This window comes from Dryobates pubescens, chromosome 32, assembly GCF_014839835.1.
Source record: "Dryobates pubescens isolate bDryPub1 chromosome 32, bDryPub1.pri, whole genome shotgun sequence".
NCBI classification, from domain to species: Eukaryota; Metazoa; Chordata; class Aves; order Piciformes; family Picidae; genus Dryobates; species Dryobates pubescens.
Window position 1 is genome coordinate 5,510,862 of NC_071643.1, and position 116,144 is coordinate 5,627,005.

General features: G+C 47.8%; 2 protein-coding genes across 2 annotated transcripts; both read right to left on the reverse strand.

The window, feature by feature from the left end:
• Positions 1-11,915: 11,915 nt before the first annotated feature.
• On the reverse strand, positions 11,916-47,107 carry XXYLT1 (xyloside xylosyltransferase 1). The gene is made up of 4 exons (XM_054175615.1): positions 46,628-47,107; positions 40,700-40,847; positions 25,628-25,760; positions 11,916-12,427 (listed from the first exon to the last, which is right to left on the reverse strand). Exons 1-4 carry the CDS (start codon positions 47,051-47,053, stop codon positions 12,031-12,033), a joined length of 1,104 nt encoding a protein of 367 aa, XP_054031590.1. The 5' UTR covers positions 47,054-47,107; the 3' UTR covers positions 11,916-12,030.
• Positions 47,108-51,597: 4,490 nt separating this feature from the next.
• ACAP2 (ArfGAP with coiled-coil, ankyrin repeat and PH domains 2) lies at positions 51,598-114,503 on the reverse strand. Its single transcript, XM_009908736.2, has 23 exons — positions 114,382-114,503; positions 97,907-97,964; positions 94,102-94,221; positions 92,801-92,854; positions 90,842-90,900; positions 89,749-89,932; positions 88,892-88,936; positions 86,942-87,037; positions 81,916-81,990; positions 75,537-75,649; positions 67,960-68,011; positions 66,143-66,243; positions 64,908-65,013; positions 64,132-64,340; positions 63,849-63,918; positions 62,427-62,521; positions 61,005-61,189; positions 60,073-60,165; positions 58,220-58,407; positions 57,810-57,919; positions 57,155-57,265; positions 56,469-56,530; positions 51,598-51,765 (listed from the first exon to the last, which is right to left on the reverse strand). The coding sequence occupies exons 1-23, from the start codon at positions 114,432-114,434 to the stop codon at positions 51,662-51,664; spliced, it is 2,343 nt and encodes a 780-aa protein (XP_009907038.1). The 5' UTR covers positions 114,435-114,503; the 3' UTR covers positions 51,598-51,661.
• Positions 114,504-116,144: the final 1,641 nt, after the last annotated feature.

Sequence of the window (116,144 nt, forward strand, 5' to 3'; positions counted from 1 at the left end):
GTTGGATACAATAGCTTAGTTCTGCTTTCATCTGGAGAATAAACTATGAAAGACTTGCCTGAAAGGGGTATTTTCTCTGATTGCCATTGATCCTTCCAGCTGTAGCAATACCAGGGTATTTCCAACAGTTGTTTGTCATGGCAGTCTGAAAGGAGGAGAAGCATTATCTGATCATCTCTGAGGCGGCACCGAAAGGGAATCAACCATGTTTGAAAACACAGAAAGCAAACTGCAAGCAAATGATTGGAACCTCAACAGTTATTTGCAGCTGATAATGCTGATGTTCGACTGGTGAGGCATTATCCTAATGACACACTCCTGGAAAATGAGGAGGAATATTTGCTTCCAGCTAATTGCTGAGCCTGCATGCTGTGTAATAGCACAAAGTGCCTTCCAAACAAATCACCATTTGATCTTGGAGGTCGTGCAACAGAATTTTTCAACTGCCTTTTCCCATCATCAAACAGAATGTTGGGATTACAGGGGAGATGTCTGGTTGGTTGGTTGGCTCTGAGTGCATGGAAATAGAACAGAGCAGAATAGAGCAGAGCAAAGCAGAACAGAACAGAACAGAACAGAACAGAACAGAACAGAACAGAACAGAATAGAATAGAATAGAATAGAATAGAATAGAATAGAATAGAATAGAATAGAATAGAATAGAATAGAATAGAATAGAATAATCCAGGTTGGAAGAGACCTTCAAGATCATTGTGTCCAACCCATCAACCAATCCAACACCGCCCAAACAACTCAACCATGGCACCAAGCACCCCATCAAGTCTCCTCCTGAACACCTCCAGTGATGGGGACTCCACCACCTCCCCAGGCAGCCCATTCCAAGGGCAATCACTCTCTCTGTATAGAACTTCTTCCTAACATCCAACCTAAACCTCCCCTGGTGCAGCCTGAGACTGTGTCCTCTTGTTCTGGTGCTGGCTGCCTGGGAGAAGAGACCAACATCCGTCTGTCTACAACCTCCCTTCAGGTAGTTGTAGAGAGTGATAAGGTCACTCCTGAGTCTCCTCTTCTCCAGGCTAAGCAACCCCAGCTCCCTCAGCCTCTCCTCACAGGGCTGTGTTCCAAACCCCTGCCCAGCTTCATTGCCCTTCTCTGGACTCGTTCCAGCAAGTCAACCTCCTTTCTAAACTGAGGGGCCCAGAACTGGACACAGGACTCAAGGTGCAGCCTAACCAGTGCAGTGTACAGGGGCAGAATGACCTCCCTGCTCCTGCTGGCCACACTGTTCCTGATGCAGAGGCAAGCCCTGCCCAGCCAGGTGTCTTCATGCTTTGCCATCTGTGACAACCTTGAGGTGTTTCCAGGCTCAGATATTTCCTCCTGCGTGAAGCGAGGGCTGCTGAGCTGCACTGCTTAGGATAGGGATGGTGGGAAGTGGGCAGAGAAGCTGCCAGTGCCTGAATCTTTGCCAGCACTGCTGCCCAGCCCATGCTGTGCTGCAGTCCCTGTGGTGGTCAGCAGCAGGAAGCAAAGTGAGCCCAGGACACCCAGTGACCCACCAGAGCTAACACAGCTGTGAAGAACCTGAGCCTGGGCCAATGCCCTGCAGCCCTGCTCAGAGCAGCTCCCTGGAGCCAGGAGCAGCAGTGCCCTCTGCACCCAGCCCCCCTGGGGCATCTGCAGCCTTGACAACCAAGGACTCCTGTGCTTCAGAGCTCACCAGCTGATCTTTCTCAGCAAAATTCATCATTCCAGCAGAAACACTTCCTCACCTAACACTGTACCATCCCAGGCAGGGTGTCCCAGAGGGAAGCCTGCTCTCTCCTCCTCCTGGGGCAGGTGCCTGCCCCCTTTATGGCCAAGCTGAGCCTCTTCACCCTCTGTTGCCTTCACATGACTCTGAAGTTATTCCACAGTGCCTCACACAGCGTTTTTTTTACAAGGCTTGGTTAAAAATAACATGGGTTGATCTTCTGTAGGTGAAAGACTGTGACATCTGCTCTCTGAGGGGGAAATTAGAAGCCAGCAGATGAACTTGGCTCTCAGCTAACACCAGAGAGCAGTGGGGCACACAGCTCTGCCAGGGCACCTCCTGTAACAGAACTCTGTGTCTTCTGCAGAGAAAAAAACATAATGAAGAGGTTCCCCTGTGCTCCCCAGATCTGGAATCTGGAGGAACATTTTACTGTGCTGAAATCTGACAGCAGTCTGAAACTGGAAAAGTCTTCAGGGAAGCCCTGAGAGCCCAGTACAGGCTCAGCTGGTGGGCAGCATGCAGGTGGGCAGCCCCAGCGCTGGGGCTGGGATCCTCAGGACATCACTAACATCTCAGCACACTCCCTGCACCTCATGGCTGCTGGGGTGGCTGCAGAGTGGGCCCCATGGGACAGACACCTTCCCTGGGTGGGTGCAGGACAGCCACAAACATCCTGTCCTTCAGCCTGCTCCCTGCTGCTGCCCTCAGCACTGATTTAGCCTTGGTCAGATCCATGCCTGCTCTTGCAGCACCACAAGGCTGCTATTCTACAAGTAACTATAAAGGGCTCAGAGAGCATCAATTATGGTTTGCAGACAACTGAGCCACAAAAAAAAGCAAAGTTATTTTGAGAAGGACAAATGTAGCTGAGACCATTATGTATAATTCCTGTTTGCCCACAGCATTCCTGCTCTCCTGAGCACAGTGGCACTTCAGGCTCCACATCCCATCCCAGCTGGGACTTTGGGGGCAAAAGCACTTTGGAATGGAATGGAATGGAATGGAATGGAATGGAATGGAATGGAATGGAATGGAATGGAATGGAATGGAATGGACCAGGTTGGAGAAGACCTTTGAGATCAGAGTCCAACCTATCACCCAACACCATCTAATAACTAAACCATGGCACCAAGGGCCTCATCCAGTCTCTTTTTAAACACTTCCAGGGATGGTGACTCCAGCACCTCCCTGGGCAGCACATTCCAGGGGCCAATCTTTCTTTCTATGAAAAACTTCTTCCTAACATCCAGCCTAAACCTCCCCTGGCACAGCTTGAGACTGTGTCCTCTTGTTCTGGTGCTGGTTGCCTGGGAGAAGAGACCAACCCCCTCCTGGCTACAACCCCCCTTCAGGTAGTTGTAGAGAGCAATAAGGTCTCCCCTGAGCCTCCTCTTCTCCAGGCTAAGCAAGCCCAGCTCCCTCAGGCTCTCCTCACAGGGCTTATGCTCCAAACCCCTCACCAGCTCCTTCCCCAGGAGGACTTCTGACTGTAGGAGGTCTCCCCAGAGCATGCCCTGCCACTCTCACATCCCACTCTGTGTCCCCATGCACACCTTACCTGGTGCTTTTACAGGCATGTCCCCAGCACCCTGAGCTGTCTTTCCCAGCTTGCATGCAGTGCTCTGGGCACCTGCTGAACCAACCCATCCCAACAGAGCAGGGTAGGCATTGCTGTCCAGTCAGCAATGAGAGAATGAAACAGGGAAAAGAAGCCACATCACCCCAGCACACCTGCTTCCCAGGTCAGCATCCTGTCCCTGCCAGTCTGAGACATTTGGGACTGGCTGCTGAAAGGACATCCAGAGAGTCTAGAGGTTGCCTCCCAACTCCATGTCAGGCAGTGGTTTCTCAGCCTGTGCTGGTTTTTCCCCCCTCTGAAGCCAGGACAATATGGTCCCTTCACAGGGGGGGCTTGGCTGAGCACAGGCTGCAAAAATCCACAGACAGGAAAGCTGCAGAACTGCACAGACCAGCAACTTCCTACTGGAGACACTTTCAGATGATGCTCCTGGCACCCACTCAGCCTGCCCAAATTCAGCTGGCAGACTTATTCATCAGGAAGCTGGCACTCTGTTTTTGTGACAAGTGAATGACTTGCCTTGGCAACTCCCTACTCAGCCCAGCATTATTTGAATGCTTCCCCTATTATCACTGTTTGATAATGCATCCTACTGCACACAGCTCTGGAGGGAAGGAGGAGGTGAAACACTCTGTGCATTTTGCATCCTCCTCCTTTCCTGGAAATCCTTCAGCAGAACAATGAGTGGCAAGATAAATTCCGTGGTGCACGCTGACACATGGTAGAAGTTTGCTTGCAAATGACTCATGTGAGGATATTTCATTACACTTGGGCTCATGGCACTGACTTCTTGGATTTCCTCTTCTTACAACATCTGCCTCTTGGCAAGTGCAAAACCCTGGTGTGGCCCCACGGGCACAGCGTGCTGGCCCCCAGCTTCTCTGCCATTCTGCATCAGTTACTGCCTCTTTGAAATGCAGCACGTCCAAAGCCCTCTTCACTGCCCTCTTGCTACAGGGCAAACAGGTTTGCCCTGGAAAGCACCTCTCCTGTAGAGACAGAGAGTTGGGGCAGTTCAGTCTGGAGAAGAGAAGGCTCCCAGATGTTATTGTGGCCTTCCTGGGTGGGGTCCAGGTCTGGAGCCTTCATTACAGGAAGGATCTGAAGGTGCCCAGAGAAGGGCCATGAGGATGAGCAGAGGGCTGGAGCTGCCCTGCTGTGAGGACGGACTGGGAGAGTTGGGGCTGTTCAGTCTGGAGGAGGCCCCCAGGAGACCTTATTGTGGCCTTCCAGTATCTGAAAGGGGCTCCAAGGAAGCTGGGGAGGGACTTTTTAGGGAGTGATAAGACCAGGGGGGAATGGAGCACCCATTCCCTGCAGTGGAAATGGAACAAAACTGGAAGTGGGTAGATTCAGATTGGATGTTAGGAAGAAGTTCTTCCCCATGAGGGTGGTGAGACACTGGCACAGGTTGCCCAGGGAGGTGGTGGAAGCCTCATCCCTGGAGGGTTTTAAGGCCAGGCTGGCTGTGGCTCTGAGCAGCCTGATCTAGTGTGAGGTGTTCCTGCCCATGGCAGGAGGAGTTGGAACTAGATGCTCCTTGAGGTCCCTTCCAACCCTGACAATTCTGCAGCTCTGTGATAATTCACTATGCAGTGAATCTCACAGCAGTTTTCCCATCCTAATGCTCAACCTGGGAGTCAAGCTGCTAGCTCAGAGCTGCAGCCTTTTCCTTTGAACACTGGCAGAGACTAGCACCCTCCTCACCTTCTGCACAGACATCATAGTTAATTTCTGTTATTTAATTGACTATGCCCCAGCCCCCCTGCTCTCTAGGTGCTGCTCTTTCTCTTCTGCTTTACAGATCCAGGGCATCTTCTCCAATTATGAGACAGAATTTGCTGCAGGACACCTCTGCCTATAGCACCAAGAGCTTCCCAAATCACTGAGCAGAGATCCTGCTTAATTGCCAAATGTCATTTGTTCCCAGGAGAGGGTGCAGAATTGCTGATTCTCCTGAGTTACACCATCCTTGGCCAGAACCTGAAGGCTGCTTTAATCCCTGTAGAGGAGCAGTGCTGCTCCCTGCCCTGAGCCTGGCTCTGGGAAGTCCCTGCTGGGGGGTTCACAGATGTATCACAGGAAATCCTGTTTTGATCCTGAGGTGATGCTGAAACCCCAAGGATTGTCCCCACAAGTGACTTTCTCGCTGGTTGAATGGGTTGATGACTACTGCCACAGGCACCAGACACGAGGAAGCTCCCCCCCAGCTGATGCACAGTGCCCTGCCCAGCAAAGAGCCTCTGTGCTGGCTCCAGCAGCCTAACTGAGGAGACAGAGGCTGTTCTCAGGGACAGAGCTGGGGCTCCATCAGTGCAGCCTGCAGGGACAGGCGTAGTCAGGCACAGCACAAGCTGGCAGCTTCAGCCACGTAACCCACCTGCCTGCTCAGCACTGGTGGCTCTCCTGCCTGTGCCCATGGAGCAGCTGTTGGAGGGTACCCCCATGTGAGCCTGCTGAGGCAGCAAGTGAAGAGCAATCTCACCCTGGTCCCCTCTGCAGCGGGGTGCCTGGCTTCAGCAAGGCAAGGAGCTGGGGTCCACGCTGATAGGGACCTGCCCATGCCAGCTCCCAGATGGCCTTCCTGCTCTCTGCAGCTGGGGTGATGCCCTTCTGCCTCAGCACTACCCAGCACCTGTCAATGAAGAATTTCATCCCCATTTTATTACCTACTGCTCCACATCAGCCATATTCCCACAGCTCTTCACATCAGCTCTACACCTCCCTCTCCTGAACAATCTCTGCATCAGTGGCAGGTTCTGCCATGCCACCAGCATCCCCCACGTGCCAGTGAATGGGTTTTGACTGGTTTTGCTGCAGGACCAGAGGGCCTGTCAGCTCAGCTGAGCAGCCTTTGCCAGGCCAGCTCCCCAGGCCCTTGTTCCACGGCCCAGGGACTCAATCTCACCTGCCAGTCATTTGTTCTTTATTGGTGATGTTGTACAAAACATCCCTCCTGAGCTCGGCAGAGCTTGCTGGAAGCTTCTGTCTTTGCTGTGCTCCCCAGGTAGCCAGAGAAGTCCTCCAGCATAGAAATGAGTCTGAAAGTACAAAGGATCCAGAAAAAACCAACAACAACCCCCAAACAGACAAACGAGACCCCAAACAAACAAAAACTCCCTTTCTGACGTGCTGCCTAGAGCCCCGTGTGCCAAAGGGCATCTGCAAGCATCCTGTTCCCTAAACTGAGACCAACCTTAGCGCCCAAAGGGGGCTGCTTAGCCTAACCAGCTCCAAGTGGGGGATGTATCAGAGTATCACAGTATAACTAAGGTTGGAAGAGACCCCAAGGATCATCAAGTCCAACCTGTCCCAACAGACCTCACGACTAGACCATGGCACCAAGTGAGATGTGAGATGACAAAGGCCCCGAACCTTTCAATAGCTGCAAACTGCACCGAGAACAAGTGGTCTGCAGGCGGTAAATGGAGGTACTTCATGCCGTGCCTTCTATGAAGGCGGCTCTGTGCAGCCCGTGGCTTGCACGGGTTTAGGATTGTCACCAGCAGGGTCACAAATTGTTGCTAAATGGGAGGAGAAGCTGGTGCCAGGGCTGCTGCGCTGGTGAAGGCACCGGGGACAAGCTTCCCGGCAGAGCCGCAGGGTCCCACGTTCCATCCAGAGCAAGCTAAGAGACAGAGTCTGTTCAGAAGGGAGCTGGAGCCCCAGGGCATGGTTTCCTACCTGCCACAACAACGGTGCACACAGCATCTGCCCCAGGAAAAACGCAGCTGGCTCCCAGGAACACCCCTTCCAGCAGAGCATCTCCTTTGCCAGCTGAGCAATGCCACAGCCTCCTGCCAAGGACAAACCCACGGCTAATTCTGGCAGCTCCAGGCTCTGCTTTATTTCAGCTTTTTTTGGCCTGACAGGCAAATTGTGTAAACGAAGGCTGAGGCTTTAGGAACAACGGAGCTTAATTCCTGTGAAATATCTCAGCGAGCTAACTTGCTCCAAGCGCTCCCCCCCATTAGCAGCCGGTTAGCGAGCAAATAATCTCCAGAGAACTACCGCAAACCGAACCCTGACGGCGCTGAAAAGACCAACTGGACCAGGCAGCAATTGCTTTGCAATTGGTAATTAAAGCCACAAAGGCTCATGATGGGCAGAGACCGAGCTAGGTCCCCCCACGGCTCCGCACAGCTGCTGAGGAATAGCTCTCAAGCCAAAGCAACAACCTGATAGGAACGCGCGTTAAAAGACCAAACCCAGCAGTTGCCAACCTCCATCCCAGGCTTACTGCTCCTGGTTTTTGTTTGTTTGTTATTTATCCTTCCCCCCTCTCCTTCCCCCCTCTCCCTGTGCTCCCTAGGGCAGACTTCATGCTACTCATGGCTCTGCTGAAGGCAGAGGAGGTGGTTTGGGTGCTCAGCGGCAGCCAGGCATTCCTTTAGCAAAGGCAACAATAATAAGTTGGAAATACATCTGGGGGGATATTTTTTGTTGTTGTTGTTTGGCTTTGCAAAGTCAGGAACTCCATCTTAGTGCTGAAGCCTGTTGTTATGGTTTGTGTTATTCTTGGCAGGCTGGCCGAAGTGTGCTCGGCATGAACAGCAGAGAGCTGAAAAGTAAACATCGCATCCTCTGGGAGCAGCAGAGAGGGGAGGGGGTGGTTCTATTGCTTAATGGAGCACCCCCAGCGCCTGTTTGGGTTAGGCTTACAGTAATTGCTCCCTAGGTGAGTTTATACCAACAATTGATCGTTTCAAATGGGAGAGAAGTACAAATGAGTAAGAGAATAAACACTGACAGCGTTACGAAACGCAGGAGAGGAGAGCAAAAATGCCGTGCAGCATGAGTGCAGGGCTGGGAGCAAAGCTGGCCAGAAGCAGGGCACACTGTTTGCCCTACCTGCAGTTTCCCATGAGTGGGAGCAGCTGAGCTTTGTCCTTAAGCTCAAGCCACAATGCTGCATTCTACAGCCTTACCTTCTACAAAGAGATCCAGGAGGAGCCCCCACTGCTCCTGGAAAAGCGTGGGCTCTCAGCAAACAGGTGAGAAGACAAGGTCCAAGTAGCCTGCAGGTGTGAGAGAGGAGCTGTGGGCTCCTTCGTGTAAAACCCACCAAACCCTTGCACAGGCCCTGCCCGTGGCCCGTAGAGCTCTCCCGTGGGTGCAGTGCCCGTGACCCACAGGACGTGGGCCTACCCCTGCAGCCAGCCCTGCTGCCTGTGTCACAGCAGTGTGTCCTCACCTGCTGTTCATCCAGGGCTGCTGTTGACATTACTGTGCCTTCAGAGGGGTCCCAACGAGTTCAAAGCCAGGCTCAGCAGTCTGCAGATCCCCTCTGCTAGGCAGGGGACTGGTGCCGGCCAAGGACATGGCGCCAGCTCCCAAGAACCAGGAGCTGCCTGTCAGCTCCAGAGGTCCTACCACAGGGTGACCACAGCAAACTCCTGGTGTCCAGCAGCAAACCAGTACTGTTCAGTGCTTTCTGAGCTCCTTTTATTGTGCTTGGGCTAGTAGTTGCTACTGCTGGTTCCAACAGCCCCAGGTCAGCATCACAGGAACCAAGAGGGGACGCCCAGGTCTGAGAGGAGATGCTCAGGTTTGGTGTGGAATCCATGAGGCCTTCAGGCTTGACCTCATATGCCTGGAGCGTTATCTGCCTGAGGGTGGGCTGCAAAGCAGGAGGGAGTCAGAGGGCAAGGAGGGAGGAGGATGGAAAGTCCCCACACTTCCAAGAATTACCACTGCCTGCAGGAACAGCTTGCAGGGGATGAAGCCCCTCTGGGCAAACAGCTCCCACAGGTCAAGCACAGCAAGTTCTGCTTCTGCCCCAGGGCGGCCCCGGTGGCAGCACCCTGTGAAAAGGCTGAGCTGGCAGCCCCACGCTGGCTGGCCCCAGGCTGCCACGATGGCTTCTGCGGCTGGAGCTCATCAGTGCCTGCAATCAGCAGGGCATGAAGTGAAGGGGAGGTAACTGCATAGGCAGCACGGCCTTGGCTGCATGCAGAGTCTATATATAGCACTGTGTGGGGTCCATGCTGCCTGCAGTGCTTAGTCACAGCCCCGGGGACCCTGGGATGAGGCAGGCACTGCTGCAGAGGGAGCTGGGCCATCTGCAGTGTCCAGGAAAAGCCATGTTCTTCCCAGCTGAAAAAGGCAGTGAGCTTCCCAGTGGACTGCCATTTTGAACCAAAAGGAAAAAAGAGGATTTACTCTTTTTTGGTGAAAAGAACTAAGAAAAGGTTGCAGGCTGGGGCCAGGGTGTGTGCATTGAGGTGTACCCCCTCACAGCCCCTGGGATTCCACAGAGAGGGAGAGGTGCTCCCAGCCCTATGGAGAGCATTCTCCAGCTGCAGGCAGTGCCCCCAGTGGCTGGCCCGGCAACAGGGGTGGCTGTGGGGGAAGAGCAGCACCTAGCCTGATGCAGCCTTGGTGTCACCTGTGGCAGTGCCATCTCAAGACCAACGTGATGCTTTCAGGCCAGTGGCCACACCCAGAGCTGCTCAGCCGCATGAAGCAGCCACGTTAGCACCTTGCTGTGCCACTCCCCAGGGCCAGTGACACACGCTGCCAGGCCTGTATTTCCAGCATGGCCATTTCCAAGCTGAGGGCAAGGTCCTGCCTTGGCACGTGAGACACTGCCGCTGGTGCCACGGCAAGCACAGGGTCCCTGCAGTAGCGTCCTGGGCACGGCAGGGGCTGCACACGTGGGGCAGTGCCAGGAGCCACCAGGGGAAACCGCTGTCATCTTGGGACACGCCGGGGCGGTGACAGAGCACTAATGCCAACCGTGGGACTGCGACACTCCACCAGGAAGCCCTGCCCTCTGTTTCGCCCAGCAGGCCCAGGAAAGCAGCATGGCACTGCAGGGCAGGGGTGAGGTGGGTGGCTCCTGGGGCCATTCCACACCATGCAGCTCACCCCACCCAGCTCACATGGAAATGAGAGAGGGCACCAACTGAGCAAAGCCTCCACCTGGAGTCCTTGGGAATCACAGAATTGTCAGGGTTGGAAGGGACCTCAAGGACCATCTAGTTCCAACCCCACTGCCATGGGCAGGGACAACTCACACCAGATGAGGCTGCTCAGTGTCACATTCAAGGAGCATGCTCTCTGGGCAGTGCAACAGCAAACCCTCCTTGCCCTTCAGGGTGCATCACCATGGTGCACCTCCTGCCCCGCTGCAGCCTCCAGCACCCTGGCTGCTTGCCCTGCCCTGCCCAGCGACTCCTGAGCACCTTGGGGTTTGGTGAAAACATGAATCTAATACAGCAGGCTACTCACTGCTTCCTTCACTCACCTTTAACCACCTCTTCAATGTTCCTTCCCTGGGGATGTGAAAACACCCGAGGCTGAGCTTTTGTACTGTTTGGAAGTGGACTGGTTCAGCGAAACAAAGAAGGTAGGGTTAGGGCTGCAGCCCACACTACAGCCAGCCCTTCCCCTTACATCAGTTAGAGGGAGGAGAGCCTCTCAGCAAAGATAAATGGTCACCCATGGGCACAGGGGAAGGAGCTCAGGAAACTCCTGCCATACACTGCATGGGCCATTATTAGCTTAAGCCATCACTGGGTTCCCATCCCTTTCTCTTGCATGTGCATGTCACAGGTGCACACAGCTGAGGCTCAGGGTAAAGAAACAGGGCTGAAAGCAGGTTAATGTGTGTGCAGCTCCTCCAACAGAGAGCTTGCACCCACCAGCCAGGCCAGGGAGCAGAGTGCTCATGCCTGAAACCTGCTCATTCACATCACAGGCAGTTCCTGGATCCTTCCAACCCAACCCTCCTGGATCCTTCCAACCCAACCCTCCTGGATCCTTCCAACCCAACCCTGGCTAAGGTGATGATCCTATTTTTGTTTCCTTGAATCCTGCTTATTTATTTGCACCATGGCCCATTTACTTGCACCATTTGCTGGGGACAGATGTGATACAAATCACAGTGATAAGCTACGTGGGGCACCACATTCAGCTGCCCAAGAGAGATACAGCAACTGCTTTTTAATCGTGGTGAGCAGAGCATGAAGCCTTCTATTGCACAGGACTGTGCCACAGAAAATCAGCTAGAGTGTCTTACATCTGCAGCTTTATTCTTGTGTGTCAGGTCAAAGGCAAAGCTAGAAAAATGACCCTCTTGGTGCACACTCACAGAACACTTCTATGACAAGCTGGGCCAGTAAAGCTTTTATTGCCAAGAAGAACCAACATAAGGCTCAGCCAGCAATGCATTTTTGCTTACAAGTAGCAAAGTTTAAAGCACCTTTTCAGTCTTGAAAACCCTTTTTGCCTTTCTGGAATGCTTCAAAAGGAAGAAGACCTGAGGACAGTGTCTGCTCTCCAGGCACACACTCCTGTGTGAAGTGCAGAGATGGGCCGCTGAGGAGCGCCGAAACAAAGCCCAGCTGCCTGGCTGTGGACTCCTGCTGATCGTCAGGCAAGGCAAGGCTGCACAGCACCCAGGCAGCAGCACCCAGGCAGCAGCACCCAGGCAGCAGCACCCTGCCACCTGCAAAAGCAGCGGTCCCTGACACCCCCTCAGCCGTTCCCATGCCCCAGCGTGCGGGACAGACAGGTACCATGGGCTTGCCCCAAGGCTGAGTCTGGCCATGGTGGTCCTGCTCCAGCTCCCAGACTGCTTCCTCCTGGAGAGAAGAGGCGACAGGCAGTGGGACACCCAATGCTCTTGGGATCTCTAGTGATTTCCCTGGGGTGCAGCGGAGCAGGGCTGGTCACCCCTAGCGCCTGCTGGTGTAGGCCCCAGGGCTCTGCAGGGCTGGGTGCCTGCGGCCTAGTCGTCAGGGATGGGGGTGTTGCAGTTCCCGTGGTAGATTCTGACCTCCCCCTGGCAGCGGAAGTACTGCTCGAAGACGTCGCTGTAGCCGTGCTCCCGCCACCACGTGCACAGCTGCCGGTTCCACGTGCAGTCCAGCACGTGGAAGAGCTCTGGGTGCTCCATCCCCACCATGGTGAAGAAGTCCTGGTCCCCAAGGTGCCCCTTGAAGTGGTACTTCTCTGTCAGCTTCTGCACCACGTCGGGCTCCAGCAGCTGGTTGTAGAGCTTGGACTGCCTCATGGCTTCCAGGTTCAGGAGCAGGACGCCGCTGTTGAAGCCGGGCAGCCCATCAGGAGGGGGATCCCCGACTTTGGTTTGGGGGTTCTCCCGGCGGTACTGCCAGAAGGTGTGCCTGCAAGGAGAGAGAGCAGCAACAGGAACGTCAGGGAACGCAGGCCAAAGAGCAGCCACCTCAAGTCTGGGCACGTCTGGATCGCTGCACAGCATCGACCGCTCACCCAGGCGATCTCGCGGTGCTTGTCCTCTGTTGGCTGGAGGCAGCCAGCTCCCCAGAGCAGTCTGGTGCCTCACAGGCTGTGCCTCTCTCCATCCTGCTGCACAGGATATTGCCCAGCCCTCAAACCACTCCTCTTGCTCTCTCCTAAAGCCCTTTTAGTATCTAATCAGCATCACTCTAGTGAGCCAGCTGGACACTGCATGACCGCTCACACGGCTGTGCAGAGAGGCCAAACCACATCCTCAGTGCCCAGGGTGAACCCACCAGGAGTGTCCCTGTGGCTGGTACACAGCAGGAAAATGTCCTGCAGTTAAGGGGATCTCAGCAGCTTTGCTCACAGCATCATCATCATCATCATTATCATTTGATTATGGGGAAGCTCTGGATCAAAGACGAGCCCCAGGCTGAGGACATGCAAAAGGAAGGCTTGAAATAAACCTGAGTGGCAGAAGTATTTCTTCACAATAAAAATAGAAATCCGGTGGCAACATCTCCTTAGCTAAACAAGCACTGCCTTCAGCACTGGCAGCCCTAGGAAAGCTCAGCAGCAGCAGCTCAGGCAGATTCAATCTCCACCAGCTCATTTCCAGCTGCCAAGCAGAGGAGGGCCACACATCTAGCAATACACAAAACTAACCTCAGAAGTTGATTCAAATGCATATCTAAGCAAGCAGCCTTGGGAGTAGTGAGCACACCCCAACACACACATGCTGGCTGCTCCCACTTGCAGGAATTGAATTCATCAAGCTATTATCCAAGCAGTTTGGGTTGAATCTGCTCTCAAAAAAATCACTTCCATTAGGAGTGAAATTCTTCTGTCTCCAGGCAGCACCCTCAGCTGCAAAGCTGGCAGCTGAGAGCTGCTTGAGCCAGTGGTTTGGAAGAGGGCAAGAAGGATCCATGGCCCCCACCCCACTGTCTGACAGCCCAGGGCTGCCAGCACCCTGCTCGCCTTTGGAGCCCTAACTCTTGAGGTCAAGCTACAGCAGGCAGGTTTTTGCACCTTGCTGTGAGGATGTTAGGGAGAGATACTGTTAGAAAGAATAAGCCCAGCCTGCTGCTGGTTCCTTGTGGAGTCTGCCAGATGCTGACCAATCTACTGATAACCTACCAAAACTCAACAAGAATTTGTTGGTAGATGGTGTGGATTTAGCACACAAAGTGGTTCCGTGCTTGGACGCTGAGGCTGGGCTAATGTGGGTGTGAGCAGATGCAGGGACATCAGGGACAGCTGCAGAGTGACAGCAGCTACTCCCTCACTGCAAACATTCAAAATGCATGGCTCTTGTAAGGCATTCTTGTAAGCTCCAACAAGCACTTGCTCAGGGAATCCTACAGCTTGTACAGAGATCAGACTATGAAATCCACCCTTCTGCCTTGTCCTCTGGGCCCTCAGTACAGCACTGAGAGGCAGGATTCAACAGCACCAGCACAACTACCCCAGCAGAAAATGTGGATCTATCAGTGGTGTCAACGGTGAGCACCTCCTCTCCTTCCTGATCTGGAGAACCACAACCATCCCTCAGCATCTCTCTCTTACAACTCTCCATTTAGATGCTTTAGATTCAAGCCTCTGACCTTTCTCATTGCATTGAGGATCTTCACACTGCACCCTTTTGCCAGGATGGAAAGGGTTTTCCCAAGTGCCACTTTTCCTTGGTAAGAGGGCTCAGTTTTTGAGCAGCTGTCTCTTCTCCCAGGGAAGGAGAGTGGAGGACTGGCTGCCTCATCGGAGCCCACAGGCAGCAGTGCTCATCTGATCTAAAGGGCAAAGAAGGATAAAAGAGCCCTGCCTCTGTAAAGAGCAGTTGTGTCTTGGGGACAGGCACGAGGCCACCACAGAGATGACTCGTGGATACTCATGAGACAAAGGCAAAGTGTGCTCCGTGCAGCATTAGAGAAGAGGGAAGCTCAAGCTTCCAAGACAAGATGCGGCCTTGCGCCCATCAGCCTCCCAAGGTGCTCAGGTTCGGGGATCTGAGCAGAGACTGGCTCAAGCCCACCTCTGCACAGTCTGCTCTCTCTGCTTCTCCCTAGCAGTGCCATGAAGGCCATCCCCATGCCCAAAACAGGATGCTGGAAGCCGGCAGGAGGGAGAGGGGGAGCAGTGTTGCAGATGCACAGATGGGGGCACCTCTCCAGCTCCACAGCAGTGGAGCCAACTCTTTTCAAGCTCTCAGCTCCAAACCCATGCTGCCTAAGATACAGGATTACGTGCCCTGCAAGAAGCTAGACCAGTAAAAGACAAGTGCCTGAGCCCAAGCCAACTACTGCCAGGCTGCCATGGGTGAGAGCATGCCTGTAAGAAAAGACTCCATTCTTCAGCCACCACTCCCCAGTGGATTACTCACTGAAGGCTGACAACAAGGAGGGAGCAACATGCCCCTTTCTGCAGGGAGAGGAGACTGACTGACAAGCAGCAAGTGTTCAGCCCTTCCTCCTGGTGCTGGCGTGATGGGGCCATCCTACCTTGGCCACACATAGGGACCACAGGGTTGAGGGGGAGGAGAGGGCTGTCCCCAGGGACCAAAATCCAGGATGCAATGAGCCGCAGGCAGCCCCATCCGGGAGCCGCTCAGGAACCTGCTCGCAGCACCAAGCCACAGCCTCTCCAGGGCTGGGCTGGGGCCAGCTGAGGGAAAGGCATTCTAGCAGGGCTGCTGGCAGCATCTCTTCAGCCTGAATTTCGCTTGGCTTTTGGATGCAATGGAAACATCTCCCTGCCCCAAGCCTCTGAAGCAGCCAGGATCAGCCCTGGAACATGCAGCTCAGGCAGGGCAGGGTGTCACCAGACTCGGCTCTGGGGCGTCCTTCTCCCCACCCACTGGCAGACAAAGCCAGGGCAGGAAGGCAGCCTGGATATGCTGGCTTGGTGGGATGCAACGGGGCAGGAAGCTGCTGGCTGGGAGGAGGGGAGGAGAAAGGAAGAGAAGGCATTTCGGGCTTTTGTTAACTGCCTTGGCCCCTCTAGAGAGAAGGGGAAAGAGGTGACCTAGGCCCCTGACCCTGTAGCACAGTGTGGGGGAGCTGTGCAGGGCCAGTGCCACGAGCAGCGCCTGTGGCCCCAGAGGGCTTTGCTTTGAGGAGCTGTTTATAAACACAGCCGGCATGTGCTAGGAAACATCTGGAGAAGAGCATTTCCAAGCATTCAAACACCAGGCCCAGGCAGTCCAGATAAAAACCCTGCTTCCACCGGGACTTCCCTTGCTGGCCCAGCACAGGGTGCTCCGGCCACACCTCCCTGGCCTCCAAGGGCGGCAGTCAGGAGCCTCAGCCGCAGAGCTGCCATCACAGCCTCCACAATGCCTCACGAGCACAGCTGCCAGGGGCAGAAGGGACCACTCCATCTATCAGCTCTGTTCTGTGGTTCCTTCTCTTGCTTTCATGCACAGCAACAAGCAGGGGGAAGACTCTGTCCAAACCCTTGTACTTCCATGTCTGTGTCACGTTTACTTCAGCTCTGGGTTATGGACCAACGCTACGGGATGAGCCGGAAACTGCTGGCAAAGTAGCAGGGTGCCCTTACTGCCAGGAAAGACAGGGTAGAGGACTTACTGCCAGATGAGTGACCAACAGCAAGCCTAAAGCACTGTCCCCACAGGCAGCAGACTGGGATTGTGTATCTGTACCTGTCTGAGCCGTTGAAGAGGCTGCAACCCTACCATGCTAGCTGTGCAGCACCACTGCTGGCCGTGCTCATGAGGACATGGATCCTCTCCATGGGGCCACATCTGAAGAAACCCAGCCAGCCTGCAGGATTCCTCCCATGTAGCTGGGGAACGAAGGGGCTAAGTCAAAAAGATATGACATGCTGGGTCAGCCCAGGGTGGCTGCAGTCAGAGGATGCTCCTGGAAGGCTGTGGGGTCTCCGGATGCTGCTGTGCACTGTGCATGGGCACTGCATGAGCCTGAGCAGCAAGGTACCCAGGGAGGAAGGCTGCACAGCCTCTCCCTTACCAAAGGGCCAGGCAAAGCCAACAGCCACAGGATGAAGCCACAAAAATAAGGGATCATCAAGATTCTGGATGCCATAAACAGCCCCACACCAGCAAACTCCTTGCTAGAACTCACTGGTTTGGTCCCAGCTCTTGCCAGTGCTGAGTAAATAATTGTAAAGGCTCCTGGGGACAACAGACACAAGCTTAAAAAGAATATGGCTCCCACAGCAGCATAGAGAACCCTCTGACAGTGGCTTCTACCCCACCCAGAGGAGACAGTGTGAGTGATGGGGAGGAAAGAGTGATGGAATGGGGATAATAGGGTCATCTGTCCAGGTGGTAACAGTGGCTTTCCCACCTAATCCTCATCAAGAACACAACTTCTTGCTCCTCTCTGCCCCCTTCTCCTCCTCTTGGTTAAACCTCACTGTGGCAGGCAGCTGCCAGCCCCTTACCATCACTATTCAACCAAGATTAGCCCTCAGGAAAAGGCCATCTCCCCCTCCACCCAAAGGCATCCCTGCAGGGAAGATGGGCCCTTAAAAGTTCCCATTGCAGCCAGAGGGAGACAGATGCCCCGGGGCTATACACAGTGCAGCATCTGAGGCACAGTCCCCCCTTCCACACCAGCGCTGCCAGATCTTGGCTGGGTGAGCTCAGCCCTGCTGCAGAGGGAGGCTTTGCAACAAAGCAGCCCTTGTCACTAGATGCTTATTTCCATATACAAACACTAAACCCCTTAAGGAGCTGAGGTGGCAGGGTCAGTACCAGCCGGGCCCAGCACGCCTTAGCTGAGGCTGAGCAGCTGAGCACAGGAAAATCCATACCCAGAGATGAGCATCACTGACACAGCTCTGCAGGGAATACATCACCCTGGGGCAAAGCAACCACAATTCCCAGCCCAGGACAAAGGGTAGGATGTGGAGTAGAGAATCTCCCTGCTGAGGAAAGGCTGAGGGAGCTGGGGCTCTAGCTGGGAGCAGAGGAGCCTGAGAGGTGACCTCATTCATGTCGAAAAAGATGTGCAGGGCAGTGTCAGGAAGACAGAGCCAGGCTCTGCTCAGGAATGTCCAATGACAGGACAAGGGGCAGTGGGTGTAAGCTGGAGCAGAGGAGGTTCCATGTGAACATAAGGGAAAACTTTTCACTGTGAGGTTGGCAAAGCCCTGGAGCAGGCTGCCCAGAGAGGTTGTGGAGTCTCCTTCTCTGCAGGCATTCAAAACCTGCTTGGACATGTTCCTCTGTGACCTGCCCTAGGTGATCCTGCTCTGGCAGGGGAATTGGACTGGTGATCTTTTGAGGCTCCTTTCAACTCCTAATGTTCTGTGATTCTGTGTGTTGGTGTGCACACTGGGACCACTTTACCCTCCCCTGAGGGATTCCTGGCTGGACCTCCAGCCCTCTTCAGAAAACGCTGACAAACTGAGCTCATCGATGAAAGCATCAGTAATTGCTTAATAAACTTCCCACACAATGCATGAATTATGTCTGTGCATGGCTGGTCTCTACCACAGCAGAGCCTGCATGCCCAGCTTTCAAAAAGCCAGCATTTGGAGCAGCAAATTGATTCTTGATGACCACACTCCTGCCTGGACTTAGCTGCCCCAGAATGGTCACACTCAAATAGATGATGAGCGGCGACTGGCCAATGCAGCTCACAAGTGAAACTCTCCCTTGGGAGATGGATTTCCAAGGTTGGTCCCCCTCACCATCTGAAATACTTGCACCCCATGCTGGTGCCAAAATTAAAATCACCCTGAAAATGGAGAGAGGACCATAAATCCCTGCCTGGGTCACACTGGTGTCCTTCCCTCTACAGACCCAGTACCTGTGGCACTAGCAGCACACGGCGTAATCGGCTCTGTGTCAGACCATGAGCCCGTTCAGCAGAGGGATGGATGAGGGCATCCCTTTCAGAGGGGCACTGTAAAACATCAGAGGCCTAATTGTTGCCAAAATGGCAGGTTTCTGTTAACAGCTGTGAATGGAGTCTGCTCCAGCAGCGCTCTCCTGCCTGCCTCCCCCACAGGCCACCCCAGTGCTCCCAAGAGCAGGGGAGATGCTCCCCCTTCACAGATGCTCCCCTGCTGTGGTGGGGAGGAGAAATAAAAGGCCTCTATCTCTCCATCCCTGTTTGGGAGTCCCAGCTGTAGGATACTGCTGCTGCAGCATCCCTGGTATAAAGGGAACCACCACTGAGCTTCAGAGAGCAGGAGGGCATTGCGGGAACCCCTCCAGAGGATTGTTGGGAGCTTCCTTGTGCAGTCTCAGCACTGCATCACTCCAGAAAGCATCCCAGCTATGCAGCAAAGCCTCCTGATTTCCTGCTGTTTGTTTGTTCTGTCAAAGAAAGGGATTCAGCTCTTGGAAACTCCTTCTCTACCAAGTGCCGGTGAGGAAGCCCTTGGCTGAGCAGCACCAGCTGCCCTCTGGCTGCCAAAGTGGCCCCATCCACTCCACTGAGCTCACATCGGGATGCTCAGCCCCAACAGTCACTTTCCAGAGCAGATTCAAAATCCAAGCTCAGATGGTTTATGATCTCTGTTAGCATCTACTGTCCAAGCTCCCCTCCCTACCTGCTCTTTCTTCAGCTCATGCTCTCCCATGACAAAAAACAGTGACCACTGAAGATGACAGCAGTTGTGCAAATACTGGATCTAACCACCTGCCCAGGATGGTTAGAATGTAAGGGCTGATGACCTGCCAGTGCATCCAGGTACCCCAGCAACCCCAAGATGCCATTGGTGTGACACTTACCTCTAGACACTGAAACTGAGATATTCAGGTGAAACCGAGAAGTTCAGGAGTCAAAGACTAATGTGAGAGCCTTCTGTGGTGGTGTGATTGGTAGATGCAAGGAGAGCAGCAGATACTGTCTACCTTGACTTTAGCAAGGCTTTTGACTGTCTCCCATAACATCCATCATTGGAGGTGTTTAGGAGGGGACTTGATGGGGTGCTTGGTTGCATGGTTTAGTTGATTAGATGGTGTTGGATGATGGGTTGGATGAGATGATCTTGAAGGTCTCTTCTCTTCTCTTCTCTTCTCTTCTCTTCTCTTCTCTTCTCTTCTCTTCTCTTCTCTTCTCTTCTCTTCTCTTCTCATTCTATTCCTCTTCCCATTCTATTCCTCTTCCCATTCTATTCCTCTTCCCATTCTATTCCTCTTCCCATTCTATTCCTCTTCCCACTCTATTCTATCCTATCCTTGTAGGCAACCTCAGAAAGCCTGGGTCAGAAGAGTGAAAGGTGAGATGAATCAAGAAATGGCTAAACAACAGAGCCCAGAAGGTTGTGATTAATGGTGCAGAGGCCAGTTGGAGATCTGTAACTAGTGGTGTTCCCTAAGGGTCAGTACCAGTTCCAGTCTTACTCAACATCTTCATCAACAACCTGGATGAGGGCATAGAGTGTACCCTCAGCAAGTTTGCTGCTGATCCCACACTGGGAGGAGTGGCTGATACCCTAGAAGGCTGTTCTGCCATTCAGCAAGACCTGGATAGACTGGAGAGCTGGGCAAAGGGGAACCTAACGAAGATCAACAAGAACAGTCCTGCACCTGGGGAGGAATAACACCACACATCAGCACAGAGTAGAGGTAGACCTGTTGGAAAGCAGCTCCATGGAGAAGGATCTTGGAGTCCTGCTGGACAGTAAGTTATCCATGGGACAGCAATGTGCCCTTGTGGCCAAGAAGGCCAACGGTGTCCTGGGGTGCATTAGGAAGAGAGTGGCCAGCAGGTCAAGGGAGATTTTCCTCCCTGCTCTACTCTGCCCTAGTGAAGCCACATCTGGAGTACTGTGTACAGTTCTGGGCTCTCCAGCTCAAGAGGGACAGATATACTAGAGAGTGTCCAATGGAGTGCTATGAAGATGATGAAGGGACTGGAACATCTGTCTGATGAGGAATGGCAGAGAGAGCTGGGGGCTGTGCCCAGGCAGCTAAGAGGGCCAATGGCATCCTGGCCTGCATCAGGAACAGTGTGGCCAGCAGGAGCAGGGAGGTCATTCTGCCCCTGTACACTGCACTGGTTAGGCCGCACCTTGAGTACTGTGTCCAGTTCTGGGCCCCTCAGTTTAGGAAGGAGGTTGACTTGCTGGAACGAGTCCAGAGAAGAGCAACAAAGTTGGTGAGGGGTTTGGAACATAAGCCCTACGAGGAGAGGCTGAGGGAGCTGGGGTTGCTTAGCCTGGAGAAGAGGAGACTCAGGGGTGACCTTATTACTCTCTACAACTATCTGAAGGGAGGTTGTAGACAGACAGATGTTGGTCTCTTCTCCCAGGCAAGCAGTACCAGAACAAGAGGACACAGTCTCAGGCTGCGCCAGGGGAGGTTCAGGCTGGATGTTAGAAAAAAGTTCTATACAGAAAGAGTGATTGCACATTGGAATGGGCTGCCTGGGGAGGTGGTGGAGTCGCCATCACTGGAGGTTTTTAGGAGAAGACTTGACAGGGTGCTTGGTGCCATGGGTTAGTTGCTTGGGCGGTGTTGGATTGGTGATGGGTTGGACGCGATGATCTTGAAGGTCTCTTCCAACCTGGTTTATTCTATGTATGTATGGTTCTATGTATGGTTCTATGTATGTAAGAAGATTGAGAGGAGATCTTATGAATGTTAATAAATATCTGAAGGGTAGGTGTCAAGAAGAAGGTGCCAGGCTCTTTTCAGGGGTGTCCTGTGGTAGGACAAGGGGCAATGGATACAAACTAGAACCCTGCTTTGGCAGGGGCATTGGACTCAGTGATCTTCAGAGGCCCCTTCTAATGCCTCCCACTCTATGAGGGTCTGTCCCAGCCAACAGCCCACCTGCACTGCTGTACCTGAACAGCTACCATCACTGCCCCAGCTGATACCCAGGGAGTCCAGCTGCTCCTCCTTGCTCAGAGAGGCCAGCAGTGCTTTGGGGTTATTTTTAGATCCCAGGAGAAGGTACAGGACGTACTGCCTCAGGCCAGATGTGCTGCAGCCTGGCCTGGCTGTGGATTCAGCACTGGCCTGCTCACAGCCCAGGACAAGTCTGATCCTCTCCCAAACGCCTGCCCAAGTGACTTAGCGCCGCTGAGCTCCCAGCCTCTGCTGAGCGCTGCAAGTGCCTCCGGGCCCGCGGGCTGCTCAGGCTTGCTTCCACTCATTAATGGGCTTCTCAGGCTTATTTTACCAGCTCTCAAACAAACACAGCCTGTGTGACGGAGCACACAGCATGCCTACAGCAGCCCCCACATGATCACAGGCAGGAACAAAGCTTTTCCTTTCCATCAAGCTACGTCCTATTCAAGCGCTCCCTAGGTTTCAGGCAGAAGCAAAGGCGAATGGCCTTGCAGCCATACAAGACCTCAAGCATCAGTCCCTTGTAGTCTGTAGCTGTCCCTTTGATATAGATATCCTTTCCTGCAGGACAAACTTTTATCATTGCTACTTCTGCAGAGTCCCAAGATGCCTCCAGCTTTTATTAGCTTCTTGTCACAGAGTCGTGGAGATGTCATCCAATGGCAGGAATGGAGGCAGCAGCCACCCTTCCAGCCCCAGCTATGTGCACTATTGTATCTGAGAAGATCTGGGATCTTTCCTGAGCTCCACCATCCCAGCTGGAGAAAAGGAGTAAAAAGCACCCATCTGATGACCTGGGGGTTACCAGCAGACCATTCCTCCCCAGAGGGACCTCGGAGGGGAGCAACACTGGGGCAGTAATGAGTACACAGCATTCACACTACATAGGGAGCACAGAGGCCAGGATGGGAGCAGGGAGCACAGTGTGGTGCTCTGCTATGGGCTCAGGCTGAGGCTGCTGAGGGCAGCTGTGCAATCAGTACAGCTGCCCTGCTTCCTCTTACATGCCACCAGCCTGACAGGAGGCATCTAGAACCAGGAAACTCAGTAAGAGCCTTCTGTAACCAGAGAGTTTTTAGGACAATTCTGGGAGTGCCACAGTGGCTCTCCTCTCTGTTCATCTCAGCTGTGGGGCTGCTTCAAAATGGGGAGGCTTCTCCCTTTGGCAATGTTGAGCTGAGCCAGGCTGGCATGAAGGCCCCTAGGGAGTTCTGCATGTGGATGCCCTCACTGTGCTCTCATGGAGACCACCTCCTCTGCCTCCAGGACCCCTCTCCAGACACCGGCGGGGAGGTGGATCTGCAGGGCGATCCACACACAGCCTCAGCAGAAGCCACCGCTCTCTGCAGGCCACTCCAACCCACCCTGAGCAACCCTCACAGAGGCCAGGCTAGCCCCAGGCTGCACAAGAGTTAAAGCCCAGCATTCATTTCGCAGGAGGGCCAGGAGATCCTGTTGCTCAGATAAACGCATCTGTCCAAGACAAACAGCAGCCAGGCATTGTTTCAGCATGAGTCAAGCAAGTGGAAACGCTCCCGTGCCATCCTGTTTTGCTGTCTGGAGGTTTCCCCCTACCTTCAGGATGTACAAACAGGCTCCAGGATTATTTCCCATTTGCTGTTCTCTTGCTCCTCCATTTCTCACAAGCCTTCTGCAGTCCCAGCCTGTGCCTGAAAAGTGCGGCCTGAAGCCAGACAGCCGAGAGGCAGCTGGTGGGAACAGCAGCACCTCCCAGAGAACAGTGCATTGTCCTCAAAACCTGCCAGTCTGCACCCATTTACCTCCTCTAATGGGCCAAGCAGGTGTCACAGAATCACAGAATGTTAGGGGCTGGAAGGGACCTCCAAAGATCATCCAGTCCAACCCCCCTGCCAGAGCAGAACCACCTACACCGGATTACACAGGAACACATCCAGGTGAGTTTTGAACATCTCCAGAGGGGGAGACTCCACAACCTCCCTGGGCAGCCAGGGAGCAAGGATCCAACACAGCCAAGTGGACTGATCTCCATCCACCTTCCTCACTGCTACAGAGAGGGGAAGATGGCACCCAGACCCTTCCCAACCACTGCCTTACTGATCTGCTCTGAGGGTGCCAGTCCGCCGCTCAATGAGCAAGGCCAGGGAAGTCCTGCTGACACACACCAAGCCCAGTGTTTTGCCCAGTGCAAGCACAAAGCTGGTGCTCCAGGGAGCTGCATGAAGTGGGGGGGGAAACACAAGTGGCAGCAGAGTGCTCCTGCCCTCAACTCTGTAACCCTCCTTCATCCCAACAACCACTTTCCCAGCTGCCAGCTCAAGCCTGCACACGTGGCGAATCAGAGGGCTGGAGCCAGCGCCTCTTCCTTCACACCTACGACGTGTTTTTATCTCCCTCAAAGTATATAAATAGCACAGATCAGCTCTTTCATGCAAACAGTCATGCTTTGTCAGCTCATGTTTTCATCTGGAAACCCTTTCAGCAGCGAGGTGCAAGCCCCATGGGGCGGAGGGCTTGGCAGGAGGGCAGGCTGGCGTTTGCACAGCTCGCCCCACACCGGGTGACCTGATGACAAGGAGGATCAGGGACTTGTTTTCACATGAAGATCAAAACAAGGCAAGAGGAAAAGCACAACACGGCCCAAAGTGACCCAGAATGCCAAAACTGCAACAACAGAAAGTTCAGACCAAAAATGCAGCCTGTGAGGGCTGTTACAGCTTGGCTTGTTTGTCCCCACTGCAGGCGGCAGGAGCGGCAACAGCACGGCTTTGACTCAGGTCAGATACTTGGTGCTCAGCCCTCTGGTCCTGTGCCTTGTCTCCTGCAGTGACAGAGATCAGACCCTCCCGTGGAGCACCTCAAAGCTTAACTTGGTCCCCCCTCCAAGCACACTTGGCCCCACAAACCACATCCAGACAGCAGAACGCCATCCCCACGCCCTAGCTCTGCATGGCAATACTGCAAAAGGGATCCCTGCAGAGACAGAAGCAGGGAGTGATTCCACCCTGCACCAACCCTGGCAAACAAAGGCTTCATTTATCCCATCACAGGCTGCACCACCGAGGGGACCTGCCCCGCTGGGCAGCGCTGGCTGGGGCTGACAGTGCGACACAGCCCCACGGCTGCACTCGCCTGTCCCTGCTCCTTCCATCCTGCTCTAAGCTCCAACAATTGGATGTGATTAACTGGCACTGGATTTACCATTCTGGGCAGCAAAATCCTGCCAGGACACCCAAAGTTGATACAGGAGCCCTCTGTGCTCCCGGCGTGGTGCTGCCTTATAGAGCTGAGACCTTCCTCTGCTCCCAGCTCTCCCTGCCAAGAGCACAAGACAGTAGGGGAGGTGACACTTCTGCCATGGGCACAGCCTAGGAACAGCGGTGACTTCTGCAGCGTGAGCAGCCAGAAGTGCTCTCATGAGCATGCTTTCAGCTGGCTTGGGCTTTAAGGAAATGATCAGTAGTGATTAATGACCATCAATCCCCTGCTGGTGAACTGCTGTCTCCACCCTCCTCCCATCCGGATGCACATGGAGCAGGGATGGCTGCATATAGAACTCTTAAGCTTTTTTATCTTTCTCCAAGAACATTTCCATTAGGATTACCAAATCTAGCCAAGCCATCTAAGACACTCCAGCTCTGCTCAGCTGAGAAGCCATTAAAGCCTCCTAAGTTGATGATCTCATTCACCCTAGATTAAAACAAAACCTGAGGTTTACACTTGAAACAACGCAGGCTGAACGAAACCGATTTCTTTAAGCAGAAGCCTGTGAATATCTGTGTCCCTGAAGCCCAACAACAATAGCCTGGGAGCGAGGAGAGCAGGGCCACCCCTCAGTGCACAGTTCCCACTGCTAGCTGCCACCACAGCTGGTGGACTGAGGGTCTGAAGAGCAAGTGACCAGGGGCTATCCTCATGCACTGTTGCCCAAGCTCAACTCCTACGCGCTGTTGCCCAAGCTCAACTCCCGCTCTCAGCAATATTCACAGCCAAGACCTCTGATCCCAGACAGAGCAACTAATGCTTCAGAATGCAACCACAGCACCTCAGCAGGCATGGCTGGGCACACACACCTGCAGCAAACGTGCAATAATCTAGGTATGGATTTTGGCACCCATGACCAGGAACTTGGCTTTGGAAGCCCTGTAATGGTGTGTGAGAACAAGAAAACCACAGCAATGCTGCGCACTTGCTTCATACCAACCCACAAATCTCAGATTAAGTTCTCCTGCAGGGATTAAAGGAGGGAGACTGCTTCCCTCTAGATTTTTTTCCCAAAGACCAAGACACACCAGCTGCCTGCTGCCCACTCCCATGCCACTCCCTGCTCCCCAGGGGGAGGGGACTGTACCTGTACACTGGCTGCATTTCCCTGGCAATCCCAATGACTGCTCCCTCTGGGAAGTTGTCAAACTCATCAAACAGGTCTCGGATGTTGGTCTTGTACTTCAGGTCCAAGTCTACCTGGATGATCTGTGTTATTTCTGCAAGCACAAAGAGGAAAAGGCAGCTCCATCAGACAAAGTTTCAAAGCAGTGATAATCAGCTTAATGGACTCCACCCAAGGAGGCCTTGGTGCAGTCAGGCCTGTGGGCAAGACTTGGCCAGTTCAGGGCAGATAAAGCTATCAAACTTTAACCATCATGACAGCATTCAACACTGCACATTTCAAGTGTGATTGACTTCAGAAACCATTTCTGGTGACCTCCTGCTTCCATCCTTCTATCTCCATCAGTCTGTTTCCACAGGGAGGGCAGCGAAACACTGGATCAAGTTGCCCAGACAAGCCGTAGATGCCCCATCCCTGGCAACAGTCAAGATCAGGTTGGATTGGGCTCTGAGGAACCCGATCTAGTTAAAGATGTCCCTGCTTGCTGCAGGGAGGCTGGATTAGATGACCTTTAAAGGTCTCTTCCAACCCAAAGCATTCTGATTTTATCCACTCTCTTGTTCCTTCCAGAAGACCACTTCTCCATATAACCAAAACAAACAAGAGGTAGCTTCGACCCAGCCTCTCCCTTTCTGGCAGTGCTGCTGCAGGAGCAGCCACACAAAACTGCACACTCACCTTCTGCTACCTACTTCTGGGAAAAGCTAAGAACTCTGTGAGCACTTTCCAGCTCCAGCTGCCACAGCCTGCCTGGCTTGAAGCATCAGAGCAATTCCCAACAAAGATGCCATCAATAATTCAGTGAGCCACAACACCCTCAGCAGCACCTGTACAAGCTCTGCAGCTGCCAGTGACCTGACACAGGCCTCCCCCAGGGCAGAGATGACAGCCCCTGCCTGCACAGAACTGCTGACAGTCTGCAGAAACATGACTGCCAGTGGTACTGTGTCAGAGACAAGGAGGGTTGTGCAGACGTGGAAGCATCTTCTACTTGTAGTGGGAAAGCTGGGAGCAAAGGGAGGCTGCATGACATCATTAGCAAGGCCAGGCCTGAGCTCATTAATAGGGTCAGGCCCCTGCCTGCATTTTTCACAGCCTCCTCCAAAGCACACAACTCCAATTTGTGGAGATGCTGCTTGGGAGAGGGTGCAGGAGACATGCCTCATCAAGACTGCTTGTCCCAGGTGGATCTGGGGATGTTGTGAGGGTTGCAGCAGGCCAAGTGGAACGCAGTGAATGCAAATACTGTGAGATCAGACCTTCAGATGGGTTCCCCAAGCCTCAGGCAAAGCCATGGTCCTCTTCTGGCCAGCCCAACTCAGCCCTCGTGTGAGTTGAGTGGAGCCATTCCCCATGGTGTTATCTAATAGCAACACTATTTATATATGTTATAAAAGCCAAGAGCAAATTGGCCATGTTGCTTAGCACTTGGCACTAATTGGATTATAAAGACTGTGTCAACCTATTTCAGCCCCACTCATCACACATAGGTGCTTTACAGCTCCCTGCAGGCTAGATGTGCCTGTCACCACCGCTTCCACCACAGCAATCAGCAAACCAGGCCCTCAGCTGCCCTCCTGCCCAGTGCTTGCAGGCAGAAGGCAGAGCCCAGCTTGCCCTGCGTTGCCTGCACCCTCCCTGGGCAGGAGGAGTTTCTGCCGTACTGCCCACGCTCCCTTCACACCGACGTGGCTCCTGGACTCCTTACCCCATTGTGCCTGGGAGACACACTGCTGGCTGCCCTCAGGCCTGCCCAGAGCAGGAGGCAACTGCTTTGTTTCCAGCCCCCAAAGCCACTGCTGGGACTAGAGACGCAGCCATCCCCCGGCACAGGAAGGCAGCTCTGCCGCGTCGATGGTGCCCAGCGCTCGGTGTTTGTGTTTCAGGCAGACGCTGTGCAGCAGCTCTGAATGTTCTGCAGATCCTGCACTAATCCAGGGCTCCTGGCAATTGGTCCTGTCTACCATGCTGTCCTCATTCACGAAGGAAAAAGCCCCATGAGGTTAAGCAAGAAATATACTGCTTGCTCTAGGAAGCATCCAAGCAGAACTATAAATCAAGGAGAAATAGTATCCAAGCTGCAACCCAGGCTGTGTCTCAATTTATTTTCTTAACATCCATCACCCTCTATCAGCTGAAGGGAAAGGCCACACTCCCTGCAGCACAGCAATCCCCAGACCTCCCTACTATGTAGCACCACCATAATCCTCTGTTTGCAAAGATTTAAAGCCCAGGCGTAGTAATTCATTACAGGCTAAAGCAGGTCTTGACCTCAAAGCAATTTCCCTCAGCCTCCCTAACTGCTTTAGAAATTGCTAGCACAACTCAGGCAGATGAATAGGCAGAGCAGAGGAACAAGACACTTATCCCAAATACCCCAAAGCTCCCCAGGGGCTCACGCCACAGTACTGCAAACCCTCAAACCCTTAACACTACTGCGCTTGAGAATATCCACACTGGCCACAGAACCTCCAGGGTGAGAAGACTCAGATCTCCATGGGGAGAACATCTCAGACCTACAGCACATGCTCACCCCAAGAGAAACAGGGAAGGAGCACAAGTCCCCCAGGGTGCTGCCATGGATGGGGTTCCCAGAAGAATCCCAGCATGGCTCAGCCCAGGGCACAGCAGCCTGCTGACGCCTTGTCAGGTTTCAATGAAAGCAGCTGCGAGGCACATCACCCAATTGTTCTCTGAAATTACAGAGGAGTGCTAACTGCAATTAATCACAGCTCTGAATGAAAGCTGAGCTTGGGGGAAGCTCTGATCCCAGCCTTGCCTGCACCAGCACTGCTCCCATGCCGTGGTGGCAGAGCGCCCCAGGAGAGACTCACTAACGAGTCAGACCCAGAGAGCACAAACTGCTCCTGCTTTTCCTTCCCCCCTGAAGCAAGCATGGACTGCAACACTGAGACAAAACATGAGCAGGAGTGACACTGCTGCTGCTCAGCCAGATGCAGGCTGCATGGACAGATGAATGGCCAAGCTGCTTTCTCTGCCTGGGCCTGGCAAGGGGCCAGGCACTAATATCTCTGATGCACGATGCTCTTTTGCCCTTTGACAAAGTGCTCTGTCCTGGCTGCCGCACGGGGGTGGAGGGATCGCCTGCTCTCTTAGGCACAAACTGCTTGGAGGGGTCCAGCTGGCAATGTGGGAAGAAGCTGGCAGCACTGTGGTCTGCAAGCCATTTTCCTGGCTGTGCCATACTGCGTGTTGCCCTCTGCTCCATTCGACTCCAGCTCTTCCAGCCGCGGAGTTACGCCACCCAGAGCGGAGATGATCTCCATTAGCAGTGACAGCTTTATGGCACAGGCTGGTCCTGTTTTAACGCTTGTAATGTTTTACTGCAGCCTTGTACCAGCAGTCACAGCAGGGCTGCTGCCTGCACTCGGCTCAAACCCTCCCTCCAGCCACGTCCAGAGGAGAAAGAACAGCTTCAGGAACGTGCGACCCTACAGCAGGGTCTCTGGCGCTGGCAACCAGGACAGAAAAGGCAGCACCATTGGCCAAGCCACTCTGCACCAGGGCTCAGTTACCTTAGAATGGGGGAATCAAGGCTAACAGCAGGGCTCCAGAGAGATGACAATGCAGACCCCTTCTTGGGCAGGTGCTCCCTCCTTCCCCCAAGAGCCTCAGCCCAGGAAGGGGACACAGGTAAGCAGAGGTCGTTCCCCTATTCCCCACTGCCCAGTATCCTCTGTGAGGACATCGCAGAGCTATGCTAACATGTGGGTAGGCACCCTGGGTATGTGCCAAAGGGACTGGTAGGTTGTCTGATGCTCTAGACAGCACCCAGGAGCTCCACTGGCAGGGGGCAGCTTCTGCAGCAAGCCTGATGGCCCTTCCCAGGAGGCACCAACCCCACGGCCTGCCCCATGGCACAGCAGGGACAGAGCAGGACAGGAGCAGGTAGGTGTGCAGTGATTTGGACCACCCAACCAACACATGGTACAATCCCTGGCTGTAAATCATGCTTCTCAGAAGAGTCAAGCAGGAGCAGCAGTGCAGGGGCAGAGGGAGAAATGCTGCTTTGGCTGACCCAGATGGGGCTCTGGGGATGCTGCACAGCAAGCAGCCTTGCCATGGCTTGCATTAGCATTAGCTCAGCTCCCTCCTTTGACCACAAAATCCTGCCTGGTAACGAAGGTACTGCAGGTAACAGTGGGATGGCAGGTGAGAGGCCACTGCCCTGCCAGGCTGCACCATGCCCCAGTCTCACACACATTCCTGAGGCAGATGACCATTAGCAAGGCTGGTGGCAATTTGGCTCTGCTCCCACCGTCCTCTGCACCGAGGTCTCCACCTGTCCTAACAAATCTGGTTACAAGGACTTCAGCACCCTGGTGCACCATGCCAACAAGGAGAGATTCCTCTGATGTATCAGGCAAGCACCCAGCCTCCCTGTACCTCCTCTGTATCACAGCAGCAATTTCTGGGGCCGGAGGCTGGCACCTTGCACCCATGCAGAGCAGAAGAAGCAAGATCAAGGAGGACATGGCTGGGACTTCTGACACTGTCCTGCATGCTGCATGACCTTTCCCCACAGAGCCAGCAGCAGCAAGTCCATCAACACAAGGAGGCAAGAACCCTCTCATCCTCCTGAGACAGTGGGGGCAATGGCTTCACAAGGGCAGGGACAGATGGCTGCAGGATGCATAGCAGCTCAGAGATCCTTCTGCAGCGACAGCAGCGGCTGCATGCGGCCAGCTTGGGTGACTGACACCTTGCAGTGAAGGGACAGGAGTGTCCCCTGCTGGCTGCAGCGATGCACAGTGCAGGGCTGCTGTGGGGGTCCTGGGAAGGGCCTGGAGGGTGGCTGTGCATTTTGCCACTTGATTTGCACCGTCTGAAGGCAGTGGGCAGGAGGCCCGGGGCTCTCCAAGTTGGGGTCAGCAGGGCTGGAGGGCCCAGGGTTGGTGGTGTGCAAACACCAGGCACACCTGGACAGCTTCCCCTCCACCTCTCTCCATCACTTTGGTTTTGGCTCTGATTACTGATGACTTTTTTAGCCAGAAGGTTTTTAAGCTGTTCCCATTACAACAGGGTGAGATCCCACAGGAACGGTGATGAACTAGCAGTGCCTTTTGGATCAGTGCTCCAAGCAACAAACCTCCTGTGGCAGGGCAGCAGCAGCCCCTGCTCTAGTGGGCAGTGTGCCTGCCAGCAGCAGCACACAGCCCAGCAAAGCTGCCCATGCTGGCTGTGAAACCAGGATCCTCCATCCTGGCTGGCTGAGAGGCACATGTGGCCAAGAAAAACACCACTCCCACGGCCAGCACCGAGGTCGGGTGAAGGCACAGGGAGGGCAGCAGGCTCCGGAGGGTGCTGCCCAGCAGCAGCAGACAGCCACCCCTGGAAGCCTCTGCTGCGGCCTGAGTGCAGCTGCAGTGTGGGTGGCGATGCCAGCAGCACAAGCCCAGGGGGCACAGGCAGGGTTTACTTACACAGACACATTGGATTCTCCATCCTGCCCTTCCTTAGGGTCTCCTTGTGTGTAGCTCTCCCCCCTGCACTGCTGGCTGCCCATAGTCACTCTCCCTCATGCTGTCAGCAGGGCTGTGAGCAGCTTCCTCTACAGCTGTGTGTTTCCCTTGCCAGGCCTTATTTTCCCCACAGAAGAAGCCTCCCCCTCTGCTTCCAGGATTAATCACTGCTGCCTGTGCCCCTGACCCTGCCAGCACCAGAGAGCCTCGCCCAGAGGAAGGCAGCCAAGAGTGGGCTAGGCACACACACAACGTGCTCCACAGAGCTTCTGCCAGCGTGCTGGCAACTGGGGGGACTGCAGTTCCCCTTCTTAGGACCTGACACTGCTCTGGAGCCCACCCTCCCAAAAGATGTTCCCACAAAGCCTTGCACCTGCAGGACTTGCCAAGGTGTAGGCAGCTTACCTTCCAGCTGCCCACTTAAACACAGGTCCTTACCTCTGCTGTGCAGCCAAGGGTCCCTCTCCTCCTTGGGGCAGCCTAGCACCTCCTCTCCCCATCACACAGCCTCCTCTCTCTGCCAGCAGGGTGCAGGGGAAGGGCAGGAGGCAAGGGGAACCGTGCCCAAGTGCCTGGCACTAACCAGGTTCCAGCAGCACTGATTAGGTGCCCAGCAGAGCAGAGCAGCAGCTGCTGCACAGCAATTCCAGCCTATCAGCTAATTAGAAAATCAAGCTGCCTGCCAGAAACAGATGACAGATCCTCACTACCACCCACGCAGGGCAGGCCCCTGGGTGAGCTCAGGGGTCTGGTGCAGCAGCCATAGCCCCAGGTATTGATGGCAGCACTTCCCTGCTCGCCTTGCTCCACACCCTGCATCCATCTCCAGCGGAACGGGGCAAACTCGGCAGGAGATGGATGTGCTTTGTTCCAGGAAATTAATTCTTCCTGTGCATTCAAGTGTCTCTTTGCAATCCATCAGCATCTGAGGGACTAATACTTAACAGTGCTCAAACAGCTCAGCTCTCAACTGGACTCCAAGGCAGAGACATTGCTGAGCATGTGACAGTTTTCAGGATGGAGCTGGGAGTGCTGCGGTGTGCTTAATACAGGGTGCCGCTGGGGGAGGAGTGTGAAGACACTTTTTGGAGCTGGAGGAAGAGCAGCAGGAAACCTTTTAATCAGACAAAATAAGGTTTAAGTTCCAGGTTGCCCCAAATTCCAAAGCAGTGCAGATAGAAAGCTGTGAAGTAACAAGTGAGGAAGGGGGAAAGGGAAACCAAACGGAGGCACAGGAAAATAACCATGTGAAGGTGGACAGGCTCACGTCTCTATGAGCTGCACGTCATGGGGGAAGGAGCTGCAGGCAGATCCTGTCCTCCTTTCTTCCCACTAAGACCTAATGAAGTGTGGCAGAGCAGGGAGCAAGGCCGTGGGGGAAAGCAGCCCCGGCACCGAGGCGGGGCGACACCCGGCAGCTCTCACCCCTTGTGCAGGGGAGGGAGGAGGGCAGCACCCACCCACGGCGCTGGGTGCCGAGACCTCACCGCTCTGCAGGGAGGGGAGAAAGAGCTACACACGCCTGCCCCAGCCTGACAGATCTAGGACATCCAAAAATAATGGATGGTGGCACTGCAGTGAGGGGCAGCCAGCGGAAAGAATGAGAGGTGACAGCACCGCCGGGGGCTGCGGGTCGTGCCAGCCCCCAGCGGCAACGGTGCCGCAGGGAAGGGGCCTCTGCCATGCCAGAGCACCTTGGGGGCTGCCAGGCACCTGCTGAACAGCATCTGTGTGTCCCCCATCACAGCAGCCTGGCCTGAGGCTCCTCTGCAGCAGAGCTAGGGCAGAGAGGCTCTCCTGCCAGGACGGTCAGGCACAGTGTTCATCTGATTTTGGCTGCTGAGAACCCCCCTACAAAGCTGCAGCCTCTGGCTGCTACCTGAGGAGGGCTTATTTAGAGGTCTGCTCCTAAAAAGCACCCCAAAGCCAACACCCACAGCACAATGGGCTCATCCCAGCAAGGAACAATGGCTGGCACTGTGCTCCCCATAGCTCACAAATCCATCACTCCTCATCCCACACAGGTGAGCAGAGCCCAGAGACAGGCTGGGGAAGGAATCTGGCTGGTATTCAGGTGGCTGTGGCATGGAGCAGGGAGGGAGGTTATGAGAGCACACCAGAAAGGATTAACGCTCTCTTCACCCCTGCACAGATGGAAACATTCTTACCAGAATATAAACCCTTCAGCTACTGCAGCATCCCATGGGAACTGCAGCTTGGGAGCACATGGCTCTGGGGCTTTCTCTCATGACTCCACCACAGATCCCAATTTTCTGTGCCTCTTCACAACATCTCCACTTTGGTAACACATGATCAGGCCTGGAGCATATGAGACACAGGCACCCTCCTCCTAGCGCTGCATCTCTGCATCCCTCTGATGTGATGGGGCTCAGCAACACTGGCAAGGCTTAGCCAGGGGAAAGGCTCAGGAGTGATGCACTCTCCAAACACTCATTTATTACAAGTCACTGTGTTTTGGGGGTAGCTGAACCACGCACCAGGAATTGCTCTGCAGCTGACAGGAGGAAGAAGAGGAGGTGATGCTCTCCCTCTCTCCCTGATGGGCTCCACCTCAAAGATCTCTGAGGGACATTTCTTTGTTCATGGAATGACACAGGATTAATGCACTGTAAGGCAGTGCACACAGTGGCTGTGGAGGGGAAACATCACCAGCAGTCCCCTGGCAGCCTGTGTGGCAGCAGAGCCCCAGCTGGGCCATCCGGCAGTAGGGATCCGAGGGCTGCAGCTGCAGGGGCAAACCCTCGGGCACACACACCCATGACTGCAGCCACAGCTTGCAGGATGCTGCCTGCCTGCCTGCCTGCTTTCACAGAGGCACACTAGCAGAAGACAGTTACTTGTCAAGGTGCATTCTAGGAAGCAGGCTATTTTCCTAAAGTCTCCTGCTTGGCCTTTGCCCTCCCTCCAGCTCTGCTTGGTGGGAAAGGCGTAAGCTGATGCTCACAGAGGCTGCTGTCTCTGAGCCAGGACTCCCAGAGCAGGCAAAGGCTGATATCAGTTTCGTGGGAGACAAAGCCAGAGCCAGCAGCTGGAGCCTGCTGCAAACAGAACTAAACTCCAAGGGGCCTGGGGCTTGGTCATTAACAGGCAGCTTAGACAAACACCATTACAGTGTGGTCTATGCTTCATCATCAGTGCGGCTGCTGATAACGAGCTGGAGAAATGCCCCGTGTGGAGTCTGAGGCCAGGGAGACCACTGCACCTCCCCTTCACTCCTGGCACCCAGACACTCAGTGTGAAGCTCGTGGCACAGCTCCCTGTCAGCAGCTGCTTCCCAGGACACACTGACCCTTGCTCACCTGCAGGAGCCAGCTGTACTTCCCCCACCACACACAACCTTGTCCTCCTCGGCGTGCTCCCACACAGCCTGCAGCTCAGGGACATCTCGGGGCTTGGTGTCTACCACACAGCACCCTGCAAAGCTTTCCTCTTCCATGAGGCAGCACAGTGTCTACAGCATCCTGCAGCAGGAAGCTCCACAGATGGCTACACCCTATTTTAAACCTGCCTCTCACCAACTTTGATGCTCCCCAGCTCTTGTACAAACATTTGACTCGTGTGTCCCGTGGTTTTATGGACTGCACTGTTACCTGCTGGGCCAGCCCACTCCCAGGCCAGAGGGCCCCAGTCAGACAGATTTGTCCTGTACAAAAGCCACTGCTCTTCTCTGAACCTCCTCCACTTTTCTTTCCAACAGACCAGGCTGACATGCCCTAAGTTTCAGCAATCCACAACCACCAGTCCCACTCTCTTCTCCTTTCTCCCAACCTTTTAGTCACGCAGAACCTTACCTACTTCTTCCCCTGCACCTCTTGACCAACCTTATCCAATGCACCTCAGACCAAGCTCCTGAGTTTCCAAGTCAGCAAGTCCCTGGGTGAGCCTTCAAGGTAGGGTACCACCTAGCTCCTACTCTCTTATCCATTACCTCTTGTAAGCACTGCAACCCAGGAATCTTACTAATTTAGGCTGTACCTCACCTCACCAGTTTCAATTGTGATATAACTAGGTCAAGCATTTCCTCACCCAATATCTTCTCTCCAACATTTTCAAACAACCAGAGAGGGAGCTGGCTCTCTTCCCCTTCTTGATTCAATGTCTTCAAGGTATTTAAAAGAGGCTGAGGATGAGCCAGCAGAATTTGCCTTTCTCCCTGGATGTTAGCTAGATGCCTTCTGATGGCTCTCTCAGTCTCCTCTCAGAGCCTTCTGCAGGCACATGAGTCACCTCTGGGATACAGCAGGTGTCAAAACAGAAGGGAATCTGTACAAGAGGAACCATCCTATCAAGCTGCTTTTCCTGTTTGTAAGAGAAACCCCATCCTGCTCCACACTCTTCCCTCCAGTGCCTCTGTGAAGGCTCAGAGGCACATCAGCATAAGCAGGGGCTTCACCTTGCAGGCACTCCCTTTCCAGGAAGACATCCCAGCCGTGGCTCTGCTCAGCTGCATCTCACTGCTTCAGGCAAGCAGAACTGTGCTCCCCTCCCTGCCCACCCAGAGCTGTGCCAGGACTAACAAGTCAGTGCTTCTGCAGCACTTGAAATGTGCAGCATGCTGCCCAAGGACCAGATTCACACATGGCAGAGCCCAGGGGCCCCTGGCACCCTGTGCTCATCTCCCACCCTTTGTCAGGGCCCCTGCCTACAGGCCAGGCTGATCAGTGGGAAAGAAACTGAGAGCTCCCCTACCTGCTGCCAGGAGAGGAAGAGGCCACATCCAGAGATGCTGCTACCCCACAGGAATACTGACAGCTCTTCTTACCAGCCAGGAAACCCTGCTGCCTCCAACTTGTCAAACACTATCTTCCATCCAAGTTCTGCTAGACACCCTCACTCCATGTAACACACAGTATCTCCAGCCAGGTTTCAGAGGCTGCTCCTGGCTAACGGACTCCACTCTGTCCAAGGTGGCAAGTAAGCCAGAAAGCTGCCTTCTCCCTCCTGTTCCATTTCCCCTCTGCTCTGTCTCTCCTCCCACTGAGTGATCCTGCTGCAGCATGGTCAGCAAAACCAATGGAGTCAAACACAAACCAGCAGTTTTCAAAGCTGCTGGACAGTGATGTCTCTCCCTCAGCCCACTGGCTGCTGAGGACACCCAGTTGCTAAACTAATTCTCCCTAAAAACTACCTGCCTTGGTCCAAGAATTCCCTGGAGAGTCCACACTTCCCCAGGCTGCCCTTTTGACACCCCAACTCCTCCTCTCCTCTCCTGCAGCACCAGGAATCTGTCCCATTATCTTGTCTGCTAGGCAGGCCTGCCCAGACATTACTCCCTCACACATCCCTAAGCAGGGTAATAAAAAACTTGTCAGATACTCTTTAGTTACACAACTAAGATGAGAAGTGATTAGAGGGCTCCAAGCCAGGTGGGAAATGAGAAGTCAGCCCTAGATGGGCACACTGAAACAGAAAGCAAAACTGTCCAAGTCCTCCTCCAAGAACTGCTCTGCAAGACCCAAGACCATTTTATGCTGGCACTGTCCTCCACCTGGCAGCAGCTCCTAAGCCTGAACTCTGCTCATCCTCTCTCTGTGTAACTTTTCCATCACTTCTCCCTTGCAGAACTATGGTGATGCATCAAGCCCTCCTCCAGCTCCTCAAGCCTGGACAGACTGCATTAAAACAGGATTTATGAGCCTCAAGCACAGACAAGAGTTATGCAGTCTGCAGGAGTGCAGACTGCATATCAAGTCCCCAGCTAGTTTAAATCAGATTAACTCCACTGATGTAAGACATTTAAGGCAAGAGAGTCCCATGATTTACACAGCTGAGAAGCCATTACATTGTAGTTTGGCAGCTGCAGGTTTTAGCTCTGAAGTTTTTTGGGCAAGGATCCCAAGCAGCAGTGACAGACGGAGCAGCTGAATGGCAGCCCCCGTTCAGTCTCAGTGCCATATGCACACAGACAGCATGTGTTCCACAAAAGGAACACAAATCCTGGAGCTCAGCTTTCAGTGCCATCAGTCTGCAAAGCCAGGGCCCTGTCACAACACCAAAGCTACAAACAAACCACTCACTAGTGGTGATACCACAGAAATGCCTTCCTTTCCTTCAATGCAAATAGAATAGAACAGACCAGACCATGTTGGAAGAGACCTTTGAGATCATCAAGTCCAACCTATCATCCAACACCACCTAATCAACTAAACCATGGCAACAAGCAACCCATCCAGTCACTTCCTAAACACCTCCAGTGATGTGGACTCCACCACCTCCCTGGGCAGCACATTTCAAGGGCAATCACTCCCTCTGTGAAGAATTTCTTCCTAACCTCCAGTCTAAACCTCCCCTGGTGCAGCTTGAGACTGTGTCCTCTTGTCCTGGTGCTGGGTGCCTGGGAGAAGAGACCAACCCCCACCTGGCTACATCCTCCCTTCAGGTAGTTTTAGAGAGCAATAAGGTCTCCCCTGAGCCTCCTCTTCTCCAGGCTAAGCAACCCCAGCTCCCTCAGCCTCTCCTCACAGGGCTGTGCTCCAGACCCCTCCCCAGCTTTGTTGCCCTTCTCTGGACACCTTCCAGCAGCTCAACCTCTTTCCTAAACTGAGGGGCCCAGAAATGGACACAGGACTCGAGGTGCAGCCTAACCAGTGCTGAGCACAGGGCACAATGACCTCCCTGCTCCTGCTGGCCACACTGTTCCTGATGCAGGCCAGGATGCCATTTGCCCTCTGGGCTGCCTGGGCACACTGCAGGCTCATGTTCAGCCTACCATCAACCAGTACTCCCAGGTCTCTCTCTGCCTGGCTGCTGCTCTCAGCCACTCTGACCCCAGCCTGTAGCACTGCATGGGGTTGCTGTGGCCAATGTGCAGAACCCAGCACTTAGATGTGCTCAATCTCATGCCCTTGGACTCTGCCCATCTGCCCAGCCTGTCGAGGTCCCTCTGCAGAGCTCTCCTTCCCTCTAACAGATCAATACCTGCCCCCAGCTTGGTGTCATCTGCCAAGGTTGCTTCCTACTGAGAAAAAGTTGGAAAAAAAAAAAAATCACTTTAGAGTGAGTAATACAACTGTAAACAAACACAGGAGAGAGTCTCACAGTCAGATCAAGGGGTTTGTTTCTGCTGGAGGATGGCTAAGCTGCCAAGCAAACCTGGCTTGTACAAAAGCACGGCGCTAACGCTACGGAGCTACATGTGTCTGCAGAGGCACACACAGAGGTTCTCCATGCAGGGCATGTGAAGCAGCACAGAAATGCACCAGGAAAAGCACTAACACAGCCCAAAAAGGAAGGTTTGTCCTTTCTCCTTCATCTGAGCAAAGCAGCTTCTTCAAACCAGTGGAGGCTAGTTTGTCACAAGCAGGAGAGCAGCAGGAGCTCAGTCCCACGAGCTACAGCCTTCCCTGCGCAGGGAAGGGGCAAGGGAGCCCTGCCAGCCCCATAAATCACCAGGCACCCAGCACAGTAAACCTGACCTCCCTTGCAAGGGAAATATAAATCAGATTTACTAGCAGCTTCTGAAACAAACACTAAGCTGTAAAAACGCCTCTTTAAACACCCTGCGCCCTCAGCACGCCACTGAAAGCCCCGTCAGGCTGAGGGAGAGCGAACAAGCTATCCAAGAGGCAAGACAACTGTGTGGGTTAACAAGCTGAGCAAAGGCATTTCAGACAGAGCAGCTTCAGGCTGGCAGGCGGCACGACAGGGGTGGAGAGAGGGCAAGGAGCGGGGAGGGCTGCCGGGGCCGGCGCTAATGCTGCCGTTTGTATTCAGCGCACCTCGGCGCGCTCGCGCTGCAGACAGCGCCGGACACGAGACACCAACGGCCCTGCTCGGACGCAGCTGAAGCACAGCACGCTTGCTGGAGCCCGCAGAGCAGCCAGCAGTGGGGGGTTGGATGGCACCACCTCACCCCACAGCCCCCAGAGGATGAAGCAGCCCTGCCTGCTCTTCCCTAACGCCTGCCCAGGCAAATCAAACACCACTGCCCCCTTGTTAAATGAGCTCGTGTGGGATGGCTGCGCCAGGGGGTCAAGGGAAAGGCCAGAGGAAGCCTCATGAACCAGTACAGAGGCAGAAGTTACTGGGAACAGAGAAACTGGGACAGGGCACAGAGGAGTCACAGCTGTTCACATGCCAGCAAGAGCAAGACTGTGCCTGAGTGTGCCTGGGAACAGCTATTTTAGCAACACACACATCTGAGATTGGGCCACCACCATGTGCCATCCACAAACAGCTTCAAGAAGGAACCTCCTCCTGGTAAGCAAGACCCCAGACTCCCTGATGCCACTGTCACCTGCACCCTGCTGTGGCACAGGAAGGGCATGAGGCCAGCCCAGGACAGAATGCTGCCATCAGTTTCACGTCAGGCAGATGAGGCAGCCAGCAGGGAGAACGCGAGGACTAGCACTGGAAAGGGACATGCAAGGCTAGGGAAGCTCTGAGGAAAAGGCTGGGAAACCAGTCCAAGGCTGGAGAGCATGCTGGTCCCAGGAGAAGCACCTGTGTGCAGCCAGAGAAGGAAAACATGGCATCAACTGAACCAAGCCCCTTCTGCCAGCTGCCTTGTTTTCCTGCAGATTTATTGTTCCCACACTCATTAACTGCAGAGTAGAGGCACAGTAAGGAAACTGAAGTGATCAGTGGCTGCTAATCAGCAAAGCTTTCCATGAGCTCACTAAAGCCAAGAGGAAAGACCAGGGTGGTAGTTTCAGGCTATGCCCAGAGAATTTTCCACAGATCTTGAACATGAAGTGGCAGAATGTAAATCAATCACCACTGGGTGTAAAAAGGAAAACAATGCTAAGTTCTGAACAATCCCATTGGACAGACCTCTTCCACAAAACCTAGTTCTGCAAACTATCCTTCTCTTTTTGCTTCCTTTGCTCTGGCTGGTGCTTCTGCTGGCTTTCCTGACCTTGGCTGCACTGCTTTGTTGTGGCTAGGGACTAACAACTCTCTGCTCTTTTTCTTGTCCCTTTGTGTACAGGAGGGTAGAGGGAAGGGAGCAGGGAGAGGGAAGTTGTTATTACCTCCCCTGGTTTTGTCCAGGGGGGTTCTTGTGCTGTTTATCAATTGTAAATACTGCACATTTTGTACATATTCATTGCATTTAATTGTAGATTGCAGTTTTGCTTGTAAACACAGCTTCATCTGCTTCCATCTGAGCCAGTCAGGCAGTTTGACACTGGGGGGAATTTTCAACCCACCACAGCTGGACAGCTGCACTCCACTGCTGCCTGCTAGCACAAAGCCACACCACAAGCACGTGGCACATCTTCCTGCTGACTCTCCAAGAGAAAGGGGGCTGCAAACATGCACAGCAAGCATGCTTTCTCCTGTCTCACCTCTCCTACAACCTCACAGCACAACTGCAGGGCCCCCTGCTGTGCAGCATGGACAACCTCTCACCACTTATGCCAGCAGAGACCTGGATACAGGCAGTCTTGGATGGAAGGGTCTGCCACTCTGCAGGAAGGAGCAGAGAACCCTAGAAGCCCACCCCAAAAGTTCATTAAGTGTCTTTGCATGTCAGAGGGCACTGTGCAGAGGCAGAGGCAGCTGCTGCAGCAGCTCAGTGGAAGCTTACCTTTGGGCATGATGCGATGCATCGCAACTGACAAGAAGAAGATGGAGTCGCTGTAGTAGGTCCCTGATCCAGCACTGAAGTGTTTCTGCATGGCTTCAACGATTGGAAACAGCTTTTCTGTCAGCTCACCCACATCATGGACTACAACCTGAGAGAGACACCAGAAACACCACTCAGCTGCCGCCTTTGCTCAGCCTGCACCAGCGCGGGGCAAGGGGAGCAGGTTGCTGAAGCACAAACACTGCTGGTGGCACTGCAGCTGCATGAAGGGTCCCAGTGTCCCAGGCCCAAGAGCCAGCTAAGTGTAGCCAGGGAAAGAAGGGAAGTGCTTTCACAGCCATTCTGTAAGTGTGAGCTGGGCAGGGACTCAAACCCATTCACACAACCAAGCGTGTTCAGTGTTTTGTCTGTTCCCACTGCCTAATGCAACTACGTATCTAGCCTCCCATATGGAGTCCATCAGAAGGGGTGACAGTCTGCTCCAAACTCTGACATCCTGCCCCTTTGAGGCAAGCCAGACCACGTCACTTACCCTGAGGACCAGGACGTGTTCCTGGCTACAAAGGCAGACTGTGACATGGCCAGGGACACAGCTCGGATTTCCTGAACCTCAGCCCAGCATGGAGGCAAGATCAGCAGCACATCCTGCCAGGGCTGGAGGGGGAAAGGGAGGATGGGCAACAGCTTGCTGATAGAAATCCAAACACAGGGAGTTAGAGCACAGACAAGCAACTTCTCCAGAGTGCTGGAGCTTTGCTCACACTCAGCCACCAATGCTCTGCACCCCTCAGTCCTGATGAGGCCTGTGCACCAGCACCAGCCCTGCCACACCTGTGCAGGCTGTGGCTGCACAGAAACAGGAGCAGCTGCAGGTGTACCTGGTCAGCTACTGAAATTTTACAAGTTTATGATTACTTTTGGTCAAAGTCTGATGAATAGGAACTTTCACACAGCCTAATACTTGCTATACACACAGAAGGACACGGGTCACTGAATCACACAAGATAACCAGAGGGATTTTCAGGGTGATTAAGAGATGAGGGACATGACCCTGGAGCAGATGAGGGGGAGTGCAGGAATGTGAGTGTGGAGACTTGAGGTTGTACTGCCTTCTCCAGGCCAAGGAAAGCAGGAAGAGCCCCATGGGAACTGAAGATCAGTGAGGACATGACTTTGCAACAGTACTTGCACTTTGGAAAGGGGAGCTTATATCCCTTGCTTGAGGGATATCAGGACAGTTCCCCAAGCTGGCCCTGCCTTCAGCATGAAACCAAACCCCATGATCTTCAGAGGTCCCTTCCAAACAAACCTGATCAGCAGTTCCACGGTTTCACTCCTTTCTCTACTACAGCTTCATCTGCTCAAAGAGCAAAGAGCCTTGCACTATAAACATGCAGGACAGAACATCTGCCTTGTTTAAAAACCAAACCACAACCTAAATGAAGTAAAGTGCTTCAGAGGAAAAAGCAGCTCTGGAGCCTGAGCTGGTACAATGGCCATCTTCTGTATAGCAGAGGGCTGCTTTGACACCCAGAGGGGCTGGCAGAGACAGAGGCAGTGAGCAGGCTAGAGCTTCCTCCCACACCGTCTTGCAGAACACGTCGCTCAGTGCTGTCACATCAGAGTAGTGCTCATGGGAGGTGGGACCTGCAGTATGCTGAGCAAGGCAAAGTGACCATGGGCACAGTGGCCAAGCCCATAGCAGGGCACTGCTGGAAGGCAGTCACAGCAGAGTCCCAAAAGCCTGGGGTGGACATCCCAACCGCCATCCTCAGCCCTCGCTGTCAGCCATAGGAGAGCCCTTGTGCAGCCTCTGCGGCCAGAATGTCCCTCTCGGAGCAGTCATGCTGCTGCCGTCCTGGCTGCTGGGCTTGGGGCCAAGTGCCTGCAGGAGGACGGCAGGAAAACCACAGAACAACATGTACTGGGAAAGTGCACTGGGAGAGCTCATCAGCAGCCACACCTGGCTCTGGATAGCACAGCACACCCCCCAGGACACTGCGGGGCAGGAAACTCCGTTACCTGTAGGATGAAGGCAGCGTTTGGCCACAGCCCCGCCAAGCCATCAGCACCAGCAGCACTGCTGCAGGGGGCAGGTTGGCAGCACCAAGTGCTACTGCCAGCAGTGATCCTGATGACTAAACACAGCAAAACATCGCTGCTCTGCAGGTGCAAGGCCTGTGCACACAGCTGGGCACCACCAGCACCACTGCTGGGACGCACAATGCTCTCCTTGCAGCCCAGCTGAGTAGGTGCAGCTTTGGTGTCTGGCCAGACTGGAGAAGCACGGAGGAGAAATACTCTGAACTCCCCTGCTGCATCCCTGTGCCACCTGAGGTCTGCACAGCACACAGGCAACAGCTGAGCAGGAGAAAAGTAAAAAGTCAGGCCAATCCCAGTCACCTCTGAAATGAGCAGAAAGCAAAACCTCAGTAGACAAAAATCATGGGAAAATGACTCCTGAAACTCCAGCCACAGCATCACCCGCCTCCCCTCCCCTGCCAAAGGAAACAGGAAACTTGGTGGCTCCTGCCCACCCTTGGGTCAGACACTTCTGCACAGCAAACTCCTGAGCAGCTGAATCTTCCTTCTGCAGCCACGGGCTGGCCAGCCTCTCCTGGACTGCAAGGGCTTCTCCTCTGCCCACTGCTGACTTTAGCACAGCTTGCTGATCTGCTGCTAATTTTGTACTTGGTTATTTATTTGTGCAGCAGCCTTCGGTAAATCCCTGTAGCTAAATCTGGCCGCGTTTGCTGAGGACGTGAAGAAAACGAAGTTCTGGGGGGTTTCCTGTGCAGGCAGTTTGACAAACTCATGTCCTGCACAGAGAAAAGATCCTTTCAGTTGATTCACTAGGGAAAACCACCCACGTTTCATTGCTCTCTAACTTTCTCTCCTCCTTGTGCTGAGTATCTCAGCATCTCTTACAAGCCTGGGGTCACAGCAGCCCGCTTACGTGGCCCCCAGCGCATCTTCACACAGCTCCAGACCCGCCGAGGAGTCAGTGTTTTGCAGCATCCTTCATGGGGCCAATCTAAACAGGCAGCCAGGAAGAGCAATGAGCAAAGCCTGCAGTTAATTTTATCCCGAGAGGGGAACGGAATAAATAAGTGATAGGAATCAGCACACGGAATGAGAGGGTGCAGCCCTGAGCTGCAGGAAAAGGGCCAAGTCAGGGCTCTTTGCAAGGACAATGTCGGCTGCAGGGACGTGCCCAGGTTTGCTCTTGGGCACTTCCTGCTTGCCAGGAAGCAGAAGCTGCAGAGACACAGGAAAGGACACGCTCTCTGCAACTGTGAGTGTAACAAGTCCCGGTAAAAATGCACAGCAGAAGCTCCCCAAGCCAGGGCTCGGAGGGCAAGGCACGGGCAGGGCCTGGCTGAATGCCAGCATGCCACAAGTCCTCCGTCTCTGTTGCTCCTGGGTGCTTCCCGGCCGACTTCCTCCATGCTGCCGCCCTCCGCCCCGTGCCAAAGAGCCGAGCAGGCACATCGCAGAGCACCAGCTCCATCTGCTGCTCACAGGCTGCACGCTGCACTCCCAGCTCCACATCTGGGACACATCTGTGCAAGGCACGTACAGACCAGTGAGGCCACGGCATGTCTGGCCTGTCCAGCAGGGAGGGTTCCAAGTCCTAGCTGCTTCCCCACACCCTCCTGTGCCGCATTCCACAGCCCCTCTGCACGCTGCCCCGGCAGGCAGCAGCCAGCAGTTTCAGTCTCCCCAAGATTTTGAAGGTTCCCACATTTGCTTAGCAAAAGACCAGAGGTGGCTTCTTTTACCTTCCCCGAGGTTGAGATCCAGGCCTGATTCCCTGATTTTCACTCTAACACAGGACCCAGCTCTGCTAGGGGAGGAGAGCAACAGCAGCTACAAAAGCAGAGCCCGAATCACAAACCCTGAACTTGATTTCATGAGGATGTATCAGCCCTGCCTCAGCAGATCAAGCTGCCCTCTCAGCGCTTCATCAAGCCTCGTCTCTAGGCCGGCTCTAGGAAAACAAGGACCAGGAAAATGTCCTGTGGATACTAAGAGAACCAAAGAAGAGGTTTCAGGATGGAGATGGGTTACTGCTGGAGCTACCTAAGCACCAGATCACCTTCAACATGTTGGCAGCACCCCAGGTCCAAGTTAGGGTGATGTTTCCTGCTGACAGTGGGGTTGGCTACAGCATGAACAAAGAGGCGCTGTCACCTGCTAGCATATCAGAAGCTAGTTCAGCACTAGGGGCAAGGCCATATACTTGAGAAGCAGGCAACAGTTTCTGCTCTGTACTGAGAGCTCTACCTAAACCCAGCAAATGAACAGCTCTGAAGCACACTGCCAGTCACATGCTACCTGATGAAAACAGGACACACCAGGCTTTGCCAAGAGAGAGGGAAGAAGCTTTCCCACTGAGCAGACTTCAGTGGAATCTCACTTGCACCTCCAGGCCACACCGCTTGCTTACACTCAAGAGATCACTTCTGGCAAAAGAGCTCCTCACCAAAGCGTGAAACAGGCTTTACAGTGCGCACAGAAGCATCTGTAGAGGCCCACTCAACAACAGACACATCACTGCGTGCTCCCACCTCATGCAATACTCATGAGCCCATGTTCCCCTGGAGAAGCAAGGCTGACAAGGCTGCCTACAGAATAAGGTGGTTTCTGAGGAAAGCAGACAGCAATATAGCAGCCACAGAGAGAGAGATCTGCAAGGGGTCTGCACACCATGGTGGCCCAGAGGTCCCCTTGCTCCAGAGGGCACAACACTGAAAACCTGATCTAGGTTTTAACACTGCACCATCATGGGGTACACTGTCCATTCCATCAGCAGGGGCAGGAGTCCTTCTGAAGGTAGCTGTGCACACTCTTCCAGACAGCTGAGCACTGCCAACATGGTGCAGGCTGGCCACCACAGATACGTGACCTGAGGACTGATCATCAGCACTAGTAAAGTGCTTATCAAGAAGAAGTGGTGGGATAATTTACCAACAAATGATCTGCAGGAACAATGTTAAGGTTACATCTCAGCAGAATTCAGCTGATATTTAATATCTGAAAGATGAGAAATGAAAAGTTACAGCAGAGGCAGAGGATGCTTCTAAGCAATACACTGCAGCAGAACCACAGGATAGGAGAGACAAGTTACCTGGAGCCTCTGAACTCAACACTCCTCTCCAATTTTCAGCTACCTGTTTGCTGTGAAGGAAAGCCTGACCTTGCAAGGACTGCACCTCATGCCCGTTTGGGAGCCCAGACTGTCTCTCTGGCAGGTAACTGGATGCACATGTCCACGTGGGAGCACTCCAAACCTCTGCAGACTCTCCACTCCCCTTTTCAAGAGTTGCTAGCAGGGGAGTGACAGCCTTTTCCTGATCAGCTCTCCAGGACCATTTGGAAAGCCATCTACACACTAGCACACAGCGTGGTCCTTGTGCAGAGACACCGAACCCGGACTATCAAGGTGGTGTCCAAAAGAGGAGCAGCACTACTCAGAGCAACTGCTCCAGCAGTAGTTTGCCAGAGGTGTTCCCAGGCCACACAGTCCTAGACCCAGTAACGAGCGAGCTGCACCTGGACACGTCCCAGGAGGCAGCAGCGGGGAGCACAGGGTCACACAGAACAAGGCTTTCCAAAGTTTCAAAAGACTGGAGGGAGACACACACCCTTCGCAGGGAGCTGAAACTAGGGCTGTGACAGCAGGAAAAGTTTCTTTTCGCTCGACTGCCGCTCCCTCTGCCTCCCAGGGATATTCCCGTGATTCAGCCCGCGCTCGCCCCCTCTGCAAGCGGCATGCAGAGAGGGGCCGGTAAACGAGAGCCCCGGGAGGCCCGCGGGCTGCAGCATCCCACGGGGCGCGGGGGCGGCGAAGGCCAGGCCCGCAGCGCCACAGCTCCACTCCCCGCCGCACGGCCGGCCCCCGCCCGCCTGCCGCTCGCACCGCACCTGGTGGCGGAAGACGGCGCCGTGCAGCAGGTCCCGTAGCAGGCCCAGGCCGATGTCGCGGCTGGGGCCGTCGGTGACGAGGTGGAGGTGCAGCGCTTCCCCGCCGCCCAGCCGGCCGTGCCGCAGCAGGGAGCGCAGCGCAGTCTGCGCCTTGGAACGCAGCGCCGGGCTGCGCTCCGCCTTGGTGAACATCAGCAGGAGGTGCAGGTCCCGGCCTCCTCCCGCCGGGTCCCCGCCGCCGGCGCGCTGCGGGTGGCGGTGGGCCGGAGCGGGCGGCGTGGCGCGGAGGCGGCGTGTGGCGCTGGAGAAGGTCTCGCCGCCACCGCCCAGGTAGTAGAAGGCGCAGACAGCCAGGGCGGCGGCCAGCGCCAGGGCGCACGGCTGCGAGCGCGCCCAGCCCCGCGCCGCCCGGCCCAGCGCCGCCATGCCGGCAGCGGGGCCCCCGCTCCCCGCCCAGCGCCGCCATGCTGGGGCGGAGCCGCCGCGCCCCGCCCCGCCCCGCACGGACCGAGGCCGCTCACAGCATACAAAGGTTTAATCAAGTCCAGTATTTACAATCCTTACAGCATGTACAGTCGATTAACTACAAAGGGAGTGACAACAACGCGTTTCTCATTTACAATGACAAACTACAGGGAAATACATTCAAGTTCTAGATACAAAGTCTACAGACTCATTAGATGCGAACGAGGGCTGGTTATACATTCTTTACAGTTACAGTCGAAGGGGGAAGAGGGCATAAGAGAACACAAACATGTTACTGCTGGAATGCTTAAAAAAAAAACACACAGAAAAACACCTGGATAAAAGGGGAGGAAAAAAAGTTCATTATTTCAGACAGAGTAACCTCTGCTTGAGGAAATGTTTTGATGGAAAGCACTGAGAAGCCATCATGGGATGCTAACAGAAAAAGGAGTGGGATTTTTCCTCCTCCATCATCTCCTTCCATGGGAAGAGAAACAAGAAAATACTGTATACGCAGAAAGATAAAGTAAGTGGATGAAAGGGGATATACCAAAGAGGTATGTTCAATCCTTTTCCCCAGTACTGCTCTTTCTGGAGTTGTCCCTGCTTAAAAGATGTGCTTTGATACAAGCCAGACAGCAGGGCTTTGGCCAGCAGGCTGCACCAAAAGTGGCATAAACTCACTCAGGAAGAGTGTCCATTGGTGAAGAGGAAGAGATGGTGGTTTGCAAAACTGACTCCCAAAATACTTTTCAGTGTACTAAATAATCAGCTCAGTCCTTTTGGCAGTGTGAAAATACCATGTCCTTAGCACTTAACATGTAATTTAGTTCTATTGAATGGTCCTTTTATAGTTGCTGTGTCATTTGAGATTCTCATGATCAAGAGGCAGCATGAACATCCATGCTTTAAAACAGATGGCTGCAGAGAAATGCCAAAGGCCTGGAAGCATCACAGCAACCTTCTGCTGATTCTAGTTCTCAGGCTTTTCTTCAGCGCTACAAAGCTTTGGACCTGTTGAGGAAAGCTCTGACGACCTGACAACATGGGGATTTATGTCATACTGCAAAACAGGAGAAACTTCCTCTCATATAGGGATTTCTGACACCAGTTGGAAGGTCTGGTTGCATTTTCTAAAGCTTCTTTTCAGCTCAGTATATAAAGAGGTGGAATATAAAATAGCAGAGAGTGAAAAAAGCAGCAGTGACACAGGATCCCTTCAACACACTAACATTAGATGCCATGAAAGGCACAATCCAAAGCTGAAATCAGTGGAAAGCCTGCCACCTATTTCAGTGACTTCTTGGATTAGGTCCTAACTAGTAGGGAAGGCTGAAGTCCCTAACATACTAATGGACAACTGAAATGTGCTCCAGTATGTGCAGCTTGTGAAAGCAAAGAAAATCTATCATCTACCACCTTCACACACACATTTATGGGAACAACTTCCAGCATGTCTAATAAAATGCAGTGGCATAATTTAGTATGGCAACTCAGAAAGTTTAAAATGATATGCACTGTACCAATACTAAGATAAAATAGGAAATCTTATGAGCCATTAAGCAATAGAGACCATTAAGGAAACACCACAGACCATTTTACTCCACATGCAACAGAAGTAAATTACACTTCTGAAGTTCAGGTGCAGTAGGAGGTATGTTGAGCTTCCTGCTATCTGTCTTTCCAAAGGATTGTTGGAACACATGATCTAACCCTGGATAGGAAAAAAATGTGTTTAAAAAAAATCTTTCACTGGGCTGCCCAGTAAATTACTAAAAACCCACATGGAAGTTGTTAGGAACCTACTGCTTTGAACCTCACCAATTAAGACCTAGCATATATTTCATACAGAGCAACACAAATTGGAGTTGAAGCTTTCCATTACCTGCTCAGAATACAAGATGCAAGCTTACAATAGAGCCTGTCTACTATCTTAGTCATACAAAGATTTATATAGTGATGAAGATGGAAGTTCTCTAATATGACTGAGCAGAAAACTAGCACTTGAGTTAGAACGCCACATGGATTCCAGCTCTTCAGAGCCCTGCCAATAATCATGCTGCATATTACAGAGGGCTGAATCCTGTGAGTTAGAGGCCCAGAAGCACTGCCAGTGGCTGGTAGGACTAAGCTCTCAGGACATTTTCCTGTAACTTAATGGCACATTCATTTTTGCTGATAAGCAACATACCATGTATTGCACCTGACCTGAAAAAAGCTTCAGCTGAAAGCAGTTGATACTGGGTATCCTAACATGCCTAGAAGGACTGGGCAAGGAGGCTGTAGGATCAGAAGTGACATACTTCCTGAAGCCCTGAAAGTCCAGAGCTCCTGATGAGGAGTGGGTACACATGACCTGTGGATGAAGTATGTCATTAGTCCTTAGCCTAAACAGCCTGATACTGCTTCCCAAACAGGTTAAAAATCAGGAATGCAGTACATGGATCTGCAGAGATACAGGGAAGAAACTTTTGGGTGTGCTTTTTTGTCGTCTACAGGAAGTTGTCCTGCAAGATTTCTCACAGATTTCCATGGCTAGGAAGGAAAATACCAGCAGAGATACTGAAAAGTCTCTTGGGCAGTTTTCCAGCAGCATAGACTATGTGATTATGCCAGCAAGCTTTAGGCAGCTTTACATTACAGCCAGCCACACTAAATACTGCCTGTCATGCAGGCTACAAAAAACCACAAACCCCATCTTCAGAAAAAAAACTATGTTTAAAACCTATACTACACAGTCATATTTTACATTGTCCCATCTGTACACTGGGAGCTTTACTTTTCTCTAAGACCTACTAAAACATCCACTGCTGTTAAATACTGCAGAGCAGGAACTATATTAGCATTTCATAGCCAGCAATTTCAAAGCCAGCTCTCTGGAAATTACTGCTTACAGGTGATATTTCTAAGCTTCCTACTGTTCAGGCTAAGGGAACTCTTTAAATGGGCAGACTCTGCTTTTCCTTGCATAATTAAGACTACACGAACCAAGAACTGTTTTCTAGGATTCCTTTGCTTGGAAAAAGAATCTACTGGACAATTCTAGAGCATTATTAACTCAGCAGCAATAATCATCCAGGTTTGCTGCACCATCATACATTTGATGCAAAATTATAGCTATTTGGAATATAGTGTTAATATTTCATGTGCCAGAAAGTTTAATTTTACTGCAGTTTATAGGCTTCTCTTTTTTATACCTTATAGCTTATTTTAGCCAGCTTGGAGAAAAGCCAATTCCTTTCCTAAATACATTGAAGCAGCAGGTTAGCATAATGGCTACTTGCATTATTAAAAACTCACACTGAGGCTATGTTACCTTAAAAAAAACAACCCATAAATCTCCTGAACTTGTCCATAGGACAGACAAAGGATAAAGAGTTGCATCTGCTGGCTTGAGGCTTCAGGTGATTACCTAGGTATTAAATAAGTTTATGGATGCACATCAGCAGAGTGCAGCTCACTATGGAATTGCATGGCTGCCCACAGTACAGCTGGAGACTGCTCTCCTTTCTTACTTGGCCAAAGTATGTACCAACATTGCTAGGTTTTCCTGTGCACATACACATCTTTGCAGATTATATAAAGGAAGTTGCTTTCTGATAGAAAGGACTGATTGCCCTAAATTTAGGGTGGTTGCATTACATGTGAGATATTAGAGCTAGTAGTGAGAACAGCAAAAAGATGGAACAGCCTTCCTGTAACTATTCTACACAACCTCCACTGGGTCAAAATTTACTTCCATGATTCAAATTTCAAGTTCTTGTCAAAATGCTACCAAAAAAAATGAATAATCTACATCATGTACAGAAGGATTAAGTTTATTTTTCATGAAAAGTTCCATATGCTCATTAAAAAATGTTCTTGCTGCCCAGAAAAAGGGAGGAAAAAAAGGCAACAAACCAAAACCAACAAAACCCTGAAAATAGATTGCTCTTAAAAATTTGGTCCTCCAGGATAGATACCTACTGTGACTGACCTGCAGCCACTAGCATAAAGGGCATCCTGGTGTTAAAGCTTCCCCCATGAAAGGGCTGTGGAAGAGCAGGAGTTGCCATGTCTTGTTACTAACGGCCTGCCTTTAACCAGAGTCAGTGTAGGAGCAAGCGAATCTGATAAGTTACAGGCCCACAAACAGAAGGACAGCTCTGGAATCATGACCTGATTTCCCTTCCAAACAACCCCAGAAAATGCAATCCAGGCCTTCCTGTCAGAGGCACGTTCTTTATGGCAAAAGGGAAAGAGAAGACAGTAGGTAACACCAGAGAGCAAAGGCGATCTGACCATCCTGCCATCCAGAGCGATGCTCTGGCTTCATGTACAAACTGCAGACAAGCTTCATGCCTGCTAAAAGGAGCTGCTTTTATACTGAGCTAGCAGGTACTCCTCCTAACATTTTCTTCAGCTGCTGAGGTATATGTCCTGTAGAACAGAAACCAACTCCTATTTCCCCAGCTGCCACGACCTAAAGCTACATGAGAGTGGTCATTTAATCCAAACTAGCATGGAATTCATTCTGTTAAAGTAAAACAAAACAACCGACTTGCACTACAAGGATCAGGTTCTTGACACTTAAGACTTCTGGGAGTCTGGCTGCTGGAAACGGTTTAGCTTCTCTGGATTATTTGATGCCATTTGAGAAAAGTCACGAAAAATGTCCTGATAAATTTCATCTCCTGGGTAGAAAAGAAAAATGGAAACAGTTTTAAGCATTTTTGATCGTTAACATCACCCACCACTGCACAAATGCCTTACTGTGTGACCAATTAGCTGCATAACACTTATTCACGTACAAAGACTGCTTATAGATGGAATGATGCTGATGTAAACTCTTTGGGACTGTTGACTTGCATGCATGCTCTGAAGAAGCAAATTAAACAAAGCCAAACTATACCTGAAATAGTACCTCAGAGGCAGCCACACAGAGGAAAGTTCAGAGTTAGAAAAGAAAAGTGAAAGCATTTTAAAGCAACATAAAAAGAAGAATGTTTATTGGGCATTAAAGAATAAAACTCTTGCTTTGGCCAAGAGCTGCTGACCAAAATTCTCTTCAGAAAAGCAGAATTATGGCATAAAGGAAGATTTACTTGGAAACAGAGGCCAGAAGTCTTAGAGTCAGGCAGAAAAAGAACAATAAAAAGGCAGTCCTAAGTAGACAAATTACCACTAATACATCCTTTTGGTCTGTTAGTTCAGCAAATGTATTTCACATGCATTACTGAGCATTCATTACAGTTTTAGTTTTAGCCATAAAGGTGATCCTACTTTCCTTAAATATCTTTCAGGTTTGGGGGTTTTTTTTCCCCCCCCTGGGTCTTTTTTTAATATATATTTTTTTTTAATCTTCATCCTTTGTGCTTAAACACAACTCAACTACTAATACATATTGCAAAAGGAGGGATGGCCACAATTTCCACCAGGCCTGCCTCCCTCCCCCTCCCTGTCTGCATAGGAAAACACATTCAGCAACGACTGCTGCTTGAGTCGCGACCAAGTCATTCTTTTACCACTTTAAAATGGACATCTGCACATTCTTTCATCTGCTGCAGCATTTTGGGCCTCAAGCTCAGGTTTCATTTTAAAACATTAACTGTACCCTACTGCCTTCAAAAGGAATTAAATGCATAAATGCATTTGGTTTGGTCAGGCACCACGCAGCCGTTCCAAAGAGTACTGTCTGCCCAAGAGCGATGGCCACATGGGGGACAGGATCCCAGCACTGCTGTTCCTTTTGCTGACAGCTTGAATAACAGCATGACAAAGAAATTAACCCCCATGTTGAGCACTAAGAGAAGTATCACTTTCAAATAACAGTTTCAGAAAGGATAGTTTTGTGTTTAAAAGTTCACACTACAGTGAAGATACACCATTTTGGTTTTCCCTTATTCTTTACAGCACATTCCCAATACCAGAACTATTATCCTTTTGGAGATGAGGCTCCATTTGAAAGCAGTTTCAGAACTAATAACTGACCTCCCAGAAACATTGAACATGCATGGCATGTGGGTTTTATATAAAAGTGTAATGACACAAATCCTCCCAGACTTTGAAAGATAAATACATTCAACGCTGCTCTACTAGGGAAAAGTCACCTGTAATGACATTCCCTTTTGGTTTTCTCATTTAGGTTCAAGTATGTTCTAGAGGCAAAGCAGGCACTGGACATGTTTTATTGTAACAGTTTCTGATAACTGCTTGCACTGGGAGATAAGCACCGAATGGAGGGAATTGGAACATTCACCAAAAGAACAGCCGTGAAGGGCACAAATTGGAATCAGGCTGGTATCATAAAAGCAATCATGCTTTTAATACAGAAGTGGGTTCCTCTGGTGAACTAGGGCTGTGTTTCAAGTTGCTCTATTTGGTTCTTTCAAATTGAAAGGAAAAAAAAACCAAAACAACAACCCAAAAGCTGTTTTCACAAGACATATTGTGGCTCTGGTTTTGGCTCTCTTCCATAACAAAAATATTGCATACAAAAATAGACTAAAATAAAGTGTCCCTTTAAGTTTGCGCGCTGCATCAAAATATTTCACAAACCTTAGAATTATTTGTAAATCCTACTTGAAAACTGAATTGTGGAAATTCCCTCTCCAAGCAATGTTTTCCCTAAAGTGCAGATTTGCTGTACAAAAATACTCTAACACTGCTTTACCATTTGACACCAGAGTAACTCAAAAGGCACACGTCGTACATTCAAGAAGAAACAGGAAGAAGAAGTAGCAATACTAATATCAAATAGTAGCAGACATACTGTAGCACCAGAAGATGAGCACTCAAGTATTCTACAAGGAACAGTACAATGGTGCATATGGCTTCTACCACCAGAAATTCAGAGTTGGGGTTTTTTTTTGGTGGAACAAGCTAGCTTCAGCTAGTTCCCATTCTAGGAGTGTTTTGGAAGACCAGCTGTACCTTGCAAAGCAATACAGCCACCCTCTCATCAGCTCAAACCAGCTGGGTGTATTTCAGTTAGAAATGTGATGCCATTAGTTACATCAGTAATTACCAACTGCATTGCTAAAGCAAACAGGCAGTTAGCTGGTATTTACTCTCACATAGCTCCCAGAAAACATACAATTGCCTTGAGAGTTCTTATTTTCTTCTAGAAGCATGGTTTTGGAAAAGAGGAGTTGTAAAGTAAGGGCAGTGCAGATGATTTCACATGTATATGCAGTGAAAAGGACTTTCTTCCACTACAACCACATAAAGGTATCATGCCTTGTGACAGCAGACACAAGGTGTGTGCTTACTTAGACAGTTAACACTTCTAGCAGGCTGGCCAACCTGAACATTTAGAACACTCAAATATTTACTTCAACTTTTAAAACAGACTTCAGCAAGTTAAAAAAAAGCAAATCAGAGAGACCAGAGACTTGCTATCCAAAAGCACAGCAAGATCTCTTGGCTGGGACACTGCTACAGCTTGAGGCCTCAATTTCAGAAGTTATTTTAAAGCTATCCTCCCCCTGCTTTGGGGGCAGCTCTGTTACGGGCTGATCTACTTTCCACTGTCAATCTCACCTGCTTACAGGAGCCAGATACTACCTGGAAAATCAGTGGATCAGGTTGTATCAGCTACAGTCTCTAGACTCTGCTGTAATACAAACTGGTAAAAAGGTCAAGCATCTGACTGAAGAATTTAAAGATGTCAGGCAGAACACTCTCCCACATCTCCAGTTTCAACACATTCACACTGTCTGGTAAGCAGTGCCTGTTTTTGTATTGAATGAAACATCTTTTTCCAAGCACTTTAAATGTTGAGCAGCCAGCTGAAGCTTCTTGTACCAAGCTATAGAAACCTGTTCTGTGGTTTGCAGTACCTTTGGATCTGTGGCAGGTCAATCAAATGCTCTGAATTACTGATGATTTACCACAGAGCTTTTGAAGCAAAATACCTGCCTGCCTGCCTGCAAACAAAGGCATTTCACTATGTGAAACTGATAGTCATTATTTTTATGTGGCAAAATACAAATGAGGAGACTCAGAAATACTTCAGCCTGGCAGTGAAGCAGTGTGCATTGTAGCAGAAGACAGCTTCACATTCAAACCAGCCAAACTAGCAACAGGCTTTTTTTTCCCCCCCACACACACATAGCCCACTGCATTTTCTGAGGGGGGAACTTTCCTCATATTCAAGTATATACTTTTAAATGACCCGTGGCTCTGCCAACGAGAGCATTTGAATGTCTGAGTGCATACAACACTTTCATTGGTTTAGTTTGCATTTCTTAAGAAGATTTAAAAATATTTTTCTTTCAGAAAAAGAAAATCTCTGCTCTTAAGGAGAAATGAAATAAATTTGGTTTACTTAAGAGAGGTCATCTAGGATATTGGCATGACACTCCATATCGCCCCTTAAGCATATTCCAGCCCCAGTCTGATAGAAGACAGAAGCACAGACAATCCTTTTTAGGAGTGAGGCAAGACTACTCCACACTCAATCTTAAAAGTCAGGTTTGCCTTTCACTGCTTCGAGGTACAGTGGTGTGTACTCAGCTGTCTAACCTGACAATCCAGTGTGCCTTCATTATTGATACCTGCATGAGATCAAATCAGATTCCTATGGAAGCATGGAAGAGATGCTTTGCAGAAAACACCACATCAGCACAAAGCGTAAGCTGGGAGCGAGTGCCTGAGAATTAAGTTGCACATAGTCATTAAATATTATCTGGACTCTTCTTTTGTATCAGTTGGCTCAAATCTCTGCCAATTCTTTTTGGTTTTAATAGATGTTTAAAATAGAAGGGTTTGTTACTCTGCATACAAAAATACACACTTCAGAAGGACTGCTTTGTTTCTTATTTGTACCCTGACAAAGACAAACCTTTAGAAGGAAAATCTGAGGAAACAATAAGGTTCCTATTTCTGTCTGGAATGATTTTGATAGAGCTGATGTACATTTTTACAGTGGTGTGCAAGCATTCACTCTTTAAAAAGAAGAGGACCATTCCACAGGAAGGAGAACAGTATCCTGTAATAAGATGAACTCCTCAACTGTCGTGGAGCAGCCTGGGTCAGAAGGCTTCTATTAAATCATGTCAGGTGAAACCTAGTATTACATGAATGTCAATGGAACATCAATAGGAGAAAGCTCTGGAGCATTGCTAGCAAGATAGGTTGGTAATGGCAGTAGTAATATACACTACTGAAATAATGTACTTCAAACACACCTGTAAGGTCCTGTAAATACTCTGACAGTCACATCAGTGGATTTCAGTGTAGCTTGAACCTCTGTTGGTTGCTTATAAAAAACCCCATTATTGTATGAAGCTACCTTAAACCACCCTCAGATCCTAAGAATCCAATTGTAAACTGATAAATTCCTGAATGCACTTCCTATACTGCATTTCAGTATGGTTATTAGTAGAGTATTGACCTGGCTGTCCATAGAGTCCTTCTGATTCACGCATTTCTTCGTTCATCCTTGCCAAACGCAACCTGGGAGTCAGGAAACAAAAAGACAAATGGCATCTTTGAAGCACCAAAAAGACTGCAAAATTCAAGGCCTACACTGCACTCCTGAACCTCACACCAGTTACAGTTACATACATACATAGAATAGACCAGGTTGGAAGAGACCTTCAAGATCATGGCGTCCAACCCATCAACCAATCCAACACCACCTAAACAACTAACCCATGGCACCAAGCACCCCATCAAGTCTCCTCCTGAAAATCTCCAATGATGGTGACTCCACCACCTCCCCAGGCAGCCCATTCCAATGGGCAATCACTCTTTCTGTATAGAACTTCTTCCTAACATCTAGCCTGAACCTCCCCTGGCGCAGCCTGAGACTGTGTCCTCTTGTCCTGGTACTGGCTGCCTGGGAGAAGAGACCAATATCCGTCCGTCTACAACCCCCCTTCAGGTAGTTGTAGAGAGTAATAAGGTCACCCCTGAGTCTCCTCTTCTCCAGGCTAAGCAACCCCAGCTCCCCAGCACCCCCCCAGATTTTTCTTTTGTTCTCCTTGTTTTCATACAAAGAAATCTGGACACTTCAGGTATTTTTAACTCGAAATAGAATGTGGAAACCCCGTTACTGAGCCAGAAGGTACGACTTACAGTGTTACAATATCTGCATTTGCAGCTTCTACTGCTATGCTCAGTGGATCTTTCCCATCTTCATCAGTGGCATGCTGGTTTGCTCCTCGCTTCAGGAATAAGCACACTTGTCTGTTTAAAGGAAAAGTAAGTCAATCAATCCCAGCTGGATACAACATAGTTGACTCAAACCATCAAAAGTCTCTTGAACATCCCAAAACGGCACATTTCCTCCAGCACAACTAAGACATTAACACAGAAGCAAGCAACAACCTCCAACTATTTAATCCACATGAGAAAGGTAGCCTAAGTCAAATCATTGCAGCAATGTGTTGACTCCTTTAGAAGTGAGGTTCTACCTTCTGAGATCGTCTTAGGTTGTAGAACTGAAAAAAACCTCAACCCTCTTACCACAACAGACAAAAAACAAACCCCACTGAGCAGGGTAAAGCTACTTTCACAAAATGGACAAGGGTGTTTAGAGGTGTGTGTTTTGCTAGCAGGTAAGATTGCTAATTCAAAGTGATATTTCCTCTTACCACAGAACAATGTAAAGAACCACCTCGCTGACTTGAAATACATAGAAAATGTCAGAATGTCTGGGGAAAAGAGGAAGCTCCACATTAACAGATAAAGGAAAGGATGTCAATTTACAGGTTCTGGGGCAGTGAGTTACCCAGTGTGTCCCAGAACCGTGGCATGGTGCAAGGGTCCTCTTCCTTTCATGTCCCTGATGTTCACATTGGCCCCGTTCTGCAGCAAGAATTCACAAGTAACCAACGAGCCCTAGAGAATAAAAGCACAGAAACAATTCAGCCCCAGATCTCAAGAGTGAAGAGCCAAACCTGTTCTGCCTTCTCACTACTGAATCATGTGGCAATAGAAAGAAAAGGGATTTGCTCCCCTCTCAAATTTGAACACAGCCGAGTTCACAAACAACTTGGACAACACGCTCTAAAGACAAATTTAGCATCTTGTTATCACTCCCTAGGGAAGCAAGCAGTTCAAAAGACACAGTGACACAGAAATACTCCTATTATTCCCCTTCCCCTCCTCCCACATCAGCTGGTGTTGTACATCACATACCCCTCGCACTGCCTGAATGAGTGGTGTTGTTTTGTTTTCTTCTACGTTGACCCAGTTTACTTCAGCTCCATGGGCCAAAGCTTCTGCCATATCAGGAAGATTCTTCTCAAAGGCAGCTCGATACAGCTGCAATCCTGGGTTAGGCTGTTTGGAGTCAGGGAACACCAAAGACTCTTGCTTATCTCCTTCTGGAAAGGAAAAAAAAAAGTTGCTTACCTAATCCCTGTTTTTATAAGGTACCTCCTGGAATTCTGACCAAAAATGTTCATACCTCTGGCATAAGGCAGCTCAGGTTTTGCCTGGTTGCCCTGTTCTGCCAGGACAAGTCACAGATGCCTTTAGCTTGATTCAGCATTCAGGCATGGCCATTTCACAGAATTACAGAATCATAGAATCATAAAATGGTTGGAAGGGACCTGGAAAGATCATCCAGTCCAACCCCCTGCCAGAGCAGCATCACCTAGAGCATATCACACAGGAAATGCATCCAGGCAGGTTTTGAGTATCTCCAGAGAGGAAAACTCCACAACCCCCCTGGGCAGCCTGTTCCAGTATTTAGTCACCATCACAGTGCAAAAATATTTCATCATGTTTCCATGGAACTTCCTGTGCCTCAACTTCCACCTATTTGCCCTCGTCCTGTTGTTGGGCACCACCAAGAAGAGTCTGGCTCCATCCTCTTGGCATTGACCCTTTACATATTTATAAACACAAATGAGGTCACCTCTTAGTCTCCCCTTCTCCAAACTAAAGAGACCCAGCCTAGCACTGCCCAGAAAACATTCTCTCCACTTTACTGGTCTGTGTGACTATCCCTCCACCTGGGCATCCCATGTAATTTGTAACAAACAAGTTAGAACTGTGTTTTACCCTATACTGCAAGACAGGAATAAAACCAATTTCCTGCAGATGTGCAGTCATACAAATCTATCTTTATCTGCAACAGTTTGACACACTCAAATATGAGCCTAACACCATTCTGATCTAACCTTTGTTAAAAGAGACCATTGTCATTTACCAATTACCTGCTGTGGCTATAATCTTTTAGGCTAAAGCATAATCTTTCTTTATATGTTAAGAAGAGATATACAGAGTGAAGTCTGAGAGATATAGACTCTGTTATGTTTAAGCTTTCATGAGTTACAGGATCATAAGTTTCTACCATGCAGTCAAAGAAAGGATCCAAGCCACATGCTGCTCACCTATGAACCACAGCAGTTAACTGCTGGATGTAAAACATGTATCTGAAGAGCATTTTGATTGGAGAAGAGTAAGTTTGCTTTATAAATAAATGTTTGTGACATCCTGACAAGCCATGCTCAACAGATCTGTCAGACCAGGGTTCTAATATTAGATCACAATGACTATCATTAATCAATTCCTAAAGCCTTGAGTCCCTAGGGGTGTAATGTTTAAAGACATGGGAAATTCCATGTAAGTACAAAACAAAGATTAAACAAGAGCGCCCAAAGAATACACGACAGCTGCTATTTGTGGCTTCACAGATATTCCATCTCCAATGATTTAGCTGTTTATAAAATGCTTGTGCCTGTCTGTGGAGACTTGCTTGCACCAAAATGCAGCAAGCATTACTCCAGCTGCAAAAAACCCCTAAGGTCTGGCTCAGGGTTCACCTGACGAGAGACAACATTTCTCTGAACTTGAGAGGGGTTCAGTGTCATCCTTGCTACCAAGCCTGGAGGAGAGAGAGAGAGATCACTGATGGAAGGATTACCCTTGTTAAAGCTTTTTCAGCCCAGCAGGAGGGAAGACACATGAATTGCATCAAGCTCTAATCCACTGTACCCAGAAACTGGTTTATTTTTCACCCTGAAGCGCAAAGCCTAACGCACCTGGTTCATACAAACTGTTAACTGACACAGTCGAGGCAAGGTGTTCTCTGCTGTCCTCAGCACTTGGCTGGATCCCACTGTCACTGCTTCGTACTGTTTTGGGGAGAAACTGTAATTACTATGCAGACCACAAGCTACCTACTCTTGACAGATGCCATGATAATAAAGCAAGCTCTTATACTTGGTCCTGAATGTACATAAAATGATGTATTTTTTAACTGCCAAGAATTATTCAATACTCTTAATGCATCCATAGGGAAAAAAATATGAAGTCACAGAGTGCACTCAATACCATTTAGTGTTGCTATTAATGTTGCAGACCATCAGAAAAGAAAAGATCAGGATAAGTAAAAAAGCTTAAATTATTTCATGAAAGCATTAAGCGATGTTTTCAGCCGGAGACAACAGATTAAAGGCAGGGCCATGGCCACAACACACAATGGATCACTAGTGCAAACACTGAACACGCCATAGCTGTAGTACTTACTACTACGTAGTTTTGAAGAGGTATCAAAGTAGGAGAAGAGTGAATCTAGTTCATCAGGACAGAACAGAGACTCCCGCCTGGCCTCGTCGCTACTTACAGCAACCGCTGGGACATGCAAGTTAGCAAAGCACAAAGCAGGCAGTAAGGAAGGGATAGGGCAGGAAAGAAAGTTATTGGAAAGATTCAGAAGGATGAAAGTACGGAGGAAAGAAAGTGGTTAATATGTTTCTGAGTGATATGCATTCCCACTCCAAATTCTTCCCCACCTAGAAGTGCACATTTCTGAACAAGTTGGGTTTTTTTTCTCCCCTATAGGTCAGGCTGTGACTCATTAAAAAAACAGATTCCAATTCCTCTGCACACGGCAGGCAAACAGTTAATACAAACCCATGCCGCCTGAGGCTGAATGTGTGCAATACAGCTAAGGAGAGAAGCGTGGAAATACCTTTTTGGGACGCCGCACCTTGGTCCCCTGCCAAAAGGGATTTTTCAGGGCCACTGTGCCTTTTGTCTTCCTGACTCGGAGGCAGAACTTGTGCTCTGGCTTCAAGCAAAGGTACTGATGCAGGCTGCTTCTCTACAAACTTTTTTTCCACGTATTTTGCTCTGATGTATGCCTCCCTCTCTTGCCTGCCATACAGAAAATCCCTGCAGTTAGTAAGCTGATAGTTTCACGTATTGAAAGAACATTTATTTCACACTAAACCCAGTAACCAGTGCACCTCCAGCACGTGTTATGGAAATAGGAAAAGCACACTCACTCTTCCTGGATTCCTCATTAAATTTGGCATAAGGCTCAAAAGAAAGCAATTTTGTTGTGCTCATACATGCAGGTTTTCCTTCAGGCTGTGACTTCCGAGAGTGTAGGTGGAAGAAATAAGCATTAGTTATCGTATGCTACTTCTGGGCATTAGTCCCTTAGACATGTTTTCTAGTGTTAATAACCAATTAATACAGTATGCATTTAGTTTCTGCAAATGGCAACATTTGCCAAAGGAGCATCAAGATTGCACAAGACAACAGCAACAAGGCTCAGGCAGGCACATGAAAATATTTTCCCTTGCAGCCTGAGGTTCTCTCCTTCAGACATACACCAGTTGTGACAAGCTGATGAAAGGGGCTATAAAAGTATTACTACTAAAACTGCCAAAAAGCAGTTGCTACTTTAAGTTAGCAAATCTCCTAGATTATTTTTAACATAGTCTCCAAACTGCCAACACTTTATAAAGCACTGTCTTCTATAGCATAAAACTGCCTGACAAGCAGCAGCACAGAACTAGAAAGCTGGTAAACCCCCCAGTTTTAAAGACATGTGGTATAGCAGAAGAAGCTACCTCCAAACACCAATTAGCATCAGAGAAATGGAAGACAGCAATACAATTATTAGAAGGCTGCTGTAAAGCAGCAGAGCTCAGGTACAATGTAGGCAGAAAGAAGAGAGTGTTGTGGGCATCTTGGAACAGAACTCAAGAACAGGCAGTGTAACCAAAAGGCTGTACCCACAGGCTCCTTCCAGGAGCACGCTCAGAGAGCGAATACTGCTGGCTGTGATGGTTCAAAGAAGACAAGAAATTAAAAGCAACATGCCCACATTGATGAGACAGCACAGGATGCTATAGAGTGTCATCAGAAGGAGGAAGTGAGAGCAGAAAAAGAACAAATGAACAAGAAGTTGAGGAGGACAAACAGAAGGCACACCCAACAGAGACAGTGAGAAAAGGGAGAGAGCAAAACACACCGGTGAAAAGGGAGAAGAAAGAGTACCTCAAAGGAGTGTTACACAGTTAACTGGCAGCATCTTTTAAAGCTGGCAGCTGAAGGAAGCAACATGAAAAGGGAGGAGGAGGCACTGCTAGTAAATTAGTACCTTTGGCTTCCAGGTTGTGGCTTCTTTATTCCCACTTTTTCCAACTTGGCTTCATATATTCTATTTATAACATTATTTCCCAATTCACACATAAGCTATGAAGCAAAACAAATAAATTCAAATACAGTTGCAAAAGGCTTTTAAATCTACCTAGTTAGCTATTTTTAACCCCTCTCAGGCTGTTTTTCTAGCTTGGTGTTTTTCACTGGTAAAAGCACCCTCGCAGAAATGAGCAAGGGTTTATAGCACAATAACGAAACAGTGAACAGAAAGATCAAATTCTGAGTAAGATAGCAAAAAAAAATGATAGTCACTCCTCTAATGTGCCATTCCCCTCTGAAAAAGGACTGCAAAAATTATCATCTGCCATTTAGGTATCATTTCTGTTCAATAAGAAGGGCATCTGTTCAATAAGAAGGTGCTCTCTTCTACCAGCTTTACTGTTGGCTATTCTTATCCCATTGGCCAGAGACAATCAATTCCATTCCATCTTGTCCAACAGACATTTCTGCTAACTCACAGTGTGATGCTGTCCACAGGAAAAGGCCAAAGACAAAAAACAGCCTGCATTTAATACTTTAAGGAGGATTTGGCCCAGGAAGTCCACATACTGATGGCAATGAACAGGCTTCATACTTCTACCACCACATAGAATGTGCAGTTCTGGTATTTAGCTGAACTTCTGATTGGTTTTTTTTGGTTGGTTTCCTCAGCATGAACACAGTGACACTAAAATCATTTAGGGCCAAGTCACAAGAGAAACACCATTACTCACATTGCCTTTTGGTTGTTCAGAACAAAGCAGCAATACCCAAGCACCAGAACACGACAGCCAGGAACAAATGCTCTGCAGCAATTACCCAGCTGCACACATGATCCTTGCCTGAGTTCCTGTTCCAGTATTTCAGTGTCACATGATTTTCATAACCATGTTTCACACTGGAATTTTGGCACACAAACAGCACGTGAGAAGAGCTGCAGGAGCGCTCTCCTGGAAGTCAGCAGGGGTAAAAAAAGATCAGGATCTCCCTTGAAGAGCTGACCTTTGAATTTTCAACTATGATCATGCTTTGGGCTGATACAGCACTGCCAGTATTTTTCAGCCCACTATATTGCTGCTCTGTGAAGAGAGTTCTGGGGTTTTATGGTCAAAGGTTACTTAACTACTCGATGGGCATTAATGAACCTGAAGTTGACATAAGTTCTTTTGGCTTGCAAACTAGTAACAAGAATGATTACTGCATGTATTGTAAAAGAAACAAAAGCCCCCAATGTTCAACCATAAATACTTTCTACTCCAAAATGCAAGACAAGCACTAGGTACACACACAAGTGTTTCCTGCATTGAACTTGCTGATGCAGAGGCTACAGAGCAACAAATGAAGTACCAAACAGAAACTTGTTTCAAAAACACTGTCATACCTTAAGAAGTTCAGGTTCCCAGGAATCCAGAGTTAAAGATCTTACTTTTGAGAAGTGGACTCCCAAACTCCTAAACAGCATGAAACAAACATTAGCCTGGAACTGCTGTGTTTTGTCTTGCCTCAGACAGCTTTGCCTTTCATTTACGCAAATAAAGCGGTTACCTTAATTCTGTTTACACACGGGAGGTCTCTAATCTTCCTTCAATATACATTTGGAGAGGCAAACACCACCCTTCCTACTCTAGTCAATGCACAAATACAGTTCTGAAGAGTTCCCCAACCTGTGTATCCCTGAGCACTCAATGCACAGCGTGATTCCAAGGTTGATACTGGCCCAGCGAGGATCTGCCAAACCACAGTCACAGCAGGCAGCATTACCAGGAATGCACTGGACTCGCTGTAGGGCACTTTCTCCCTTCAATAACTTCTCTTTCGTCTCACTCCCAGATTCCAGGCTGCCAGTGGAAGGGGATGATTTCTTCTCCTGTTTCTAAAAAAGACAGAATACAAAGTAATAAAAGAGAGACACACAATAAACTGAAGTCCCTCAGATGCGAACGGTTCACGAGAATCCTAGGCAAGCAACTGCTAAGGGCCAGGGAAAGAGAGAACTAAAAACAATGGTTAGCTTTCTAGAAGAAACATGAACTGCATATAGGAGTAGCCTATGAATTTTAGCCACACTACAGAAAAGTCTCATCAAAACATGCCAAAATCACATTGAAGTGAAGTGAAAGATAGATTAGATATAAATCCTAACCTTCAAAATCTCATTGCATTTCCAATGGGTTCTTTCTTTCCTCCCCACACACAAGAGGAGTTTGTTCCCATATTTAATTTCCACAATAGAATACAATAAACCAGGTTGGAAGAGATCTTCAAGATTGTGTCCAACCTATCATCCTAATCAACCTAATCAACCATGCAACCAAGCATCCTGTCAAGCCTCGCCCTGAACACCCCCAGTGACAGCGACCCCACCGCCTCCTCAGGCAGCCCATTCCAGTGGGCAATCTAAAAGGGAGTTGTGATTTGGCTGGTGGTTGTTCAAACTCACCTCAGATTCATCCCCTTTCTCTCTATATGCTGTAGCAATACTGGTCTGAACAGCCTTAATCCATGCCTGCCGCAGCTTTTCCGAGTCAGCCTGAAGCATGCAGCTTCTGTGAGGAATCACACATATGGTCAGATCCAGAGAGACTGACTGAGCAGCTAACATCAAACAACACGTGGTTCAATAAAACACACACTCCTGGGAAGGTTTCTGGCTATCAGCAGAATTATACTGCTTAGCAGGCACCATCTCATAAACTCATCCTTTCGGGGCTAACAAAGCAGTTGACCCCCTCATGATTTGTGAGCTCTTTGTTGCAGAGCTATTTGCAGGTAATGCTAAACCAACACTAAAATATGACTTTTCAAATAACCCAGAGAATGGCTTAGCTCCCTATTCCCTTTCTCTTCTCATCCCAAGTCTCTCAGTTTTATATCCTCACATGCAATTTACCTCTGAGACAAGATACAGGTATCAGTCCCAGGAAACACAATTTCGTTCACAGAGATCAAGAGAAAGCTGTTGCAAAGCAACACAAGAGTCAATGAAACAGGTGATGAAGTATAAAACTGCTCCAGCATTTAAGGGTTGAAAAAGTATAGGTGAGCAGGAGCAAAATGCATATTAAAATGGATTACAACTGAAGAGTCAAGCGTTAGGCACCACTCTATAAACACCAGGAATTTAAGTCTGAGTGGAGAGTATCAATAACCTCCCAAGCTAAAGACAGGTTGACTTATATCAAGAACTTAAAATATGGCCACGTCTCAAAATCCTTAATGAGAAATCCATGCCCTGCCCTTGCTGCAGCAGGGCTGCCATACTTCTCCAAATACAACCAATACACTGCACTGCTCAAGGTGAGATGCTTTCGTTTGGTAGTCGCATTTAGTGCTTTCTGAACTGCAATTTAATGCTACTGTGACAACTTAGTAATAGGTTTCTTTCACATGACACCAATCAAAGCTTTGGAGAAACTGAGAAGCAGCTTGATAGTATCAGCTATTAAGTCACAACAAGCACAAGCTGTTTATGCATAATGCACAGGAATGCAAGCTCATTTCAAATGAAAGTAATCTAAACACTAGGAACACTTCTCACAGCATCACCTACTCTTAGCCATAATACTGGAGAGCAGAATTGTTCAGATACTTGTCCTGCTTTGATCTGTCCCAAGAGAAATGTTAATCTTGTGTTGCAAGACCAGGGAGTGCAAGGATTGTTTTGGTTCTGCTTACTTTGTTGGCGAAACCACCTCAAAGCAGAAGCGTCGCTCTATGTCCTCACAGTGTTTAACTGTGCAAAGCCGCAAGTCTTCCACAACTACTGTGGGGTTATCCTGAGACAGAAAAAGAAAGTCACACAGAAGAAAGAGAATCAAGTGGCTAACAATCCCAAATGCACCATTTCATTCTATTTCTTTCTTTACACCGATTTTTACCTCCAAAAATGAAAACTATCAAAAGCTCGAACGGCAGCACATCTTTAGATGAATTTTCAAGGTATCACAGTATCAGTCAGGGTTGGAAGGGACCACAAGGATCATCTAGTTCCAACCCCCCTGCCATGGGCAGGGACACCCCACACTAGATCAGCCTGGCCAGAGCCTCATCCAGCCTGCTCTTAAACACCTCCAGGGACAGGGCCCCAACCACCTCCCTGGACAACCCATTCCAGGGCTTCACCACTCTCATGGGGAAGAACTTCCTCCTCACCTCCAGCCTGAATCTCCCCACCTCCAGCTTCATTCCATTCCCCCTAGTCCTATCACTCCCTGAGATTCTGAGAAGTCCCTCCCCAGCCTTCTTGTAGGCCCCCTTCAGATACTGGAAGGCCACAATTAGGTCACCTTGGAGCCTTCCCTTCTCCAGACTGAACAGCCCCAACTCCTTTTTCGGCATTTAGTTCACATTTAATGAAAGCTTAGAGCAAACTTGGAGAAGTCCTTTTTTTCCCCTACAGTTCAAACTATTCAATAACAGCTTTAATATAAGCAGCAGTATTCAAAGGACTTTAAAAGATGTGTTTTAAGGAATGAGATTAGCTTCCAAATAAATCAGATTATACCAAAAAACAGCAATACTGCAAGTGCTAAACAAAGCCAGAGGCTGGATGGCTTTTGAAAAATTGACTCAGTAAGAATTTTACTCTAAGCTGAAAGCATTTTTAAAGGTGAATTTAAAAGAAACAAACAAACTAAACACCACACACAAATGTCATTGGAATTCATCAACATGAAATGCCCAGCTCAAATGTGCTCACACAAACTCAACTGTTTGTTTCCCTTCCAAAGACAACAACAAAAAAAATCAAGAATCTGGATTTGATGACATCAGGTACCAAGGAACAGCCTCTGAACCTGGTCTATTAACATCCAAGGGTTGCCCTAAGTTCTTCCTTTTTGGAATTTTCCCCTCCACCTCCATACAGTTATCTAGTTTTGTTCCAAAATAAGAGCATGGGCCCAAATGTTGACAAGACCATTCCATAGCTCGGGGCAGAACAGTGCTTGCTGCTGGAGTACATGCATTAACTTTTCCAGCAGCAAAGAGACTGACATGGACTCCTGAACTGCATTTGCAGTGTTAAATGCACATACATAGCACCCCTGACTTTTTCATAACAAATACTTCTCTACCTTTCCCCCCTGTCCTCTCCTCAACTGCTAAGTTGGGTATGTGAACTCAGTAAGCAGCTGGAGGGAGCAAGCTGTGAATTGCTCAAAGAGCAGGACAGAGTATTTCAGCGTCACCAAGTGTGTACAAGCCTTTTGCGACCATCAACTTAAGGATCTTCATAAGCCTTCTTTGCAAGAAGGTAACACAACCCCACAGCAAATAAAGAATGTGTTTACAAGTCCCTCTGCAGGCATCTCAAAAATTAATTGTGGCTATTACTCTCATTTTACAAAGGGTGCAACTAACTGACAAAACGCAGTGGGTTGCTGAAGACCATATAGGATGCCAATGCCAGCACTGCTCCTTCTTCCTCTGACCAATGAGGAAAACCATCCCTCACTACTCCAAACAATCCCCAGCCAGTTTTTGTTGCTTACCTTAAACTTCTTCTGGTACACAAGTTGGTTATTTTGTATTGAGAACCAGCGCCTAGTCAAATGAAGAGACATCCAGAGAATACATAACTGATTTCACAGCGCTTATTGGACTGAAACGTGTGCTAACACGTCATCTACAACAGAGAGACTGCATAAAAAACTCACAACAGTAACGCTGCAGTCAGTTTTGGCAAGGGTTTGGTGAGAAAAATGAAAACAGAGAAAGCAGAGACAAAACAGGAAAGAAAGCCAGATTCCAATAATTTGAGTCCTAAACACAGTGTTACGACACCATTAGTTAAGCTACCACGCAAACCAGTTCCATTTCAGAGAACCCTTTACTTCTGTATTTTAGCAGGATGATGAAATTTAAAACCAAGTTGTTTGGTGACACAAATCAGATGGCTTGAGTAACAAAAATACTGCAGGTATGCAAACTACTCGCTCCTGAAGTATTTGGGAGAGTAGAACCGAGGCATAACTTAGCACAGCACTAAAAATACTGCGCTGTGGCTAATCCCGTGCAGGTTTGGTATCTTTGTGTATTTGGTGTTTCTTAAAAAGGTTTAGGTGCTGAAATAAAAAGGAGTGCATACAAAGCCAGCAAATCCAAGGAAAAACTTTTAAGCAGGATTCCAACTTGAGCCTCAACTCCAGGAAAATATCAAATAAAAGATCTAAGGAAGGCGTCCTATGAAATCCAAAGCAAAATATAACACTTGAGCTCCTCTGAACTGTATCCTTCCCTGTCAAACTTGCCATTCAGATTGGATACAATTCATAGAGAATGGAAAGACCATTCATATTATGGGGGGGAAAAACAAATTAGTATATATAAGCCCATCAGATCTCTTACATTTTAATGAGGCCACTGAATAGAACAAAAAGCTGCAAAGACAACCATCCCTTTCTAGCTCTTCTGGAGATGCACAAATTAAAAGCTAATCAACCACCATTGGTTTTGAACTGATGAAAATGAAGGGAATGTAAAAATGAATTCAGTCCTGCAGTGGTATTTACACTGTTTATTTTGTTCAGGCTGACAGTGTGCCCTGTCTTAATCATAGCATGGTTCCTCAACGCTCTCAAGTACCCTGCCTATCGCACACATCACTCTTTTTCTGCCCTGCCAATTAGGTTGAATGGTAACAACATACAAAACACTGCACTGCAAAATCTCATGCTGTTCTCCACAGGCTGTTGAACTTGAAGCTAGAGGTGACTACAATTAGTAACAAGAGGGCTCCATGTATTTATTGAACCACCACAAGCCATTCATGAAGAGAAGCACGCAGAGACGGTAAGGAAGTTTTAAGGTACACAAACCAATTAGGTTCCAATCAGAAAAATCTAGTATTTGTTAGATAGTTAGTACTTAGTAGACAGAGGAGATTCTACCTTTCAACAATTCAATTTCAAATGTTGTGCAGATCTACTGAAATTTTAAAAGCAGGAGCAGGATCTTCTTTCACTACTGGATTTCCAGCACACCACCACTCATCTTTTTCAGTTAACTGAACAGTATGATGCAAAAAGTTAAGCACTCTTTCAATTTATTAAGAGCAGTAGTTTTGGTCACTGCTATTTAAAAGGTATCACCTTTACCATCTATTAAAAAAAAAGTTTAAAAGGTAGGCACTAAGCCTCAAATATGAGCATGAGACTTAACTGCTAATATTTAAATAGACAACAACAAAAAAAGAGCAGACTACAAAAGGAAAACGAACTCAAGCTTTCTAAGGTGCTTTTTTGGAACAGAGCCCCAAATAGAAAAACCACGAAAAGCAGTGTCTAAGTGACAAAGGAAACAAAAATAAACACAGCCTTGCCCCGAGGGAACATGCAATGGCCTTAGGCAGTGCAATTACCTTTGTGAATGCAATGTTTCATTTATTCTACGGCTAAGTATTTAGTGAGTTGAAGCAAGTAAGTTCCAATCTGATCAAGTGGATGTTGAGAGAGCACATAAACCCTACAACCGGTTGGTGCAATCGTTTAAGTCTTCCAACTCCTTTTTTGTTCCTAGTACAGGAGTGATACCTGCTTAAGAGAGCTTTCCAGTTCAGCCAAAATGTGTGTGGCTCTGGAGTGCTCTTTTAAAAGAAACTTTTGTTGTACAAGATCAACACTTTATTCTAAAGCATAACTTGTAAACCATGCTTTTGAAGTAGATGCCAATGGAGAAGAAAGTGAATGCATTTTATTGTGTGCTTAAAAAAAAGAGTGACTGACTGACTCCCCTCTGACACATCAGCACCACAGCAGTTTTATCCAGGTCAAGAAACTTGGGAGCTATTTCTGTTTAACCAAGTTTCATCAACAAACCCTACTCATTAGTGCAGGAAACAGACTGCTGGGGGTCTACAGCCAGGAATAGAAGTACTGAAGGTACTGCCACAGGGTGTACCATATCTACTCTGTTCTAAGGACTAACGTTGATAAACTTTTAGGTATGTGCAGCAAGTACTGGCCATTAAGTGTGCCATTCTGACAACAACAGGAGAGAAGCACGGCAAAGGAGAAAACACACGCGGGGAATCACAAAAGAACTTGAATGGCTTCACTCAGCAGCGCTTGGATACAGCTCTCTGGGTTTGGAAATGGAATGTTTCCTGTCACTTACACCTGCATAATTCCATAGAGCATCTATTAAAGATGAAACATTAAAAACTAAATAGGGGGGAAAAGATATATTAATCTCCAGAGAATAATAAAATAAAAGCCAAAAGGAAAAACAAACAAAAAAAGCCCAAACTGTAAAACTGAAATTATTTCAGGGTTATGTAAAAAACAACAATCATGTTTATTGGTTTTTCCACTGGCTGCTCCCAGCAAAGCACACAAACCAGAGTGATTAAATGTGCACAACATGTAAAAGTTACAGCTTCATTTTCAATGCAGGTGATAAGAAAAAAAAATCTCTCACCAACTTCAACAGTAAAAAACACAACCAGAAAACAAAACCTGAGCCAAAAAAAACATCAATCAAAGCACTGATCTTGGATACTGAGACGTTTGAGTGCAGAATCTTTGCTTTAAAGCCTTTAGAAATAAAGCTGGCTTGATCTTTCTAATGCTTTTAAAGGTGTTGAGCAGCAGGTGCAATAGCATCCCAGGCAGAATCCTTCTGTTATTTTCTCAGACTGAGCCACTTACACATCCATTGCGAGTGATCAAAATTAAATGCGGGGGTTAATGGAGAGCTTTTTGCGTGCCAAAGAAACATGGGGAAGGTAGAAAAAGCTGGTTGGTACCTGATGTGATCTGGCTTTTTCCTGTCATGTGAAAAAATGGGGTAGGATTAAAACATAAGGGAAAGGAGGAGAAGGAATGAAAAATGCAAAATGAGCAAAATAAGCAAAGGATTAGCATGACCTGAAAATACAGCAGAATGAAAAAGGAAAACATTTAATGCATCCAACCTTCAAACTGCTCAGAACAAACTGATGTTTGGTGAGAGCTTTTCTCCCTACACACATGTATTCACACAGATCTTTCTTCACAGGATGGACTTCTCTTTGCAGTTGAAATTCCAGGAATCACAACAGCTTTCCACCTCCTGCCCCACAATAATAAACGCACCTGGATTCCAGATCCTGATGCCTTAAATACAGCTGTGTACAATCAGTTACATCATTTGCAAACAGATTTGCATGCATTTAAAAGAAGTCTCTACATCTGTGAGACTAGCCAGTATCAAGATCCCATTCTGATTCCAAAGTATATTAGCTGAAATACTCATGTACCTGACACATTAACCATTTACTTGCAATAGAACAGAACTGCAAAGCTCCAACTCTCTCAAAACACTGCAACACTCAAACTGCAAATAGCTCTTGTGGTTTGTCCTGCAACCTGCTCAAACACTATCTGTTTCTCAAAGGAGCATCATGCAGAACTATCCTAAGAAGAGGAAATGTGATGCAAAATCCCAAATGACTGAAGTGCTCAGACAACTGCACCCAAGCTGCCAGCTGCCCCAGGAAGAAACTACACCACCCTAGCAAGAAGTTAGTTAGCTTGGGATTGGAAACAAGGCAAGTTTTCACTCCTTACAACAGGTTTTCCCCTTTTCAAAGGGGTGCATCATGGAGTTTTGAGCTTTTTCCTCCTTCAGCAACCAGACTTCTTCCAGGATAACTCCCCACAGGGAATTCATGGATTCACTGATCAAGACATGCACACAGAAGCAGCACAACTTGTTGTGATGCTTCTCTAATCTTAATGCACATACTAATGTGCATCAAACCCAGACAAAATCCGTTGTATTACTTCCTTCTCTCTTGAGGCTTTAATGCTGGCAAGTATACACTAGTAGTGATAATTCTACTGATATCTGGTGCCTTGAATTCAGTCTTAGAAAGGCCTTGAACCATCAGAATACCAATACATGTTACTGCTGACAGGGCAATCAGCAGTTAACAAGGAAGATCAGGGCCATCACAGTTCAGAACACCAGGAAACTCTAGGAGTTCTTTCCAGGAAAACTATTCTGTGTTTATTTCACAGCTGGTTGATTTTTTTTTTAACCCTCCAAGATGGGCCTACAATGAAGCAAACTAAACTACTTATCCACTGAGAACACTGAAAATATCTTGTCTGTCTTGCTGTCTCCATCTTCAGCTCTGAATTCCCTTCTGTGTAAAACACATCATTCTCAAAATGTTTCCTCCTTTGGTATGTCTTGTGCATTTTTATGCTCAAAACAGTTTAAGCAGACTAATGGCACAGTCCTTTCTTGTACTCTGTCTAGTGACTGGAAAAGCACTATCACCACCAGCACATGATAAGCCTGAATCTGTATTACCTCCCTGCAGTTGAAACTGCAATACCACTTAAGTGAATCAGTGGAAACAGGCAACAGCCACTTCAGTGCCTGCAATGCAGGAAGCAATTACAAGTGTATTCAGAAATAAAAGCAAGATGGAAATCAAAGAATGGGAAAGGCTGGAAGGGACCATGGGAGATCATCTAGTCCAACCCACCTGCTCACACAGGTACATCTAGCTCAGGCTGCATGGGAACATGCCCTTAATTTCTATTAAAACATGAAAATTTGGGATACATTCAGAAACTAATGGCTGTCTTCATTAAGGTCCTAAACATCTATTTTTGGCATGACAACAGTAGCAGTAGTTTCATAATAATTAATTAATGGGTTGTGAATGCAAAGCACAAAATTCAAATGATTGATTCTATTTCTAAACTGTGTTTATTTACAGACAGAATATCTAGTGATGTTCTCCAGCCACTTCTGAAGCATCCAACCTGCCCATCACTGAGATAAATTATTGAGAATCTAAGACTGAAAAAAAAGGTTAAGGCTTAGTTTTTTTTTGAACACTCCTGTGACAAACAGAGAAAACCTATAAGCAAATCTAAATTGTGTAGCACAAGTAGTTAGGTCTGACTCATTTACTGGGCTGTTTACCTTGGCTCTCTTAAGGTAGTATTTGCTTATGGTTTTGTATGTCCAAACCTGTAACATAACTTCAAAACCCATTGTCTGTCTTGATTTAATTATGACTTCCTCCTATTTAAATTCCCAACAGTTAGTTTTAATTGAATCCCACTCCCTAACCATGTTAAGGTATGTGCAGAAGCCACATGGAAGAAGAATTTTGCCAAGAAAGGCTGAATCAGCTTAGCCTTAAGGTCCCTTCCAAACTTGAATTCTATGACTCCATGAATATTCCTCAGGCACCTTCCAGTGCTTCTGTCCTGCTCCTTCCTTGCACCTCCCCACAGAGCAAGATCTTCATGATATCCAGAAGCACCCAGAAAGTCTTGCCTTCTGTCACTTATCAAGGGCCTTGAGTGAGTCCTGCTGAACACCTTGCTTAAAAGGTGTTCAGGCTTTCAGCCTGCTGAGAATCCAAGAAAGAACAATCTCCTATCCTGTTACTGAGAATTCTTCTCAGTGTGTTTACACTAACATTTCACTCCAGACCAGGACTGTGCTTCTGAAGCATCTCTCAGTTTCCTCCCTCAGCTGTCCTTTGATGCTTCACAGATTTTGTTTTAGAGAACTCTGAATTCTGCTTGGATGAAACTAAGTCAGAAGCTAGATTTCAAAGACAGATGGACAATCAGACCACAAGACCAGTCCTAGAAGCAGTCCAAAGCAACATCTCCTATAGTAGTTGCACGTGACTGGTTAACACAGGGACAGTCTCCCTGACATCAGTGGCCCTTGCATCAGTCTACATAGAATCATAGAATATTGAATCATAGAATCAATAAGGTTGGAAAAGACCTCAAAGATCATCAAGTCCAACCTGTCACCCAACACCTCATGACTACTAAACCATGGCACCAAGTGCCACGTCCAATCCCCTCTTGAACACCTCCAGGGATGGGGACTCCATCACCTCCCTGGGCAGCACATTCCAAGGGTGAATGACTCTCTCAGTGAAGAACTTTCTCCTCACGTCCAGCCTAAACTCCCCTAGTGCAGCTTGAGACTGTGTCCTCTTGTTCTGGGGCTGGTTGCCTGAGAGAAGAGACCAACTCCCTCCTGGCTACAACCTCCCTTCAGGGAGTTGTAGAGAGCAATAAGGTCTCCCCTGAGCCCCCTCTTCTCCAGGCTAAACAACCCCAGCTCCCTCAGCCTCTCCTCACAGGGCTGTGCTCCAACCTCCTCCCCAGCTTTGTTGCCCTTCTGTGGAGCTCAGAAGTGGGAGAGAAAGTGAAGCAATCACACTTTGCTACAGACTAGTGATGTTCCAAGATGCTTAAGGAATTGCAGAATAATTAAGGTTAGAAGAGACCACACATCCAAACACACATTCTGGCATTTGAAATACAGCAAACAGTTTAACGAAAGCACTGCTGCAAAAATTGCAGAACATAAAGATAGCAAGAGAAAGCTCAGTATCACAGCAAATTAACTGTGTCTCTGTGGGACTGAAAAGGCTGCAGCATGTATTAGATTTCCTTGGGGAAAAAAAACCCCAATATATACATCCCTGGAAATACAAAAGAAATCCTGTTCAGAGAGGAAAATATTTAAACAATAGTAAAATCTCCACTGTTAAAGAGACATGACTAATGGTTTATTTGGAATCCCCAACAAGACATCCAAGTTAAGCAGAAGCCATCACACAAAACAGGGTTTGTAAAAGGCTGACAATTGCAGGCTTATTCTGGGAAACCAGACTTGAGTTCTTGAGTATTTGAGTCCTTCCCTGCTCCCAATGACTCTACAACTTCTATTTTATCCTCTGTTATTTTTGCAGCATAGCTCATTGCATACAATCATAAGGATTGTTCTATTTCTACCCCAAAGTAAGGCCAAAGGCAATGAAAGGGTCAGACTGTGCACAACAAAGCAAGCTTTCCACACACTGAACTCTTCCAAGCTTAGATGCACTCTTAGAAAAAGGTTTGCAAACAACTGAGACAGAAATGGAGGAAAGCCCGCTTTGAAGTGTCATCTCTAAGCCAATGAACAAGCTGTCCAAGCATCCTGTCAAAGCTGTGGAATCAGCAAGTTGCACAGGTTGCAAGTCAGACCAGAACTTAGCTTCACAGGCAGCATCATAATAAGCTAGTGAGTAGAGGGTTGGAATAATTACCTGTTCCAGGTCTTGAAGGCATTGCTGGCTCGCTTAAACAGATAACCTTCCATAACAATACCATTGGCTGCATCTACATTGTACTCTAGTTTAGTATCATCACTGGAATAATCCTAGTGCAATGGAAAGAGAAAAAGACACTGCAGTTTCAAACAAAGCTTCAAATATGGACAGTACTGATGTCAAAGAGAGCAAACATTTAGGAACAGTGTTTTGCTTGCAGCACTTGAGGCAAGCCATGACTCTCAGCCCCTGGCCTATTTCTTCAGAAAGCATGTTGAGGCAATCAGAATTCTGAAGATTTTTACTTGCCCTGCACACAGTGGGAATTTCTTGCTCCTATTAGTGAGCACATGAAGGGCAAACATTCCTGAGAGAGTATCTGATGCTTCAACTCTCTGCTCAAATGGTCTTAACATATATATTCCCAAGAAAGGAGAGAGCAAGTTAAAAGGGGCAAAATGGGAGTTCAAAGTCAAAAGTGAAACGTAGCTGCAGCCAACTATACAGAGCCAGCTGTGCACGGGCATTTTCTTCAGCACTGCCACCACCACAAGTGAGCCAAATCACAACATAGAGAAGAAGCCAAATAAAGATGGTGCTATCAGTTCTCTACATTAAAGAGGTCAGGGTGCTGGCAACAATGCCAAGAACTTAGTAGTAATTTTTTCTTATCTTCAGCAAAAATAAAGGTAGAAGCAGGACAAGTGAATACACATTTCAACCTAATGTATCTAGTATCTCATAGCTGATGACATTCAGAAAGTGTTAGATGTTCTTTCTGGTTTGGTTCTTCTCCCCCCCACCCCCTTCTTACCCTCTCAGAAAAAAAAAGGGAGCAAACTCCTCTAAGCACAGACTTAGCCATGCTGATGTCACATTCCCTCCCCTCCCCAAAAACCTGATAAATCACTAACTCACCAGCTCCCAAACATAATGAAACCTGCTAAAGATTTGCATCTTCCCGCCTCAGTGATGCCTGCAGCTCCTTGTCTAGTGAAAGAAGATACACTCCCCCTCAGCCTTCTCTAGCTAAACTGCTCTGTAATCACATTTTCCTCCAGGTTTGGAGAACTACTGCAGAAACCTCAACCACCTTTTCCAAGGCATCTAGACTCACGCTTTGAGGCATATACAAGCACGACAGGAAAATGCCTCTGGATCATTTGCCATGCTACACTCTCAGCCCAACCTGTCTAAAACACTGAGCCTTTGTCAGGAAGTGCACTTGGTGTCATTTTTAACAGCTTCTCTGACCGATTCCCACATTTGTAGAGCAGCTAAAGACACAGGAGTACACAGACAAATCATCAACATTTTCCTAGTGACATACAGCAGACTACCAGCTGAGGGGGGAGGGAGTAAAGCTTTCATCTGCTTTATCTATAACATTTCATTGATAAAGTTGTGATCAGGGAAAAAGATCAGCAAACACTCCCCCCCACCCCCACCCCTGCCCCATTTAATTGCATTTATTTTTCTTTCATTCTTACAAGCTAGTTTTGACCTTCTCTACAGTCCTGCTGTTTTATCATTAACAAATAGGAGAGTAACAGTCACATTGTGGTTTATTTTTATCTTGGTGCATGAAATAGTGAATCACAACAAAATAGTCAGGGGGTGGAGAGAAACACATTTGTATTTTCCCCATGTCCTGTAGAAGAGAATCACATGTTAATGAACCCAACCCCTTGCTGTGATTCAGAATGGTGTAGTCCTTCAGCAAATGCATAGCTAACAAAGTTAGTTAGTAAGCAGGTTTCAGTTGGGACTAAAGCACGTTTCACCTAATTAAAACTAAGAACATTAGGAGAGTACTACAAAAGTTACACTGGAGTGCTGTAAGGCACATTTCTTTCAGCTTTGAAGGATGGAACATCTATGGCTTCTGTTCTCATACTAGTTTTTCAAGGCTGGCCAGCTACTCAAAGAGAATCACAGAATCATAGAATGTTAGGGGTTGCAAGGCACCTCATCCAGTCCAACCCCACCTGCCAGAGCAGGGTCACCTAGGATAGGTCACACAGGGACACAGCCAGGCAGGTTTTGAATGTGTGCAGAGACACCCCACAAACCCTCTGGGCAGTGTTTTGTCACCCTCACAGAGAAGTTTTCCCTTATGTTCACATGGAACCTCCTCTCCTCCAGCTTGCACCCCCTGCCCTTTGTCCTATCATATCCCTGAGAAGAGCCTAGCTCCATCCTGACATTGCCCTTCATAAACATTAGTAAGGTCACCTCTCAAATCTCCTCCTCTCCAAGCTAAAGAGCCCCAGCTCACTCAGCCTTTCCTCAGCAGGAAGATGTTCTACTCCCTTCAGCATCTTTGTGGCTCTGTGCTGGACTCTTTCAAGCAGTTCCCTGAGGTCCTTCTTGACCTGAGAGGCCCAGAACTGGACACAATATTCCAGATGTGGCATCACCAGGGCAGAGTAGAAGGGGTTATACAAGTGAAGCATAGAGCACACTTGCCTTTGTCTTCCCTTTTTCTGTAAATGTTCATGAGAGATGCCAATGGTTCATTGCCACAATTCCTGCTGGGAATCTGGTGGGTCACAGAACTCTTGCTATTCCCCAGAGTGTTTCAGTGAATGTATTTTCACATGAACATATCAATTTACCACACATACTGGATGCATGTTTTCTGTTTCTCTACATATAATCAGCCTTTTACCACAAGCAAACCCCACCACTTCCCAGCAGCAGAGACTTCCATTTACTTTCAATATGAAGACTGCTGGCAGGCAACGAAAACTATCAAGCCATTTTTACCAGGAAATCTTCAGGGGTGCCAGTGTTGGCATTTTAACATTGTGTGTGTATTCAGTATGGCTTTGCTTTAGAGAAGCAGAACTTTAAACATTTTACCCCAAAAAGGCTAGTGAATAGGGGAGCAGAAGTACCAAAGAAAACACTGATCTGAAAAGTTACTCCAGAACACACTAAACAGAAGACACTAACTGTGCACTTCCCACCCCATTTAGACAGGTGCTTCCATTCCCTTCCCACTGGCATTTTTCATGCTTGAATTGACAGTCCCTTGAGGAAGGGCTTAAAATTCAGACAAGAAGCAACAAGGTTTACAGTCCAAGACAAAGTGAAAGAAGGCAAGAGAGTCACTTGAAATACTGGCACATGTCTGTTGGCACGGGAATTGCTTCTCAACAGCAGCTCCAGCTTATGCCTGCTTTAGGAATCACAGCATGCTTTGGGTTGGAAAGGACCTCTAAAGGTCATCCAGTCCAACTCTCCCTGCAGTAAGCAAGGATATGTTCAACTAGATCAGGTTGCCCAGAGCCCTGATGAGCCTCACCTTGAGTACGTCCAGGGATGGGGCCTCAACCACCTGCCTGGGGAATGTGTTCCAGTGTTCCGCCGACTGGGGCAGCATCTGATCTCATATTGTGTTATTTATTCAAGATGGTAAAAATTTCCCAATCCTTCTCACTCCAGCTGTTTCCTGTGCAGTTCTCTGGACACAGACTTTTTCTTTTATTACTATTTTGTAATGAAAAAGGGATTTGAATACAATAAAAACTATCTGAAGTTTCTTTCCTGTATAGATTTCCCTTCTTTTGGAACAAAATACTAGCTCTGTGACAACACCAAAAAGCCATAATTCTGTCTACAGGTCCAATAATGTCTTAGTTCAGCATGTTACTACAGGAAGGGGCTGCAAACTGCTCTGAAAACAAGAGGTAAGTGACACTGGGACATGGCTCTTTTGATAGGAATCTTCCCCTATAAAAATGGACTGCAGGAAGTTCCCAGAATGACCATGACACGTTTAGATGAATAGAACAGGTTGCCCAGGGAGGTAGTTGAGGTCCAATCCCTGGAGATATTCAAGGTGAGGTTTGACAGGGCTCTGGGCAACCTGATCTAGTTGAGGATGCCTACAGCAGAGGGGGTGGGGACTGGATGACCTCTGGTGGTCCCTTCCAACCCAGAGCATTCCAGGACTCCAATAAGTTCCTCCAGATGAATATGTAAAACACAATTTCTCGCACACAGACCAAGAAAATGTTTCCTGAATGCTTGATAGAAAACAAAAGTTAAACAGAAATACCAGACATGAGATCTCTTCAACCCCAAAATCAAACTATAGTGGTTATCAGGCCTTTCCATGAATTTTGCTTTAGCTTCTCAGACAACAGACTAATTAAATAGGATGATGAGGAGGGAAGTGAGGTGAGTTACCTGATTAGTGCATTGGCAAATACAGACAAGTGGGTGGGGGCGTGCACACGTGCACTTACCTAATCATTTCTGGATAGGAACTGCTCTTTATCCAGACAATGAAGAAATGGCATCATTCTGAAGCACTAGATTAAAACTTCAGTATGTTAAATGCACATATACTTCATGGAGTATGCAATACAAGCAGCAGAACTTACAGTCATCATAAAACATGGAAGGATTTGGCACTAGAGGATTTGGTAACATATGGCTAAGAGGCAGCCCAGTGGAAAGGAGTGAACAAGGCTGCCATCCTGATCAGACTGACCAGATGACAAAATGCTATAAACAAGAAGATCCAAGGTCTAAAGCAATTCAAGATGCTGAAATCCTGATGAGCTGGAAGCGAACTCGGTGGGAAAGGCAAGGAGGAGACAAAAGCCAAACAGACCACATGATCTGAGTAAGAAACCAAGGAAATTATTTGATGATCTATAAGAAGAATCTCCAATAAAGCATGCCTTCCAAAGCCTGGGTGTGTTAACCTAAGTATTACCCTCACAAAAATACAGCAGTGACTTCACTGATAAGGACAGGAGACAATATATACACAACTTGAAACACAGAACTTTAGAGGACAACATAGAATACAATCTGACTGCCCTGGTTATATTTTAGAGAGGACAGAATTGTTCCTCAATTCAGATATGATTGCCATTTGTGCTAGAAACATTCATATTACACAGATGCAGCTTATCAAGTTTCATCAAGCTTAAACATGTCAATAACCATCAACACTATTACAAACAGTTTACCTGTAAAGCAGCCTTTTAAGCAGCATTTGGAGGAAAAAGAAAGACAGACAGACTGTAAGCATCACTAGCAACAGCAATGACCACAATTCATAGCAACAAGTTTCATTTCTGTGGCAAATTGTAAGGTAATAGCCCATAACTCACATCCTCCACCAAGCACCACTGTTCTCAACCACTGCCCCTTCCTGAAACTAGGCCTCATTGAGCCCAAACAAATCCAAATTTGATTGTCAGCATCAATTCTGAAGTTCCATCCCTCTCCCCACTTCCCCTCTTCCTTGCCTGTAGTTACCTCCTGTCTGTCTCCAAACACCTCTTATCAGCACTGCCCTAGAACCCATCACCCTAGCTGCTCAGTTTCACAGTTGCTGCAGCTCTACTGCTTCCCACCAACTCCTGCAGGAGTGACAGGATGAAGACAGACACATTTCCAGTAGTCAAAGTTACTTGTTCTGTGACTACTAATACAGACTCCTCCTCTACTAAGGCTCCCTAAATGACCATCTTAGCACGCTTTCATTTCTGAACTTACACATCAGATGCCATTCATGTTAGGCTTTTTTTTTATTCCCCTCTAAATAAAATAAAAATCTATGTCATCTCAAGCGATGCAGAAGGCATTTGAATGAGAGTAAGAAGTGTTGCATTACCTTTAAACTGGCATCTAATCCCTTTCAAAAGTACCTGCTGTATTAGCTCACTACCGGAGAGTTCAGTGGAAATATTTTTAACTTCTAGCATTACACCTGCAAAACCAATACTGGTCTAGAGCTTCTGAAACATCCAAACAGCAGAAGTCAGTCCCCCCAACAACAGCAATTATCTACATTTTTCTCAGCAAAAACATGAGCATACAAATCTTCCCAAACCAGCAATTTAATGCTATCGCGCTCCCGTTCGTGGGCAGTTGAACACCTGACACTGAACAGCCTTGCCCAAAGTTTCCCTGGGCTTTTCATGGGCATTATCAGCTGCAACACGACCCCAAAGTGCTGCACTTGCATTTGACAGCCCACAGAAAGCCATACATACGGCTGTGCAGCACATACACCTCTTCTGCTGACACACAGGAGGGGAAAGACAGCAACTTTTACAAGTACAATGAATCCAAGATAAGCTTTTCAAGAGCACTAATGAATAGTTACAGCACTCAAATAAATTCTACAGTTCTATTTGTGTTTCAGCCAAACCTGGATAGAATATTCTGTTCTGCAAGACAAAATGAGTACCTGCAAGCTGACCCTATGCTTAGTGATATGCAAGTCTATTTCTCTGCACTAAAGATAGCATCCCTCACAGTTCCAACGCAGAGATGCACTGCTGGGGAGAGATGCTGAAGATACAAAAAGGTGTGTGCAGTCTGCCTTTCACAATCTCTCAAGTACCTTTTGTTGAATAGTGGAGTGCTTTTGCTCCATATCTCTCTTCTCCTTTGCAGCATCTACAGCCAACTGATCCAGCTGTAAAGAGAAACAGAAAATTGGACCTTTAGATATCAAGAGAAATTTGGCTCAGTAGATTTCATAACGCTGGCAAAAAAAAAGAACACATTATGTCTAGACACTGCATGACTTCGTTTTACTTGCATAATACAATTACTTCTCTGGTCACAAAGTGTTTACCTTGAATAACCACTGAAGCCTGGTTTAAAGCACTGCACTACCAGCCTGAATTAACCTCTACCAAAGGTGCACATTTCTGGTAAGCCTTAGGAGGACTGTTTCAAAGAACAGCATGGTGCCAAGCATATGCGACTCTATACCGCATTGGTGCTCAGTCTCTGAAGAGCATGACTCATGCTTTAGCTGCTCTGGCTGGCTGGCCTTTGCAGCAGCACTGACAGCAAAAACTAGAAGGAGTAAATGCTACTGATTTTTTTTTTTCCCCCTCCACAAAGCAGGGAAGAGCTGCCTCAACCAGGCTTTTGTATCAGGTCACCAGCAGTATCTGAGAGCAAGATTCCTTGAAATCCTAAGTAGGATCATTACAACTGGTTTCAGCTTCAGAGAACAAAAATCTTGTTTTGCAAAGAGAGACTGTGACAACAGAGGGGATTTAAGTTCCCATCCTTACCAAGCCTGTGATAATAAAAGAAGACATAACCGAAGAATTGCTGTAAACAGGTCTACAGCACTACCCTATAAACTTTCTCCCTTTTAAACTCAAAGGATAAAAGAGGCAGGAAATTTAAAATACCCTGGAAGAGGGTACTTTTAGTTTCCCCCCCTTCTTTTCTTTTTTTTTTTTACAGGCTTTCATGGTTAAGTAAGAAATATGATGGAAGAGCAGATGCTGCCCCAAAGACCAGTTGGCTTGGCACTTCTGTACCACATTCGCTATGATGAACCCTTCCTTTCTTCAGCCTAGAAAACAAGGCTGTCATTAACCCCAGGCACAGCATTTCCCTGAATAACAATGCAGATGCAATACTGAACACAGCAGTACAGCCTGTAGCTTGACATCTGCAGGACAGACCTCATTCTCCAGGCTGAGGAGACCGGGATCAGTGTGCAGCATCAGTTTTCCAGCTGAAGTCAGTCATGTGGCACAGCGCACAGCATGACTCACAGCGCCTCTAACCAGCACACAAATAGGATCTCCTCCACCCACTCCCATAACCACAAGGGAGAACCCCTGCCAACTCTCCTCATTTTCCCCAGTGCTGGATACTCCTTGCTCAAAATTATGTAAATTGGAGAAGTAAGGGACAAAACCTGCATCTTACATCCTTGTGCTAGACAGACTCCGACAATAAAGAGCCATCAGATAGCTAGATACACGTGAACGTGTCCAGAGAAGGGCAACGAGGCTGGGGAGAGGCCTCGAGCACAGCCCTGTGAGGAGAGGCTGAGGGAGCTGGGTTGCTTAGCCTGGAGGAGGCTCAGAGGAGACCTCATTGCTCTCTACAACTCCCTGAAAGGTGGTTGTAGCCAGGAAGGGGTTGGTCTCTTCTCCCAGGCAACCAGCACCAGAACAAGGGGACACAGTCTCAAGCTGCACCAGGGGAAGTTTAGGCTGGAGGTGAGGAGAAAGTTCTTCCCAGAGAGAGTTGTTAGCCATTGGAAAGTGCTGCCCAGGGAGGTGGTGGAGTCACCGTCCCTGGAGGTGTTCAAGAGGGGATTGGACGTGGCATTTGGTGCCATGGTCTAGTCATGGGGTCTTGGGTGACAGGTTGGTCTCGATGATCTTTGAGGTCTCTTCCAACCTTGGTGATGCTGGATAGATCATCTGGATCCAGTTCCACGCTCTGCTACTTTTCTTCACTCTTCTGGCTGCCTGGCTGCTTCTCTGGCTCCAATGGCTGTAGCAGCCCTTTCACACCTTACAGGCATTTGTGAGCATGAATACATTAAAGACTGAATTGTCCAGAGATCATATTTGTGCAGCTATACGACTTCAAACTTATTTGTAAAGCCCCTAGAAGAGAGACTGGGCTGCCATTGTATTCAAGGACTCTGTGGCATCTAGAAACTGGGGAAACCCATTCTTTTGTGATAAAGGCAAGAACTGGTTCAAGTGCTCTTCAGGGCTTAAAAGGAACTGCATTTCTTGCCAAAACCTCAGACACAGGAATCTGCACATGGCCCCGAGAAAAATTCTTCCTCCTACCCTGCTGAATGAAAGAGAAAATGGCCCTGCTCAGATTAGGGCAATTACCCAATTTACCTTCAATACAAGCGTGTCTGGATAGACTTACCACTGGATGGGTGCCAAAAAGTTCCTAACAGCAGCTTACTCATCATTTACTTTTTTACTCTTGAGACAACATTGCATCATTCCAGTTTCCAAGCTCAGCCCAGAATTTCCCCTTTTCACCCAGGTGAGCAGCAGCACACAACTACCAAGACCTGTGGCCAACCACACAACTAAGCTATCAAAATCCCAGCCATCATACCACTACTGGGCAGGTCTTAATAACAAATAATTAAGTTTTTCAACTTAATCTTTTCACCACAGTTACTGGTAAATGTATTTTTATAAACATACACTGCTCCAAAAGGTATTCCCTTGAGAAATAAGTGACACTGAAATGGTTAGCTTTTTGAATAGTCATCTCAGAATGGAAACTCAAGTAAGTTTTCTTTTTAAGCTCATCCCACATTTCACATGAGAAGGGGGCCAAATGCCATCAATCCCATGCAAGAGCTTGTATTACACTTCTGTGCCATTCAAGATTTCCTGGTGATGATGTGATTCACAAGTAATCCTACTCTGGCCCAAAACACCCAAAAGCAAAACTGCACAATCCCATTCCATCATGTAAGCCAGCCACTGTGAAAATGCAAAACAAAAGAAATGAAGAAAATCACAACCACACTATTGAATTTCAATTTTAATACTTCAGGTGCCATTCAGTCTTGTAGTGTTGACTTGCTGGAGTGTGTCCAGAGAAGGGCAGCAAAGTTGGTGAGGGGTTTGGAACACAAGCCCTGTGAGGAGAGGCTGAGGGAGCTAGGGTTGCTTAGCCTGAAGAAGAGAAGGCTCAGGGGTGACCTTATTGCTCTGTACAGCTACGTGAAGGGAGGTTGTAGACAAGTAGAGGTTGGTCTCTTCTCCCAGGCAAGCAGCACCAGAACAAGAGGACACAGTCTCAGGCTGCACCAGAGGAGGTTTAGGCTGGAGGTTAGGAAGAAATTCTTCACAGAGAGAGTGATTGCCCATTGGAATGGGCTGCCCAGGGAGGTCATGGAGTTACCATCACTGGAGGTGTTCAGGAGGAGACTTGATAGGGTGCTTGGTTGCATGGTTTAGTTGATTAGGTGGTGTTGGATGATAAGTTAGACTCAATGATCTTGAAGGTCTCTTCCAACCTGGTATTTCTATTCTATATGCAAAGTTCCCCTTGGAATGAACTCTCAACCAACAGAAAGAACCTGACAGCATTTTCAGAAAAATCCAGCAAGTCTGTGGTTTGTGTCACAACATCTCTGACCTGCTAAAGGCAGAAGCTTCAGCCAACACAAGCTGCAAAGCCATTAACTGTTCAACTCTCATGAGCTATTTATAAGCTGCTCCTGTCACAAAAAAAAAATCCATCACTTAAATGTCAGGGTCTGTCACAAAAGAATCATTTAGCAAGCTGCACAACTTGAGTCTATCTTTGCTCCAATTGGAATATATTTTAAGCATTCCCAGCTTTGGATTTTCTGAATCTGACTCCTCCAGCTGCTACGATACCAGCACCAAAATGAATGCTACACAATGCTCTTCACCAGGTCAAGCAAAAGGATGACCAGTTATTTAAAACTGACCTTGTGCTCAATGAAATGGAAACATTAAAGCCTAGCTGGCAGCATAAAACATTACCAGCTCCACAGGCTTTGTCTTCATTGCCCATGCTGTCTTCTGCAGAGGTACCGGACACACACGTTCTATACTATCCAAAACTACAGTTCAACAACTGCAACCCCAAAATGGAAGGATGTGATAGAATAAAAGGTACAACTAAAGACAGCCATGTGCACCTAAACCCTGCAAGTGCTGCTATTCCACCAAACACAGAGGACTGGATCTGTGCTGTCATCTCTCTCCCTGATGGCAGTGCCAGCTCAAGTAGCTTTGCTTCTGTTCTCCACTCATCATGTGCACTATCACCCATGTGCATACACAAGCACACACCTCCCTGGTGTGTGTTTGTACAAGTAATTACAACCCACAGGAACCTCACTGGGGCCTAGTGTAGCAGAAACAGAATTTTGTCACTTTGATTGCTGGAGTCATTTTCTGCACTGCCAAATCCGCTTCAGTGCACTGACACAGAAGCAGGTGGAGGAGCAGAGAGCACAACAGTGCTGTGGCAAGAATAACCAGTTCACAACAATGTCATTTCTTAGGATGTTCAGTGACACATCTACTTGAGATGAACAAAACCAACTGTTTCCTGTCATTCACTGGCTTTTCTGTCTGGATACACAGAATTTGGGTTGGCTTTTCTTTGTGAAGCATACTGGGAAGTGACAACAAATGGGTTTGCATCAATGCAGCTGCTGCAAATACTCAGGGGGGGCAGAGGGGGAATAAGTAAAACATGAAGTGTTGTACAAGTATTCCCAGGCCTGTTCAACTTGCACTGAAAACAAGTCAAGACACTTCTGAATCTCCTTACAGAACCACAGACAGGTATTCAGTTGAGTATTTTACATTCACCTATTTTTTGTAGCATTTCAGTGCCTCCTGTGTGCAGTTGCTGGTGGTGCATCTAACCTTCCCACAAGGCACTTCAGGAACAGACAGCTTTCAGTTCCTAACTGTTTTGATTCCCACCACTTACAGTGGTCTGCTTGGATCACAGCAGAGTTCCCTTTCTGTTGAATAAATCTATGGTGCACCTGGTCTGTAGGCATGTTAGCAGGTGCTCATCCATTCCAGCATATAGTTATGGATTTTGAAGTCTTGGAAGTCATTTCTTACCTGTGCACCAAGGTCTTTCATGTAGGGTTCAAGTTCACTAAAAAGATCATAGCCTTGATGGAAAAATGCCAGGTGGGCATACATGAATGATAACATCTAAAGGGGAAAAGAAAAAGGGGTAACTATTTATCAGGTATCACAAACATGACTTAAATAATTCCCTGGGGCAAACTTAAAATACAATTCCAGGGTCACTTTCTGCTCTCTTGTGTCCTGGCAATTCTATCTACATCAACATCTCAGATAGTCTCCAATGCTGTAAATAAATGTGCAAGGTAGAGGCAGCAAAGAAACAAACCAAACCCCCCCCAAAATTAGTTCATAGGATTAAGCTCTAAAACAAAACCAATCTGCTGAAGGGCAGAAAATTACTTCTAATTCATGTCACCTGAAGCTTTTGTCATCTCCTGTTTAAATAGGACATGTGAAATAAAGAGGGGTTAGAGAATATTCACTAATGATCCAAAGCCATAACCTTCAGGAACACAGCCAAGAAGACTGTCATAAAAAAAAAAGGGAACAAGTTGGGAAGATGAAGGATGGCAAGCAGCTATAAAGCTGTGATCCAACTAAAGTTTTTTAGGTTTAAAGGAATTAAGGAAATTATGGGAGTGCATATTGAGAGCTGGGAAAGAAAAACACCATTTAATTTGTCAGTCTCTGCCTTGGTAAACTACACAGAGATGGCATGAAGCAGAGAACTAGCATGCAGATATATCTGCACATTAATTTAGCAGACATCATACTAAAGCATATATTATGTTTGCTATTAAAACATGCTGTTTAAAATGTAGATAGCATGTGGTAAAATGTAGATAGCAATGTGCTGGGTTCTGCACATTGGCCACAGCAACCCCATGCAGAGCTACAGGCTGGGGTCAGAGTGGCTGAGAGCAGCCAGGCAGAGAGGGACCTGGGGGTGCTGGTCGATGGTAGACTGAACATGAGCCTGCAGTGTGCCCAGGCAGCCAAGAGGGTCAATGGCTTCCTGGCCTGCATCAGGAACAGTGTGGCCAGCAGGAGCAGGGAGGTCATTCTGCCCCTGTACACTGCACTGGTTAGGCCGCACCTCGAGTACTGTGTCCAGTTCTGGGCCCCTCAGTTTAGGAAGGAGGTTGACTTGCTGGAACAAGTCCAGAGAAGAGCAACAAAGTTGGTGAGGGGTTTGGAACACAGCCCTGTGAGGAGAGGCTGAGGGAGCTGGGGTTGCTTAGCCTGGAGAAGAGGAGGCTCAGGGGTGACCCTATTACTCTCTACAACTACCTGAAGGGAGGTTGTAGACAGACGGATGTTGGTCTCTTCTCCCAGGCAGCCAGTACCAGAACAAGAGGACACAGTCTCAGGCTGCGCCAGGGGAGGTTTAGGCTGGATGTTAGGAAAAAGTTCTACAGAGAGAGTGATTGCACATTGGAATGGGCTGCCTGGGGGGGGTGGTGGAGTCGCCATCATTGGAGGTGTTCAGGAGGAGACTTGCTGGGGTGCTTGGTGCCGTGGGTTAGTTGTTTGGGTGGTGTTGGATTGGTTGATGGGTTGGACGCCATGATCTTGAAGGTCTCTTCCAACCTGGTTTATTCTATTCTATGTAAGAGAAGGCTGAATCCATCTCATAATGGATTACCAGTACTTACTGTTTATGAATGAATACTGCAGACCCAAAGTGCAGAATACCTGGCAGACAAAGCTTGATTTCACCCATTAAACACACACACCCAAGAGTTAGCATCTTCAAGTGTTCAAATCTGAACCAAAAGGATTGCACAAACAATTAAGGAGCAAGTCCTTAGGTGCAGTTACAGTAAAGGTCAAACTGGGTGTCGCTTAAGTGCCAAAATGTAGTAATCCTTGTTTGCTGGGCAGAAGTACCCATTCTCAATGCACTGCTTTGCAATCACATTGCTAATTTCAGATGGATTTAACTATCAGCCATGCAGAACACACAACAGAGCTTACCGATTTCAGGATTTCTGCTCTCCTTTTAGACTGAAGAACATTGATCTAGGGGAAAAAAAGGCAGCACAAAACAAGCAACTTAGTGGTTGTTTTTCCTACTTGCACCTTCTCCCCACACAAGCAAACTCCCAGTTACTTCCCCAAAGTACCCAACTTAGAATATTGGAAGAGCAGAAGCCAATCACACAAAGCACTTGTACAAGAAGATGCCTGCTAGTTTTGTCACACCATTGAAGTGATGCAGTGGAGGAGGCCAGGGACAAGCAGAGTCCCTCAGGGATCAGAACTCAAAGCAGCCAGACAGAGAACTCAACCTCTCAACACTCCATAGGAGATCTGCACTACACAGCAGAAGAGCAGCTGTGTTCTTGCTTGCCCCTATAGTACAACACCAAACTTGGAGGCTTCCAGACAAGCAGGATTTGTTAAACGAAACACAAAGCAATCATCTGAAATCGGATCAGCAGCCAACATCCTAGTTCAGAATTACTCAGTGAATTCATCATTCCTAGGCTTCAGTCATTATTTCAAAGATATGTGGAACTACAGCATACCCAACTCATTGAATACATTAAGTATCAGGCAAATATTCCTTTTTCCAAATGAATGCCCAAGTTGAACATTAAACTGTGTCTTCACATCAACCACAGCGAACAGCAAAGCATTAAGCAGCAAGAATGTGTCGAGGAAATTAACTTTGCACAGATTTCACGACAACAAAGCACTTGCCAAGTTATTCCTCCTTTGCTGAAGCTCCACAGCTTCTGAGAAGCTCACAGTAACAGCTTCTCAAGGCCAGATCTCCAGCTGTAAATACTGGATTGTTTCTGAGAGGCAACTCTTCTTGCAGCACTTACCTGAAGAACGTAATCCAGAGCTATGTGTCGGAAGCATTTCCGGGTTGCAGTCAAAATATTGGTTGCTTCCTCTACTTCATGTTGCTTATTCCTTTGAACTTGGGCATTTTTGACTAGAGCATTCTCTTTTTCTTCACTAACTTTTTCAAACTGTTTCTTTGCATCTTTGAATTTCCTAATATCTCTGAAGACAAAAGGTGAGGAGGATTAACAAACGAGTTCCAAACTATGGAAAGATACGTTTTGAGTCACACTAAGCAGGATGTGCTCCCGACTGATACTGCTAGCTTTTGTTTTCATGCTCCCCAAACAATGCTTGGATCAAATGGAAATCAGAAGAAGTATAGAAGAAGCTTCTCTGTCTCCCTCTTCTAAGGAAAGGTTAAAAATTGCAATTCAAATAACCATAGAATCATGGAGCGGTTTGGGTTGGAAGGGACTTCCAAAGGTCACCTAGTCCAACTCCCCACTGCAGGCAGCAGGGATATCCTCATCAAGATCAGGCTGCCCAGAGCTCTGTCAAGCCTCACCTTGAGTATCTCCAGGGAGGGGGCCCCAACCACCTCCCTGGGCAACCTGTTCCAGCGTTCCACTATCATCACAGTGCAGAACTTCTTCCTAACACCCAATCTCAATCTACTCTTCTCTAGTTTGAAGCCATTGCCCTTGGTCCTATCACTGCAGTCTCTCTCCAGCCTTCTTGTAGCCTCCTTCAAGTACTGGAAGGCTGCTATTAGGTCTCCCCAGAGCCTCCTCTTCTCCAGGCTGAACACCCCCAGCTCCCTCAGCCTGTCCCTGTAGCAGAGGTGTTCCAAGCCCCTGATCATGCTTAATGGGGAAAAGCTTTGGTAAGCACTTCTTTCCCCACTATTCTTAGACAGTGGCAGCATGTAATTCAGATCAGTAATTCCTGCTATTTCAGCTCTTTTTTTGGAGCTGGATCTAAAGCCTCACTGATTTGGGGCAATTTTTTCAAGCTTTAACACAGACTCCTCCTCCTCCACAAAGGTGTTTCACCAACCCACTGTGACCAGATGTTTTTAAAACCTATTTTACCCATAATTTTCCTCATTGCAAGTGCAAGTTAACTTACTCTTTCACAAAAGTCTGAAGCTGTGCTTTAATTGATCTTTGGGTCTGGTCAAAGAGGATCTGAAAGAAAAGCATTATTCTGTAGATCAGTAACTTGGGCATAGTCATAACTTTTCATTTCAGACATACACATCAGGCAGAAACAGATAAGAGCTATTCTTAAACCAGTGTGTGCCTGATATCAAAGCAGTAAACCTGCCAAAGGAGTTCTGGAAAACATTTTAAAAAGCAAGAATAAAATCAGGAACAGTAACAAGAACATAACAACTTTTGCTGGTCTCTTCTTAAAGACTGTAGTGTTAATGAGAGGCAACAGCTCCTGGTATCGTCATCTCTCACCCTGAGGACATAAAACATGCCCACTTGCACAGAGTGTTTGTTATGCCTATTAAAACAGGTCAAGATATTACTGGCCAAACAGCTTTGAAAAGAGCCTTTATTGTTCTTACAGACATAGAATAAACAGGTTGGAAGAGACCTTCAAGATCATCGTGTCCAACCTATCAACCAATCCAACACCACCTAAACAACTAACCCATGGCACCAAGCACCCCATCAAGTCTCCTCCTGAACACCTCCAGTGATGGCGACTCCACCACCTCCCTGGGCAGCCCATTCCAATGGGCAATCACTCTCCCTGTACAGAACTCCTTCCTAACATCCAGCCTGAACCTCCCCTGGTGCAGCTTGGCTGTCCTGTGTCAAATTGTACAATTGTACCAAAGCTCTGCAAACAACAATAGTGTAGAACAGTAACTGCAGCAAGCAGCTAGGTCAGATGTGTTAAAGAGCATACCATATAGCAAAGGCATGGTTAAGAGGGTAACCAAGAGCAAGAAGTGGGATGAAAAGTGTAAACTTGGGACAGCCAACTGGATTCATCTGCCCAGTCTGATCTGCAGAATCACTGACATGAAAGTAACTCTCTTCCACTACTGCTGCTTTCAACCTTGGCACTAACTTCTCTCTATTCAAGTATCACTGTCCCTCCTCTTCACTGCATCAGGTGTAAATATACACACCTCCTAATGGAAAGGAAATCCAGCCCTAGAGTATTAACCTCCTTCTCTTGGGTTTCCTTCCCTCCTCACAGCCTGCATTTTCAAGGAAATGCCTAACATGAGAGTTTTTGGAAGCCAAGTTAATGCTAACTAACTTAATTCCAGCTGAAGCTGTTTGAACTGCATTCTCTATTACATTTATTTTCTTTTAATACCACCAGGAGTTTAAGTGCTGCATATTTTCAGCACTTGGGAGACATCTCAATTGCTTTCAAGCAATTTGCTGGAAAATTGAAGAAAAGCAGCAGGGGCCAAGTGAAGGGGAAGAAAACAGAAGAACAAACACATCCCTTGGGCTTTCAGGATACAAGATTAAAATCTTTAGGGGAGGGGGGAAAGAAAAAGAAGGTTTCAATCCAGACAAAATTGAAGTCTGCTATGCTAAAAATCACTATTAGTCTTAAATCCTAGCATTTTCCCCTCCTTCCACTCTTGTCTAAAGCTATCACACTTCCCAAAAGATAATTACACACAAACCTGAAGTGCTTCATTTTGCACTTTATAAAGGATGGAGAAAAAGGAGAAGGTGTGAGAAAGTAATTATTATTTCAGTCTAGCAAAGAAATATGCTCACTGTTTGCCACTACTGCCCAGCAGTTTGATGGAGAAAAGATTAAACAACCCAGTATTTACTCTGGTGTACTGCACTGGGTTTTAGCCAAGCTTCAGAATCTCAAACAAAAGCCAAAGTGAGATAAAAAAAGCCAAAGTGAGATAAAGATCTGCAGAAAAGGGGATGCTTATAAATGCTTCATAAACTAAACAAATATTTCCAGTATGAGAGGATTGAGTGCTACTTAAACCATGCTACTATCAGCATGAAAAGCTTCAGCATTCTCCAGTTCTCAAATATAACTGGAGGTAAGCTGCCATGGCAAGTTGCAGCTAGAAACACTTACATTGTGATAATTGATCATCTCCTGTAAGGTGTCAGAGAACTTTGTCAAGCTGGTCTGTAAAGAGAGAAGAACAAAATGGGTTAAGGCAAGCCCTACCAAACACACAGCATGGAAGCAGCATTTCAGAGGTTCACAGCATTTCAGTAAAGAACCTAAAACCTGATTTCCCTTGGCATGATTATTAAAACTATGAGGCTAGGAGGACAGCAGGAGGGCAATATGAAGTAAATTGAAGTTACAAGCAACAAAAACATTACTGCTACCCAGCTATACATAAGGAACCAAACTGAAGCAGAAGTAGGAAAAATTAAGTTGACTGAATCATGGAAATAATGTAACAGACTTAAAAGATTTACTATTACACTACTTAATATTTAATACTCTAACTCCAAACACCCTTCAAGCAGCCATCAGCACACACTTAGTGTAGAAACTACTGCCTCTGTTTAGCAGCACTGACATCAATCTGCAGGATCAATGGCTCAATTACAGTTAAAAAGCAACCATCCCTACTATGTTTGGATAGCTGCTTATTGCCTCCACAGCAAGTGTAACAGAACCAAATCATGTTTTAGCAGTTGGCCATCACACTACACTTCCAGCATGTAAATTGCTAGAGAACAACAGTTTCAGCTGCCCACAGACTATACTGAAGCTCACAGGCATCATCTAGTTCAGCTAGCGTGTGGAGATGCATAACTGCAATTGATGTTCAACCACACACCACAGTAAATACAGATGATACACACAGGGATGTGCACATCCTTACCTGGATATTACACTATTTCATACCCCACTGCAAAGTAACATAGCCAGGAAATATTAGGTGCTCCAAATTTGCCTAACATCAGTCTGAGGTTACTCTAAAGTGGGCTCTCTACCTTAATGAAAACCACAATGATTTACATTACTCTGTGTCAGAGAGTGTCCAAGAGATAAGCTGAAGGAAGGTAGCTGCAGAGAACTGATTCTTAAGATCTCATGACTAGAATCCCCTTATTTAACAAAGTAAATAAGCTCACAGCTTCAACCTGACTTTCTCCTTTCCTGCCAAGAACAATTCCCAGCACGATACATATGTTCTGGACTTTGGAAAACTTTCTTTGCAAGTTAAAGCTGAAACTAAACAGCACAGACACTGCACCACAGTCAAAAAAAGCACACTCTGAAGACATCTCAAATAAGAAGGAGAAAAAAAAGGCAAATAGCAGCATAAACTTCTGCTTCTCTTGCCAACTGTTACATTTTACCCTTTGAAGTTATGCTTTTCTCCTTCCATTTTCACCTCTTAAGAAACTTACCTCAACCAATGCATCTTTACAGGAATACTGTGCAAGGTCTCGAATGCCATTCATGAACTGCTTGTTGGCTGTGCAGAATGCCTTCCCAGTATCAATCATGGCAATACAAAGCTTCACCAGCTAAAAAAACAGGGGGTGGAGAAAGAGACAAAGTGGAAGTTGTTTTGGTTTGGTTTTGACACTCTCATACAAGCAGGAAACACACTGACCCTTAGTTAAGCCAAAGAAACAAAGATTTCAAAAGTTAAAGTCTAAATTAAGAGCTCCATGTCCTATGAAAAGCTTCTCAGTGTCTAGTGACAGCTATAAAAGTACTGCTCTAGGTCAAGTGACATGTCATTGAGAAGGCTACTACTCTTCATTGAGAAGGTTACTACTCTTGGTTGGTTTTATTGTTAACTGAGATGTTGCAGGTATTTCCTGAAAGGGGTGTACAAAAAGTACAGCAACTAAAACATCAGTGGTTAGGACCCAAGCAAATTGTAAGTATTGCATGGTTTCCAACCCAAAGAAACCCACACTACTTGTTTCATCTCGACACACTCAGAGCACATGCACAGGAAGGCAAAAGGCTATCTGCAGAAAGCACAACCAAAGAGAGATTGCTCCATCCAGAGGATGCTCAGAAGGTGAAATCACAGAATCACCAAGGTTGGAAGAGACCTCAAAGCTCATCAAGTCCAACCTGTCACCACAGACCTCATGACTAAACCATGGCACCAAGTGCCACATCCAGTCTCCTCTTGAACACCTCCAGGGATGGGGACTCCACCACCTCCCTGGGCAGCACATTCTGATGGCTAACAGCTCTCTCTGGGAAGAACTTTCTCCTCACCTCCAGCCTAAACTTCCCCTGGCACAGCTTGAGACTGTGTCCTCTTGCTCTGGTTGCTTGAGAGAAGAGACCAACCCCCTCCTGGCTACAACCACCCTTCAGGGAGTTGTAGACAGCAAGAAGGTCTCCCCTGAGCCTCCTCTTCTCCAGGCTAAACAACCCCAGCTCCCTCTTCTCTCATGAAACAGACTAGTCTCTCTCTGATGGGTTTCCATCCCCACCACTCCCTGCCTAGGTCAGCACCTTAGCTACGATGGCACTGAAGTCTGATGTGAAGGCCATCAGTACCTTATGATGGATGTTTCCTCACTTCTGGAACCATTCATGCACTAGACCATTAATGAAAAAAGAAGAGAAGGATTCATGTGATCACTAAGATGCTCTTTGCAGAGCAGGCTTAGAATTGAGTTCCCTCACACTAAACCAAACTGAGAATAAAATCAGAAGACTGAACCTGATCTCTGAACAATTTTTCAAGGACATGGCAAACTTCATGAAAACCAACACAGAAGTACTTGATGCTGTGTTAGGACAGTGACCTTCCTGTGTTATTTGGACAGTAATTTTTAATGTTAACTCAGATCCTCTTAAGAAAAGAAATCTGATCATCACCTCCCACACTGTTATCAATGGCATGCCATGTTTGCTGGTTTGGGCTAGGAGAGAGCTAATTTTCTTCACAGTAGCTAGAATGGAGCTACAGTGTGAAGTTGTCAGACAACAGTGTTGATAACCCAGGGATGCTTAGTTAGTGCTGAGTGGTGCTTACACAGAGTCAGGGCCCCTTCTGCTTTTCACATCACCCCAGCAGAAAGTGTGTTGAAGGTGCAGAAGTATGGAGTGGACACAACTGGGACAGCTGATCCCAACCAACCAGAGGGATACTCCAGACCATATGACATCATGCTTAGCATATAAAGCTGGGCAAGGAAGTGATGGCATGTGTCTTCTCCAGTAATCACTACACATGAAGTGCCATCTCTCTCCCAGAGATGGCTGAACCTGCAGGCTCATGGCAAGCAGTGAATGAATTCCTTGCTTTGCTTGCCCAGCTTTTGCTTGACTTAATAAACTCTCTTTATCCCAAACCACAAGTTTTGGCACTTGGACCCTTCCAACTCTCTCCCCCTTCCCACTGCAGAGGAGTGAATCAGTGGTTGTGTGGGCCTTAGTTGCTGGCTGAGGTTAAACTATGACAGTCCTTTTTGGTACCCAGCATGGAGCTCAAAGGGTTCAGGATAACAGCAGATCTGATTGGAATATGCCAGATGAAATTTATAGCTGTGATTGCTGTTCAGAGATTAACTGACAGGCTTCTGCACTTGCCATGGGACCTTACTATCAGTCCAGTGCTCATTTTGCTTTCAGTGCTTGCTGCAATGCTTGTCATCTCACTCAGCTGTGCCCAGGAACATTCGATAACAGCAATGGTGATGCACCTGAGCTGGCAGAGCACTGATGCCATTTCTGAGCTGCTGTTCTAGACCAAGTGGCACTCCAGTGTGAACTTGAGTCGAAGGACTGTGACCTGTGGGTGAGTCCATGGAGGACATGGACACCCTGAAATGTGGCTGTGGCTGTAAATAAGTCCACCCCAGAGCAGGTACATCTCAAAGTATCTGTGGCTGTGATTATGTCTGTGCTACAAGCACACCTCTGAAAGAATTGTGGCCCAAGGGTAAGTCCATGCTGCAACAGGTACACCTTTAAAACATCAGCTGCTGTGCATGGTCATGCTGGAGCACACCAAAGACATAAGCCCAGGTACAACGGTGGGGGAGTCAGTGGGGTGCTTAGCTGCTGGGGCTAAACCATAACACCCAGCTGCTTGAACAATCAATATGATCCTTTCTTTCCATCACTTCTGCTTATGGCTCATAATCCTGAGCCCAGCATCCTTTCTTCCAGCTGGGAAAACAATGCAGATGGAGTAGCCTGAAGTCACAACTGTGCGACAATAAAACTAAGCTCAGGACGAGTAACTGAGCAGAAAAAGTTACAAACCCAGCTTAGACAAAGGGTTACTCTCAGGCCAGTCACTTCAGGTTATAAACCCACCAGCAGTCCCACCAAAATTCACACCACATCAAAACAAAGTACCCTGTATTTACTTTGAATTTAATGACAAGCAGTAACAAAAGTTTTCAGACTTGACACTGACTTTATGTCTCCTCCTGCAGCCGACTTGCAGCTGCAGGAACAGAAGTTGATATTCAAAAGGGAGTTAAGGAGGTGAAAAAACCCCCAACCAAACAACAACAACAAAAAAAAAGACATCTGCCTACCACATTAGAACACAGGCAAAACATAATTTAAAACATTTAGCACAAAAGCCACCCTAAAAATGCTAGCAATGAAAAAAACCCAAAAGCCTTCAAATACCACCAGTTAGGTAACCAATAATTGGATTGGAAGGAACTGAACAGATGGCACCTATATCATTTTCTATACATGCACAAACCATGACACAAGGCAGGATGAATTTATACAGCAGATGAGCTCTCCAGATGAAGAATACACACACCTATCCTGCTGTGACGGTGCTGAAGTCTACCGAAGCCAGAAAGCACTGACTTGGCCTCTCTGAAACAAAGGCTATGCAGATGTCCTCACAGCATGCAGCTGCCACAAAACGTAAGCTCTCAGCGCAGGGATGGGCAGTCGCTGGCTTTTACTCACAGGAAAGCCGACTCGGTTCACAGGCAGTTTGCGCCGCGGGGCTGTGTCACGAGTACCGAGAGGGCCAGCGGCAGGGGGGTGTTGTGCAATCCAGCTGGGGGAGAAAGCCAGCTCCCACTGGCTCTCTCTACTGTTACTCCAACCTGAGCCTCTGAGGCCCAGCTGCACGCTCGACCCAGAGCCTTACACTCAGTCGACCACCAGCATTTCCCAGCTGTCAGCTCCAACCCAAGACCTGAAGACATCTTTCTGTATTTTCCAGAACAGCCACTGTTGAAATGAAAAGCTTACCTTGTCAAGTTTCAGTTCCAGTTCTGTCACATCTCCTTCTACTTCTTCTAAAGCTGCCCTGCAAGGTTGAGAAGGAGGGGGGGGAAAAAAAGGTTTTCCTGTAAAACTACAAACAAAAATACTCTGGGACTGGGAGAGAGGGGAGGGACATGTTAATTTCATCCTTTTTATTGCCATCATAGCTGCACTGAAATTTCACCCATAAACCAGCACTGATTTTAGAAGAGCAGCAAGAATTGCAGAAAGCTTTCCCAGTGAAAAGACAAAACAAACCCCAACCTACACCACTGATAAAACATCTCAGTAATAAAGATGTGAGAAGAAATCTCATCAATCCTAACACCTGCCACACTGAGACAGGTCTCCTCTGTTCTTGTGTGGCCAACCTCACCTTCAAAGGGACAGGGGGGGAAAAAGAAAGGACAGAAACATAAAGTCTGAGTGAAACCTCTTCAGTAATTTTTTGGCTGACTCTCCTGTCTGAACCCTGCAAACCTACAGCTACTCAATGAATGGCATTACAATGAGATTATGGAAAACACAGCATCTGCCAGGAGCCAAATGACTGAGCAATAAATTCAGATGGCACACTTGCTTGTATCATCCGCCTCCTAGTTTAAGACCGGTTGCAACTTTCAGGCCAGCCAGGATTTTACTTGACACAAAGTTTGCCTTCATTAAGCATTTCCAAAGCATAACTTTTTCCTGGCTTGAGAGCTGATATTTCCTTTGAGACCTTCTTCCCTGATGATTGCTACCTGAGAAACATAAAAATGAAGTGGAAAAGATAGAAGAGGAAGGATGACACTGTGTTCAGTTTATGAGCACTGCTGTTTCATCAGGCCTTGAGAGCCTGAATGTACTGATTCTTGGCAATGGATGCTAGACTACAGGAATCTATTCAACAGGGCTGGGATTTCACATGACACAGTTTGGTAGGAAGAGCTCTGTTCCCATCCCCTGCCCTGTAACAGAACGCCTCATTCTCTCAGTCATCCCAGCAGAACTGCTCACCAGCAGCAGCAGTCTGCCACAGGGGGGGAACAAAACCAAACAAGGACCTGCTAATAGGAAGCTTTCTGTAATGCTTTTTGGAAAACTGGATGAGACACATTTCATCCCCATGAAAAAAATTCTTCCTGGAAAAAGTGAGACAAGTCAGGGAAGTATGATTTGGAGCAGGAATGCAAGCCAGCTTTACCACCGAGGAGAGAGTACACAGAACCACAGCTTCACTGTCTCTTGCTAATGCCGTTCTAGTTCACATGAGTTCAAGCCAAGAACAAAAAAGGAATTGGATCAGGCCCCAAACTCAGGACAGGCAGGTTTTTGGGGTTGTTTTTGTTTTTCAAGAACAGCTCTGAAAAACACTGCCAATTGCCTGCAGTTCTCCAACATCCAGCATGACATTCCCAGCTTCTTGCAGATTGCACGAACACACAGTTGCATTCCCACAGTTACTTTTGGAGGGTTTATGCCTAAACACATTATGGGCCAGCTACATTTGGGCTTCTGCCTCTTCTCTAGCATCAGGCCATGAAGGATTTCAGGCAACAACTTCTCTTTCACTCTCTTTATTTTATCCCATAAATTATTGACTTTCATTTAAGTCTCCAGAGTTAAATCTTGTTTCAGAGCGCATTACAGGGAAAACAAACAAAGCAAAACCCCACAGGAGTAAGGAAATGTATCTCAATATTTACATTGCAATTGTGTGTTTGCTTGTTTATAATCACAGTGCAACCAGTTTTCATTTGTTTCTCTGGCATTAACATAAAAGTGTGATGAAGCAGCTTGTTTACACAACTGCAGCAAGCTCTGATAGGAATGATTTGTTTTAGTGTCTTCAAATAGCAAATAGTTCTAGCTCCACAGGACTTAATGAGCTAAAAAGCCTAAGATTCGAGATGAAGAAGTGAGATCAAGCCAGTTAGAGCAGGTAGAAGGAAGACAACACATCAAGCTCTGTTCCAAAGAGAAGGCATTGACAGAACAAACTCAACTGGAAGTAACAACAGAACATTAGAAGGATAAAAGGCAGGTCAAGACAGAAGGTAAAAGCAACACAGGAAGAGATATGGGAGAAGGAAGACATACAGCCCCTCCACCACTTGATTCATTTCAGGTCATCTCTGAATGATCACAGACCCCTGAAGCACCAGGCTGGCTCTCTGGGCTACCACTGCCAGATGGAGGGAAGGTACATCTGTGCCCTACAGCTGAACATGGATCAACCAGCTGGTAGGTTCCAGTAAAATCCCATTTCAATTCTTTGTTTCTCTGGATAGAACTGGCTACTTTCACTGTTTCCATCATATAACAACTAGTAGAAGAGCTAAACCCATGCAACCATATCCACAGCAATAGGCCAACACTGGATCACAAGCACAATTGCAATGGAAAGTATCAGGCCACAGCTACATACCCCTAATTATGTACTAACATCATCTAATTCCAAAAATTGCTCTCATACTGGGCTAGGGAACTGATGAAGAGGAGCTGATGTGAGCTGTGCTATGTTAATGCTAACCTTGTTTTTCTTCTTGCTTCCCAAAGCCACAGAATTGAAGGGTGCATTTCTCTCTCCAGAGCACCTGCGTCAAGAATTACTTAAAATTCACAGAAAATCCTCATAATTCTGAGTAAATCTCATGTCTGCAGCCAAACCCCAATTCCCAGCTATAAACATAGGAAGTGGTCATAGAAGAGCTGAGGACCAAGTGCCAGATCTGACATGTACCAAAAATATTGCTCCTTAGTGAAGTGGGAGCAGGGTTTGCATCAGGTTAATCTTAGCCAGAAGGCTCTGACACGATGAATAAGCATCAGATCTGCCCCAGTGTAAGTGAAACATCTGTTAAAACACTGTGTGGCAATGCATAAAACCAGGAACAGCTGCAGAAGGGTGGAGGACAGCTTTTTTAAGTGAGCCATCTCCCATTCTCTCCATGCTCTGTAACAAGGACTCTCAGGAATGCATTTGTCTCCTCTGCTGCTCCTCCTTTTCTCCACCTCCCTTCCTAAAACACGGTTCTGTTTGCTAGATACAGCTTCCTGCATGGTTGCAGCAGCAATGCAGGAGGAGTATAGATGATAGAAAAAAAACTCAAGACCTAACTTAGCAGCCTTTTTAAATGAGGATAGTGTCACCAGTTACATAGCCCAGCATAAAGCAAAGGAAAGATGAACTCTCTGGCATCCAGCACAGGCGCTCCCCTTCAGTGACCGGTGAAGGACTTTATCCAGGTTAAGGTACCATGGGACTCCAAGAACCCCAGTTACTAAACAGAAAGATGACAGCTAAACTCTCCTCTAGAAGGATAATGGGTCACCTATGCCACAAACTGCCAACACAAAATAACAAGGAAATAACTTAAGTCTGGACTAAAGCACTGCTGACTGTAATACCAAGCACACAGCTCAGTAACTGCAAGAGCTAAAGCTGGATACAGCTGGCTCCTAACTGGCTGAAATAAAAGCAACTGATCATGCTAACTCTCATGTTAAGTACAAACCCAACACAGAAACTAGTAGAGATGGGATGCAAGCTATCTTTGCACCCCACAGTGGTATCACAGCCTTAGACAAGTGTAAAAATCACAGAATCAAGGTTGGAAGAGACCACAAAGATCATCGAGTCCAACCTGTCACCACAGACCTCATGACTAGACCACGGCACCAAGTGCCACATCCAATCCCCTCTTGAACACCTCCAGGGATGGTGACTCCACCACCTCCCTGGGCAGCACATTCCAATGGCTAACAACTCTCTCTGGGAAGAACTTTCTCCTCACCTCCAGTCTAAACTTCCCCTGGTGCAGCTTGAGACTGTGTCCTCTTGTTCTGGTGCTGGTTGCCTGGGAGCAGAGACCAACCCCCTCAGGGCTACAACCTCCCTTCTGGTAGTTGTAGACAGCAATGAGGCCTCCCCTGAGCCTCCTCTTCTCCAGGCTAAGCAACCCCAGCTCCCTCAGCCTCTCCTCAAATCAAACTACATCAAAATTACCAAGCACTCGTGCTATGACATTGTGATACCAGACATAGCTTTCAACCTGTGCTGCGCAGATTCTGATGAACAGACCAACAGGATAATGATTTCTTATCATTTTGATCTCATTTATCAGACTAAGGCAAAAATCAGCAAAATCAATACTGGAGTGGCTCATGGACCACTCCTGACAGTGTCTGCATTCAGCACCCCCACTAACAGAAGGAAATAGGAGTAAGCCATTAAGTTTCTCACAATGACACAAGAGAGTTTAAAGCAAGGTAACTCCAAAACACCTTGAAGACAACTTGGAAAACACCACCAAAACAAAACCTAAAAGACACTGAATCTGAAAAACTGGAAATAAGAAGATACCAAAGTGCAAAATCCACCTGATGATTTACAGGAATGTCTCCTCCTCTGTTCCAGAGTCCATCAAGTAACAGATAGCAAAAAAGGCCAGTAGACATTAATCAGAAGATGGACTACAAGCTGTAAATATCATGCAAAGGTAAATTAAACTGCAGGTGAGCCACACAAGATACTACACTTGCTCACCTTATTGGTCCAGATGCTCTCCCTCTCTCACTCCACCCATAGGAGTTGCACCAAGGTATCACACTTCAGACACCAAGCAATAGCTTACAGCTTACTTTAGAAACAAGCACAGACTTACTGCTGAGGGTAAAACAAGGCTGAGGAACACACATACAAGACCATGACTCATACCACCGTACAGAGAAATGCAATGCTGACAGCAAAGTCCTCCAGACAGAAAACCACTGTGAATGCCACAGGAAAGAAACTAGCAATGCCATAACAGTCAGCTCCACTGGGCACACACGACAAGCCCTCTGTAAGCCATCCCCCCCTCTGCTAACAAAACTACAGATCAACACATACATCACCAAGAGCCTGCAACGTCACACCGCTGCGGCAAACACACTGAAGAGGAAATTATTTCCCTCTGCTCCACCCAAAGTAACTTCTATCAACTTTAACACTTCTGGCCCTCTCCACATGGAATGAGAATGGAGGAGGGAAGCAACACAACCTTCTCAGGCAACTGTTACCATGCTCAACTCTCAGTGCATGTAAACGACATGCACTGCTGCATCCTCCAACCACCTCTTTCTACTGTGCACCTGAATCCCAAACCCCACACCTACACCAATCACCTGAACCCTACAATCACCCTCTCCTAGAATTCCATGTACTCCATTCCAGTTGCCTTTAGCTGCAGGTCTTTCATTTTGGTAATCTCTCTTTTACAAGCATAGCCCCAAAATTTGTCTTAACGTTTCAGACTTAGCCTGCTGACAGCTAAATAAAGGGCAATTATCTCTCCTCTCAACTTGCCAGCTATGCTCTTGCTAACACAGTCTGGCAGACCCACCCTCCAGTATGTGAGCAGCTGTTTCCCCCCAATCACTGTACACTTCATATGATTTCCTTCATCTATAGTTTAGATATAAAAAGGTATCTAGAGGCTTCTTAACCAAGATGCTAACAAGGAGTACACTTGGTGCATGTACAACAGCATCAGGCAACTACAGATTAAAGATGAAACATGACATATAAAGGGACAAATAAGTCAGAGACTGAACAATAAAGCCTAATAACCTTGGCTACATGCAAGAAGAGTTGTGTAACTTATGAGATGTGTCATAACCATTACTATGGTCTAAAGAAAGAATGCTGTTGTAGCCTGTTGCAGAGCCTATTGAAGTCTTGGTTTGGCACCACAGCAGTTTTTCCCCACTGGCACAGAGCCCCTCCATGCTGAGGAACAGATGATGAATGCTCCCTGACATACCAGGAGAAACTTCCTCAGTCATGCTGAAAGTCAAACTAGTTAATACTAAACGTGCAGCAGCATTTGATGTGTCTCACACAGCCTGCAAGGGCATTTGTGCTACCTGCAGCCCCTACATTCTTGATCTTTTTCTTTCATTATGCATTTGCACTGAATGGCCAGGAATTCCCACCAGTCCTCTTTTCCCAATAGTTTTCCCTCTTCCCTGAGCTTTTTTATCTGAAGAGAGGCTGGCAGTTAGTAAGCTTCACTAGGAAATGAGCAACTCTCTTTTTCCACGAAGATTTTGGTAAGCAAGGTTTTCTTCTCCTTTCAGCTTCAGTGTTATGAGCATTATGAGACAGTTATGAACAAGATGGGAACACAATGGTGAGCATGAAAGCTTCACAGAGAAGTTGATTCCATTCCTAAATGCAAACTCTGATAAAGCTGCAACATACCACACAATACCTGCCCTGCACACCTCAGGAATGAGGCAAAAGGTTTTTAGGAGGCCTTGCTACCAGGCAAGGAAGTAGAACTACAGTATCAAGATGTTGCAACAGCAACAAGGGCAGCAGAAACAAGCTCAGGAAACTGATGGTGCTGTGCAGAAACTTTTTGTCGGTGAAAATTTACAAGCATCCCAGGGCTGCTTTCATCTTTTACATCTCAGCAAGTACCCAGGAGCTTGAACACAGCAGCATCAGCAGAAGTGAAGGATTTGAACATTTGGGAACTCAAACACAGAGTGAGGTCAGGAAAGGGAACTGGAAGTTTAACCATGAAGCAACCAATTGCAAAGAATGTAAGGTAGGACATCCCTCCACCTAAACTACACGCTGTCAGCCTCAATATCTAGAGTTCCTAGCCAGATGCTAAGGAGCCACATCAACTTTTTCTTCTAAAAGCTGTAAGCAATAATCATCTGAGCAAGACTGAAGAAATTAATCCCTGATTTGGAAAGATACTCCTTGTGTATGTCAAATGCAGCCAGTGTAAATGACAGGGTAGATGTCCCTGAAAGGCAAAGAGTAACTGTCACTGCATTGCCCCAGTGTATCACTCTGAGTCACCATCAGAACTGTAGAGAAAACCTCCTATAAATCAGGGGCACCTGGGTATCTGAGTATTCTCTAATCAAAGAGTATTCTTTACAGATAGCACCTCAATCCAAGTCTTGTGCTTGCTTTGATTTTGGAAAAGGAAGGCACTATCCATCTCTTTGTAATCTCCTTAGCTGATAAGTTAAGCCTACAGCAGTTAGCAAAGTTCTGTGGAGTGCAACGCTCAAGATGGCAAAACATTTAGAACAAGAGCTCACCCTGGTTCACACAGCTAATGACCATCAGCTCTCTACAGTCTCAGTTAATTCCAGTTATATCAGGTGGGTCCTCTCTATTGAAACCAGAGAAAAGCTCCAGATGGGCTAGGAAGATTGAGTCCCCTATACAAGTGTTGACCTTTTGGTCCATTTCAGAAGCAGACTCTTTTGGCACTACGCTTGGATAAAGATCAGAACGCTCCATCTGACAGTCAGAACAGAGGCTGCAGCTTTGTTGCCATAGACAAACTCTGGACTTGAGATGTGTGTGTACACACCTAAGCCTGTTTTACATGAAAGTTAATCGTTTTATTTTGTAGTTTTACCACTCCCTTCATACCACCAAGTCTATTTCACACCGAAGCAGCCAGTCAAATGATCCAATCTCAAGATAACAAAGAGCACAAGTATTGGGGGCAGGAGAATACAGCGTTACATGCATTTAGTACTACCCCAGCTGTGAAAGCTGATCTCCTCTCTTATTCACCCCCCCCCCCCTCAAATGATAATGGGTGATCTATTAAAATAAATAACTCAATCAGCATGTGGAATATTACCAACACAACTACAAAATGCATATGGTACACCCACAGCCCTTGGAAGAGTTTAAATATTCCTTGGGTACACTCAGTATCTTTTCTCCCACTACTTTTAGTCATCAGGAGATGTTGAAGACCCTGAGCTTTCAGTGATCTGTCAATGCTAGTTGCAGGTAAGCTGTTTCTCAATCAAACAGAAGCTCATCTATAACTTATTAATGAGGTACTGAAGGGTTTTTCATCTTAAATCAACTGTAAATCTTTGCCAGACAGAAACCTACAACACAGAGGATATTTTGCTGCAGTAGGCACATTTAACACTTCATCTTGTCCTTTTCACAATTCATTTGGGGATAACTTAAGCAAGACAGAATAAAGGGAATACAGCCTTCAAAAATCAGACCCCTGACAAAAGCAAGCAAGCACTCCAGGAAGTTAAATGAGCACCTTGGGGAAAAAAATAATCATTTCTACAACTGGAGGACTCTCCTGGAGAACAATCCTATGGAGAGGGTGTGCACAGGTACACACACTTCTTTAAGTTCAGTTTAGCAGCAAATTCAGCCAGCAGTTGTATCCCCAATGAAATACCAGAGATGCTTCAGTCATCTTAAGCAGTTTTTATCCTCCATAACAACCCTCCCTAGCAAAGCCAATACATTTGTTCTGTTCTTGCAGTATGACTTACCTGGTCAAATACTGATACCTATGCACAAATACCTGAGTTAGTCACCTCAATCACCTTTGGAGGAGACAGAACAAGCCATTTCCAGGGGGCAATTCACCTCATTCTAACCAATATGGCTGAAACAAATAAAGAGGCACTTAGGATACAACTATTTATCTTCATTAAGATTTAAAGGAGCTTAAGCCTAAGAACTGCCTTAAGAAGAGACAGCTACATGGTAGATGAGATGAACTCTCTTGTTCCTGTTTGAGGAAGTTAAGAAAGGAGGGAGCTTTTTCACTACTTACTCAACTCTTCCTACAGACAGGAACCCCAACCAGCTTTCATAAATGCTACACTTCTAGGGAAGACAAGATGTAGCTGCCATTTTCAGCTCAGCACCTAGTCTTTTTAAAGCCTTTTGCTAGTCCCAGTTAAGATCACAAGGCTTAACACAGCTCCACTTAATTTTTCTTCTTTACCCACCCTGCTCTTCCTTTGGTCACCTTAAACCTCAAGCGTATCAGCAGCAGCACGCTACATGAAAACAAAGATATGGTAATAACACTGCATCTTCTCTACACTAAAGTCAAATGAAGAGGCTGACTACTTTCATGAAGTCCTCTAAAGAAGGCAGAAAGGATAATCTTCACAGCCAGAAGTTAGACTGGATGCTACACACCTTTCCTTTGTGCCAAAGGAGTGAATTCGATTCAAACTTCTATCCACAACATCAGTAACCCTAACCACCAGCACACCAAACGCTGGGACATGACCTACAGCATCACAGAAGTCAGACACCTATTGCAAAAGTAATTACAAGGTCACTAGTAATTGAAGACTACATTTCAAATGCACAGAAACATGGAGCATGTTTGACATCCATGTGTTCCCAGTTCAATGAATATCTGGAGTCCAGAGGGATGGAAATCTGGAGTTCTTTTGCACAGGCCTCGCTGGGTTATTTCAGTTCTGTTAAATGGAACACGTTTCACTACATGTAGCTCCTCCAATTTCTCTCTGTATGATACCCAGCTGAAACCACAATATTACACCCTGGAAATTTCCAAGTCACACCATGCAAACCGATCACTACTTCTGATTTATGTTTAGCCACACAAAATTGTTCATAAATCCATGAAAGGGGAGAAAAAAAGAAGGTAGTTTGTGTGTGCTGGCTATTGTTAGACTCTCTGGTGCAAAACCACAATACAGCTATTTAAATTCCCATTACTGCTGAGACATGAACTCTAAGAATTCTTCTGCCCCACCATGCTTGTATACTGTGAAGTCTTAGAACTTCAGAGAACTTGGAAATCAAGCAGAAAGCCTGAATTACAGAAAGATTTATGCCACAAGTCTGACAGGCATTGTCTACTCAAAACCTCCTCTCATTCATAAAACACTTGAAGGGACTCCTTGGCAGCAAATTATTTTCTTAGCCTATCCCTCTGTCTTCTCAGCTTGAAAAGGTATACAGGACATAAATGAAACTTTTTCTCTACACAGGCATGCATTACTCACAGTGCATCAAAGCCTGGAGAAGAGGAGGCTCAGGGAAGACCTTCTTGCTGCCTACAACTACCTGAAGGGAGGTTGTAGCCAGGAAGGGGTTGGTCTCTTCTCCCAGGCAACCAGCACCAGGACAGGAGGACACAGTCTCAAGCTACACCAGGGGAAGTTTAGACTGGAGGTGAGGAGAAAGTTCTTCCCAGAGAGAGTTGTTAGATGTTGGAATGTGCTGCCCAGGGAGGTGGTGGAGTCCCCATCCCTGGAGGTGTTCAAGAGGGGATTGGACGTGGCACTTGGTGCCATGGTTTAGTAGTCATGAGGTGTTGGGTGACAGGTTGGACTTGATGATCTTTGAGGTCTTTTCCAACCTTATTGATTCTATGATTCTGTGAACTGATTTACCCTAGGTCTGAGGTCTAGCTACTTTTACTATTCATAAGATGTATGTTAACTGTCATTATTCTGATGCATATGCAAGGACTTCTCTCCAAGAGATCATCAGGGAAGCAACACAATCATGAAATGACCAAATACCCAGTTGGAAGGGACCTCCAGGATTATGTGGTCCAATCTCTCTTTGGAAAACCACTGCTTATAGACAGCACAGCCCAGTACACTGTCCAGCTGAATCTTACAAGTGTGCAATGTTGAGGTATCTGCCAGTTTCCTAGGGAGATTAAGGTTTTAGTCTACTTTACTGGACTGCTTGAAATGGTTTAGTTTAAGATCATAATGATAATATCTACTATTTCTTGTGCTCCTGATCTAATCTCTTACCCATATGAGAGAGTAGCAACAAAAAACAAGGATTTACATAGTCACAGAGAAACTCCTGCACATATTAAAGTAATGCCACAGCCCACATGCTAACCTGCACCTCCTCAGAATGACCTCCACTGCAGGCAGCTACTTGAACTGTTCTTTTAGTTACAACTCCACTGTTAGCCAAAAGCAAACCATCTACAGTATTGCCTAAACTCAGAGGGATATCTGACTCTCAAAGAAACAGCAGGGTATCTGCTCAAAAAAAAATCACAAATGCATTTACAAGGTCTAAAGTTCTGCACATCTTTGAACAGAACTCTGCCTGTACAAGTTAGAGGCAAAAACCCAAAAAGGTAACTAAATTAGTCAGAATTTATTCTTCTCTTTCCTGTCCCTGTAAATGTAAGGCACTGAAAGACATCACATTAAGAAACCACATGGTGTTTATTGGTGGGGTATGTGGCACTCCCTGACACTTCTCCCTTTCCATCTCCTTGAGATCTCAAGCTACTTGATTTAGACCAAAAGGCCTCCATCAAGAGCCAGGCAAACTATAATTTCAGCAGGAATGTTTCTGCAGTCAATGCAAATGACTTCCCTTTTCCTCCCAGAGCAGGCTGTCAGGACAGAGTTTGCTCCGGGGACTTCTTAGAATTATTGACTGCAGTAAAACTTCACCAACAGCCCAAGTTTCAGTCACAACACTTACTGCACAAAGCAAGAACAGGAAAAGTGCTAACTCTAGATACTACAGTTCTGAGCACAAGGTTGTCAAGAAGGGGACACTGCTAAGACAGCTAAATCAGCACAGTTGCTGTTTGGGGACAAATGGTTTCACAGATGCATCACAGGAAAACACAAAGCTGCCCAAAGCCCACGACAGACTGATTTCTATTTTACAGTTGCCCATCACCTAATGAACACTCTAACCCTGCTTTCCAGAGATTTAACACTGATATTCCTCTCCCACACACAAATACAACACTACTATCTCCATTACCTCAGTTCTTAATGTAATTACAGGAGATGTGCTTAGCCAACACAAATGAGGCACTCCAGGCTAAAGAACAAAAACTATTCAAATCTATATTTAAAACCTGAACAACTGTAAGAGCTTGGATAATTACAGCAGCAGGGCACAGACACATAAATAAGCTGTCCCAATTCTGCAAGTACTCACAAAAGATCAGGCTTAATTAAGATCAGTTCTTCAGCAACTGCTCCTGCTGCTGTGCTACAGCAACATGCTAACTAGCAGACTCTGTTACTACTACAGTACCACTTCTGTTACTACATCCTCAGTGTGTGTGGGGGTCTTTAAAACATTCCCAGATAAAAACTTAAGAGACCAAAAGCAAATAAATTAACACTTTAAGCTTCTATTACAAATTTAAGAGAGGGTTAAGATTTTTCAGTTTGCTGTTACTTAGGACAAATCATAAACAGACAACAGAGAAACAGGATCAACATTAAAGCCCCCTAAACTGTGTCATTCATGAGAGAGAGCTGCTTCTAAATTCAGACAACTTAGGTGCACTACCCAAATCAAGACAACCTGATTTCATGACACATTTCATGCACATTGGCCACAACAACCCCAGGCAGTGCTACAGGCTGGGGTCAGAGTGGCTGGAGAGCAGCCAGGCAGAGAGGGACCTGGGGGTGCTGGTTGATGGTAGGCTGAACAGGAGCCTGCAGTATAGAACTTTTTCCTAACATCCAACCTAAACTTCCCCTGGCACAGCCTGCGACTGTGTCCTCTTGTTCTGGTGCTGGGTGCCTGGGAGAAGCGACCAACCTCTGCCTGTCTACAACCTCCCTTCAGGTAGTTGTAGAGAGCAATAAGGTCACCCCTGAGCCTCCTCTTCTCCAGGCTAAGCAACCCCAGCTCCCTCAGCCTCTCCTCACAGGGCTGTGTTCCAAACCCCTCACCAACTTTGTTGCTCTTCTCTGGACAGGCTCCAGCAAGTCAACCTCCTTCCTAAACTGAGGGGCCCAGAACTGGACACAGGACTCGAGGTGCGGCCTAACCAGTGCAGTGTACAGGGGCACAATGACCTCCCTGCTCCTGCTGGCCACACTGTTCCTGATGCAGGCCAGGATGCCATTGGCCCTCTTGGCTGCCTGGGCACACTGCAGGCTCATGTTCAGCCAACCATCGACCAGCACCCCCAGGTCCCTCTCTGCCTGGCTGCTCTCCAGCCACTCTGACCCCAGGCTGTAGTTCTTACACTTGCATACATCACAACCAACAGAATGTTGCTTTTTCTTTCATTTGCTGTTAATCAAGATTGTTAACCCGTTACTTGCAGCAGATCTATAGCCACATCACTAAAACTTGCTTCTCCTTTCTAAAAATGGAGGGTTTGGAGTGATTCAAGTGGCTGCTACAGAGCCCAACCTCTCTCATCAAAAGTTCTTTGCTTACCAAAGCAAAACAAAACAGTGCATGAAACACCAATGTGAAAGCCCACTCCATTAAAACAACGAGAAATTTGGTGTCAGAGTTTAAAGTATTATTTCACAGTACTATTTGCACATCAAAAAGCCACTCCAGGAATCCCTGACTATATACACAGAACTTGCCAGCACAGCTCAGTTCCTACTGCTCAAGGACTTCTCCAAGGCCCCTCCCCAGGCAACTTCTTCATTCGATGGGGAGTCATCGACGGGCTGTTGAAGAACTGCAAGCACATTTCCGTGCCAGGTCTTTTGGACTGTCCATACTTTAAGAGGAGGAGCCATGAAGGAAAAGCACATGACTTCAGCACAACTGTTTTCAAAGCAAGCTTAAAAAAAAAAAAAACCCCACCATGATTCCAAATCTGCAAAAGCATGCCTGAATTCACAGCCTTTCCATCAGCCTTTTCCAAATCAGTTCTAAGCCTCAAGTTTCCAGCCCCAGACTGATCTGGTATGTCGTAAGCTTACAAACCCAGTGATGCAAGAAGCCACTGCTGCTTCAGGTTTTAAAATGGAAAGCTTTATTTATCTCCTGAGGTGGGTGGAGGGGGACCAAACACATTACTCAGTATGAAATAAGCCACTGTACTTCTGAGGTGAACCTCTATAGCCATTATCAGCTAATTACCTATCAGCAGCTCAACACTGGCAACCCATGCTCCCTTCATATGCGTATTACACAAGCAAACCAACTTTGATTTGGGTAACTATCATAGTCCCAAATTAGAGCTCAAAAAAATAACCCATGTGAACTTCATGGCAAACAGATAAGCCAGAAAGCCATGTGTCTGAGGCTGGATGTAGTAGCATGTGTTACAAGATTTAAATAGCTCCCTGTGAAAAGAGGGATTTGGTGACTCAGAAACTCTGATTCACCCATGTCCTCCCAGTTCTCTCCATGACTAGAAGAAAGCAAACTGCATGACATTTCTGCACACTCTATATACCTCCCAACAGGTTTATGCAACTGCTCCAACAGGTATACCAATGGGAAGGACAGAGACTACACCCACCTGCTCAGCAAGGTCAGGAGAGAGCCGCAGCTCTGCTTTAAGACAAGGCAGACAGCACAAGAAGGTGCCTTACATCCAACACTACTCCCTGCAAGAACATTAGGACTTCTAAGGGCCTTGGCTCTGTATTAGTGTCTCTATCATCCCTCAATAAAACCACTGCAGCAAACTTCATTTAGAAAGTTTCTGGTATTTGGTTTAGGTACCTCCTAAGAGCACCAAGGAGGACAGCTGCAACAGAAAATACCAATGACTGATAATGAAAGACACCAACTCTTTTCAGAAACACCACAGGATTTTTGCTTCGTTCTTTAAACCACTTCCTATCAGTTAAAGGTTGGAAGGATGCAGTGGAGGCAGCAAGTGATTACACCAGAAGGTGTTCTGCAATTTCTCCAAATATAGTTAATATCAACAACTGTCAGAATGAACACAATGTACTAGAAGACCCCAACACAGGGGGTTTCAGCTCTTCTCCTTGAAGGAATCAAGAGGGGGCAAAAGGAGAATGATACAAAGCAAGATCAAATCAACTAGCAGCTCTTAACTTGAGGAGGCAGCAGCACACTTCTGCTCACTAGTTTTACTCAATTTTTTGCTCTCTCAAGTGTGTTCTATACTTCAGCAAGTATCAGCAATTAAAATACATATATATTTAATGGTATCATTCTAGGGTTAAATAAAGCCAAACTATGACTGCACTGTCACTAAACCACACTAACTAGTTGTGTCAGAATGTTCTTATACTAGCAAGCATGTCCAACTCTTGGTGAAGTTGGGGGAGCAGCTAAGCCAATGCACAAGGTCCCAGCTACATCAGGACAGGTCTCACTCTGGCCTTACTTCTCACAGTGAAGTTTCCTCTTCCTTCTCCCCATCAGCTTTAATAGGTTACACACCCCTTGCAATCTTTCCTACACTCACTAACCTAGAAAACCATCCAGTGTCTTCTGCCAGGGCAGCTAGCTCGCTGAAGGATCCAACAATAAAAGTTACAGTCATCAGAAAAATCCACGGAGAAGCAGCCAAGGACAAGCTGGCTGCAAAGACAGAAGCAAAGGAGAAGACTGGGAACTCGCAAATTCTGCCAGGAGTAAGCCATTCAAGCCTTCTTCTCCAACTTCCTCCAAATCCCACAATCACATGATTGCTAAAGCTAACAGAAGAGAAGGCGAGAACGTAGAGCCAGAGACCAGAGGAAGAGCAGGACTGTTTCCTTCAAGAGACAGAGCCCGCCCCGTTTGTATCAACCATAGAGTCGCAGGTACTCCAAACATGAGCTCAGCACGGGCCAGAAGAGGCAGAGCAGTGACACATCACATCAAGTCACAGAGCTGCTTCCCTCTCCATCAGCTGGCAGAGTGATATCAGGCACAGGAAATGGGCCTATGTGCACAGACCAGCCACACATCCAACACAGGCAGAACTACGCTGAGTAGACACAGCGATGGAATACATTTACACAGAACAGATATGAGCACACAGAAAGAAAAGGGGGAAAGTTGCCCAACTTAGACAGAGGTTAGCCTACAGCAATGACAGACAAGCGGTCACTCGAGCGGAGAAAAACAAAAGAGTAAGTGCCCTACTCTGACAATGGGAAGCAAGATTATACCGAGCTTGTTTAGCACTGGCACCCCAACAGAGGGCAGATTGAACACGGATGCATGCAGCGGACGCAAGCAGGAGACACTGGAAGCTGAAGTGTAAGCACAGCTCCGATGAGCACAGAGATGGACCACTGGGGAGTTCACACTCTTGAGCTTCAGCAGGCATTGCTTCAGCTGCTGAGCATTTCCTGCGCCAGCTGCCTGCCACCCTTCTCTCGCCAACATCTGCTCAAATGCGAGTGACCCCAGCAGTGCTCACTGCGGACTGGGCTACTTCCACGGGAGCCCCAGACCTCGAGCATTGCCCATCTAGTCCCAGACATGCTGCCCCCTTTCCTCGTACTCCCCACCACCTACATTTCCCTCCTCCTCGGAATCCATGCACAACCCAGCAACCCGTCGTCCTAGAGAGCCCTACAACAGCCCCTTCCACACACACGGTCACTTGACCTTCTACAAAACCCCTCATGGTCATCCCCTACACACACGCTGCCCCTGCCCTGCCACCCCGCGCTGCCCAAACACTGTCCCCCATACCCCTTCCCACATAACCACCTCCCCACAACAGCCCCAGACCCAGCCTGCCACTCTCCTTAGAGCCGACTGCCCACAGCTCACCATCGCTCTCCAGGAACCCCACAGCCCCTATTCCCTCAGCCCGGCCTACCCCAGCAACCCCTTCCCCACCCTGCTGTCATATTCGTTTCCATCACCGCGCTGCGTGGTCCCCAATACCCCTCCCCGCTACACCGCGGCCTGACCCCCGCAAGACCTCCGCCTGACCCCTTCCCGACGGCACCTGAAACGCGGAGAGTCCTTCAGGCACTCCTCGAAGTCCACGGTCACCTTCATCCTCCCCTGCCGCGGGGCGCGCCGCTGCCGCCGCTGCTACTGCTGCTGCTGGTGGCGGGGCGAGCCCGAGGCGAGCTGAGGCCGGAGGCCGGCCGTCGGGCGGAGCTAGGCGAAGGCGGTGCTCAAAGAGAGACGGTGGGGCCGGACAGCCGAGCGGCTGCGGCGGAAACGCCGCGCCGAGAAACACCCATGCCCGCCTCCCGCGCCCAACCACGACTGACAGCCCCAAAAACCAATGGACGGCAACCAGCAGCAGAAATCGCCAATAAAACGCCGCTATAGGTAGCGCCTCTCCCAAAACGGCGTAGGGCGGAGGAAGGACAGCCAGTCACAGGAGCAGGGGAGAGCCATGGCGAATCACAAGGCGAGGGAGGAGGGCATAACAGGAAGACAGCCCAGTAAGCGGGCCACGAGGAGGAGACAGCCAACGGCCGGGCTACTTCCACGTCGGGCGCCCTAAAGAGTGACGGCATGGCAAGCCAACGGAGAAGCTGCCTTCGGCCTCCCACCAATTGGCAAGATCCAATGCCACGAATATCCGTCTGACCAATCCCAGCGCCCATAGGCCTGGGGGGAGCCGCTTCAGGGCTCCAATAGGCTGGTCCGCCCGCCGCTCGCGGCGGATGACGTGGGCCGAAGGCGGGGCGCGTGGTCGGTGCCGCTGTGAAGCGGAGTCCGTGCAGGTTCCGCTGAACCCCGGGCTCTGGACGCGGGCTGCCCGCCGCCGCCCGTATGGAAGAGCCGCGGGACCCCGCGGAGCGCTTGGCTCGGGACCATGTAGTGTGGCAGAAGGCGGAGCAGTCGCTGCGGTTTAAGGGCAGGTCTGCGCCCCAGGGGAGCCCATGGCGCCTGCTCAGAGTGCAGCGGCAGCTTCCGAGCCTCCGAGAAGTCGGAGCTGCTGAGGGTCTCAAGCGTGTTTCAGTTCTAGGTCTCGGAAATAACTGTAGGTTTGCCCTGCCTGGGGGAGATTGAGAGTTGTCTCTGGAGAGGAAACACGAACAGCACATTCTTCTCTTGTCCTGCGAAGGTCAAGTGTGTACGTTTGGGTTTTGTACAGAATGGTTAACTTGGGAAGACAATCGGAGGGCTTTTCAAGACAGATAAAGTGCTGGTTGGGTTGTTGGTCCTCTCCCAGCTTGTAGCAAAGGACTGCAGGACAGTGTAGATTTCTGATCCCTTAAGAGGAAACACTGCTCAATGTTCCCAGATGTAAACACGACAAGGGCAAAACAGCATCAGACATCTGTGCTTCTCCTCAAAGGCAGTGACAGAGAAGTACAATACCCAAGTTACAGAGCAGCGTCACTTGAAGTTAGTCTCTGGCCTGCAGTTACAGGGACACCCAGCTGGGAAACGAGCTGATGATCTTCACTCTGCTCTTCTGAGAGTTTGAGGAACCACCCTATCTGCTCCCACTGAGCCTGTTCACACACCCCCCAGTCTTCTTTGTGGGTGGTAGGATTAAACAAGACTCTTGTGGTCAGCACTGAGTAATCACTCGAAAGCACTGAGTAATGGAAAATGACTAACGCCAGCTACTCCTAAGGAAGTAAAACTATTCCACAAAGAATCCCCAACAAAAACGTAAGAGCTGGACTTCCACGTGGATTTCACAACAGAAATGCTGCCTAAATGATACAAAAGTTTCTAACACTGCATTTTCAGTGCCAGTGTGGCACTGTGGACTCCCTAGCCAGACTAGCAGAGTTT

What these genes read in the sequence shown, in the direction of transcription:
- XXYLT1 (XM_054175615.1), bottom strand. Translation starts at nt 47,053, where the DNA reads ATGGCGGCGCTGGGCCGGGCGGCGCGGGGCTGGGCGCGCTCGCAGCCG. An exon ending in GCGCCGTCTTCCGCCACCAG is followed by an intron (nt 40,848 to 46,627) that starts GTGCGGTGCGAG and finishes TGTCTCTCTCAG; the next exon opens with GTTGTAGTCCATGATGTGGG. An exon ending in GAAATGCAGCCAGTGTACAG is followed by an intron (nt 12,428 to 25,627) that starts GTACAGTCCCCT and finishes CTCTCCTTGCAG; the next exon opens with GCACACCTTCTGGCAGTACC.
- ACAP2 (XM_009908736.2), bottom strand. Translation starts at nt 114,434, where the DNA reads ATGAAGGTGACCGTGGACTTCGAGGAGTGCCTGAAGGACTCTCCGCGT. An exon ending in AAGGACTCTCCGCGTTTCAG is followed by an intron (nt 97,965 to 114,381) that starts GTGCCGTCGGGA and finishes TCAACCTTGCAG; the next exon opens with GGCAGCTTTAGAAGAAGTAG. An exon ending in TGTACCAGAAGAAGTTTAAG is followed by an intron (nt 66,244 to 67,959) that starts GTAAGCAACAAA and finishes TTTCTGTCTCAG; the next exon opens with GATAACCCCACAGTAGTTGT.